Below are 144,179 nucleotides of genomic sequence, written 5' to 3' on the forward strand. Positions count from 1 at the left end.
TTTTCTCATGCATAACCAGTGGTACTTAAGGAAAAGTATGGGGAGTGACCATTCTGTACCCAAAATAAAGAGAAAAATATTGTGCATCATACGAACTTTACAGATTTATACAATTAAGGTAGAGAAGGTTTTTCTCTGGATTTTTTTCCATATATGTATGCATAAACTACTTATAAATATCCATGTTAGGAAGATGTCACTAATGACATAAGCCCTTGAATTTTGGGACCTAGACTTAGGTACTTGGAGAAGGTTAATCTTCACCCTCTCTGTTTCTTTTTTTTTTTTTTTTTCCACATATTTTTGTGAAACAGTTTTTTTCTTTATTATTTTTTTTATTATTTGGAAAACAGTATTTCAGTGTAGTAAACTAATTACAACAATTTCTTCTCAGTATTGATGGCAATGCAGATCAACCGCAGGAAAGATATCTTCAGAAAATAATCTGAAAGGTATTCTCTTGATGACAAGTAAGAGTGATTTTTCATGATTAAATGATATCTCTTCTGTTTAAATATTGTAAGAAGTATTATTTTTTATTTCACTGGGCAGAAAACACAAATCTTGGGGGATGATGTTTAACTTGGTTCTATTTTCATATGCACAGTGAATTGAGTAGCAGCATTTAGAGCCCAGGAATTGTGCTCTGTCCCTAAAGAGTCACTGAGTCTGTGTTTAATGAATGCCTTGCAGAGTTGAGGGGAATCATAGCTGACCAAGAAGACAGATAACTTGCTTAGGAAGAGCTCATACTCTAACTCCAAAATTTTCTATTATTAAAACTCCTTAACAGTGAATTAATTAAACGATAATACCAGGGTGATTATTTTCACTATTTACTTCCTCTGCCTCAAAAGACAATAAAATAGAAGTCCGACTTACAAGGTTTACATGCTGGTGTGTGAAAACTTATTTGCCTTTATTAATAAGCACTTAAGGTTAATTTCTTGTCACAGGATCATAATTTTATCCACTCTTTGTGGATAGAAACTCATAACCCAGTGCTTTAAGGTTTACATTTAAAGGCCAAAAATCTTCAGCAATGGAAGGGTGTCTACTTATATGTTACTAGTAGAATACTTTGATTAGGTCACCCAAAAAAAAGTGTGTTTAAATAATCCATATCATTACTGAATAAGTGAATTAAATTGTACTGTAAAGGGACATCTGTTCTAATACATACTGTGGCAAAATGCTCACTGGACTGAATGTACAAATTTGATCATTTGGAATTTCTAGGAAAGCTTTCCAGCTGATTAACCCAGAGACCTTACCTTCACATATTGGTGTTGTCTAGATTGACCAAAATCCCAGCTATTGTTAGGTATTAAAGCTTATAATTGCAAGTTAAGTGGAAGATGAAGGAACCTAATCTCAAACAGAAGACGGTGTTCCTGGTATTGCCTTAGTAACCGAGTCTGATCATTTAATGCAAGTCATGACATCAGCAGTAAGCCTCAGATTCCTCTCCTAAAACTTCTATCCAGTGACACTTCTGCAGTGCATCTTATTAGCTTTCTGAGGCTCTTACTCTGTTTCTCAGGTTGAAAAGGTGACCTTAGTACTAATCACTGTTAATGACATGTGTTGTTTGTTTTTTTTTAATTGCCAAGGATACATAAATAGCAAAATATGTGGCATGTTAATGCATCCCTTTGCAATCCAGAACAATAAGACCCTAATGTGCCATACAAATTTAAAGGGAGATCTCTGGGTAATTGAGTACATATGGTGATCCTAAAAGAAAAGGTTACTATGGAGAATAATTAAAGAATCCTTTCAAAAATTATTTTTGCTGCTTAGATATTAGTTTTAGATGTAAGGAGGGATTTACTTTTCCATGCCAGATGTATTGTCATTTAATACTCTGCAAATTTGTGGTTTTAAGAGGCTATCATTAAAATAAGTCTTGATTTCAGAATGAAAGCTTAAGATTTTATACGACTGTCCCATCCATGTCAGCACCTCTTTTCTCTGTGAACATTCTGTGAAAGAAAAAAGAAGGTAATTAAAACAAGCCAAAAGTCAGCTCTGAGATTAGAGCTGCATATTTTTTGTACTGCTTTGAGAATAAAAGAATAGTTAAGTGACCTTGTTTTTAGTACCCAGTTTCATCCTACCCGGATGAAGAATGCAACTGCACGTCATACCAGTTAAGGGCTAAATCATCTTCTGGAACTGTGCTGTCCCTTCCGCTCTCTCTAACAGATGCCTATGTTGTGTGAGTGATTGCACTGACAGTTAAGAGGTGAATTTAGGCCCTACTTCTCGATCTTTTTCATCTGTCAGTGATAACTCAAGTTGTTTGATGCTTTATTAATGCACAAAATATATGAAAATCTCCAGTAAAAAGTGCTAAAAAGTATTCATAATTGTGGTTACTGAAACAAATGTTGATGTCATAGTGTGAAACAAGGAAACAATATTTTAATCTGGACAAAGCCCAGGAACATTATTACAGATGGGCACAGTCTGGAATTGCTGGAATTTAGACATTGGGAATGACCTTTTCAACCCTGAGGACAGAACTTCTTTAAACATGTCACGTGTGCTCACAGAGGAAATCCTGAGTATCATGAGAAGTCCCAAATTCAAGAACTGAAAATTTTGTACTCAGTTTCATTCTTTATTTTTTAATGTTGGGTTTTTCATAGTGAATAACACGTTCAGAGGATTATGTAGGAGAGCTGAACTGTGGCATATATGTATGTAAAGCTGAGCAGGTTCACACTGAGGTGGAGTGCTTTTTGTCATGCTCTAGGAAATGACTGAATGGGGAACAACTAAACAGGTACATCTTCTTTTGAACCACTGACAAAAAGGCAAAACAAAATTATTTCCTTTCCCAAGTAGGAGCTCATATTCATGTGTTTATATGTCCTTCATATTGTCAATGAGATGATAGTGGAGGAAGTCTGTTTTGATTTGTCTTTCCTAAACTCAGTGAAACTGTACAACATAGTATAGAGATCTGGAACACTCAGACCAAGATTGAATGTCCATGATTTTCAGTCAGATATAAGTAAGCTTTTGAAGATATATGTGAACTAAAAACTAGTTCAACTAGTCCTCTACCCTAGATGTATTCTGAAAAGTCTGGAGAAAATTTTATTGAGTTTTAAAATAAAGAACTTGAAGTTTGAACAAGGAGAACACATCCTCATTTAAATTTGAAAGTATCAAAGAAGTAGACCATAGAAATATCTGCATACCCACAAGCAGTCAGATAAGAATCTGTATGTACTGGTAGAATACTTATTTCCAAGAATTCTTCCCTCAAATGTAGACATTTTTAGAACACAAGTGAATAAAAGAGAGCTGGACTATCAGAACCAAAGTCCTTTTATTAGTTACCGGTGCTGAGGGATATATGATGGATGAACTTGTTAAGCAGAATATAAATAATGGTATTTTTTTCTAGCTTTCTTTCTCATGTAAGATCATGATCTCTTTGTAAGAGCTACTAAACAGATGGAGCTCCATTAACATGGAACAGGCCCTGTGAGCTAGTTGTGTTTTAATTGGATTTACACACCTTTCATGATACAGAGTATAATAATACAAATACTCTAGTACTAGTACTGAAATACTGACCAAAGAAACCTCAGGACCATCAAAAGTAATTGGTGCTCTGTAACCAGTGAAAAACAATTTACACATACCACACCATAAATGACATGTGTACATTCACAATGTATTTTCATGGTTGCCTTAATTCCTAAATAAATTAATTTTGAAAATTTTGAAAACCTTTCATTGTGTATCAAAAAGTTGAATGATTACTCAAAGGAGTAACAACCTATCAGAGCAACCACATTATAGAAGTCATAAACATGCACATACATGCATAAATATATTTATATATATATATACATATATTTTTTTTCTGCAAAGCTAGCACATAAGACATACATAGATAGGCATGTGATACTGAAATTGTCTAGAAACATGTTTATTTTGCATGGTTTCTTGTAAGTATCTTTCAACAAGAACATTTAATGTCATGCAGTTTTGAAAAGACTGATGTAAAGTAGGCTTATTAACTCTAACAGCAAATGATGGACAAGCGCATGAGCATGGATTAGTTTTATTTCCACAACTGTCCATTTGTTCTTTTTTTCTTCTGCTTTTCAACTGTGAAATAGTTGAGTTTCATGCTTAGTAGGAAGACTTGAGTGAATTTCTTACAGATATGTATTGATAATTTTTGTTGAGTTTATGTAAATTACTTTTATAATTCTGTGTATAGACAAAAAGAATAGGTTCTAAATGCTAGTTGTAAGAATAAAGAATAAGAAAAGTGAGTCATTGATAGGAGTTACCTGTATTCTCAGTAAAGAACTTGTTCACTCTTCACTAACCTGATGAAAGAAGAATTTTAGAATAAGACCCCAAGTAATTGTGTTCAATGAGCATATGAGTCCTTTCCACAGCTGGAGAGAAAGTAAGTTCTCTGAAAAAGAAGACTGAGATTCAGAGATGGCTGGAAAGACAGACTTACTCAGTGAAAGATTCATCATAAACTAAGAGAGTTAAAATGTATTAACCCTTGTGGAAATGTCAGATTTTAAAAGATTATTATCAGAAATCATATGCATAATATGAGGTAGTTTTCTAACACGATCAGTTCAGATTAGTCTGGAAATGAAATTTTGAAAGTTCCTAAATTGCCATTGTGGTAACCAGATGAATGTTCTTCAGGTGAGATTCAAGTTGGATATTAGGGAAAGAATTCAAAGAAAAGGAGATAAGATATTGGAATAAGCTGCCCAGTGATGTGGTGGAGTTACCATCCCTAGAGATGTTCAAGAAATGTGTAGATATGACACTAAGGGACATGGTTTAGTGGGCATGGTATTCTACATGGTAGATATTGCTCTTCAGGTTTGCTAAGCTGAACTAGTGTTAGTCCTAGGGAACCTTTAAAACCTGTTGCAAACTCAAAGCAATACTTATAAGTCAGCAGATTGGTTGTGATATTCCTGTTTTTAATTATTAGTATTTTAATATTTCAGGTGCTTTCATGAGACTTCATGCAACATTTATTATCTTCTCTCAAGATAATAAACACATTCTTTTCCTAGACAGGAAGCACAAAAATATTCACAAAGTCAATTAATGATTGAAAAACTTTGTACAATTAATGTCTTACTAAATAGAAGTACAATCCCCTAAACATGTAAGCAGTATTCCACATTTGAATGGAAGGACTAAACATTTATTACCTTATTATGCTATAAAATGATAAGAAAGTTTGAGTTTCCAGAAAGCACAAATTAAATGGTGGAGCACAATAGTGTAATGGGTCTACAATGATCTGTGTAGTGTACAAATCTCAGTGGTCCTGTTTTCTAATCTTCTGGCTGATGCTGTCAGTCATAAAGACAGCATTTACAGAATAAGAACAGAAGATATAGTGAAATTGTATTTTTTCTTTTCTGTATAAACTAGACCACATTGGCTTGTCAAATTATGGTAATATAATCCAGAGATTAGCAGAAAAAACTGAAAGCAGAAAGTTGTTTTTGTGTCATTATTAACATTATTATTATATCATTATTATTATTTGTTTCATAATTATTATCATTATTAAGCTGAGTAAGTATGTAGAAAAGACTGGATATATGACAGCTGCAAAATAATATTAATGCCATACAAATATATTTTGTAGAACTCTTTTCACAGTAGTTGTTTTTTCCTATGATTGTCACTGTCATGACCATGAGAGCATTAGCAAGCATTACTAGCCGTACTGAGTTTGATGGAACAGGTATGACATGGCATGGGAAATCTGACCCCAGGGAAATCCCTGCAAGACCTCACCAGTGAGCTGGCACAGGGACTTAAGGTCAATACCTGACCTCAGTTGAAGCCTGTGAGCAGGACTATATGTAGAATCTCAGGGTCAGGTTAGTCAGGACCATTAATGCTCATTAATGAGCACTCAGGACCCTGTCAGTCACGTTCTCCTTCACAGTTATGCTTCTTGACACAAAAAGGTGAACTAATAAAGAGATCACTGACAAATGTTCTTTCTTTCTCTTACTTAATTTCTAAATAATAAACTATGACCAGAAATATTATTTAATCTGCAATACAATCCAACAAGCAGGGTAAACTCAACACGCTAATCTTCTGATTTCTGTACAGGTTTGTATAACAGAGCTGAATCTACAACAGAATGGAAATCAAATTTGATCTCATCTGTATTGTCTGACCAGTTGGGAAGCAGTATGCTGATTTTTTCCTGTCATTTTTCCAGAAATGAATAAACGATTATGAGGAATCAGGTTCTCGTTATTTTGGTCTCTCTCATTCTGTCTCTCTCTTTTTAAGAAATAAAGTAACTCAGTATCTTTTTTTAAAATTTATTTTATTTTATTTTCCTTGTGGAAGTAAATGTATTGATGAATCACTTCAAACAATGCTAATCAACAACATAACAGTGTGAGAAGTCTGCAAGAAAGGACATTGACAGGAGAAGCTGTATTACTAATTTATTTGTCTTTTTATGGTTCAGTTAAGGGAATATCTTAAGGAGTAAAGCACATGTCAGTGTTGTCAGATGTTACATGGTAGCTGTCAGAGTTTTGACTGATGTACAAGGACTACCTGCTCATGTTTGCCCTTCCTTTCTTTAGAGTGCACACAGGTAAGACAGCTTGTTGGTAATTTTTATTTAATACTTTCAGTATCTGCAGCTGCTCTTTTATTGAAAGTTCTGACAAGAAGAGATTCCACTCAGGGAGATTACGGAGGTTTCCACTGCAAAAATGTAATCACTTAAACAATGTAACAAGATTTTCCTCTAGGATTAGAACACTCTTCACATTTTCTAATGGCTTGTGATCTCAGATGTAAATATTTATATTTTAATTTATTAAACTCCTCTGAAAAGCTTGAGGTCAGGAAAGAAAAACACAGAAATTAAGGTTGCAGTCCCAGTCTAAGTGTTGTATATTTGTTTGTTTTTTATTTTGTTATAGGTATGTCTTAAATCTCACTTTACCTGGAAAAGCTCAACTCATTCTGAAGACCTCTATTTAGAAAATAACTGCAACTACCTGTCCAGGGTGGTATGGCTGTCACACAATAATCTCTCAGCCATGTGATTTGAAATCATACATCAATATCCTGATTAAAAAAAAAAAAAAAAAAAAAAGACAAAACTACTTTTTAATGTGCAAAATCAGATTATCAGATTACATCTTTAAACATAATTTGTTAAATGGCAATATTTAATTCTTAAGTAAATGTAATAAGAAGTAAGAACAAGAAATTTTTGAAGAGGTAAAATAATCTTATACTGGGAAGACCAGCTACCTTTTTTGCTGAGCAGTTCAACCATGGAGAAAATTTTCACTTGTGCCAGGGAAGGAGAGAAGGTTGTACTGAGATATTGATGGGATACATTTTCATTTAGAATGTTATTCCAGATCATGCATAATACAGAAAAATGTTGGCACACTATCTTGATGCTATTTTGCCTGTATTGTTGGCCTTGTGAATCCTAGGCTTTAAAGGAAATATCCACACATTGAAAAATTTGTTAAAATACTTTTCCCCACTTATGTAGTTGAATTTGGAACAGAAACTCTGTTTTCCATTTCTTTTCACTGCTGTGGTATATCTCTCCATTCTGTATTTATACCTGGTTGTGCACTGGATGGCCAAGGTCAGAGGAGGAGAATGTGAATGGTCAGCAGTCATGCATGTTTCTCTTAGACCACTATTTTACTTATCAAATATTAAAAATGCCAGAGTTTTGATGAAAAAAATGAAAAATATTGCTTTCCTCAGTAATGTGAAAATCAGCTTCTAATGTAACCATAGAAGCTTCTGTCTCTCTCTGTCTCTCTCTACTGTGGCTTTTTTTGTTTTATTCCCTCCCTGCCAACCCCTGCCACCACCTCCCCAACTTTTTTTTTTTTTTTTTTTTTTTTTTAAATATAGAGCTGTTTTTGTTATTCTGAGACCACATTTGTCTTGGTGGGAGTCATTTTTTACTCAAAGTAATGTGGTTCTGCTGAATCTCTTCAAGGAATCATAGGAGCCCTGTGGTTTCTATGAACTCAGGTGTTTTCAGGATATCAGCTGTGAAAATCATGCATTCGCAAGAATTGAAGCTGCCTGACAATCCCTGGAGGTAAGCACGTCTGCTTTTTGAAGCATAAGCAGGAACAGTGATGAAAAATGTGGGCATTTGTGTACCAAGCAAATGCAACTCTGCTGAAAAGTTTATCCAGTCTCCAGGTTGATTCTGATAACAGTGTAGGATGAAAATACTAGTGGAAGTATTAATAACAAATATTAATAACAGAATAAATCAAGATACTGAATATTTAGGATACTGGCAGCTTTGAGGGTCACATGAGAAGACCAACTTTTATCTAAAGTTATAACTCTTGTGTGCAAAAAGGAATTTCGTAATGCTAGCTCCATAACTTTTATTAGCTCTTAATTTATTAGAATTTACTTACCGGTCTGAGTTTTCCTCCTTCAGGTATAAAAATCAAAGTACTGGTATTACAATGTTCAGATTATAATTCAGCCTAGGAGACTGTTTTTGCTTTCAGAAACACTGTTGTCTCTCATTTCTTAAAGCTGTATTAAGATCTTGATTTTAATCACTAATTTATTACCAGTTGTATCTTCACCTGATTTTGGTAACACAGGAGTGGAAGCCCTTACAAAAAAAAAGCAGTTACATTTAATTGAAGAAAATGCCATGTAATGAAATGTTTAAAGTTAAACAAAAAGTGAAGTGTATTTTGGGAATTAATGAAACAAGGCCAACAAATTAAATATACGTAAAAGCAACCATATTGGTGAAAATCCTGGCCATACTGAATCTGAAGTGAAACTTCTAAGGGGAGCATAAATTTGCTTCAGGCCATCTATGGCAAATCTGAATAAAATTATATAATTATTTCTTTATGAAAGCATATATTGAAATTTGGAGATTCACATTTTTGAGGATCTTTGTAAGAAATTATTTCAGACATTATTTTAAACAATCTTTTGTTAACAACAGTGACAAATTAAATAGTTTAAAATGAACAAACTCAGATATTTCAAAATCCATTCTTTGCAATGAAGAGCTAATAAAAACTTACTCTTAATGTATTATTACTTGGTGGAAAATAATAAATAATTGCTATTACTTTAGCAGCAAATATACATTTGTGCTAATTATTTCCTAATTACAACAAAAGAAAAGCATTACTATAAGAAAGACAGATGTGAATTTATATGGTATAGAAATATCTTTGCATGGTAGCATAGGACAAAACTGTGCCTTTCTTGTGAGAGTTCGCTGCTGTGTAATCTATCACTTGTGAAAACTATGGGGTTGGAAGGAATGGAATTCTTTGAGTAATTTTCATCTTTGTGAAACATTTGGTTGTAAGTAAGACCATGAAGCCGTACATGTGGGAGGCCTCACAACTGGAAAGTGGTTTGGCAGAAAAAGACCTGGGGTTGAACACAATGTGTCCTTGTGGCAAAAAAAAAAAAAGAAAAAAAAAAAAAAAAAAAAAAAGACAAGCAGTATCCTGGGCTGCATTAGGAGAAGCCTTACCAGTGGGTTGAGGGAAGTGATCCTCCCTCTTTACTCAGCTCTTATGAGCACTGTGTCCAGTGCTGGGCTCCCCCTTATAAGAATGATAACAGAGAGAGCCCTGCAGAGATAATGAAGGGATCCTGTGAGGAAAAGCTGAGAGCTAGTGCTGAGAATGGTGTTGAGCTTGGAGTAAAGAAGTTTCAGATCTTATCAGATATAGAAGGAGTGCAAAGAAAATGGTGTGCCCAATAATAGGATAAGAAGCAGAGGTCACAAACCGAAACACGATTTACCGGAACATCAGGAAACACTTTTTCTCTATGCGGGTGACCAAGCTCTGTCATAGCCTGTGAGGTCTCCCTGCTAGAGATATCTTGAAGATATCATCCTGGGAAAAATGGCTCTAAGCCCTTATTATCATGAGTGTGAGCAAAGATGATCTCCAAAAGTCAACCAGTCTGTGATTAACTTACATAAAAATTGAACAAAAATACAAAATTTCCAAAAACTTATTTTCCAGAAGAAACAAATACCAAAATTTAAAGGATTTTCTAAAACAAAAAGATAACTGCATTAATTATTTGATGAGAAGCTTGTGAACTTTTAATAATAAATGCAAGTGAGAAAAGCATTGAATTGATAGTTGAAAAACTGCAAATAATTTAGACTGGAATAATATCATGAAAAATATCTAGAAAGATGTACAGAGACTTTTAAAAGAATCTATTAAATCCCGAAGGAAGAATATAACAGTAGTTTTATTTCATGAAAATAAGAATTCCTTTCCTTTTATTCTGTAACAGTTATGTGAAAGTTCAAAAACCACAGGAAGTCCTGAAAAAAAAAAATAAAATCTGGAACTGTTTCTGTCTGCACCCTGGATAAATTTTTGTCTACCTCTTTCTTGACTTAAATTCATTTTTGAAACTAGGAGAGTGCTAGCTTAGCTGAGCCATTACAATGTTCTTTGGAGTTAAATATCCCTTGTTCAATATTTATTGTCACAACACGCATGACAAATGTAATCAGTTTGTAGAACTTGGTTATTTGTGTTTAGTTGCATTTAAATTTTAGCTGACGGTTAATGCAAATATGGCTAGGAAGAAGGTTGCTTCTCTGGAGGAGGAGCAGTCCTGCTGTCTGTTGATAGGAGAACAGATAAGAATAGGCTAGCAAAACTTCAGAGATGCTGCAGATAGTTGAGAATCTGATTGTGATAACTGAAACTCAGTTCTCAGCTGGCAGTGGATCAAGAAGATTTGAGATAGATTTCCTATCATGTTCTAGTACACAAAGTTATTTCTGTTTCTACTGGCAAGCTGGACTTCAGTTTGAAGACAAAGATGCAAATATTAGCATTATAAGGATTAAAAACTAAGTGAATTTATGAGAAGGATAGTGTTAAGGACTATTCTTTCTTGTAAAGCTCCTTCTAGCTTATGAAGGACATCTTCCCAGCAGCAGGCTTATGGATTTGTTCTAATTTATTTTCTCCTTCAAAATACCCGTGTGCTGTGGTCACTGTAGGGCAAAATCCTTCTAATTGTAGTGTATGTACCTTTCCCTCAAAGCCCATTCCTGCCTTCTACAGTCTTATAAATTAGTAGGTCCTGTGAACTCAAATGTTTGTTCTAAAACAGCAGCTGCTGTGATTAGTCAGATTTTTTCATATCAGCATCATCTTGAGTGTATGGTATTTCTTATCATTATTTTGGTATATGTTAACTGGAAATATGCCCCATGTTTCTGTTTCCAAGAATAATGTACAGTGTCAAGCATTGACCGAAATGACACAGGGAGGATAGCAGCAGAGCTAGGAACTTCTGAGCAGAGCTGTATTAAGGCAATTCACTTTCACCAACTCCATGAAGATACAATTTAGAGAAGACTATGTAAAATAATCAAACATTTGAGAGATGACATCTGTAAGCAGTTTTAAGAGAGGAAACTTAGTACTTTTCAGAAGAGCTGATTGAGTGGGAGGATGAGGAATTTGAAAGCATTTTACAAAGAAGTAGTGCATCTAAATAGATATTCTGAGAAGAAAAAAATCTTGACTTCATTAACTGTAGCTAACAACAAAGGAAATAAGAAGCCAAAGCCTGCAGATCTACTCAAGAAGTGCTTTTAAAAGTAGAGCTTTGATACATGCAGTGAAAAAAAAAAAAGGCTAGATTATACGAGATTTAAAATATTATATTGTGTAGATATATAAAATACACTGATCTATAAAATAGATTAGATCTATCTAATCTATAGATAGATATATAAAATACACTAATCTAAAATATAGATTGTCTTCTACTATTTTTGCTTACACAAAAATTGATCTTATTACTTGCAGCTAGTAGCAAGGTTTCACATAATCACAAGATCATGAAATTGCAGGGGTGAATCTTAAGAGATCCTTGAGTCCAACACCACTACTAAAGCAGGTACCCTACAATAGTTGCACAGGTAAGCATCCAGATGGATCTTGAATATTTCCATAGAAGGATACTCCACATCTTCTTTGGGCGACCTATTCCAGAGCTCCATCATCCTTACTGTACAGAAGTTCTTTCACATGTTAGTAAGGAACTTCTCACATGCAAGTCTTAAGCCATTACCTTCTTGTCCTGTCACTACATATCACCAGGAAGAGCATTTGCCTCCCACTTCCCGTTAGATATTTCTGTTTATATTTTGTTAACATTACCCATGGTAAAAAATGAACAAAAAAACACTTTTTACTTAGTTACAGCTCATGCAATATGAATGAAATATGCATAAAAACTTTCAGTAATATTATTAATGTAAAATGTTGAAGTCTGTATATAATAGGTTAATTGTAGAGTTAATGTATATTGGCAACATTTCCTCTAGTACATTTGGTTCAGTTTGATATGTTAATGTGTCAGATTACCGTTTGACCAGAAACCTGTTCTCAACTATATAGTTTTTACTAAAAGAGGAAAATACGTATCTTATTCAGACAATTTGGACATGGTACATTGGCTTTTACTGTGTTTTATCATTTTTACAATTTAAATTGCAGAATAAATCTATCACTTAAATCAATAAAAATAAGTTTATTTTTAAATTTTCATTGGCTTGTGAATAATTGTAACTTTTATGACATTTTTTCAACTGAGGAATTTGAGGATATTATTTCTAAGTATTTCTTATTTTATATTTCATCACTGGTTAAATGTAGGTGTTACAACTTACATTTCTGTTGTAATGAAGAAAAAAATTCACTGGATTTAGTTTATTAATTCACACTAGAACATTGACAACCACAAAATAACAATAATAATAATAATCTCAAATAAATTTCAGGTGTGTGGTCCTACAATAAAAGTGGAGTCCCCTCATGGTCTACAAGAAATAAGCAGCAAACTACATTCTACATACTAGAATAAAAATACAAAAGAATTATACAGAAGAAAGAATTTCAATGTTTTAGGTAAGTAAAACCATGTCAATAATTGCAAGAATATACATGGATTTTTTAATAGATTTTTACTTGAACAGCTTTGAATATTTTAGTTTGCATTGCTTAGAAGTATTTGAAGTGGTTTGGAAAAAACATCCAGTGTCTTCTTTATGTAAATTTCCAACTGAAAAAGAGTATAAAATAGTGACAGTATTGTTTGTCAATGTCCTTGAGTGATTGTTAGCAATGCATTCTTGCACATATTGTTTCAGACAAAAAATTAGTATTTTGCATTAGCAGAGGATAATTAGGCAATAAGATACAAAAGAGAGTAGGGTTATCATGAGATAAACACACACATGGGGTGTTATGAGGCACAGCCAAGTATTTGCAATCCCTCTAGGGTATGATTATCTCGTGATAACCGTACACCCTGGAGTTGCCTTATTGCTATTATAAAATATATTTATTATAGGAAAAAATGCACATTTTTGTGCTGAAAGAAGACAAAGATGGCAATTTAGAATGCTGAACAGCTGAGCTGTGTGGTTTACATAGATTAATCTATCCCACTGGAATGTTTCCTCAGCCAAAAAAGTGTTACCTAAATCCAAGCAGTCATAATCTGTAGTGATGTGCGGCTATTCAGAGTATTTGAGAAATTCCCTCCTTGGTTCTTATGCTGTTCATTTGACTGCAAGGTATGCACATAAAAATATGAGGACATGGAGAAGAGTTAACAGGATGCTGAGCATTTTGAATGTTTGGTAATATTCCCAGTGTCTGGATTCTTCCATTTCAGTTTTATGCAAACTCTATATAAACAATTGAAAGCTTTAGAGAGTTGAAAATGCTTCAAAAACTAATTGAAAAGTATTGAGAGAGAAGTTATAAAGTACGAAGTCAACATGGCTTTAGAAGCTGGAAAACTGATGAGCCAGGGAGACACAAGGAAATTCTTCCAAGCAGCATAGTGATTTTACTACCAGGCATAGAGATGATGTAGCAAGGTGTAAAGGCAGATGGCTAAATAGGGGTTGGCCTCGTTTTACAAAACAGATGCTTTGCCACCATCTTCAGAAGACCAGGGTTTCAAAAAGAAAATACTTAGTCCTACACATATGTACATAATAGACAAGTCCATGTAAATAGCATGTAAATAGCCTCTCTGAGTCTTATTACCTATCTTTGTAGACACAAGTTGGCAACTAAAATAATGAATTAAAATCTCTTTGCTTGGTTGCAACTTGGTAGACACAAAAATCATGTCTCTCAAAAACATTTATAGAAGATCTTATAGTTTTAGATGTTTCATCAACAGTTATGCATAAATATAAATTTTCATACTATCATTCTATGATTAATGAAAATCGTTATCGTAGAGTTTAAGAATGATTTGGATTGGAAAGAACTAACCACGCTCTAGTGTACAGTACCAGCCTCCCTGACATGTGCAGGGACACCTTCCACCAGACCAGATTTCTCAAAGCCCCATCTAACCCATCCGTGGTCACTTTCAGAGATGGGGCACCTACAAATTCTCTGGACAACCTGTTCCAGTACCTCACTATTTCTTCTTGGTATCAATTCTAAATCTACCCTCTTTTAGTTTGAAGCTATTACCACCTGTTCTTCACTCCCTAATAAGGAGTTCCTCTTCAATTTTTCATAGGCTCCCTTTAGGAACTGGAGGGATATATTATCATATTTCAGCGCAACAGTTGGAAATTGTTTCTTTAAGTTTGTAATAATATTGAGCAAATATTAAGAAGAAATAAACATTGAAGTATCTTACAAATTGTGTGTTAAAATGTAATCAATATTTGTATTAATGTTTGGGCATAAAAACAGAGAAAGAAAGCCATGCAGAATTTATTTCTGCTTAGAATCTTGCACCACGGCCTCCAAAATTGTCAGCTTTAATTTAAGATTGGTGTTTAATATAGAATATGGAGATCAATGCAATTGATATGATTGAATAAAAAAGTCCTTGTAAGGATATATGGTGCACATTTTTAAATGCAACAAGTTCAATAATTGGTTTAAATGTAAAAATAAATTGTGTCTAGAGATATCTATCCCAGCCTGGGGTGATGCTTTATTGGTTTTTGCATTTCACTAACTGATGTGCTTTCATGTAAAATCAATATTATTCAGTCAAATATATTTTTCTTTGTTGTACAGTAAGCTCAGTTAGCCAAAATAAAATACTAAATATAGGACACCTAACCTTTTTTTTGAGGTAAACCTTTTGTGAGGAAAATAAGGTAAATTTTGAAAAAAGACACTTTTAGCTTCCTAAATGTTCTATGGAGACCCTTGGATAATGTATAGATTTTTCATGTGCTTCTCTAGCATTTTAGTTTGCTAACTCTCAGCCTTTTAATTAAGTCCCTAGCTGTTCCTCTGAAGGTAATTGCCATCTGTGGAATATTAGACACCGTTTCAAGTGTGGCATATATACCTGCTTAGAAGAGCTGACTAAAACTAGGCATCACACTTTCTAGTTGTACAAGAGCTAAAAATGTATTTGTCTTCTTTTTTAGCCCATTTTGAAGAGAAAATGTTTTGAGGTGGTTTTTTTTTCTTTGTTTTTTTTTTTTTTTTTTCTGATTAGAAAATTTTGGTGCTTGAAATACAATTGAAAGACAGCATTTTTAGAAAAAGTCCTGAAGTCTTTTTTTTTTTTTTTTTTTTTAAATTATAATGTCCTCCTCATAAATGGGAAGAGCTGAGGAATAGATCGAAAAAGGAATTTCCTGTATCTCACTCAATCTCACTTTAAAAGTTACCTGAATGATAAGAAAAAACACTGTCACCACAGAAGATCTCAGCAGAGGTAGAATGCTGGTCAAAAGAATTCTAATGAATACAGTTAATCAATTAACCAGGACACAGTGAATATAATTATCTTTAAAACATAACATCTTTCAGGTTTTTAAATTTTGTATCTCGTTCATCATTAATAAGAACAGAGTAGACTATTTGAAAAAGCTGCTAGCATCCAAAGGGGAGATTTTATTTTAAAGTTTTATTTCAACATACTTTTGTCATGAAAGAATTGAAGAAATAGGTGAAGGAAAGGTGTTTTTGCATGTGCTTTTCTAGGGGAATAGGTTTGTTTAATGTTGTTGTCTGTTCTCTAGAGTCCAAATTACAGTGCTCCCTTTTCCTTACTGCAGAGTGCTGAGTACATAGATAGGGTGTGTTTTTACCCTCTCTCTCTCTAAGTTGTCTTGAGGAAATAGGTGCAATTTTGTGTTCTGCTTTGGAAAGCTGTAATTATTGGAGAAATTCACATTTTCGTGTAGAAATAATAAAAAAGTATTCTCTGTGCTATAAAGTTTGCATACAGAAAATTGATATTTCTGAATATTTCTTCCAACCCTACAATTCTGAAACACTCAAAAGGTTAAAAAAGAAGAAGAGTAATCGACAAAGGAAGTGAATGTACATACTGCTTATTGAATTCAGCAGAGCAGAGAACTTTTTCTGGACTAGTGATTTCATAGACCAGTTTTACACTTTTTAGTCATGCTTTAAAACAATTGAGCATATGCCATAAACATCGAGTCACTGGAAAATGAAGGGTGGTGAACCATTCACAATCTAACTGAACTAATATGTCAAAATATTATAGCTTCAAAATATGTGAAGTGAATCCTAAACCTGCTTGCAAGACATTTTGATCAAACAGTTTTTGAAAGACATTTGTGTAAAATTATATATATATTTTTTCAAAACAAAAATTACTGGAATGTAAAATGCTGGTCTTAGAAAGACTTTGCTTCAGGAGAAATAGACTTTAATCCATTTAAATCAAACTTTTGGCAGTTATATAGGACTACTGGGATAGGGATGCATTAGTTGGCTACTATGCAATTGAATATGGTTGAAAACTTAAATGCCTGTTATTGTCATTATACTCAAGATGATATTTTCACTTTTGTCTTGGCTATCAGGTAACAAACAGAGCCTAAGTAGAAAACCTACACTGATGAAGACAATGGTAATGAGAGAGAGGAATATTTGAATAGATGCCATGAGAAAAATAAAGCATTGCAAATTGCAAGACTCGCTCTTAAAAATAACCTTTTTGAAAGTTTTATAGAATAGCATTCAAAGAGAAGATTTCCCCAGAGAATTAATACCCCTGGAACAAATTCTTAAAAATAGAAAGGCGATGAAATTTGTAAGACTCTGTGGAAAAGATAATCACTAGGAGGAAGAATACTTATCCAGTAAGGTGGATTTTTTTTTGTTTTTTATTTATTTATTTATTTATTTTTTAATTCAACTGATTTTGTTTGAGGTCAACTAAGTTATACTTTTAGAAGTCTGTTGTAATGGGGTCTGATGTGCGGAAACCTTTTTGCTCTTCAGGTCTTACTGAAGAGGAAGGGTTAAAGCAAATTTCAGTTGTCAAGTGAGATCCACATAGCATATTTTTTCTTGTATTATAATGTCACAATTTTAAAGGTACAAAATGTCCTTCCAGCTGAAGCTCTGTTGAGACTGTTTAACTATCCTACACAGACAGAGCAAATTCCAAGGGAAAAAGAATGACACAATATGGAACATCTCTTGCTCTTGCAAATGGCATCAGCCATGTGACGTCATACTCCATTTTCCTGATGACCTTTGCATCTTCTTTGATTTGTCATAAAGCTTACAAAGTAGAATTATTAAAATTATTTGACCATTTTGTGGAAGAGAAAGAATAATAGCAGAAAAAAGTATTTTGTGATAGGTGAGACTGAAATCCTCTGATTTCCAGAAATCTGATGCCCACAAATATATGTTCCATGTTACAAATAACTAATCAGATATCCAATAATTGAGAAATAATTCTGAACAAATTTATTTTATCTGTTTATACTGAAGAGTTTTTGTGATGTCATAAATATAATATATTGGTTAATTTTTGCAACAACCATCATTGTCTACTTCCCACTACTTTCTTCTCACTTTTAAGAACAGAAAAACAAACAAATGAAAAAACCCCAACAACCAGGCTTGAATAATATGACTAAAATGTTTTTTCTTGATTTTCATATATTTTTCTATTTTGATATCTTATATGTACTTGTCCAGAGAATTTGCAGAATCAAATAATTGGGTATCTTTCATAACAGAAATGTTCAAGGCTGTTGTGGCTAATTGATTCAGCTAGTTAAGTGGGGTTGAGTGAACTGACTGAGCTTTTTGATGGAGACTGGTGATTTTAGAAGAGTTTCATTTCCTTGTTGGTTAGCCAGAAAAAAAGCCCCTTGTTCCTTTAAGTATTAGTGGAAATGTTTCTAAGATGCTTATAAAACGCACAATACTTTGCATGTGAAATTTTAGAATCTCACACAGAATCACAGAATTGCACAAAGAAAAATGTTCATGTTCAGTCTGAACAGTTCCTAAAATAATGATTTTTCCTAATACATCTTAGGAGAAAAGATTTCTATAGTCTTTGATGCCCTTATTGCTGTTTCTTTAGCTGAAACTAGAGAAAGACAACGTTAATTTGTAGCACTGTACAATTACAAATGACAGTTACTAGAAAACTCATTCTAAACAAGACCATAGGTTACAGTTTTGCTGGCATATTGGTAAAGGAATTTATATGGGAATGTTTTCTAATCACCACATTATTTTATATTTTATTCATATGTGGTTTTCAACAGTCACCATCTGTTTCTGAGTTGTGTATTCAATATTCAAAACTGATCATTTCAACCAACTTTTATTATATCACATCAATTTCCCAATTAATATGTATAATTGATAACATTAAGAGACAAATGGCATAGGTTATTGGTATCAAAATAAAATTGGCTTCAATGTATTATACACTATACTTTTTGTTTATTTAGAATAGCTATGTTACATGTATAATTTTTTTTTTTCAAAGAATGAATAGTACAGAAATGCGCAAGCAACCTAGTTTGAGTAAATGTATATTTGACTATGTATTGCTCCATTTATAATTCAGATGGGTATTTCCAGTCATATCAATAAGCAAAACACAGAGTATCACACAGTGGTTGGCCATTTTTATTTTTGAAACTTCCCTTCTCCCCAGCATTAAGCTACAGTGTGTTCTATTGAATGTAACTAAACGTGTGATTTGCCTGTGACAATGATAAAGTAAAACAGAACTTATTACTGCCATCAAAGCAGCAACATAAATCAAAGAATTAGCAGGAAATCAAAACAAAAACCTCCCCAACAACAACAAAAACAAATACCTTTCTCAGCAAACCTGACTTATTAGGAATGTTCGTAGTAATATTGGTTTTATGATGCAGTTTTATTTATGTGTATATATTGCTGCACCTGAGAGTCCTAAAATTGATCTGAGTTAGATCTAGCAAACTCCTGTACTGCTTTCCAGGTCCTATTGACTCAGCTATTGTTTGATCTAAGTTGCTCGGGGAAGAATGTTGAGGGTAGTGGGCGGGAAAAAGTCTTTAAGTTGAAGCTCTAAACCTTTCCTGTTGTCCCCTCCATTGCCTCAATAGTTGCTCAGAGTTAATGGCTCTACCAATCTACAACTAATCGCTGTTCTCTCTGGTGAGGAAGAGCCACTCAGTGGTGAAAGCTGTTGATTGCTCTGTCATAGACAATTATGGTTCCTTCACTAAACCATCAAGGTGCTGCTACAAAATGTATTCTCTAATTCACAGTGAATATTACAATCACAAGACAAAATGAAAATTCTACACAGACAAATTTTCCACCTGCAACTGAATGGTCAGAATCCTCCCCTCCTTTTCTCAGCTGTCTCTTTTGTGTTACAAGGACAAACTTTATCATGGCCAGTCACTGTTATTTACAAATTACCTGCAGCTGATATAGCAGCAAGGAAGAAGGTGGAAACATCTTCCTGGTCAGTGTCTGAGTGATTACAGTGAAGAAAATGATGGTGTTTAAATTCTGTCTCTATCACTATCACAAATATGACATTCAGTTTCTGACCCATAGTACACCACAAAATAGAAATAAATAAAAATAATAAAAACTAACAACAACCCAGTTAATATCAGTTCAAACTTTAGAAGGCTTGATGAATACACTAATACATTTTAAAGATGTTATTATGATAAGATTCTCTGGCTTTTTACACTGAAGAGATGAGATTTTTAGACAGTTTTCCTGTAGAAAACATAACCTACAGAGTCACAAAAATATCTTTTGGAAACTCACACATTTCATTTTAAAGATTCCAAGTTATGAAAAATGTATTCTATTTCTTGGTACAATGTTAAAATTAGTTAATACTTCTTCTCATCAAAAATAGAATCTTATTTCCAGTTTGCACTTCGCTGACTTTCAGTCATTGAACATTATGTTTTCATCTGCAAGAAGAAATACTGTTCCAATATAATTTCTATATAGATAATTACAGATCATAAGCATATACATTGTATTTCTTCAACTTGATTACCCCAATAAATAAATTTCCTAATAAAATAAAAACATGAGAAAATGAGTTATGATTTACTGTGAAATGAATTTCATTTCAGATTGATGTTTACAGGTATGCTTAACAAAGAAACAGCTTAAATAACTAGGCCAACTATCCAGCCAAATATTATTTTATTATGTACAGGGAGTCTTTAAATATTACTTTGGCTTTGTTTCATTGTTTCTTAACTGACAAATGTTTATGAGTTTGTAAAAAGAAAATATGCATATGAACGGAATGTTTGCATTGTCTGACCTCATGGTTTGTAGTTAAAGTCTTGATATTTCCAAGATATAAAACCTTTAGCAAAATTATTATGCTTTTTGGTAATGTGGGAGGCAGAAGTCATAGTACTAATATCTTGTTTACAGAGGATCTGAGTCTGATCTGGGTGGCTTCCTAGATGATTAATCAAAAAAGGTTTCCAAATACATTCTTTGCTTTATCATGAATTAAGTCTTCCACAAAAAAATTAAAAAAAAAAATCCAGTTTTTTTAATATAATAAGAAGATATTTGCGACTAACTAAACTTTCTATTTCTCTTCAGTATAAAATTTTCAGTCAGACATAGCAGAAATGCTAAGCCATGGTGATTGAGCACCTGATGGGAAGGCAGGACCAATCCGGGGCAGCTCAGCTGTATAGAATGCACCTGAGTGACCAGAAGGGGTGAATCCAGGATCCACCCCTACACACACTTCATTTAAGGGTTGGCAGTGGAGCTGAGGGCATTTTGCTGGAGATCCCTGCCTACTGGAGTCTTTTTAAAGGTAAGCAGGTTTTATTTGTTTGTTTTGTTTTCCTTTGGTTTTTACATGTGTGGCTGCTGTACCTGGGCTTTTTCTCATTTACTCCAGCCCAGGATTATGCCTCTCCACTATTGTTGTTGGACTGTTTTGCAAGTTGGACACAAAGTTTTCTCCATGTCTGCTTGTAATAAACTGAATTAGAGATTAATGTTTACTAGTTTAAATTTGTAAGTAGGCAAGTGACCTATTCTTATAGCTCTAAAACCTATACACATTCATCACCCCTGAGTCTCCTCACCAGGTCTAATGTTACATTCCAAAGAATTCCCCTTTCATACACTGTGAGCTGTACCGAATTTCCCATCTCTTACTTATTGTACCAAATAGATCACCTTGTGGTTGTTTATTGTGTTGTGAAGTATGATGTCACTCAGACCCTCTGGAAGGCTTTACTGTATTTCAGCTCTAGATAAATCCGTATTTCTGACTGTGGATGCAAAGAGTTCTGAGATATCTTTAGGTTACAAATATATTCATGGAAGACAGTTAAACATTCACACTGAGGATATATCTGTTCATGATATGAGCATCAAGTATGATTCAAACAAAGAGTACAACATATCCTAACATGAATCAAAGCTATTGCATGTTTTGTGTATGATGTATTGGTTATATAGCAAAGGGTGATCTTTTCCAACTGTTGATACACTAAGAATTTTTTCTTGTGCTTTATTTGTTTCCAAAGTTTAATATGCAAGTAGCAAGTTCTTTGTGAAGGTAGCAGAATTGTGGCTTGTGTATGTTGTCTTAAAGCTCACTTACTGTAGTAATGTGAAAAGTTAGAATTAAATTTGCTTCCAACTGTTGCATTTTTAAACAGTTGATTGGCATGCTACAGTGTCTAATGCTGGCAATGGGATAGCTGTCTCACTGGGGAGTGAAAGAGGGCCTTAGTCGTGGGCTGGGAGGACTGTGAATCCTGTAATGTGTTTAAAAATTTTACAGAGAGAAGTCCTCAAAGGAAGTGTATTGCTCTTCTGATGTGACATCTCCTTTTGAGTCTGTGCTCAGCAGTTATTTTGTAGATTCTGACCATTCTAGTAGGAATCATAGAATGACTTGGATTGAAAGGAACTTTAGTGATCAGATTGTAACCCCCATACTGCAGGCGGGATTGTCAACTGCTAGATCGAGTACTAGATCATTTTGCCCAGGGGTCCAGTCCAACCTCCAGGGACAGGGTACCCACAGCCTTGCTGGGCGACGTGTTCCAGAACCTCACCACATGCTAAATGAAAAAAATTCTCCTGACATCCAGTCTAAATCTCCTGTCTTGAAGATTAAAAACATTCCCCCTGATCCTAGCACTATCCACCTATATAAGAAGTTTATTACCTTCCTGCTTATTGTCTCTCTATAACTATTGGAAGGTCATAATGAAGTCTTCTCATGGCCTTATCTTTTCCAGACTGAATGAGCCCAGCTCCTACATTGTAAGGTAGAAGAATTCTATTTTGAAATTCTTTTTATTTTTTTCCCCCCTCCTCTTATCTTCAAAGAGAGTTTCAACAACACAAAATGTTTCCAAGAAATCTGAGAGTAAACTCTGAAAGGAGTACTTTTGGTAGAAACACAGATCTTATAACAAATTGAATGTTAGGAATAGTTTTCAGATTCTCAGTAGAAATTCAGAGGTCTTATTGGTTCTTAGTCATATGTTGAAGCTGCTAGAACTGTCCAGAAGGACTTCATGTGAATCAGCTGTAATTGTGAACATTCATCAAACATCTTCAGTAAATGAAATATGATCATTCTAATAGAGGTCTGGGAATCCAGAGAGCAGAGGCTTATAAATTAGTATAGTAAAGCATTAGATTAGAAAAAAAAAATAAAGAAGGTAAGTTTGCTTAATGAAATTACCAGCAGATAACCATTATTTTTACTGTATTTTGCTTTGATCTGTTTTCTAATCTCCTCGCTCTAAAATTCCAAATACCTTGCCTTTTGTCCTAGCTGCTGATATGTGTCCCAGTTCCTTTCTTTCTTATATAACATCATAAAGTGCAAAGAAATGAAACTTCTAGTCCTGGAATGCAACTGTAAAAACTGAGATATTGATACTACTCATAACCAAACACAGATATCATCTACAAATTACTTCTGGATTATCACTTCTGAAATTAATTTGCATACAGTGTTTTAGGAGACATTCTCAACTTTACCTTAAGTACCTTATCATTCTTATGCTTTTGTACTAGGGATTAAGCCTGTTTCCTTAGCATTTTATAGGCTTAATCTGCATCTGCTTTAAAGTGTATCCAAAGTCTACTCTACTTTAACATGTGGTTTTCATGTTTTCTCTCTGTGATTTCCATCACATCTGACATCTACTGTGCCAAAAGCATTTATGGAAAGTAATATGGGCATTTGGCAGGAAACCAGGTAACTTTAAGGAATTGTTATCAGAGATTAGATAGCCATGAAACACAGATAACTTTTATTACCTAGCATATAAATTTCCTTAGTTGATGCTTCAGTGCTTACACATCCCTATTCCAAATGTTTATACAATATCATCTGAGATTACAGTTACTGTTTACATTCAAGCTGCCACTCAAACATGATTCAACAGAACAGTAATTAGCTGTTTATCCAATTAGAAAAGGGAAATATCTCATCAGCACTCATGGTAAGAAATACTTGACAGGCAGCTTGAGTATAATTTCAATTCTGAGGAGTTTTGTGTTGGTGGAAAAAAACCCAGCAAAACAAACTAAATAGTGTACTGGACAGATATTAGGTGTTTGTCTTTTTTTTATTTATTTATTTATTTATTTATTTATTTATTTTTTAAGTTTTCAAGTTAGGAAAATAAGAGACAACTTACTTCTGTTTATTTTATGCATCTTGAATGCATAAATTTATCCTTATTGTTGTATTGTCACTCTTGCTGATCTGTGACTTCGCAGTAGTGGAGAACTCTCCCCATACTGAGGAAGCTAGTCTTGGAAAACAAAACAAAACATAAAATTGTATTTTGTGAAATAAATATGAATTAATATGGTGAATTCTGCATTAACGCAAAGTGTATGCCTCAGAAAAGTGATCCATTTTCTTTCAACTGAAATTTTTAGGATATAAGAGATTACTGCAAATTAATTCATGAGTAGAGTAATTTTTAACTTTATAGCTGTAAGGGAGTTGGGCACGCACTTAACCAAAAATTCTCAGAAAGGTTTAACTGGGTTATCTAAGCATGCAAATCTAGACCTCACTTCTCTACTTTCAGGTCCTGCAGGGGAGCAAAGTGGTCTTATTGTTAGAACACTACAAAAACGTTTTCGCACAGAACTGTAAAGTTCTTTACATAATATGCTTTACATTCACACCTTTCAGTTATTTTGGTTTAACTTTCCCAGTTTCCCTAAGCTGACATGCCCCATGTTCATGCATATTTGTGTGGCGTGTAAATCTGTTCTTTTTACAATGTGCTTTGACAAACCATAAAGATGAAAAGCTTCTAAACAGAAACTTTAAAGATTAAAAAAAAAAAAAAAAAAAAAAAAAAAAGAAAGAAAAAAGTTAGAACAGGAATTCAAACCTAATTTGATTTTTTTTTTCCTTATTTTCTTATTAAAAATGTATTTACTACTTGTCATATTTATCATTTGGAGCAGAATCAGATACGTTTGTAAAGGAAAAAGTATTATATTTTACTTATTACAGGGACAGTGCAAATGCATTCCGTTTTACATTAAAAAGGATTTGCACTGAAGGGCAAACATCACCTCTTTATGCTTCCAGATTGCATTACAATCTAATCCATCACATTATACATTTGTGGGTGTCTACCAGTGCTGGTTTGCTAAAATGGTGCAAAAAAGAAGTCCTTGTAGGAAGCTGGTTTAAATTTCACGCATTTTTACTTACGGGCTATCTGGCTAGATGAGCATGAACTTCTGCAAAAGAAATCCTTTTGGAACATGAGTATGTGAGAAGCTATGAAAATGATATGAATAGCAGTTTCTGTATTACCTTCTCAGTAGTCTTTGCTGCTAGGTGAGTTTTAGACTCAGGTAATTTGCACATTAAAATTACTTTCAAAGTTTTCTGGCAATGCATGTTTGTTAATAAAGCCATTACTTCACTTCTTGATGGAAAAACATGTATAAGACAATGATGACTCAGTGTCTACCAGCTGTGAACTGAATTGTAAGCGATTTTGATGTTATGAAAGAGATCTCAGAGATAGTCTGGAGTTCCATGGGAAAAAAAAAAAGTATGCATCTGGACGCTTGGTATGTAAGACTAGTCCACAGCAAATTTGTTGGCTGGGATGATTGTGGACCAGGTTATTATATTGGAACATGAATCCCAGCACAGACATGGAGAAATAATTATGATTTGCCTTAACAGTGAAACAGTGTTGAAGTGATTTTTCCTTTCTATTAATTCTCATAAGGAAGAAGAAAAATATTTAGCCAACACAGGAAAACTTGTGCGTGCAAATAGCCTGTTGCACAGCTATTGACTCACAAACTATACTTTGATATTTTGATTGATACATTTAATATTCTTAATAAGATCTAGCAAATTTGTTTGTATAACAGTAAAACAAAATGCCGAGATTTAAAAACAACTCTTCATCCTGATCCAAAAGATGAATACTAGATTAAAACATATGAGGAAATCAGGTGGGGCACAGGGAAGCTGCGTCTATTTTATGTGATGTTCTTTTTTTATTGACTCTGGCCTAACCAAAACATGCTGCCTGTGGGGTTTGCTAAACTGATGAAAAGCAGGAAGAGAAAATAATTAGATTGTGGTCTTGATGAGTGAAATTTTCAGTTGTCTTTAGATCATATAGTTTGGTTAAATGAATTGCAGAATCATAGAGTTGTAGGGGCTGGAAGGGAGCTCTAGAGTGATCTTGTCCATCCCTCCTACCAAAGCAGGCTCCCTAGACGAGATTGCACAAGTAGGCATCCAGGTGTTTGGGGTGACTTTGTGTGCTTAAAAACAGAAAATATTTGAAAACTTGGAAAACTTAATAAAAAACACAATTTAGAGATGTAGGATTTTCACCTGTTTGCTTTACTTTTTTTTTTTTTTTTTTTTAAATGAGGATGAATCCTTCACATATTTTCAGAAAACCAGAAATTTTCCAAAGATTTACCTAATGATGCTAAAATGCTGAGCTCAACTTATCTATCTCCGTTGCACTTAATGCTGAACCCCAGCAGTCTTAAAGAAAAAAATGCAGCATATGATTTAGGCCCATTGCTGCAAGAACAAAATGAGTAACAAAGCATTTGTCTCATTAGAGTGTACACACTCTGTATTTACTGTCACAGATTTTCTACAGTTGGAGAAGGGGAGGCTTTTTACAAATGGAAAATGGTGAGAGTTAAGAAGACTGATTTATCTGTCCCTGTCTTTGATTTTTCTATACTTTCTCTCCCACACCTCCTTGCACCTGTTGACTCCTTACCTGCTGCTGAGCATAACTTCACAATATTTTCTACACCACTGTCCCGTCTCTGCAATGGGATGGGAAATGTGAAGGCATGAAGCTCACCAATTTCCAATGCACAGTCAGAATCAGTGCAGAAATGTCCGTGAAGTACTTCATCAAACCCATGTGGTTTGATCTGCTGTAATTTTCCAAAAGGACCACAAAAAGAGGTCTGTAAATTCTGAATGTTACATTGGGTTACAGCAGTATTGATTTGCTTTAATTTGGTGTAACTGTTGTGGTGGGGCATGTTTTTCATCTGAATGTGATTTCCTCAGTGTAGTCTCTTTCTGATAGGAATACATACCAAGACAGCTGTGAACTGATGGATCCAATCAGGATTAGTAGATTTATTTTTTTTTATTATTTTTACTTATTTCACCTGTAAATCTAGAACTAGAAACAATTTCAGTTTCTCCTCAAAGACAATGCTTCTCCCAGTTTATTTGAAAAATCCACATTTGCCTTCATAAAAACTTCATTCTAATTCTGGTAAGATTATTATTGTTATTTTTAGGAAATGTCATTAAGATTAGTGAAGTATTGCAAGAGAAGATGAAAGGGGCAGAGTTGAGCATGGCAATGAATGCTTTTAAAAAAAAAAAAGGCAACCTCTGATACATACTTGTTATGGGCAAAAGAGAATGTGATTCAGTAAAACTAACATGAGAAGTAAAACAATTTTTTTATCTTTAACAAAATGTGTGTATAACAAATGGGGTAACAAAATGTTATAGTGTATACTTTTTGTCAAATTTCTGCAAACTATTGAGTTCCCACAACCAAGAAGCCGATACTTTCCTGCACATATTTGTTTTTCTTCTTGTGATGTAACCAAGCATAGCATGATAGTAGATTTAAAATACAAATGAAAAGAAACAACTAAACTAGCCAAAAAAGCATGTTTATGAGAAGGTGGCAGCAGTAAGAAATAGTATGTAGATATGTGCTCTATATTTTCAAATGTATGTCTTAGAGCATATTCAAAATATTGAAACTTGTACAGGGCAGAGGGAATTCTGCTCAGCCAATCAGAATACAACAGTTTGAACATGAAAGCACTAACCTTTTTTTAGCTGTGTAAGGTTCTTACAAATGGCCCATGCTGTGCCAATAAAACTATTGTGACTGGATGCTTTTGCAGTGGAAGCTGACAGATGAGGCAGAGTTAAGTACTTTTTCAGACAGGCTACCCCAGTAAATCATTAAAGCACACAAACAATCATCCTTCATCAGCCTGTGATTTTTTTATAGCAATTGCAAATTGAAAACAATGCAAACAAACAAATCAACAATTAATGAACATTCCCCCACTGCTCACTGTAAATAGATCAACAACTTTAGAAGAACACTTTATCCAACACGTTGTCAACTCATTGTAAACACATCTACAACTCATAAACAACCCATTACCCAGTCTGTTGTCACCTCATTGCAATTGAAGCTGAATGCTAACTGTACCGAATTTCTCTGAACTGAATCAATTCAGAAACCTCTAAGAAAAGGTCTAACCATATTAGTCCAATAAGTTTCAGGACTAATATGAATGAATATATGTAGTGGGCAAGTCCTGTCTATAAGAATATGTTATATTTTTGAATATAACATATTGAATATATATGTATATATATATTCTTTGCTGCTGAACTTCTTGATTCAATTTAAAATTACTTTGTTGTTGTTGGATGTATTCCTGATGGAATGTAGTATTACAACTGGAGATGCAGGCCTACGAACTTGTATCTACAGCAGGATTACAAGCTTAATCTTCTCCTTCTCTCAAAAAAGATTTTTAAAGATATTTATTTGCAGAATGTATGTTAGTGTTTTATGTTAGACTGTTCAAGATCTGTTTTATGTCCGTTGCTCTCATGTGTCACTTTGGCATCAAATAGCCTGCAATACATAAATTATTTTACAAATGTAAAACACCATAAGCAAATTAAACTGCTTTGGTTTATAAGCAGAAAATGCATTTTGCATACAGAATATGGTACTTCATGATCTTATTTTTTCAACAGCATTTTAAAAGTTGTGGGAATGTTCAGTCACCTTTGTGGATCTGATATGTTCTCCAACACTTAAGAGTAAAATGTCTGCCTGTTTAAAAGATGTAATTTAACTAAACCAGCAATTATGGCATGGATGAAGGAATTTCTTAATCATTTTTTGAGGGACATAAGGTGTTAATTCTGTCCTGATTGATAGTAGTTCAGATTACCCTTAACAATACCAAGAAAGTTGGAGTTTACTATATCTAAAAGTTTATGAAATATAGGAGGGAAATAAAGTGGTGTTGTTCTATTCAGGTTGAACTCAATCAGAAATTGCTTTTTACTATTATCTTCCAAGACATGTTTACTTTACAAGTTTTTATTATTAGTATGTTTACTTATGTATCGCTGTATGTGGGTGTGGAAATTATCCTCACCAAAATATCACAACCTGTGCACTAGGTTGCTAATTTTAAACTAGCTTGACAAAAGAGAGGAAGGACATGAGAATTCTGATATGCCTTTCCAAATACAAAAGTCTTAATTCATTCAGAGAACAGACCTTCATATTCTCCTCAGAGAGGAGACTCATGACTCAGTTTTTTTCTCCTCAGTAGGGTTAGTAACCCACTAGAAGGAAACTGTCATTTCATAATACGCAGTTCTGACTACATTTGTGCTTTTACTCGATCACATCTATAAACTCTACAAATTAAAAAATATATATATTTTTTGAAGATTGCTTATGGACAATTTGGCAACATTAAGATAAGCATTATTCAACTACTAAAATATTTATACACCTACACCAAATGCATGTCAATAGAAAATTACATTTAATTCAGAAAGCTTTTGATCCAACACCTAATATTTAGAAAACATACATTGTAGCATTTCCTTATTCTAGCTTAAAATTATTCTAAGACTTTTGAATTATTTGCAGTACGTAACATTGTAGTACTGTTACTATTTTTGATGCAGGATTATTGTCTAGAATTTTAAGAAAAAGGTCCTCTTAAGACCTAACTTCTTCACAAATCATGTTTTATCGTTTAAGTATTTCCTTTTCTATTAATGCAGGAAATCTACAGCAAATCCATATACCTTTAGGATAAGTGATCTATATTTTCCTTAATATGCGTTCAAATTGTCAATGTTTTGTCGGACAAGATATGTCTTTTCTCTGTAGACTTGATTACCTCAGAGATACTGATTTATTTTGTGTACATTTTCTAAATTCTGAATTTGAATCTCACAGTTCTAAGGTCACACCAATTTTTAGCAGACATATACCTCCTTTTTTTTAATCACTCATTTACATAAACAGGAAGACAAGTATATATGCTTTTTTTTTTTTTTTTACTTTTCTGCTATTTCAGCAATTTAATATCACTTATACATTATGTAAAAAAAAAAAATATATATATATTGACAATTTTACAAAGAACTAAGCTTACCCAATATTATGTCATCAGATGTAAAGTTCTTGATGGCAAAATAAATCTCCCGTGGTAGTAGTCAGTGCCTTACTAATATGGATTCTCATTGATGCATGTGATGCTATGCAGCTTTGGTATCAAGACTGAATACTTTTGTAAAGGTTTTCAAAATAAGTGTTAGATTTGATGCACAAACTACTGTGTTATATGTTATTGTTTTAAATGCAAAATTACAGTAGAAAAAAGAACATACTTTCTCATTAATATCTCTGACAATAAACAATTTTCACATTGCCAAATAGTATTTGTTGACCAAGGAAGCTGGAATATGGATGTCCTTTAGTGATCTTTATCCACAATGATTATAAAGATCATTATCCAAATGATCTTTATTTTAATCTGAAGTGTGGTGCCCACGTATGTTCATGTTTTTGTTTTATAATCTCTTTTGATCCAACTTTATTCTTCATTCCTATAATTTCAATGTTTTGCATACCTTCCCATTTATTTATTTTTTTTAAGTTCATGTTATCTATGGCTGATTTCTGCTGGTGTGAAAATTCAGCAGTTTGTTGATAGGAAGGAGGGAGGGAAGGAAGGAAAGTTCATCAGATTTTGAGTTATTTTACACATTCTTAATATGATGTTCTCTTGTCTCTCTGATGTAAGTTCATATTCATCCTTTATAATCTCATAATTATCCTTGAAAAGGTGTGACTAATTTTTATTTAATTTTTATTACAAATATCCATAATGCCCACCAGAAAGTGGTGAGAATTCTTTCAGCTGTGCTTGGCTAGCTTTACCATTTTGCCTGCAATGTTCTTTGGTATTGTTTACTTCTTCGAAATTCTTAAATTCCTTCATCATCAATTGAGTGAAGAATTTAACAATGACCTCCTTTGGGAAATGATTTTTTTTTTTTTTATATACGTTTATCTGGGCTAAGAATTTGTATCATCTAAATTGAAAGGTGAAGTAGCTATAGTATACATCACTGTATTGGTTTGAGCAATGGATGTGAGTGCCACTCTGAAAGTAATGCCTTTTATTATGTAGACCCACAACATCAGAGGCAGGTGTTGGTGGCATTGCAGTAGAAATGGAACATTCCCACCAATATTCTATTTTGTTACTTTGCAACAGACAGCAGCAGAGGGGCAGTCTGACTAATTGGTATCTGACATAAAAGTGCTTATGGAGCAAAGGTGTGTCAATGAATTCCTCTATGTGGGAACAATTTAATTCATTGACATTTATTGATGCTTATTAAGTGTTTATGGAGACTAAACAATGGATATTGGGGTGGTGGGGGTGAGTTTCAGCTGGGGTGACAGTGGGTCACCTGTGCTGGTGCAAACTTTCGCAAGTATGGCATGCAGGCTTGTTTATCACTGTCAAAAATACCTAGCTAGTTGTGGTGACTAATGATGGTTGACAAGTAGTTCTTTTAGCTGAGAATTTGCTCTATCAAATGGTATTATTGAGCTTTTTCTATCTGTTGTAATTTCCATGGAAATAAATGGCATTACTTTAGGAGCAACATACGTATTTATGTCAACTCATATTTAATTTTACCCCCCCCTCAAAAATTACTTAACTTAAGCTTTTTAACTTAAGCTTTCTGTCTATTCCAGACTGGCCAAGTGTTTGGCTTTTTAAATATTTTGAGTGAAATACTCAGTCATTGAAACCATTGGCCTAGATCAGAGTTCAAATTTTAATTTTGTTTTATTTAACATTAGGAGGCTTTAAGCAATCTAAATTATGTCATAACATTGAGGCATCTTTCTTAAATTAAGTATTAGGATATTTGTTTTATTCACTTGCTACAGTTTGTAGAATTTTGTCCTGCTATATACAGCTGATGTAATTCACATATTATTAGCTGACATTTTCAGGTCTGTAGGAACTCAGAGATATATGGGTCAACAGATTTGGTGACAGAATTCAGGGGAGAGAGTTAGCCAAACGCTCAAGGCAGGCAGTGGAGAGCAAGTAGGTGCAGGGAAGTATGTGCCTGCTAATTAAGGTATCACCTATCTGACTATATATTTTATCTGTTTGTGAAGAGCACTTAACTAATATGACATCACTGAAAGGTTATCTCAGTACACTTTAGCTGAGGTTTGTAGCCAAATGCCAAAAAGTTATTTCCGTGTTACCTGATAAGAGTGAATTAAATTTTGAATAGTAGTATTCTTTGATTTTGTCTGAAGCTTCAAGATAAAAAGAAACAAACAGACGTTGAGCTTTGAAATTTCAGTTCAGGCAACTGAAACAAAAGGCTGAAAATTGCAACATTGTGTGTAATAACTAAACCTCTTGTTATATGTTGCTGTATTAAATATAAAACATTTCCATTTCCTTTGTATAGGAAATTCGGTGGGTTCTGAAAAAAGGGGTCAACCAAGTGCAATGACTCCTACTATAAAATGTGAGTGCTGCTAATGTTCTTTTTTCAACTCTCCTGTGACTGCAAATAACAAAACAGATAAAATATAGCTTTCATAAAACTCAAGGTTTGGTAGAGAATTAGCATGAGAGTTGTGCAGGCGACTTGAAAACGGAAGGCTGGCCAAGAGCTCAGATTTATGCTATGAAATTTAAATGGTTTTCTCCTGAGATTTTCTTGAAAATATCACTGCATATGGTCACATTGGTTTACTGGCATATATGGGGTTGTTTTCAAAGTGAATATGGGAGGAAACAGACCTGTTCCTTTAAAAGACATTTAACTATCTGAGCACTAGGAAAGCATATAGAAATGAACATTATAAACAGAACAAATGGGAACTTTAAACATTCACGCATATCCAAATTTGGATTAGGGAATATTTCTGAAAATATTGGGAATGTGATCAAAACAGGGTTGAAAATATTGTTTCAAGATGGGCTGTTGATAGTGTTTTTATCTGCATGTATTTAAGCTGTGGCACAACAACACTAGAGAATTATAAGAATCAAATTTTCAATTCAAATGTGAGTTAGCAAAGATTTTTTCTTGTCTTGCTGAGCTTCAAACTGAATTCAAGCACAGGTATTTAAATGATCAAACTGTGTTTTTCCTGCTATATCCAATACAATTTTAGCAACTTGGAAATAAAGAGATCAGAGACAAAAATAAAGGAGGAAGCTTATAAGCAGTACAAGCCTATAAGCAATTCAAGCAGAATTTAATTACACAAAGGATAGCTGAATTATGGAACACATCGCTGAGGGCAGCAATAGATGCACAAATTATAAATCAGCTCAAGAAAGAGCTCCAAGAAAGGAAATCAAAAAGTAAAACAAATCATCCCTTTTGAAAACATCCTAGGGTTAAGTGGGGCAGCCCACAGTGGACACAGCAGTCAAACCCTTTTCCTTTAAATGTTCCAGTGTTTCCAAACGAAGAAACTAAATAGTCCTTCCATTGATTTTCGTAATGGATGTAGTTCAGTACCAGAAATACATGAGTGTATTTTTGTTCCTTACTTGTGCTTACAGAATTTAGTTGCGTTTCCTTCCATTTCAAACTTAATTTACACTCCCACTCTGTTTTACGTGACTCTGGCAGTATAAAGCAGCCATGAATTAAGTGCAAATATTATTTATGCTCCCTTTATGCTAGCAAAGTGATGTATAGAGTCCTCAGGGAATGTGAGAATTTTGCCTGGTGTGTGTGAAATATACACATAAACTCTGTTTAATTATATTTAACAAGCACATTTCTGGTTAAAGCTTTATGATATCATTTTAAGACTTGCATTTATTTCTTTTCCTTAAAGCAGATTGGCATAACTGAATTCAGTGATTTCAGCATACTAATATTTTGTTAATCTTATATACATCAAAAGTGATGGTTTAGTCCTACAGATCTAGAGAGATCACTATTAGCAGGTAGACCTCTGTTAATTTTTCTCATCCATAATATTTGCAGTCATAAGAATATTTGAATGTAGAAAGAGTCAAGTGAACTAATGATTACTCAGAGTGATTGCAGTTATATCATTTTAATATAAATACTTGGAGAAGTTCAAGGTTGGTTATTCCGTAATTGATCAAGTATCTCACCAAATCCTTCATGTAGAGGCAGTGTTGATCTTCAGGTTGATTATAAAGAAACAAAGAAATAAAATTTTCCTAGGCATCTGAGAAAAAAAATCTGAAAAATTGTTTGCCTAATTTGAACATACACTTGCAATACTTTCATGAGGAAAAAGGGGTGAAAAATTAGATACACATATTTTTCTGCAGATATATTCATGTATTTCAGTAGAAGAGATTGTGGTTGAAGCCAATAATGACTGTTACTCTGGGCCTTGGTGTTGTTTCATTATTTGAATGTCACTGTGGAAATAAGCCTCTGTGAGTGGTGGTTATGTTATTGCCTAATGTCCCTTGATAAAAGTAGTACAGTCTAATGCCTGAAGTTGTGTAGAAAAACAGTATCAGGTGTTTGAAGAACTAAAACTTTTTTTCAGCAATTTTTTAAGAGAGCTTTCATAAAGACTAAAGATACTGGCACTGCAACAATTGTAATATTCATTATGTGTTCAGTAACCTTGTACTGTTCATATGGGTTGTTATTGTCATCAAAACTGATCCTTATAATTCCTGTAGCATTCAGAAACTGAGGTGCAAAGTGTTTCAACATGCCAAACTTTTAATTATATCTCTTTACAGAGCATGTCCATATGAATCTCTACAGTATAACTAAAGTCAATGAAGAAAAAAGCATTTTTAGGACCAGCTCTTTAATAATGGGATGCACTGTTATAGAAAGTATCAAGCTGTAAAATTTCAATTAATTGTCTTTGTTTACTTAGTTTGAAAAGATATTTATGAATCTTTAATATGTAGGGTTTTTATTAAGCTGAAGTGGGGGGTGGGGGTGGGTGGAAATGTTTTGTTTGTTCGTTTTCTCCAAAATAGAAACTGCTTGATTGAAACAAACAAAATCATATAAGAACATAACTAGCATTAAAGCTAAAATGGAGATCTAAAGCTGACGTGCATGACAGCACGTCTCTCATCAGAGAGTGAAAGAATTAAGAAAAACTCATAAGAATAAATAAAAGTGAAGAAACTGCTGCTTTGGCCCTATATGAGGAACAGCATTACTTTTAGATTTTTGCATGGGAGACAAAGAAATCTATATGAGCTCCTGCCTGTATCTTCCCCCCCAGCACTTATATTTTGATTTTATTTTTTTTTTTAAGTAATTGCTTTAACATTATTTTACAGGAACACTTTTTCATTCTCTGCTATTGATTTATACCTTCTCACTTTCCTTACCCTTGTCAAAACTTCATGCATGCCTCCTAAGCACAGGAACTGAAGCCAGGCTTGCCTTGTTTTGATTGCCACTGATCTGTGATCTTAAATGGTCCCTCAACCCTTTTGCCAATATTTATTGATGGGATCCATAGGCACTCTGAGTGATCCCACTCTTGAGGGGCATAAACCAATAGTAAGCTGGAAAGGGATAGAAGGGGAGGGGGTGTGGGGTGGGTTTTGCTCCAGGGAAGAACTGGTTAGGAAATATCAGAAAGCTCTGGAGCCATTGACAATATGTCAAAAATTTCAAATCTTTGATTGCTTCTCTGGATAATGCTGAGCTAACCAGAACCATTCAACTACCCCTAAAGCAGAAACAGGTACATATATGTTCAGTACATACATATGTCCACCTCCATGTGTGTGCTCACACACAGTAGTCTGCAGGGAAACTAAGTGATGCTGATAAAAACATGTACAGCGAAAGTTCTTGGATAAATTAACAGTGCAATTACATTACATGACATGCCACAAGATGAATGAGAAAAACTTGGCTGGCATTATGTTCAGTTTTCAAATTGCAATTTATTTGAGGGTTCTAATGGATGCCTTATTAAAACATCTCAGCATTGGTCAGGTTTCAGCATATGTCAGAGTAGCCCATGATTGATGACACCCTCTGCTGCTTCCCTTGCACATTTGTGGAGAATTTAAGCAAAGAGGGAATGAACAGAGCCTCAGATTCATATTGATCGTGTGAAGGTGCACTGCCTGAGAGCACAGTCTAATAACATTCTCTTAGCTGAACTGCCTCACATGAAGACATTTATTACAAGAACTAAAATGTTATATTGCTCAGGATAAAAGAACATTATACTGACGAAACAGTATGCAATGGACAAGACAGGGAAGGAAAGAAAAAGAAAAGAAATAAAAAGGCAGAATTTTAAATAGTTTTTTTGTGTTTTTTTTTTTTTTTTTTATCAGTTTCATTTAGCTTGTCCTGTAATTACATTGGTAGCAATGAGCATAGAGATCAGAGCTAGACACAATTAGAATTTTGAACATCAGGACAGATAGCTTGATATTAATCATTTGGCCATCCAGTGTCTTTCTTCATCACTTTAAGTACTATATACTGTAGTTAATCGATCTGACTGTCATCCATTTGATAGGCAAAAAGCACTTGCACCTAACCAACATAAATCTTAAAGAATCTTTCATGCTTCTGTAGGGCAAGATCTTGATACTCTGGGATTAGTTCCTTGTAATGTAAGAAGCATTTTCTCTTATGCTGTGAGGTTTGTAAGCTAAATTATTGAAAAATGGAAAATTTTCATGATCTCAAACTGCAAACACACTGCTGGCTTTTACCTCCCAAAACACTAGTTTAAATAAATCCACGTTAGCACTTCTTTACATCAGCAGTATTTGGTTAACTGAACTTTTTTTTTTTTCATTGTAATCAAGCTCAAGGTAAAATGTGATAATAAGTTACAGATGTGGTAGAGCAGAAATATCCTTGCCCCTAGGTACATTAGAAACACAATACATATAACAAATAAAATTTCAGGTTGAGCATTGGAGTGCAGCTCTTTCAGATGCCGAGTATCTGCCAGTACTACTACTGCAGGTATATTCCATCCACTTTGCCTTTCTTTTGTCCTGCAGGTAGCACCCAGGTAGGGACACTGAAGATTGCATCTTCAGTGCTCCCAGAACACTCCCTAACTATCTGTGCTTAGGGCTTGGTGAAGTACTCTCTCATCTCTCTCATCACAGCCTCTGGCTGTTTGCAACTCCCATACCATTCCAGCTTCAATTCCAAGCCTAAAAGATTACTTGTTTGACCTGCCTTCCTCATCATTACCTGATCTGCTAATTTTATTATTCTGTTAGCACCCTGGGCTGCATGGTATAAAGCCACACAATAAAAGTGTAGTTTGATTATATCTGAATCATTTGGCTTCAAAGGTTTAGCAGACAAAGTGTGACACTCCCACTCACACAGCTGTGGTAGCAAGGAAGTAGTAGTAAAGAAGAGTAGGGAGAGAGGGTAAAATCTGTAAGAACAATAAATAGGAATGAAAATGCCAATGCAGTTGAGAAGCTTTACAAATTCTCACAGGTTAGAGATGGGCAGAATTCATATGAGCCTTTCTGAGTGATTCTGTAATGAAAACAATTTAAAAAAAAAAAAAGTAGCAATAATCACTAAAAAAAAAATGAATAATCAAAACTTGTGCTTACTAGAGAAGTCAGAAATCTCTAAATATCTAGGAGTTCTAAGATCTTTAAGTCTCTAGTTGTCATGAAAAGATGACTTAGAAATTTCAGTCAGAGTATTAGGTCTTGGTCTGAACTTAGATAACTTGCTATGCTACATTCTCAGATCTTTCTGCCACAGATTCACCACATTTTCCGTTTTTAATTCTAATATCTTTCATTTACTGGGCAACTTAAACAGTCAAATTACAACTTACATTTCTGTAAGTTTAGCTTAAGTACAAACCTATTCTTTAACATTTCCCAAAGTTAGCATTAGTCCATCCTTCAAAGTACTGGTGTCAGAAGAATTACTGGATTCTCGTGCTTTTCTTTGAGTTTTACTCCTAGACTTCTACTTTCTAAGTATAGCTAACCAACTTCTAAATGGAAAGAAAAGCTAAGTTCATACTTGAGAAGTTTATAGTTTTCCCACAGAGGTTGTAGGGTCTCCTTTGGAGATATTCAAGACTGGTATGGATGCCTACTTGTGTGGCATGCTGTAAGGTAACTGGCTTTAGCAGAGGGGTTGGACTTGATCTTTAGAGGTCTCTACTATTTTTGATGCTGCAGTTCTGATATTTGTTTTATTGGAGAAATGCTAATATGGCTGTCTTCTGTTGCAGATGTTGTGTAGCAAAGAAAAAAATGGCTTCTGAAGCAGAAGTGTTCATATGCTTAAACAAGAAAACGTACCCTTGTGAAGAGCCCCCTGTGACCGTTTTAGATTACTCTGTGTGTCATGTGAACAAGCCATGTATAGATGACCTAGGCAACCTGATAGTGGTCTCTAAAATAATTCCATATTGAGAGAAGCATTAGTTTCAAACATTTTTGGAATATTATAATTAAACTTCAACTGTATTTATGTAAATGAAACAAAGTAGAACTTGAATACATTGACTTTCTCATTCATAAGTATTGAAAATACAACACTAAGTGTACCTTAGAAGATTAGAAGATCCAACTCAAATAACTTTAATTCTCGCAAGTCACATTGCTCTCAGTTTCTTGATTAAAAGCAGTAATGATGTCGATTACAGCTAATATAAATAAACAGATACTTTCTGGCAGTTTAGTGCGCAAATGCAGCCTCCTAACCCTAAGCATCAAAAGGTCAAAAGCTGAAAAACCTAGTCCATTAACCTTTGTAAATGGTTATGATATTAAAAACTGACTTGCAATATCCAAGGGTCGTGATCTAGTGCAATAACCATCAGCAATAAAGAATTATGACTATAGTACATTATCCATCTATAAAATGGCCATTTGTGACATCAGCACATTTGCTATACAGGAATGGACAACCTGTTTCTAAAATCATTATACATTTTCAATTGTGGGGTTAGGATGTAAGCTGAGAAAAGTTCTAAAACAGATCACGAAACTAATTTCTGTTATTTAACAAAATAGAAGAAAAACCCATAGGCTAGTTCAGCTCAGTGGAAAATAACAGTTTAAAAGATTTTTTATTGCAAGCTGGGAATTTCAGATATAATTAGATACCACCTCATTACTGGAGAACTTAGGGCAGGCGAAAGACTATCAAGATGTTGAGGGTTTCTTTTAAGATAAGGGTCAGCTATTTTGTGCTTGAAGTGACCTTTATTTTAATGCTGCAAAAACAATAAATTACAAAGTAGTATTTTTTAATCAAATAATGTGGAAGGGATGCAAATTTAAGAAATGTGATAAGTAGTTCTGATACAATTTGTTACAGCATTAAAGATAATAGAACTGGTCAGGAGTACATATATTTTTTTGCCACATTATGTGCATTCAAGTTCATGTAGATGGCTAGAAAATATTTTTCATTCGCATTACATCTGCTTAAATTCCTGTGATGTTTTTCTGCAGAAACTTAGGCCAGTGAGATATTTAATCAGTCATTAAAACTTTGATGATACATCAGCTTGGAAGACCTGTAAAAAATCCCACCCACTCTCCCCTTTAGAGAGCAGCTGGTTTTACTAATTAAAATGGAAAATCTCCATCCATCTTCATTTGAAGACAAGTCACCCAGAGAGAGACAGAACTCTGTTGTAGTTTCACAGGACAACTGAAAGGGACAGAGAAGAATTGGAAATTATCCGTTATTTTAATTTTGGCAACAGATACAGAGAAACTCCTTAATTATAATTAGATGTGAGAGGTTAACAAAGCTAAAAGCAAGTAGCATATCAATTTTGTTTACTCTTTCTTTTTTCATCTACAATTAATGAATAATATATACAACTGTGGAGTCCACAACTCTCTTTCAGGAATGGAATTAACTACCCCTGCATAGTCTTGCCATTCTGTTTCATTCTCTGAAAAAATAGAGATATACTCAGGAATGAAAATATGATGCAGATTTTAAAAGCCATTATTTATCAAAGTTTGTTGTTTTGTTTTGTTTTTTTCTTTTTTTTTCCCAAAGTTCTCTCTCTCTCTCTTTTTTTTTTTCCTGTAGTTTATTGTGATGATGATAAACTCTCTGCCAGAAGCATATTTCTGTAATTTTTTCTGCTTCTCTTCCACCAATAAACTTTTAAATTGTTTTGTCCATCTACAAAACCAAAGAAACTTTGAGAAACATGGAGTGCTAAGCATGCAGACTGTTGTCTGACTAGATTCAGTGTGGCACTGGGACTCAGAGGAATAGCATCCACTCATAAAACAGTTAAGATGAAAATTATCTTCAGTGCTTATTTGTATAATGTTGCCTGCAAAGAGTAGAAAAATGGTAAGAGAGGGGTCCCCTGGTAGTACTCTGGAGATAGTAATACACTATGATACCATACATGCCAAAAATAAGCTGCAATTGAACTTAAAGACTTTTTTTCTGAAAACTGCATTTATATGGGGTAATGTGAATAGCAGCTACTTATATCTCCTTCCAGGTCTTTCCTCAGTGTAGCCTCCAAAGGTAGACATCCTCTTGTGGCAGTGGAGGTCATTGCAATCTCTGTTCTCCAGTCCTTTGTTCAAAGTGAGAAAGAATATAGTACATTGAGTTTAACCATTGACCACAAAGAAATTACTTTGTTAATGAGAATCCATAGAGAAACATTTTTACCAGCTGAATACCTGATTTTCAATAGCTTTAACAGGTGGGAAGCTCTGGAGATTTCTTTAGAGTATCTTTTCCTTTCTCCTTTTGAAACAGCTTCCTATCAGGTTACGGTCAGTGTGCTAGACCTCCATTTTTGCATCAGAGGACGCTACAATACTACATATTGGAATCCGTTTTCTACTGTTGGGATTAACAAAAATGTTAAAGCACAACATTTTTTCAGATGTTGTCATTTTTCTGAAGTTGGGCTTATTTTCACTAGAACTATCCTAGCAGCTTTTGCCCTAATTCAAGTGCAGTAAGCAAGATGGATGTGTGTAAGTATCATAATTCATATTCAAAGTGTCCACAAACAATCTTTAAGATTTTTTTTTTTATGTTTCACTTGTAAAGTCAGGACATTACCTTGCTCTATTTAAAATACATTTTTGTGAAATATATTATTCTTTTCCCTCCTTCATGCCTTTTTGACAGTGCTTCATTTTATTATCAGAACGGAAATGTGGAAAAATAAATTTCTCATTTATTCTTAAATGAGAATATTTATTTGGGCCTGAAATAAATAAACTATATTCATTAGCTTTTTAGATGGAATAAGCAAAACTCTTTAATATTTTTCTATTACGTAATTTAAAATTTTCCAAAATATTGACCAATGGAATGATCAGACATTACTGTTTTTGTGTATTGGTGTAGTGTTGTTTTTTTTTTGTTTGTTTGGTTTTTTGTTTTTTTTTTTTTTACCACTTTTATGGGCAAGGAACATAAAGTCCTTTGTATGATCTGCCTAAAGGAGGAATTATTCACTGATGATAGATTATATGGTTCCAAAAGAGACACTGTCCTCATTGTGATGGAATAAATTGAGCTGGAGGTACTAATGTGAGTTAGCTAAGTTATCAATGGCATGAACAAGCCCTGATTGATGTGGTTGTGTCATTGAATATCTAAGGTTTATATTTTCAAAATAGAGTAGTTCAGATTCTTTTTAAAAAAGCTCAACTCAGTGATAAGTTCAGCTGCAGCCATTGTGCACATTGACATTTTTAGTAGCGTAAATGAGTTCAAAGTTTTGATTCCCACAGAATACTTTCAAGAAAATCTTGCTGAATATATTGAATTCATCAAATAAGTTGTCATGACCAGCTAGCACGCTTGCCTTGTCATGTGAATTATTCACTGAAAATGTGAATGAGCTGGACCAAGTCACAGCATATTACTTTGCACAGACTTTCAGCAGTATGGCTGTGAAAGCTGTAGATCATAGGCAGGTATTCAGGAATTACACTTTTTCCTCTATGTCTTTATTGAAGTGAATAGAGATTATTTTTATGCAAACATTGCAAATTAGGAATTTTATTCCTTTAAACATCACTGAAGAATTGGAAACACAATACCACCACCAAAATCTCACAATGGGTAGTTAGCTGAAATATGATTTGACAAGTGGAGCAACCAAACTGGCAAATGATTTATTGAGTATATGTTGCTGCATAATGGACTTTCACCTATTTATAATTATTATAATAACTAGATATATTCTATGCCATAATCTGTCAAGAAAGCTCTTAAGACTATTTCCCAAAATGGAAAGGTTAGCCCGTTCTTTCAGGAGGTGAGGTTTCCTAAGACTTATATATTCAATCATGGTACAAGCAACAGGACTGATCACACTAAAAGATTTAAAGATGGTGAATACATCTAGATGTTTTAAACAAAAAGCTATAATTCAAATTATTTTGTTTCTCTAATTGCTGAAAGTGTCTTATTTTATTAGCACCCCTCCGATCAAATTACAGTTATTTCCCCAGTAGAGTTAAGTGTGTTAAAAGAACAGAAACATTCAAATATGAAAAGCAGCCAGATAGGAAAGCTATATGATCTTTCAGTTCTAAAATGTACATATATTTCAGCAAAACAATTATTGTAATTATAAACTCATAATATATTGGTAATATTTATGATTAATGATTTAGGCTCTTATTTGGCAAGAACAAGGCTTCACTGGCATTTCTTAGGGTATTTGCTATATTTTGGACATTTTATTTGTTCTTTACAAACCAAGTCTAAAATTATGGTACATTTAACAGAAATATTAATAATATATTTACAAATTAATCAAGGTCTGTTTTGCTCAAATCTGATGCACTTTCTATAATTTTATGTCATTAATGTTTCACATAATAAAAGTGTTAACAAGAACATATTCCCATAAACCATCTTATCAGAGTAAATGCATAAAATAGGATGCTTCCTTTTTTTTTTTTTTTTTTTTTTAATTTTTTTTATTTTATTAATTTACACTGACTTTCATTGTTGAGCAAGTACTGTCAGGTCTTTGATTACTTTGTATAGTGTCTGAAAGAAAACATTTTTGTTCCCTCTAGAGCTATACAAAACTGGGATAAAAATCTGCATTGTGAAATTATAGGAATTTAATATCTGACTAAGCAGGAATATGTATTAAAACGGACTCTTGCTCATAGGCACTTGTGTGATATTCAAGATGCTGCTTTTTCACAAAGTCTAGCTATGAAACAATCCTTAGATAAAATACCAGAATCCTTCTCAGTGCAAAAACTGCTGTAAAGCAACAAAGAAGATATACCCTTGAAACCTGGTATATCCCTAATAGACTCTTTTCTTATCTCCCACCTTGTACTCCATGAGTTGAATGTTGTACTTTATATTTTATTTTATTTGGATGTATCAAGAGTATGTTGTGCTTTTATGTGTCTCTTTATTTTATTGATCCTCTCCACACACTTAAAAATAATGGGCTTTTAGAATCCCAGTGCTACTAAAATTTATCTTTCTCACTTTCTTGCTTGTTCCTTCTTAAAACAAACACATTTAGGGGATGATCTTTTACATGATTAGACATGATCGAGCAATTACTAAAACAGACAAAAAATATATATATCAACACTCTTGTCTATTAATGTTTATTAGAAAAAGAGCACATATGCAGTTACATGCTGGTTGTTGTCCCCCTGCTACCAGGCTACCTAGTAACTATTTCTCTGAAATCTTTGTTGACGTAATGCTGTGTGATAGGCATGTATGTCCTCCTCATGCTGCTGAATTAAAATTCAGCTTTCAGTGAATAAGATAAATTGCACATTTAACCAAAGCTGGATTCATCCTCTTATTGGGGCAGGGGAGGGAGGGGAAGGAAGGGGGGATGTTGAAGGGCCGAAGGTGGGAAAAGCAAGGGGCAGAGTGCCAGCTAGGCTGCAGTATTCAGTTACATGTGGAATGATTTGTAATTCTGAGTAATCACTTAGGACAAGCCCTTGCACCATTTTATCTATACATGACTCTAGGCCAAAGTCAATACTCATAGTAAAATAATGAGATGAAGCTAACTGAGCCCTTTTATTAATGCTCCAAGGAGCAAATCTGATGCTTGAGCTTCTCCCACAGAAAGTATCCAATTCTTCCTAAAAATGAGCAAGTGGGTCAGGATGCCCAGTAGTAACCAGGGTTCTTGCCTCCAAAAAACAAAAAAACAACACAAAACAACAACAACAAAACCCAGATCCAAAATAATAATAATAATAAAAAATAAAAAAAAAAAAACACAGGGTAAAATCTGCTTTCTTATCTGTGCACCATATCATGCTTTGCCCAGCTGCAGGTGGAGACATGAATTTTGCATTACCTGTAGGCTCATTAGAGAAATCTATCCCTGTCCTAATAGTTTTTCTTGACTTGGTGAGAAGAAAAGAATCACATAAAGAAAGTTCAATAAAAGGAAAAGAAAAAAGAAAAAAAGATGCTCTGTTTGAGATATATGTTTTTATTCTTTCCACTGCCAACACTATGAAACATATCAGCTATACTAGGAACTCCCTGGCAGTGGAGAGGAGCACTCACTGTTGTTGACAGTGTGGTCATTTCATAGCAGGAAGCTTTTCATGCTGCAACAATTGGCCTATTTATTTACTGCACCATAATATTTTAGTCCTTATTTCATTCCTTTATGTGTGAAATTGTACTCCATCAGTGTTCTTTTGCCATAGAACATCCAGTCTCTTACCTATAGCTTTATAACGTGTGACTCTCATATTCTGCTATGGTTTTCTGTGTAGTTTTCAGTGTTCTGTGGACTAATATGTCTCTACTTGTACAGTAATATGCACTGGAATATCCCACACTCAATACATATTAGCCTATGTGAAGCAATATATGATTTTATCCATAAATGTAGCAAGTATACAAATTTTCCTGCCATTATATTATGTAAATTGAAAAGTTTCATATAGAATACAGAATTTTAGTCCCTTTAAACATTCATTTTTGAAGTGGCCATAAAAGAATTAGTGAGATAATTTCCTCTGAATTTTTATTGAGTACTTCTGAGAACCTTGCCTGCTTTTAAGAAGTAATATAACACCAGACAAAATGCTTACATCCACAGATGCAGATCTGCAGATTTGTTTTTCATATACAAATATAAAACTCCTGAGACAGCCCAACACCCTTATCTTCACAAACTGAAATTAATTTAAAGCTATCAAAAATACTTTAAGTATCAGCATAAAAAAAAAAGTCTGATTTCTCACAGCATGCAAACAATTTTAGGCATCAGTCTAATACATTGAATGATAATAGGCTCTAGTTTCCACTTCCCCTTCCTAAAATAGGATAGAACTTAAAACGTAGTTCTATAGATTTTCTGTGAAATTGACAAAATCTGTGTTGATTTCTTTCTGCTGATCCCTGAGGAAATGCAGAAATTGGAAAGATGACTATTTTCTTTCAAAAATGATCTTTATAATATTAACATATTCTCAAAAACATGGTGCTTTTAACAACTAAAAAAAAATCAGGATGTATTATTTTGTGAAGGAAAAAATAACTATTATTTTCATCACTGTAAAATTTCATTTATATATCATTTTAACTTCATTTCATTTCAAACACCTGAATCAATCAGTTATAAATTTTGACATGATCATGTTGTTACTGTCTCTGAATATTACGTAATATAGCGGCTCTAATGTGTGGGTACTATATACAGATAAAATAATGTCTGAAATTCTTGCAATCATAATGACTGGTTTACAAAAGTCATTAATCTTTTTACCATGCTATGTGCACTTTTCTGCAAGTTTCAGGCAGTTTTTTGCCTCTAGCCTTACCTCTAGATTTTCTTTCTTTTTTTTTTTCTTTTTTTTTTTTAAGTAAAAAATAAACCTCAAACATTGAACCTTTCTGTGCAGAAAGATTAATTTTGGATTTAAATGTGGAAGTAATCAAAGAATTGTGTTATCTGCTACAAGTTCAGCCATCTTCTAGGCCATAACATTTCCAGAAATAATAATAATTAAAACACGAGTTAAGCCTAGTTAGGTCAGCTGCAGGTAAAGAATTTTCAAATAAAATAATACAGCTTAGCTAATGCCTGGTTCCTCATTTGCCATGGTAATTAATTCTGAGAATAAGGAAGTTGTTCTTTTGCACCCTAACTGTTGGATACAATACGGATTGCCTTGTCTTGAATAGATGCATCATGGTGCCAAATTTACTCTACAGTATCATTTCAATGGAGATGTGTCAAACCCTTTGTATTACCCTCTTCATAGAATCACAGAATGGTTGAGGACAAACATGACATACTCAGTAAGTGCATCGGGTTTTTTTGTTTGTTTTGTTTTCATTTGCACCTTTAGGAAACAAACACTATTTAAATCTTGTCCACTTTTTTCTTCTCTTGTCAGGAGAATAGAAAGAAAACATGGAAGCAGAGTGGAACTATATATTTTGTGGAAGGTGGAGAAAAGTAGCCTTGTAGGAAAAAGTCAACATGCATTAAACAACTTTATTATGTAGATTACAACTGTCTTTATGAACTGTGCAAGTTGGATTAAAATGACTGAACAGAAAATTAAATTTAACTTCAGGAATCTTGTTATCAAGAACCCAGCTCTAGGAAGTCTATTTGCAAAATCCTTATAGATCCAGTAACCACAGAGAGGAGTCCTGTATAGTCCTTCCACAAATGGGTTTAAAACAAACAAACAACAAAAAAGAATGGCATCATCTACAGCTTTAAAATGGATCTCTCAGTTTCATCTACTTCCTTGTAAGAAACTTAGAAACAACACTGTCTTGGTGTGAAAACATGTATGTGGGGCAAATGCATCTAGGTCATGCAGAAAACAGTATGTTTCCATAGCTATCATTAGTGTAATACACTTCACAGCAAGTCCTACTGTGAGCTAAATTCAGGCCCAGTGGGTGCTGCACTATTGACTTCAATGAAGCTGCACCTGCTTATACCCTATGTGAATTGGTGCTTGTGTGTACAATAAGAATAGTATTTCAATCACTGACATTCACTGAACACTATTTCAATGGCCTCTCAGTGTGAATTCCTGCTGTAAAATAGCTACTGTGCAATAGCTGGCTATTTCTTCCCACCCTGCTTGCCCTCCCCCACATAATTCCTCAGAGCAGGCCTCCACACTTCAGACTGCTTCCAGTAGCACTGATCCAGTCACTGGGGCAGATGAAGGTTACGACCAATGTGAGGAAATGTTATTTCATGTCTTAGAAATCCGTTTTGTCTGCTGACACAGTTTGGTCACTTCTAAAACGTGCTGGGGGTGGTGGGGACTTTGCCATTTTTCCAGTGTTCACCACCTACAGGCTAGTACTGGTTTACATAAAGACTAGCAAGAATTATACAGTCCTCAAGTTGTGGAAAAACTTAGCTGCATATCTTTCTTCTCTTTGTGTGTTTGTATTGCTGGAATATGTCTGACCTACTAGATCTCTTTATGGCTAAGGACACTTCTGAGGTTTTTAAAGATGTCACTGCTTGAGAACTAGACTGAGTGTGACTAATAGATGTCTTTTTTTATCTATCATTTGAGGTGATCTCAACATTTACCCTTTCATCTAATTACAGCTGATAGCCATAGTTTGTGATCCTGCAGTTTGTGATCTTACCTATTCAAAAATATTTCCTGACTGCTTTTTCTAAATTTTCTCCTCAGTATCACTTCAGTCCTGCTTCATCTTGTCCTGGACATGTTCTCCATTTTTCTTGCTTTTCAAAAGATTTAGTGAGATTAGATGGTTAAAATCTTATCTTTGTAGAAAAAAAAAAAAAAAAAAAGTTTAATTTCTTTTTGAAACAATTTCTTTAGTCTGATGGGAAAAAAATGGGAGAAAGTTTAAGGAAGAAAGTGCAGAGTCTCATTTTTATGCACTTTTTGATGAATGCTGTTCCACTTCATGGTGGGAATAATACGAGAATGATAGCATGAATGTGAGACCTTGCTTATGCATTTAGTTCCACTGTAATGTAACACAGTAAATACTCCATTCCTCTTTCCTGGGAGGTGAGGAGGATAGCTTCCTGCAAGTCTACTAAACCTGCAGACTCTGTGGCATGAGACATCCACAGGGACACAATGCAACAGTCACAGTAACTCCTGACAAGCAAATGGAATCTAGTCCAGCACAGCAGAGGTGGTTCATACCACCTCTACAAAATTGTTATAAGACTTTATCCCGAAAGATGGGAAAAGGATATATTTTGTCTGAGGAGAGCTCTAAACTTTGCTTTTCTGCTTTCTAGGCAAATGCCTCTAACTATTAGTCTGTCATGGAGATGATAGAAGTCTCCTCTTCTTCCATGATGGTGTTTACATATAAACTAGTTTCCTGAACCCAGATGATCACAGTGTTGGAACTTGCCTAATCTGGCTCTCAGTACTTTGTGCAAGCATCAGGATTATTGCATGGAAGTTGGCAGTAGAATGAAGTCTAGTGACAAGGAACATTACCCTGCCTAAGTCACTGATCTGTGTCACAGAGACAGATTTTTAAAATAGCATGAAGTTGCAAATTTTGTGACTACTGTGTGATTTTAAACATCCCACCTGTTTATGTCTGAAACCATAGAAAACATTCTATGAATCACATGAAGTGATTCTTCAGTGTGCATATTTGCTATTTTTGAAATACCATTATTTGTTAATAATTCTAAGAAACATCTTACACTTTTTAAAAAATGCTTTTACAACTTTTGTGCCATAATTCTATTCCTATTCTGGAAGGTACTCTTTCTCTGAAACTCGCTCTTTTAATTGAGTGAAATAAGGTATTCCCTGTGGCTTTTGTAGTACAGAATGTGAGGAAAGAATTTGATGAACTTGAGCCTTTCAGCTCTGGAGCCTCATTGGAGTTACACAAATCACTTATGACTTTTTGGGGAGAATTTTATTTTCATAAAACTGAAATTTGTGAAGTGGAAAAGTGCTTGAAAGAAAGGCTCAGCCAGTGCTTGAAAGCAGTTCAGTTGCAGACAGCCAGGTGAGCTTTAATAAAAATTGTACTTTGAAGGTTACCAGTTTAAGACTGATTGTCAGAGTCTGTCTGTCATCATAGAATGACATCACAGCAATTTTGAGTCTTGCCTTATACTGTTTTCTGAACAATATCTTTCTTACAACAGCGTAATATTGCTTTGCAATTCATGGACAGAAAAAATAATTCAGTGAATTACCCTCTTGTAAGGCCATAACCTTAAAAGATACATAGCTAAAAGCCAGAGGATCTTTCAGATACAATTACATGTACAAATCCAACAGTTCCAAGTTACTCAGTAAATGTTCTGAGTTTGAAATATTCAAGGAGAAGATTATTTACATTTTTATCTGGTTTGAACTTCACTACATGAATGAATGGAAGGAATATAACATGACTTCACTATTCAATACTTTTTTTATCATTCAACTCTTTTCATTTATAACTCTATTTAATACTTTGTTAATCCATCCTGGACAATGCTGTTTAACTTTACTACAGTGACATAAAATCATCCTACTGAATATTATCAACTATGTAAGAAAGAATGTAAGGAAGTAGAATGTAAGTAACAGGAAGGTAATTGTCCCCCTGTACTTGGCATTGGTGCGGCCACACCTCGAGTACTGTGTTCAGTTTTGGGCCCCTCACTGCAAGAAAGACATCGAGGCCCTGGAACATGTTCAGAGGAGGGCTACAAAGCTGGTGAGGGGTCTGGAACACAGGCCTTATGAGGAGCGGCTGAGGGAGCTGGGATTGTTCAGCTTGGAGAAGAGGATGCTCAAGGGAGACCTTATTGCTCTCTATAACTTCCTGAAGGGAGGTTGTAGTGAGCTGGGGATTCAGGCTGGACATTAAGAAGTATTACTTCTCGGAAAGGGTAGTCAGGCATTGGAATGCCCTTCCCAGGGAGGTGGTGGAGTCACCAACCATAGAAGTGTTCAAGAAACGTTTGGGTGTTGTGTTGATGAATATGATTTAACTGGGAAGTATTGGTAATGGTTGGACTAGATGATCTTCTAGGTCTTTTCCAACCTTGATAATTCTGTGATTCTGTGAAATTAGAACACTAGCGCAACAGAAAGATCAAAACTTAGACTGAACACAAGATGATGATAATTTGCCAATATTTCTATTCTATAGTAGGTTTTAATTTATAATAAAAATTGTCCCCTAGGTATTACAGACCAAACTTTTCCAGTTTACACTGTTCCTGCAGAGTAGCTGCAAAAGTTGGATATGGCTTTTATTTTCAGTACTGTGAGTTTCTCACTTAAAAATAAGAAATGACCAGGGATAATCTGGAAACAATTAACTTTAAAAAGAACCTCTGAAAGTATTTGATCTTCCTTTGATGAAGTGTGAACACTGGACCTCTTTCCTGGAGGCATAATTTTGATTCACCTTTCTTGAAGGAAGAGGGGGGAGGGAGAGAAAGGAAGGGGGATGAATCTGTTTTACTATATTTAAGAGAAACTATTTCCAGTAATCTGTATATTTAGCTATTATTAAATGATATATTTTAAGCTTCCATATAATATGATTGTTACCGATATTATATAATTGTTTCTGTCAAAAATGTTATTCTTCCAATGACTCTCAAAGTTTTTCATAGTTAAATACTTGCCCAATTGATCTATATTTTTCTTAAAAGAAATGTAAACTAAAAAAACTAAATGCAATAATCCAAAAATTCTTTATGATATGAATGAAAAACCTGAAATTTTTAGGCAAACCTTGGTTAAAAATATGGTTGTAAAGATAAATATTTAACCTGGAAAAACTGGGGAAAATCCTGAAAGTTATCTCTGACTTGTACCAGCATAAATCAAGAATGACTAACTTGAATAGCATCATTAAGACAAATTCTATTTTAATTTTGCTCTTGGTGCAATTGTTATAGTAATATCTACAAATTCCTGGCACAACATGGATCCTAAAGACACTGTAAGAGTTCTTAGTGAGAAAATTGTTTCTATCTGCTATCTATGCTGGTAATCATTCATCTATACAGGTCCAGATCACACTTAGACTCACAATTGTTCACTGATAAAGTAACCAGGACATCATAGTCAGTGATGTGAGAACAAGCACAGGTGGTGATAAGAAGCTGAGGTATGAAGGCCTAGTGTTCTGGCTGGTAATACAAGGTTATTCCAGAAAACAAACAAGATAGTACCTTCAAAATGAGTTCACACTGGACAAGTTTTGCATCAATCTTGCAGTCATTCCTAGGGCTAATGTTTTCATATCGAACTATAGCTTGTCAGTCTATTTCTATAAGGTTTATATTGTATATAGAAAATACAAAGAAAAATAGAACCATGAGATGGAAATTTGCAAAGACTGCATGACAGATTAATGATAGAGTACTATAGCACAAGTCTTCTGCTTTCTGAGCTAATGATTCATTAGCTGCTGCACACTGTGCAGTAAGATATAGAAGGTGTTTATAACAAATACTATGAATCAGTTATTCTGATTAATCTCCCTTAATCATTTTCTTCTGCATTTTGATATACGGAGATGTGCTGATCTAGAGCTATGATTTTTTTTCATCTCATAGCAGCTATGCAATACATCTAGGCTACAAAATATCTCTGGTCATATCATATAGCATTAGTAGATCCCAGGACAGTGAAGAGAATGAACAGAAATTAATTGGGCCAACTCCTTGTGACTTAAGGATTCTTCATGTTAAAATCTAGTTTTAAATTTGCATATAACTTTTGAAATACAAGGATTTACAGGATGTCATTTCTTTATTCTGGTCTTAGAAGTTTTGAAGATGAGTGATTGACAGTGATACTAATATATTATTATGCAATATTTTCTCTTTGATCATTTCGTGAGGACTGAATCATTATGGCTATTTTTTTGGACTTCAGTTAAAAAAAAAGTTAAAACTCACTGTATGTGAAAGGTAGTTGGAGTGCTGAATTTCAGTACCAGTTCTGTAACAATATCCTATGATAAAGATACTTTTGTACCTTAGGGAAAAAAATATCCAAGAATCATCTTCTCTGGTGGAACTGGCTACACGAGTTCCAGAGAGAACATCAAAGTGGTCTAAAATTACAGAAATAGAACTTGTCCTTTTTGGCTAATATAATAGTGCTTTTGCTTCTTGTCATAGAAATTTTGCGTGTGTGTGTGTGTATTAACATTATATACATTATTCTGGATAAGATGAATTATTTGTATCTACTTGAAGATATAGAGGAAAACACAATAATTTTTCTTTTTTCTTTTTTCTTTTTTCTTTTTTCTTTTTTCTTTTTTCTTTTTTCTTTTTTCTTTCTTTCTTTTTTCTTTCTTTCTTTTTCTTTCTTTCTTCTTTCTTCTTTCTTCTTTTTTCTTTCTTCTTTTTTCCTTTTTTTTCTTTTTTCTTTTTTTCCTGTATACTCAGCAGACATATTATTTTAATTTTAATCATGTGGATTCTGAAGTGAAATGTGCTTCTAAGTTTACCCTAGACTCTCCCTAGTGACAAATAATATAAGCTCCCAAATGCATTTTGACCCTAACAGGCTAAAGGCCAAACCTTCAAAGAAGATCTTCTAAAAATCTTCCAAAGGAGCCAGTTTACCATAGTGTCACAACTCATAGTTCAGGTCTGTGTGAACACCTTTGACAGCAGATGATAGCTAAACAAAAACAGAATATGAAAAAGATCCCTGTAAAAGATCCTTTTGGGCTACTCTTTTAAGAAAAATAAAGGAAATGATCTAAAATAACTTCCTCACACAATCAGATCAAGTTAATCAAAATCAGTTTACAAATTCCATCTTTGATTCAGCCTGCTCCCTTTCCTCCCCCCCAAAAAAACAAACCCAGGGCACACAAATGTGCAGTGTTTCTACTTGTGAATCTCAGTAACAGTGGAGATGTTCCAAGTACAGTCACACATTGTGTTTTTTTCAGACACAGCAACAGAGTAACAGGACAAAGGTGCAGAATGCATGACAGAAGATACAAAAGTATTGGCTGATTTTAGTACATTCTTTAAAGCTCTGTCTCTGAGTTAACTGGGAGAGAAGGTAGTTTTCTAGCACTTTAAGACGAATAGAGCCAGACCACTATTATTCTGTAATTCTGTTCTAATAAAACCTTGGAGTGATTTTCAAAACATGTTGAGAAGTTAATCATTCATATTAATTACACTGGCAAACAGCAACAGAACATCCCAAAGAGAAGTGTGTGCCTGGAAAGGACATTGTAAATCAATAACCCCAATCACTTTCTAACAAAACTTTAGGTACCAAAGTTCTCTAATTCCTTTCAGAAATTCATTGAAATAAAATAAATTTAAAAAAAAAAAAAAAAAAAAGAGTTTGTGTTATACAGTTGAAAAGTGAGGCTCCAAAAACTTTTTTGACTTTCCTGTATTCTGAACTTTTGTATGAGTTTTATGTTTCAGACACATAGTAATGTTTCCTGTTTTAACTGTTTTGTTTTTTTTTACCAATTACCAAGAACCAACAAAGAAAACAAGCAAGATTTTACTGTTCTTGGCTGGAACTTCCATAAGTTTTTAGAAAGAAAAAAGGCATTCCAGAATAATTGATCTTTTTTACTTTTTCATAATGATTGAAAACAGTAGAAAGAGAAGCATTACCACTAAGGCAATAATTCTTCAGTCCTGTGTTCTTCTAAAATTGTATCAGGAACATCTGGAAGTTCTTCTGGTTCCATCTGATATATACCCAATGTTCTCAAGGTCTAGGTCATTCTTTTGTGCTTGTAAAATTGAATTTGACAGATAGACATCTTGCGGGAACAGATTTTTACATGGAATTAGATAATTCCTACTGTCAGTTAGTATTGTTTTTCTCTCAGCACTTCAGTGTATTCAGTGCCAGAAAAGTGTATAATTAAAATAATTAGAGAATTTTGGTAAGTTCGTTAAGCTTTAGGAATCAACTCAATATTGACATTTTATGTTTAATCTCATTATATCATAGAATCACAGAACTGCTTAGGTTGAAAGTGGCCTCAAAGACCATTTAGTTCCAACGCTCCTGCCATGGGCAGGGTTGCTACCCACTAGATCAGGATGCCCAGGACTCCATCCATTCTGCTCTTGAATGCCTCCAGAGATGGAGCATTTGCATCTTCTCTGGGCAGCCTGTTCCTGTGCTTCACCGTTCTCTGGTTAAAGCATTTCTGCCTAACATCTAAACTAAATCTCCCCTATTTCAGTTTAAAGACATTCCCCTTTTCCTATTGCTAGTAGACCATGTGAAAAGTTGGTTTCCCTACTGTTTATATTTTCTTCAAGTACTGGAAAGCTGCAATGAGAACTCCCCAGAGCCTTCTCCAAGCTAAACAAGCCCATCTCCCGCAACCTTCATTTCATAAGAGAGGTGCTCCAGCCCTTTGATTATTGCCATGGCCCTTCTCTGGAAATTCTGCAACAGCTCCAGCTGTTTCTTGTACTGCAGGCCCCAAATCTGGACGCATTACTCCAGGTGGGTCCTCACACGAACAGAGTAGAGGAGGACTACTGGTCATTTTGATGCAACCCAGGATACAACTGACCTTCAGGGCTGCAATTGCACATTGTTGGCTCGTCAGCATTTTGTTCACCAAAACACCCAAGTATTCCTCAGCAGTGGTGCTCTCAATATTATCCTCCCAGTCTGCATACTTAACAGTAATTGCTTTGTCACAAGTGCAACACCTTGCACTTGGGCTGGCTTGATTTCATTAGTTCTCATAGGCTCATTTTTCAAGTTTGTCCAGATCCCTCTGGGTGGAATCCTTCCCTCTATTGTATCAATTACAACACTCAGCTTAGTGTCATCAGCAAACTTGCTGAGGGTACACCTGATCCCACCATCTAGGTCACTGATGAAGACATTGAAACCTCTGGTCTTGGGACCTTCCCCATCTTTGAAGTATGCCTCTCAAAACAGGCCTCCACCTGGACACTAAGCCATTGATCACAATTCTTAAATAAGTTAACTTCAAATTATTTAAGAAACCTTTCAATAAGTGTTCTCCTATTACCAAGGTAGCCAAAGCAAATTTAAGTCATGCTTCTCTGGATTGCATAGAGAAATCATCAAGATCTGTAAAAAAATTAATTCTTTCAGTTGTGATTTAGTTGGACAATGAGGTGCATTCATTTTTGCCTTGCAAAAATTTTGGCTTGCAGGAATTCTTTTGCAGAACATTTTTGTTGACAGTGAAAGCATGACAGTCTGGGGAGGAAACGGCAGAGTTTTGTAGTTGAGATTAATTTCACATAGTTATCTGTAGACTTTTCTTTTACCACAATACTCCTCAGACAGGAAAGCCTAATTTATAGCTAGCCACGGCAAAACAAACATCTGCGTTCACAGCTTTTGGATACTTCAGCTCAAGACCTTTTGACCCTGAACTGAGCACTGCCCCCTGAGACCACTGCAAAAGGCACCTCTGGAAGACAAGACTCCTGTATGACACATAAACAAACTCTGAATATTCTGTCTGCTAGTAGGTCATTAAGAGATTATTTGGGAGAATGAGGGAATTTGCATGCAGCCAGATGATGTGAGTATCCTGTTCATTGCCTGTGCCTATTAAAATGCACTTTTGTGCTTTCATCTCTGACAATTTTCTCTCAAAGAAGCAAGGACTATTCATGTTTAACAGCCTCTGTTTTATTTTTAAAATGCTAGCAGGAAATGTAAACAGAATCCACGGCTTACTTTTAAGCTGCAGCTTTTAGTTTATTGACTGTGGAATCAATCCTGAAAGGTACTGAACCCTCTGGCACTGATCCAGAACAGCACTTCAGCACATGTCAACTTTAACATAAGGGGCCTAGTCCTATGATTAGAGTTAAGCATGTGTTTATGTGTTTTCCTGGCTTGCAGCCAGGGTGCTCAGCACTTTGCAGGATTATGTCTTCAAAAAGATGTGGCAGTATCTGAACTTCAAAGAGAAGTGTGGCCTATTGCTCTTAAATCACTTCTCACACATACTAGATGGTAATACTGAATAGTCAGCTCAGGCCATATCCTCTTCACACCTTCCTCTGTCTTACAAGATGAAGAAAAATGATTAAAAATGCTTTAGTGCTTTCTGTCCACATTCTATGTCTTGACTCCCATCAGATATTATTCAGAATAAAAACATGGTGGTCAGGCTAATCCCCACCAGTTTCTCTGTACTCTTTAGGGTGAAATCTCCAGAACTGTAGTACTAATACAAAGTCTCATTTAAATGCCTCTCCTGGTTATGTTACAAGATGCTGGCTGCACGGGAGTGCAAGAGGTGTTTTTTTGTTGTTTTTGTTTTTTAAATTCCAGTGAATTAGCAGTGTTTTATTGCTATATATATATAGAATATATTCCAATGTAAAACAAACTTTCATTTAGGACAGTACCTGTTGAAGCCACATTATCACAGCTGAAGTCTGTGTGAATTTCCACTACGGTATACTCAAGGTGCAGTAATAATAATGTTCAGTAGTGCTGGCTAGGTCACCTGAATGTAGGTTTTGCTTTAATCTCTTAAATTCTAGACAGTGGCTAGAGTTGTTGTTTTCCCTAGATCCTACTATGGTAAGAAACACACTTGTCATGGTCCTTTCTCCTTTTCTGCTTTCCCTGTGAAGATATTCCTAAACCTCAGACTGATATTACATTCATCAGCTAAATTAACTTGGGAAAATAAAACTGGCAAGAACAGCATTTCTAGACATAAGCATCCATTTCTTAATACACATTGCCACCTGGGGAAACCTGAAGATATAGTATTTGCACTGCAATCAAGCATAACTAACCCAATAACTCACAGGTTTCTAGAATTTGTTAAATATTTTATTTCCAAGCAATTCTTGATTAATATTATCTGACTTTCATAGTACTTCAGTATCTACATTTTCCCAGAAATGGTAGATTAGTGAACTTACTAGAGGTAGTGTGCATACTGGACATAAGGTAGGTTATCTAAGATAATTAGAAGTAAACATTGTCTATTTTACATTTATTTAGTAATTTGCATGTATAGTTGTATTTGCAAGAAATGGACAAATTTGTCTGTGTTGGACATCTGGAAATATTTAAGGACTTCCTAAAAAGAAAATATTCTAACACCACTGAAAAAGTATTGAGAAATTTGCTGTGTAAATTGTTGTTAGATCCCAATGTCAGAAAAAGGCTTCCGAAAATTAAAGAGCTGCTGACACCTCATGGTAAAATTTAAAAAACATTCTCAGCAAACACAGCACAACTTCTGTTCTTTTTATTTGTCTTATTTTCTTTACAGTAAGGGACATTTCCTTGAAAACAGTATCTTTGTTTACTAAACCCACACTTTGCAACAGCAGCTGGGTCAAAAAATATGAGATGACAGTGCCAAGGGAATGTTTTCAATTCAGGTAAGGAATCACAGAAGCAAATAAACCACTCAGAGGAAAATTATTTTCTTCTCCTCCAAGGCTTTCCAGGATACAAGAGTGGAAGAGATACAAAGACAAAACTTCTTTTGTTAATAAGAAAAAAAGTTAGCTATCGCATAAATTGCTCTACACTAGTCATTAATAAAGAAGTGCTGCTTGTACAATACAAGCTTATATTCCTTCCAGTATTATCATTTTTTTCAATTGGGAGTTATTATCTCAGCTGTTTCAAATCACACAAAGCTGACATTCCATGTAAAGTGTTGTCAGCAAGTTATGCTTTCTAATGACTCAAAGCTGCTGAAAAGTTTTAGAGCTTTGGAACACAGAACAAAAAGGTATTTTTGCAATGCTTCTGATGTTTTCTCTCCTCCTCCACCACACCTTTTTTTTTTTTTTCCTTCTTCTTTTCTTTTTCTTGTGTGTGTGTGCTGTGAAGTATCTCGTGTTCCTTTGGATGATGTTTCCCGGCAGAGACACCTTTCAATCTGCCACAGGCTAAATATGTGATGTGCTGGAATGTAAGACAAAAATCCAAAATAGAAAATAAATTAATCTTCAAAGCAGGAACCTAAAATGTAAATAATAGCTGAGAGTTAAAATGAACCATTAAAAAAATTGAGACAGTAATGATTATGGAATAATTTGGGAAATTAGGGAAATTAATGAGTAATCTTCAATAGCATATGCTTCAGAAAGTAGTAGATAGGCCTTTGGATGTTTGTGATTTATAAAGAAATTATGGACAGTTAAAGATTCAGTTACTGTAAGAAATGAATGACAAATACCACCTGCTTACTCCAAGGAAGTATGACTGTTTTACCTTTTTCATGAGTAAAGCTGTAGACGTAGTCTTTTTAAGGTAGTTATTCCATCCAATGAATGTCTGTCCACTAGTGGTAGTACTTTTCCTAAGAAACCTGGTTATTTGGCAGACTGATACCACCTCCAAAATGAGGGTAAAGTAGATGGAACAGATAAACTAAATACAAAAATAAATACTGAAATGGTACTTTAAGAAAATAATTGAATAATCTTGGGAAAAAAGTGTGTTCATCTGTGTTGCTGACCACAGATTGCTTAGTGTAAATTAACTTAGCATTTTCTGATGTAATAAGTTGGCTTGTTGCTTCACAGAATCACAGAATTGTAGGGGTTGGAAGGGACCTCTAGAGATCATCAAGTCTAACCCCCCTGCAAAAGAAGGTTCCCTACACCACGTCACACAGGTAGGCATCCTGATGGGTCTTGAATACCTCCAGAGAAGAAGACTCCACCACCTCCCTGGGCAGCCTGTTCCAGTGCTCCATCACCCTCACCGTAAAGAAGTTCTTCCTCACATTCGTGCGGAACTTCCTATGCTGTACTTTCATCCCATTACCCCTAGTCCTGTCCCCATGCACTACTGAAAAGAGACCAGCCTCACCACTATGGCCCCCACACCTCAGGTATTTATAAGAAGGAAAGGCTTCTGAAGATTAAAAGGAAGCTGAGTTCTACTCAATTACAAATAAATCAGATTAATTTTGTGGTATGGCTAGGTCTAATATATGAAGGCTGTTCTGAAAGTAATAATCTTAGAGGCTTTTTTCAGCCTTGCTGATTCTATGATTATTGATTTTTTCTGCCTATGATTAGTGATTCTCGGACTCCCTTTTCATTATATAGGCCCACAGTGTCAGATGCATGTATTGGTGGCATGGAAGTAGAGGTTCAACCTTCCCATCAATATTCTCTTACATTTTGTTGCTAATCAGTGGATGTTAGGACAGTGGGATGGGAGGTGCTGTGTTTCAGTAACAATGACATCACAACAGCTGTGATATGCTGAGTGGGTCACCTCTCCTGGCACAGATTTTTACAAGTGCAGCACTCAGGATCTTGTTCATTGCTAGTAAAAATGCACAGCTAATGGTTTTCTAGCTGAGAATTTGGTCTATCAAATAGTGTTATTGTGATCCTTGCATCAGTTCTAGTTTCCATGGATATAAATGGAGACATTACTTTCCGAATCTTAAGAAACATGATCAATGATTAGGTTTTCTACCACTCTCCACCTATTTTGGATATATATCTTAACTAGATTCTTCTACTAACTTGGCAGTTATGAAATAACAACCTTGTCATTTATGGACATTCTCAGCATATGAGGTGTAGATTGCAAGAAAAGTTAAAAATTTCTTCACATTATTTAGAGATTGATGAAGCTATTAAAAAGAGAGAGAGAGAGAGAGAGAGAAAACAAAACAAAACAAAAACCAAAAACATCCTGAAGAAATCCTAAAAGGATTCTCAAGAAAAGGGTACCTAGACCAATAATCTGTCATGAAATTTTGTCGACATGAAAGTACTCTGGATCAATATGCTTTTATGGGCCAAATTCACTTTGATTCTTTTGGGTAACATGGGTGAAAATTTACTAGTAAAAGGCAGAAATGGTAACTCCAAGTGATTATCATTCTTTTTCAATGATATTAGTAATGAAAAATTCCTAAATTTTGAAGACTTAAAACTGACAGCTACTTGGCTTTTCCAGAAGCAGGAGCCAATGGTCATTTCTAACTGCAGAATAGATCTAATTGCTATGATAAAACATTCTGGACTGAAGAACACTAATGCCTTCCTGTTTTGAATATGGAGAAAGTTATTCACATTTCTCTTGTGGCATTACATGACTTTCATCTGTGAATCCCTCCTGAGGTTACAGTAAGCTTAAATACGTAATGCTATGAGCATGGCAAAAATTTGTCCATACTACAGAAGCTGTAAGAGGATCTGGGCCTTCATTCAAAACTTTGTGTCACCAGTTATTCTGTTTTTCTACTTATTATTCTACTATTCTGGACTATTTTCTTGTAGCAGTAGGTCTTGAGGAATTAATTTTCACAAACAAGCTAGTTTAAATATGTTAAAGATTTCTATCCTTTTGCAGTAGATCAAGGTGACCATAAACAATACAGAGTCTGACAACTCCTCAAGAGACTGGTCAGTATAGGGATGAAAACTGTCAGAGATAAAGTGTGTGATTAGGAATTAAAGATCAAAGTAAAATGTTTTCTGCTTAGAACATTTTCCTTTTACTTCCTAATAGGTAGCAAAAGATTTATTTCCTTATTCTTCATTGCTTGTTTTACTGTGGAAAGGATCCTACCAATACAGGGACTGCTAATTCATGACCAGAATGAGAGCACAAGGTGAGAAGATGTGGCTAACCCTGGGAGTACAGGTGTAAGCAATCATAGTATCATAATATCATAGTCTCGTACGGGTTGGAAGGGACCTTAGAGATCATTGAGTCCAACCTCCGGGATTCGAGTCTTCTGTGTAGCAGAGTGGCACTTCTACCACTTACGCCACAGGGAGGATTCGAACCCAGGCCCCGGTGTTGCAAAGCGGCATTCCTACCACTGCGCCAGTGGGGCACACAATGCACCTGAGAGACAGAGTTCATGGATATTCAGGCTTTCTCAGTCTATGTAACAGTTGGCTTTTGTTGTCAGATTTTAAAGAATATTATTACTTTTACCCTGGATAACAGAACTTTAGCTTTGATACAAGTTCGCGTAATGTCTGGATTAATATAAATTACCTAGGTAGATTAGTGATGGCTATATAAATTGTATGTGTAACTATGATAATCAAACACCTATATAGTCTTCTCCAAGAACAAATGTGATCAAGCAAGCCATGAGGAAAAGATTCCTTTTCATAGGTTGTAAAATCAAAAGAACAGGTGACCTGATCAGCAGCAAATTCCCAGTGCTGTTTACACTCGCGTATGCTATAGGATTTTCTGTAGGGTGTTTTTCACCTGCACTTTATTTCTGGACTGAGTAGCTTTCTAGCTTGTCATTGCAAGCTATGGAATGTCACTGTCTGATTATTTCTTCTTCTTCTTCTTCTTTTTTTTTTTTTTTTTTTTTTAATAAATTATTGGAATTCAGAAGAGTTCACTCTCTTTGGAAGAAAGGTGAAATAACCACAGCTTTTCATTATAAGGATAATAATTTCTCCTCTTTCTAGCATAAAAAGCATTTACAAAAGAATTTAAGCGATGTTTGAAATATAAATATTTAACTGCTATATCCTGTTGCTTTCACCATATTGATGCAGTTGCCAGACACAATTAATTCTGGCACTAGGAAGTTAGAGGTAAACCAGTGTTTAAACTGTTCCAGTAACTGCTAGAAGTTACTGTCAATTCACCTTACAATCTATATGTTAGAGCACTGCCTGTCTCCTGTGTGTGGTGGTAGATAGCATACTGTGGTAAAACTAAGTGAAGTGGCATGGGTAGTATTATCAGGAAACTTGTATATGCTTTGGAGGCCATTAAAGTCATCTTTACAGATCACTAGATTTTCTTTACATTAATTACAAAATAATAAAACTAAGTGTAAAATTCCTTCACAGCGCTATGAAAGTCTTGTAAACATGAGTTTTAATGTTGTCCAAATTTCTCAAGTACTGTTTTCTAAGTATAACATAAGAACACTTACCATTAATATTCTAGGAAGCAGTTGAAAGTACTGGCAGAAGATGAAATTTTGATGTTATTGTAAAATACCTGAACTGCTTGTAGGGCTTATGTTATATTCAAATTGAATATGATATCCGAGGGTTTCAGTATCCATGTCCAAAGTAGCTACAGTCAAAGACTACACTACCTAAACTAAACTACTTTTGTAAGCAAACTATTTCTGATAGAGAACTAGAAGGGGGAAGGAAGTATAAGTATTTCCAAGAATTCTAGAAGTAGTCCACAGCACATATTCCGAAATACTAGAAATGCAAACTACAAAGTGCTCAGTTACATAGATTCTGCAGTCAGACACCGCAATGTTCAGCTGATAGTCATTCATGGGACTATGAGACTAACAGTAATCATTCTACAATGTGTTTCAATTTTAAATCTCCAGAGATTCCATTACAAAGTCAAAATTAATAAAAAGAAAGTAAAGGAAGCTATAAAGTTGTTTAAAAAAACATGTGAAACTTAACACAAAAGCTGTTAAAATAACATTACTGTCCAATGGAAACCTAAAAATACAAGGGAATTTTGAATTAGGGCAGATGCAATAACCTTAAAGCAACCCCGTTGTGCCTACCAATTGCATACATATGGTATGTAAACTAACCCGCTGTTCTGAGACCCTCTGCTGAAGGACCATATGTTCTGCAATTGGTAGGTGCAGAAGAACTGAGTGAAGGGTGCTTTGCAACTGCTTATACTAAGTTTCTTCTGGTTGTCTTGGTTCACATTCACACCTTCATTATACCATAACCTGTTTTCTTTTTTTTTTCTTTTTTTTTTCTTTTTCTTTTTTTCTGTTGTTGTTGTTTCTACCTGATTTTTCATTTATTCTATTGATTTTAGTTTCATCTGGTCTGAATGCTGAGATAGTTACATTTTTTAGATTCTTTGTCTTGCAGAATACTTTTTGCCAAAAATATCACATAACAAAGTTCCAATCTTTTTGTCATAAGAATTTTTACATAGATAAAATACTCATGTCCTCTAAAATAAATGATGCTTCTAGCCAAACTAACATTTCATTTAGTCCCACTACCTTTATTGGTAAATCTGAAAAAAAAACAACACTTATTTCTTCTCAAAGATTTAGCAGCAAAATCTCCAAGACGTGATCAATATGAGTTGCAATATTTCACTGATGTTCTGTTGTATTTTTTCACCATTTTTACCATTTCTAGGTAACTAGATTAGGTATAGATTATGATCCATTTCTTCTGTATGCATCAACAAAAAGTAAAATGTATCCTTTATTACAGTAAATATTAGTCCTTAATTTAATATAGAACAGGGTGGGTAAAGGAATGCAGCCTTTCATAAAGTTTTTGAATGTCTTTGAAAAATTACTTAATAGACATTGGAAGTAAGCTCCTAATTCTAGCAAACTACAGATGCCTACAAGCTCTAACCAGCAGAGTAAACAAGCAGGTGAAATAAGCACAAAACATTGAAAAAATGTTCCTAATTAATGTCTCTTTATGACAGAATATACAAAAATTAACTGTGAGACAGCAGGCAGTGGAATCTTGTATCCAAAGCACTTACATGTTCTTGAGCTTTTGCAATTACATCTTCATGTATGAGAGCTGCTCTGAAACTAATGTCTCCTATTTTAACATATTGGCCCATTATATCAGAGGCAGATGTTGGTGGGATGGCAGTGGAGACAGAAACTTTCCAAAAATATTCTATTACATTTTGTTGCTGTGTGAAAGATGTTACCAGAGGGGTAATCTGACACAATAACATCTGACATACGAGTGCACGTGAAGCAAATGTGTGCAACTGAATTTCCCTATGTGGAAAAAATTGTATCCACTGACATTCATTGATGCTTGCTGAATGTTTATGGAGACCAAACAGTTGATGTGAGCACAGTGAGGTGATATGTGGTGCAGTTCAGTTGTGGTGACAGCAATGTGAAAATCAAGCCATGCTTTGTATGGCCATGCACAGCTATCGAATGAACTGATGAGCATTTTAATCAGATCATCCACACAAATTGGCTAATGGTGGTGACAACTTATGTGTATTAAACATTAAAAAATGAAGAAGAAAAGCAAGAAAAAATAATAAATATTGTACTGGAGGTCTTTGGTCTGTTTATCTCTCTAATTTCCAAATTCCTTCTTTGAGTTTTTAAGCACTCATTGGAGTACTCTTCAGTTTGGAGATTGTACAGAGGTAGTTTTGTTTTTCTGTAGTCCAAGGAAATTCCTAATGCCAGATCAGTTAGTGTGGAAACTGAAGCAGCATCAGTCACTTTGCTCTAGGCTTTTATTTAGGAAAGTTACCAACAAATTCTATAGGCCAATTTATGAGTAAGGTGTCAATTAGAAATATGAGACTTACAGTCCTCAAGAAGTGGTGCAGAACATTTGCACTGTCTCTACACAGGAGTTCTCTCCTTTCTTGGACTCATCCTCATCTAAATGCTGTTTAAGCAGTCCTGGGAGTGCACACTCAGAAGAGAGAACTCAGTCTTATGTGCTGTTTACAGCTTCAATGAGAAGCACCAGTCACTGACATTTTAGTAATCTATGCTGATAAATACAATTGTGCAAAACCATGACATTTTTTTTACAGGTTAGATTTCCTAGTTCTTTTTATTTCTTGAAAAAGAATTGAAGTGGTATGACTTATTGATCTCATGCTATTGTATTTATGTGAATGAATGCATTTTTCATAGTGTTTCAGAAAAGTCAAACAGGAATTTACTGACTTTCTGCAGTTAGCAATTACAAGTTTTCTCTGATGTTATGTTGTTGTAGACTCCTGCTATCTCTCTTTTCACTCTTTGTGGCTTTCCCTAACACTTTTCCAGATGGGCTACAGAAGGAAAAAGGGATATGTCAGATTTCTAGGGCAAATGAAAAGCTGTGTGGAGGAAGGCAAGGTAAGTACTATGCCTTCATTTCCATTCATGGACATAAATGAATCAGCTCAACAATGAAACAATTAAAGTGACCCAAATGGGTGGAGCCTGGCTCCACCTCTCCTAGACCCCTAGACCCCAGGGCTGACTGCCACTGGGGAAGGATCTCTTTCTAGAGATTGCTCCTATTGGAGTTTTCTTGCTAGCCTACACCACTGGTGTGTATTTTCCATTTATTTCTGATTATTCTTTTCTGATGTGGTAATTTTTCCTGCTATATGCACTCTGAGACCAGCCTAACTTCTCTGTATTCTTATATAATCGACAAGTATATAATCAGCAATACTTGTTGATTATGCAGATGTTTAAGTAGCTTCAGTTTTCTAGCTAAAGAACAGAAGATTCCTGGTCATGTGCAAGCTGACAGTATTCTATTGATACAATGCTGAACTGTAGATGCTAGAAGAAAGAACTGTTTCAAAGAACATAGTGTCCTTCATGAACTGTCTAGTTTCTCTGAAATAGCTCTGAAATTAATTTAGGTTTTGTTTTTAAAAAATGCATTTCTAGTTACTTGACACTTTTGGTTACTCAAGTCGGTTGTATCACCAGATAATTCATTTTAGAGTCTGGTAATTTCCTCACACAGTATAAGATTCAAGGTGTTTTAGTATTGTGTGTACCATTATTTGTAAGAAATAAGTAATACCTTACATCTGAAAGATTTGGGAGCCTTAACTATAGGTTCTTTAAAATCTGAGAAATATGGTCACTGTGGCTACATGTGTCCCTGTTCTTTGCAGCGGAGTTGGACTAAATGGCCCTCAAAGGTCCCTTCCAATTCTAAGGATTCTATGATTTCCCTATTAAGAAAAACTCTTATGTGATGTAAAGAATGCGGTAGACCTCAAGGTGTACGTTTTTGTCAACTTCCTTTTCATTTTCAAACATTTCTCCTTTCACTCTTGTGGCCTATAGCTGTACAAGTGGATAAGTGGCTCTTTCAGATCTGATTCCAGCATCCATCTGCAAATTGGCAGATGGTGCCATGAGACAAGGCAGTTAGTTGGCAAGCCCTGCACCCCCTGCCCTGCAACCAATTTAGCTTCTTGTGTTGGCATGGCTCCTGCCATCCTGAGCCAGTGCCCAAACTAGGCCTTCTAGCATGTGACTCAATATGCTGCTGCTTAGCCTTAGGACAGCTAATCATGTATTCTTTCAAAATTGATGTAAATTAATTAGGCACTGTGGGCAGGGGCAGAAGGGGAGAAAGTACATGGTCTCTTTAAAACAAAGAGTAATGCATTCCTTTATAAAACAATGTGTCATTCTCCCCTTCCCCCGCCAGTAGCTTAGTTCTCCTCTTTGTTTATTTACTTTGACAACAGCTTTTGCTTGAGTAAGACCAGGTTCTGTCTGCTGGGTACTCATTAAGTTACAACTTATTTGTTTTGTTAATTGGCTCCAAGTTTCCAGAGTTTTTTTTTCTGGCAGATATAGATCTGCTTGGCAATTGTACACCTCAAGTAAAGGAGGAAGTGGAAAGCCTGGTGCTGCGTAAGAGTAATTAATTCTTACAGAAGAAAAGGGAGCTGGAGACAAGCTTGTTGGCTTAGTTATGGGGGAACTTCATTGGGAAGTGTGGTTGTGTCACTGGGAAAGTACTGTAACTATGGATACTGGGTATTACTGAAATATAATTCAGTCACAAAAAGGACTAAGCAAAATGAAATGCATCCTTTCCAAAACTTTAGGTATTAAATTCATTGTTAGGCCAAAAACAGAAAACCTTTCAACTAATAGAGTAAATTTCCCTACAAAACTTTGTAGTGGGACAGCCTCTGACTTGGTGCTGTGCTTGTCACCAGTGATTCTGTGTGTACAATGGGATGTTTGCTCAGGTCTTTGAAGCTAGGTTTCAGGCACTAAAGGTTTCCAACTTGCCAGCAGACACTAAGTATATGACAAAATTTCAAGTAGTGGCAAATAATATATATTATTTGAACACTTTGAATAAAGAGGAAGGAAAAGTAGCCTTCCAATTACTTTCTTTTTTTTTTTTCTTTTTTTTTTTTTAGGTGAATGAATACTTAATTCAGAATTGTTTGAAGGCTTTAGCTGAGGTTTTCTGCTGTGAGTTTCTACCTTTAAGATTTCAGTAGTTCACTATGGTGTTTACCTTGCTTCCAATTAGGTTAGAAAAGCAGTTTTCTCATGCAGAGCCTCTAACAGTTGTGCTTTTTAATGAGGTTTATGACACCACAGTTTTTATTGCAGATCCTGTTTAAAGCAGTTTCAAGCCTGTAATTCAACAATCACTTGAATCTTCTACTGTATTTCTCTATTCATTAAGCCAGCGTTATATGGTTACATAAAATTACAGATGGAAAGGAAAATATTTATGTATATTCGCTTGTGGAGACTATGCAGGTGAACAAAGTAAATTTATTGTTTCTTCTGGTGAGTATTTTCTGCTTCCAGACAGAAAGCTAAAGATTTTATATATACATTTGAATGTGGTGGCAGCGTTGCTTGCTTCTGTGGTTCAAGAACATACATATATAAATTATATTAGGTTAAACAGAACACAAAACAAACAAAAAAAAATACAAGAGGTATAGTTAAATAATTTTCAGAAGTATAATTATTCGTTCTTTTTTCACTCTCGGAAGCAGACTGATCAGTAATACAAATGAGGTATTTACTCATCTGTACTCTACCAACAGTAAATCGTTCACTTAAGGGATACATCCCCAAAAATCTATTATCTATATCAGGAACAAATCTATAGATCTATAGGAATTATTTCTTTCTAACAGTTTAGAAAAAAAAAAAAAAGGCCTTTTTTTTTTTTTTTTTTTTTATAAAAAAGCTCTGAAAATTTAACACTAATAAAAATCTCCATTAGACAGAAATGAAGGCCATTGGAATCAGTACATTATTATTGCTGTGGTATGACAAAATGTTAGTATGTATTAATACTAAAGTATTTGGAGATCAGATAAATCCTAAACTTAAACTTGTGGGCAAGTTTATACTTAGCTTTTACAAACTCAGTGTGTAGCAGTGTATAGCCCATCCATCAAGCTCACACATCACTTGGAAAAACATTTTAGGGATAAGTGAATTGGTAGATTGATTTGGAAAAATAATTTTGACTTTTTATTATTTGGAAACAGATGAATAAAATAGATAGTTTTATGTGTAAATGTGTAAAAGTATCTAATAAGTGCAAGTACAATATTTTGTAATAAAAAGGGTTTATTGTCCCACATTGCTTTTTTCAACAGGATTTAAATAAATAAATAAATAAATAAATCAGGAAGTTGGCAGGTAAATATTAAACCTTTATCTTTTTTATCTGACTGTATCTTATAATGCATAAGAATAACAAAATTATTTTACCAGTACAGCTATGAATCCAGGATTCCATCTCTGTCAGATGAGATAGTGCATTACATGTTATAATTCTAGGAGAAACATATATATTTTGTGAGTCAGTGTAGATTTACCTAATAGAAGACCTCCCTTTTCATATTTCTGAGTGCAGTACATATGTGCAGATAGGTCACTGTGAAACAACTGCTTGATTTTCTATATAAATTCTAATCCATTATGGCATTTTCTTCTTAACCTATGAATATTTAGAGTCTAATTCACGATCATTTCAGATATTGTGAGAGGAAAAATATGTTTTGGTCATATCTAATATTAATTTTAATATTAAAAAATAAACCAAAATCAATAAAAAAACAATAACTGGTCAATAAATACCCAAAATGAACATTTTTTTTTCATTAAGCACTTGCAGTTTGTGCTTTATGTTGTTAACAAATTATTTTTTCTGAATACCCCTGAGGTGTTTTTTTGTTGTTGTTGTTTTTTTGTTTTATTAATTCATTATATTGGATGAATAGTTCTGGAAATTGTCATCTTTTGCACTTGCTGATGACATAAGCGATGTAGTTCTTCTCATACTGCTCAAAGTAATATATTTCTGAAAGTACTACACACTTCTAAGATAGGCTAATTCTGAGTAATTCTGAGTGGTTAATTTGTTGATCTCTTGAAATTCAAAGAGAGGCACTAAGTATTTTTTGAGCTCCTGTTTCTGCTTGGCCTCAGATAAACAGTGGAACTATTAGCAAGAACACATCACTATGCTTGGTGATACTTCATATTGTATTTGACAATCCAGTAGGGGCTACTTCTGCTTCTCTGTAAATAAGATATATAATTTAATGGGTTTCTTTTATCTTGTGCATCATAGCAGATCTACAAGAACATCACTTAACCTTGTCTGTCCATCTTTTACCTGCTGTGTTCTCACAGATGTGGATAAACAGAAATTATAGTGCTTATATTTTGTATTATGAATATGCAATTTTTGCATAGCATAGGTTAAATGTTGTATCCATGACTGCTTTGTCAAATGTATTAAAAAGACTAATTTGAGGAACAGGTATAACTTCTAAACGTCTTGGGGGAATGTAAAACATTAGGAGACTGAGTGACTGTGAGCTATGACCTACATACTTTGGCTGTAAATTTCCAGTCAAATACATATCAGAAATGTTATGCTAATTGTTTCTTGTTCCCTCTCACATAACTGCCTCAGCAGATCAACATGACAAGTGTCACATGCCATTTTTTGTGAGCCATGGCACTGCCAATTGCAATAAAATGAGAAGGGGACAATTGATCGCTTTTTTTTTTTTTTTTTTTAAATATACATATATATATATATATATAAAGATATGAAGAAACAAACTCACCATCATGCTTAATTTGTTTTAAACTTTATTATGTTGGCCTACAGTTTCAGAGACAGATGTTGGTGGGATGTCAGTAGAAACCAGTGATATTTGCTCATGCTTGTTGAATGGTGATGGAGACCAAAAGACCAAATAGTGGATATGAGCACAGTGGTGGGTGATGTTTCAGCTGTGGCAACAGTAGGAGTGGATCACATCCTCTGGCGTATGATTTTACAAGCGTGTCATGCAGTCTCTTGTTCTTCACTGACAAAACTGCATAGGTAATGATGATGACTGTGTTGAAGTGTAGTGTTTTGTAGCTGAGAATTTTCTCTAACAGTGTTCTTGTACTTTGTAGTTTCCATAGATAAAGATGGAGCCATTACTTTTAGTGCATCCCATATATTTCATTGAACATAGATGAATATGGCATGAAGATTGTGTAGCTTTCAAAAGCTTTCCGATGTCTCACCACCCTCACAGTAAAAAATTACTTCCTAATATCTAGTCCCGTTTAAAACCATTTCCCTTCATCCTGTTGCTACATGCCCTTATAATAAACAGTCCCACTCCAGCTTTTCTTTAGGCCTTCTTCAGGTACTGGAAGGCCACTAGAAGGTCTGCTTGGAGCCTTCTCCAGGCTGAAGTGCACCTGCTCTTAAGGGAGGTGTTCCTATGATCTGATCATCATTCATTTATGAAAATTTTATGTAAAGTAATGTGAAAATCAGATTCACATTATTTGATGACAAATATGATATTTTTTTTCAGTATGCTATGTTCTTAACATCAATAATAACTTTTGTTAACCCTTGAATTATTAGTTTATCCAGACATGTCCCTGGCTGCAAGTATATAGTATTAAAGGTGAGGCTAAAAACCAGCAGTGTCAAGTTTCATAGTGAATACAGGTTTATCTTTTACTAACAGTTTTAGTGATGTACAGTGACCTGCCCTTGAAGTAGCAGTTTAACAACCTTTGCCCAAGAACACTCTGGCTCTTCTTATATCTTTAATAGTTTTCTTGATGGACTATGAAAAATTGCCAGATGACAGTTCTATTTCATTTCTGTCACTGCATGGCTCTGTGTTGTTGTTGTTGTTTCACAAGGGCTCAGTTCTGTAAGCCAGTGTGGCAATGTTCAAGATGGGTATTGCTTTTTCAGCTGCTGTGTCTTAATGGAGTATATGCCTTGAACTGAGATACCGGGCCTTCAAATAAATAAATAAACAAACAAACAAACAAATAAATAAATAAATAAAATGATAATGATGATTACTTCTGTAGATTCTCATGTCCTTACTGAAGATGAACCCAAATTACTATATGTAGATATTATTTTAGAAAATCATTAACAACCAGAGTGTTTTCAAATAAATTATGTAGTAGATTATATCCCTTTATACACATTAGAACAATTATCTTACTTGTTATAAGTGCCTGTGCATTTACTGACGATGTATAGACAGGAAGAAAAAGAAAATAAAGAGCAAAGTGGAAAGGGAGGAAACCATAAAGACTAGATTCACCTGTCCAGTTCTTCACTTATTTTGTAATTTTCTCTATATGACATCACATAGGAAAATCTTCATTTACAGTTTTAACTGTAAATGTAAATCAAGCAATGCAGTAATGTATTGTTTCATCAGGATTAAACTTTTAGTAAAGTAAGAAATTAATAATTAGAAAAATGTGAAGATCCAACCCATAGGAAAAATTTGGTATGCTGGAAGAGGTAGGATAACTGATTTCTAGTGAGTTTATCCATTTCCTATGCACTAACAAACTTTTCGCAGTGTTCATCTAGTGAAAGAAAACAGTTTTAAATGATGTTTACGCTATATGTTCTTATCAATTTCTTAAATATGTTTAAATTTGTCTTCAATTTTTAATCATAAGTTAATTTCACAAATTTAATTAAAAATTATATTAGATATATACTTACAATTTTCAGTATCTAGAAATTGTAATATGAAATTATCAATATTTTGGTGAGAATATGAAAAGAAGTAAGAAAAGTAAAAGTTTAACATTCAAAGACATTTGTATTTACAAAGGAAAATTTGCGTCTCAGTTACTTATTCTATTTTCAAAAATATTAAGCAGAAATTTATAGAAAATAACTTATGCAGTGTGTTTATAAACTAATTTAAGTTGGGCTATTAGTTATAAACTATTGTTTTATTTGTTGCTTACTATGCAGTATAATAAGCTACACTGTACAAAAATATGTAGGCATGTAAGAGCATACATAGGTGACTGCTTTCCATGACAGAATGTTTAACTTAACTATGCTGAGAGTGAAGAAACTGTTACAAAAAAAAAAAAAAAAAAAAAAAAAAAAAGCCCATTGCTTTAAATTTAGATGGTAAGCTGCTGTTAGGTATGGTCTATTATTGACAAATGGGGTCATCTACGTGCTAAATCTATTATCAGAGAATCAAAATGTTTTCATTGTTGTCTTTTTTTAAAAATAGTGGCATTTGCCTTTGCTTGAGTAAAACTGCTTTGATACACAGCCTAAATTAATGCTTCTCTGGAAAACAATCTGCGCCTTTAGGATCACATGGTATTTTCAACAATCACAGTGAAATGAGGGTGATAACAGACAAATCCCTCCGGCTACTGCATCTTTTCCTTCTCCTCTCTCCTCAACACAGAGATGATATGACAGAACACACAGAACCACAAATTACTATGGTGCGCAGTTCCTACTTAATAATGACATCCCAGAAGTTAGCAAAAAATCTGCCAACATCTGCAAGCTACTCTACACTGCTGTGAGCTGAAGTTTAAAATCATGTGTGACAGTGCTGCGGAAAATACAATTGATTCCCTTCTGATTGTGTCAGTTCCAAACACAGACAATATTGATGATGCTGTACAGTAATCTTATTGGGCTTGGGCCCAACTGAACATTGGTCTTTGTCAACTCATTATTCCTCTATCAGAAGGATCTCACAAGATTGATCTTGCCAGAAGCTCTTGATGTGTCTCACAAATCACTGTTCTGCTGTTGGCAGGCATATTCGAGTACTGCACAGTAATTGCTGTTTTTTTTTCTCTTTTCCCCAGAAGGCAGCGACTACATATTGCAAGTCATTGTCATATGAGAGAGTATGACTGTCCTAACAAGATAATGTAGTTAACTGTACAGTATCCAATCATGCCAAAAGATGTGGTCATATAATATGTGTTAGTAAAGGAGCAAAATTTTTTCAGAAGATAAATTCTTTTTTTCCCTGATACTTCTTAAATAAATAACCCAAGTTCTTAGGCTATTGATGTGAAAAATAAATTATGCTACTTTAAATAGCAGCCCGAGCTTGGAAAGATCTTTATAGACTCTTCCTATTTCTACCTATAGAAACAAACCATACACGGATGTTTGCAAGAGCAGTACTACACTGCTAAACTCAGACATTTGAGTGTCTGGTGAGAAGTGACTATAACTTGGAATTTTTCATTACACTTTTAGCCAAAGGAAAGTAACCTTTTGGCTCCTAAGATCTTCCATTTCTCCTTCAGAAAGATCCAGGAAGATTAAGTAAATTCTTTGGCCTAGGTAAATTCTTTCTGTAAGGCACAATGATCATCTCCTCCAGCTAATCTTGAAAGAACACAGTGGGGAGAAAAAAGAAAAAAAGAACAACAACAAATTCAAACACCTGACGCTCTAAGTCAGCTAATCTGGGTAATAGCAAGAGTCTGTACTGGAGTTTCTTCGGGAGAGCTCAGACATTACTGACTGAAAGTGCCAGTGGCAGCCGGCTTCATTTCTACACTGTAAATTGGAAGAATAACAACCCTTGAACAATGAAACGTAAGTAGTCAACACTGTCTTCTTACTCTCTCCATAGATGAGGGCAGGAGCAGGTACAGGGCATTCAGTAGTAGGCAAGAAAAAATATTACTGAAAATAGCTGTGATCCCTAATTAGAATGGAATGCAGAATTGAATGAAGAATTTGGGAATTCCCACCTTACCTAATTTAAGGAAGGAAATTCAGCAAGGCAGTCTATTGCAGAAAATACAAATTCCTTTAAAAATCAGATAAAACCTCATATGTAAATACCATGAAGCTGACTTCATCCCATATCGAACACTCAAAGATGTTTCTCTGTCATTGTCAAAGAGTAATATTAATCTTGCACGGGCCAAGATATTGACATAAGAGACATAGGCAATAAGAATTCCTGAAGTAATGGAAACTCTACAGTGATATGAAATCTTAGAGAATGTTTTATATGTGAGAGATCCAAACCTCCTCATGTAAATGATGAGGACACTTATGAAAATAAAAAGTGAGATGATTACACCTGTAGGTAGAATAGACAGAATAAAATTATTTTATATTACTCCAGACAAAAATACAAGGATCAAGGTAAGGGAAAAAAAAAGAGAGAGAGAGAGAGAGAAAACCTAAATTTCCCTTTGTCTCACAGATAGTTCAAATTCAGGGTCTTCCTTTAGCAGTAAGGCAATGACCATTAGTTCATTACATACTGCAAATGTATGTCATGTTGTTTCAGACTAATATTCTGGTTCACAAAAAGCCCTGTAATTCTTCAAAGAAAATGCTTATAAATACGAAAGTTTTATATTAGCTTTCTTTAAAGGCTATGTAATATGACTTGTCAGTTAAAGAAGAGGAAAATGTCAAAGCAGATTTCCAAAATAAAATAGAGGCACGGGAGTAAAACAAATAAAAATGTTCAAAAAAGCAAATCAGAGCACTGAATTGAAATGTTATATCTAATGACTGAGTACATCAAATGAGATTAAGTTGGTGATTCCTAAAAGAAATTAGCATGTAGCTGTCTATATATGAACACCATATGCAAGCATAATGTTGAATCCTTCCCCTGACTTGTTTTAATACAATTTTAAAGGTATGAGAACCAGCATCAGCAAGATTCCAAAAATAAAATAAAATAAAATAAAATAAAATAAAATAAAATAAAATAAAATAAAATAAAATAAAATAAAATAACAAACCAACCCAAACACAGAGTAAATGCTATTTTCATTTTAAAAGTAAGAAAAATATTGTCATTCCTTACTTTAGAAAACCATCTCATCCCAAAACAGACTCTTTGTGGTAAGTTCTTCCACAGCATACTGGAAAAGGTAGGCCCCTCAAAGTAGAATTGAAAAGATGACATCTGAAGTCCTCTTCATATAGCCTCAAACAGCCAATTGAGAAGTGGAGTTGTGTGCTACTCAACTTAGCTTCCTTTTTGATACCTAGTCAATCTGTTGATACCTAGAATCTTTTTTGTGACTTTTCCATGACCATTTCCATATTATAGTCTTTAATTTCCAAAAAGGAAAGGAGGAAAATATACATAGGTTACTCCAAAAGTAATGCATCCCAGTTATTTTTGCAGAAACCTCAACAAAAACATGAGTATGCTATTTGATAGAGCAAACTCTCAGCTAGAAAACATATTCTTCAACATAGTTACCACCATTAGCCATGCATTTTGACCAGCAATGAACAAGAATCTGTGTGCTGTGCTTTAAAAAGACTGTACCAGCAGAAAAGACCTGCTGTCACTGTCACCACTGCTGAAACACACCACTCACCACCTCACTGCGCTCTTATCTACTGTGTGGTCCCCATAAACCTTCAGCAAGCATCAGTTAATGTCAGTTGCAATTTTTTCCACTTGGAGGAATTCCATGCCACGTCTTTGCTTCATACACACTTGCATTTCAGACACAGTTTCATCACATTGCCCCTCTGCTACCATCTGTTGTATGGCAACAAAATGTGACAGTATATTGATAGGAAAGTTCAACCTCTACTGCCGTAGCATCTACCTCTGACATTTTAAGTCAACATAATAAATAGGAAATGTTACTTTCAGAGAAGTACTCATAATTTGCATCTGTGCTAACAGTCAGGTTATCTATTCAGGCCAAGAGATAGAGTCTGGAGCAGCAAGCTATTACCCAGTCATCTTTAAGTACCTAGAGGACTCTCAAGTTGCTACTGACATAAGCTTTCTGTTTTGTGAGACTTATTCCTCATTAAGTGAAATATACTTCTAATTTAGGTAATATTTTGTTCACTAAATTGAGACTAGAATTTTAATAATCTTTCAAATGATCTTTCATACCTTTCTACTTGTTATTTATGTTTAGTTGAATAACCTCCCTGCTACGTGTATGTTAGCATCTCCCTGTTTGCTAATGAAGCTGATCTTCATGACCATAGAAAATGAGAAAGCAGAAACTTGACCTAGCAGTGAGCTTTTATGCTATATCTGTGAAGGAGCCCACACATATTCCAGACTGTTGTCTGGGCTGTTTACACATTTTACATGATACATATTTCTTTTAAAATCTTACTTCTTCACTGTATCTCACTGATGGCAACCTTTTGGTGCAGAGATCCAATGCTGAAGCAGAGCACTGAAGTATACTGTATGATATCAAGACGTTTTCTCTCTTTTTCTCTCTCTCTTTTTTTTTTTTTTTTTTTTTTTTTTTTGTGTGTGTGTGTGTATGTATGCTGAGATCATTTGCTGAAAACAACTGGGGACTAAAAGTAATTTATTATAGTTATTTTCTTTTATATTGCCCCAAATAATAAAAAATCTATGAATAGCGATTGGGATTGTAGTCAGATAATGCTGTGATAAATGAGTGCCTTCTCTATCTTTGCCTGTACTTTAAAAAATAAATAATACACTTGATTTAAAATATATGGTCATATTCAAAACTTAAGTCTCCGTATTTACTTTAAAACTGTTTTTGAGGTCTTTTTTGAAAATTTCACAGTTCTTTTTTGTTCAGCTTTCTCTTCATAGTCAACTGTAACATAACATGGAAATCTGTGTATCATAGACTCTGTTCATATCAATATGGCATACATATCCAATGTAGTTGATCAGTCAGTTTCTGTCCTTTGATGGTGATGTGGGTTTGTTTTTTTTTTTGTTTATTTGTTTTGTTATTTTGTTTTTTTATGTGACACCTCTGGGATGGTACCCATAGCAACATTCACCAGTACAGTGAATCTGTGAAGTTGCTGCTGCTATCCACCTGTCTAGCAGTGTCTATCTACTCAGATCTCTGCAGTTGCACTTCTGGTTTTTTCTCTTTCCAGAAGTAACTGCCCTGTGCAAAAAGGTCTGAAAGATAGCTCTTAAAGATTTTCCACATATTTAATAGTTCTGTTTTATCTGTTTAAACAGTTCTTGCACATTAAAGTATGGAATGATTACTAATCAAATTAGTTTCCTGAATTTTGAAATTCAGCTTCAATATCTCTGAGCTTTTGCAGCATGCTCATTTTACATATAAAAGAAAAAAAAAAATCAAATTAAAAAACAAATAAAAAAACAATCATGCAGTTTCTTAGTTTTCTATTTTGTTTAAGAATGTAGGTTGCAACCTATAAAACTATCTCTGAAACAGTTACAATTAAATTACCTTAGTTTTTCAGTCAAATGTGTTTTTTTCTAAGAATGAATGATATGCTCTAATTTAGTAACCTGGCGTATTTTAACTATTTCAGTACAAATAAGTCTAAACTTGCTGCCATTCCAGATCTTGTGCTGGCCAGCTGCACACCACGTAAGTTTCATCCAAAGATTCATCTATGACTGAGATTTTCAAATGAAAAAAAGGGTTATGGGCACAAATTCCACTGAAACATATGGGAATTCTATCTCTAACTCCCTTAGGTGTTTTTTAATTACTGCTCCAATTTTTAGAGCCAAATCCAAGATGGAAGAATTAGTTTTTAATTTCTGTGAGCTACAGTTCATACTTTTAAATCCCATAAATTTAAGCCTTTATTTAAATTTAAGCCTGTAATTTAATAAAAAAAAATATTTTGACAGTATCACCTTTTTGGTGTACATCTTAACCCACGAATAACTGGAATAACTATTTTTATCAGTGTGGAATTTGATGAAGTCTTTCTGGTAAGGTGCATATTTGTGGTCATATCTGTAGCTGTATCTATTGAGACCAAAAATGTGTATACCCAGACAATTCCTGGGGTTGGCTAAGGGATTTAAACATGCACATAACTTAACACCTATTTCAAAAAAATGAATAAATAAAATATGTCCTTGAATCAGGGCTCTGTTTATTCTTCAGTGTCTTACTGTTGTTTGGAATGCAATGCGTAGACCTCTGTTAAAATTTTCTGTTGAAGGTCATCATAAAATTTGTGTCCTTGTGCTGACATGTTCATTCAGAACGTGCAAAATATTCCAGCACACCATTTCATAGCCAAAGCTTAAAAAGGTTTCGTTCTGATCATATTGCTGGATTAGTGTGATGCCCAGTATTTTAAGTTACTGTCTTCTCAGGTGTGTGATATCTTCATATCACATCAGGGAAAGTCTGACTTGATGATTCTCCATTCATTTTGTTGAATTAGTAGGAAGTTAATGACGAATATATATGTGTTACTTGGCTCATTAATTATTTTATTGTGAGGGTAACTTGTTGAAAAGGTTAGAACAATAATTTGTATTTAATCACAATATATCAGACATTGGAATAAAAAATTGTAATGTTCAATTCTTCTAAAATTAAAAAAAAAAAGATATGATAAATGTAGTTAAAAATCTGGTAAACATTAACATCTCTTCAGGGTTTTACATGTGATACAGTTTAAGGGAAGATTTCTAATTTATATTAGAATGAACAGTATCAGCTAAATATAAATCCTAGAATCTGTATTGAATAAAAATCAATGTATTTTTAACTGTGTGTGCTTTGGGGAGAAAACAATTACACAGAAAAATGTTTTTAGAATTTTTAATTATGAAATTAATTTGACAAAAGTAAGTCTGTGCCTGGTTTTCTTTTGTTTTAAACAGGAAAATATGAATTTACTTTCGTGAATGATTTATTAGTGTTTTGGTTTTTTATAAACATTGCTTGGTAGATAGATAAAACGTGTGTGATCCATTAAACATCTGCTAAATACACTGATTTCAGGTATTTAATTGTAAAGTGCAACATGAATTGTACAATCAAACTTCAACACCCTTAAAAGTAGAAAGTCATTTTTTGAACTTGTGTACATCCTTGATTAATTGCACATGAATTTAATTGCTCAGTTTAGGGTACAGTTGGGACCATACAGATTTAACTTCACTTTAAAACAGTTAGAAATTCTGAAAGTACTTTTCACACCTCACATATCTAAAACTATAAGAACAATGTCTTATCATGATCAGTGCTGTAGTTACATACAAAATAGTTTTGCAGAGACTGTAGCATATAATTTTGGAGGTACTGACTAAGATTTAAGATTTGCTCTGAGAAAGGAGCTGTCTTTTTTGTTTTGTTTTGTTTTTGTAGATGTTATAAGGCTGATAAGAGACTTGAGTTAGACCATATTTAGCAAAATTTTTAGAGTCACTTCTAAGTCTAAAGAGTCTAAAAAGCTGAGTTCCTACTATGAAATACTAAATAGAAATTCCTTATAATAATCCTTACCAAGTACAATTAAAGGTGAATTCTGCTAATTAGTAACAAAAGTATATGGATAAATATATGAGAGATAACAATAAAATTTTATATGTAAACTGTTGTTTCTCAGTAGCTGTGTCAATTGAGAGATGCATTTCCTCCCATATGGCTTTCATCTTAAAGGCAGAAAAAAATTTTTAGGTCAACTTCTTAATGAAATTGAAAAAGACATCTATCATTAGACTTGTAACTTTAGTAGACACTACTCTCTCCCTTCAAAAACATGGATGAATGTTTTAAAGAGTTTCCAGTCATTAAAAGTAAAGCAATCACATTACTTTTCTAGTAACTATACATTGCTATATAGTCATCGTGAATATCTTTGTCTGTAATAGGTCTTGTTGATTTCAGTGAAACTATTTGATCAGTAGAGCACTGGTGAGCACAGACCAGAATGTTAATGTTTGTTCTCAACCTCTCTCAACATATTTTCATAAACACATTTTAAAACCTGATCCTTAGCAACTTTAATATATGTTTCCATTTAAATCAGTGTTTCTAGACCAATTCAGATAATCTTCAGTGTAAGTACCACAGATAAAGATTTAAAATGAGTTTGTACCATATCAGATTTTCTGGTTGGACAGAAATGATTTTAGACAGTATAAATTGAATTCTTTATTTTCTCCACTTTGCTCACATTAGATTACTGCCCTGCGAATGTACTACTCAAATGGACAGTGAGGAAATGCAGAACTTTACTGTGTACTGGGACTTGCATAATCCGGATCTTGCTGGATCATATCGTGTATTACAGATGATTCTTGTGCTAGTTTACAGATTGCGTGTTACACAGAGTAGTAATTATGATCAAGAGCAACTTCAAAAGAAAAGGAAATTTTTAGTATAAGAAATAACTCTTTCTAGTAGGTAGAAATTAGTTGGTTCCTAATTCTGATCAAATCATGACATTATATCCATATTAATACAAATTAATTTTCTGTAATGAATGCTAATAGAACTAATTATAATCAGTTGGTGTTGCACTGGGTGAAATATTTCATAATAATTTCATATTTGTAGTATATTATGTGCATATTTCAAAAATACAAAAAGTAACAATTAAGTTAAATGTGCTTTAAGGTGAAGGTGCATTAAAGATTTATGACATGAAATTTGGAACCAAGTAAATGGGACGAATGAACTTTTTCCCTAGTGAAAGTTGGCTTGGTGTACTCCCTCAAGTATATAAAACCAATTTATTTTCTTCTGTAAGAGCCACACGGCATCCTGAAACAATGCAAAATCTCAGAGCATAGAAATTCTCTCTCTCTCTCTCTCTTTTTTTTTTTTTTAATCTTTTTATTTATTATTTGTTTATTTATTTATTGTATTTTCTGACTTATAGTCTCCATGATGCTTGATGCTAAATCATGAAATGATGAGTACTAAATAACTTAGGTCTTTTCCAATTTCCACTGAAAATGGACTTTAATTCAAAACTATGTCTGGTTAATTAAACTTTCCGTGATCTAATTTGATCTAATTATTTCTATAAATTAAGATGTAACCAGAATTATATCCTCAGGTAGAACTGGGCTATAGTTGCACACTTTTACTGTGATGGAGGGAAGAAGATCTTTATCATTCTCTCCTATTAACTCTAACCATGCTAGTCACTTGAATTGACACAGCAATGCAATCTAAATGATGAACAGAGAACTATATTTTCAAAATGTCAGTCAGGTTTTGTCTGTTTGCTTTTTATTTATTTATTTATTTATTTTTTGTAGGTAATTGATTTTTCTGTAGTTATTTGAAGAACAGAGTTTCCGTTTGCATCTATCATGACTGGTTTTAGCACAGTAAAAACAATTGGTACGATTCTTATTCAATGTCCAATTCAGATTTGGACTCTTTTTCATTTCATAATTTCATTTTCATAATGACACTAAATTATAACTTAAATTCTTTTTCCTACAGAGCTCTGCTTTTTTAGAAAATTTGGTCTACTAAACCATACACAACATGACTAACATGACTACATTCTCAAAAAACAACAACAGGAATGCTCCTTATAAAATTATTTCATTTTGTCCAAATTAAAATCAAATCATCTTGAAACACACGCTCATACAGAAATCCTTTCAAAATATACAGAAGTTAAATGAATATGTATTTGTTAAATTCCCCAGTGACATTCAGAATTACAGATTTTAAACCATTCTATTAGAGTCACTCCCTCTGTGGAGAATGATATAGTAGATATAAAGTTGAAAGTATTTCATATTTTCTGTACATAGTCATTACTTATTAAATTGAAGATTTACTTTCAATTATAATTTTAATATCTAAAATCCAAACATTCTCAAAAAGTAAATCATCTTAGGTTTCCTTTTCTCTTGTAATTCTACAAGTAAGGAAGATCTCTTCTGATTTTTTGTGACTGCATAGGATACCTCTTATATGATTTTATCTTAATTTCTGATCCTCATACTTATTTATTGAAATATTTTATCAGTTTTATTTAATTAGATTTTTTTACTAAGAATATTTATCACTGTGTAAAAGTATAATGGAATGGAAATATAAAATCTATTTGCTTACACTAGCTTTTCCTCATATCTTTGAAATACACTGTCTAACAACACAAGGTGTTCAGCATTGCTTGAGGTATCTAGCATGTTCTAGGTACTCTGGAATCTTAGCCTACAAGAGCTGTTTTTACTGGCTAGAAAAGTTGTGTTGTACTATTTTATATTAAAAAAATACCACACAGATTCACTCATTTGGCTTAATTAATAAGTGACGTATATGAAGCATTAATCCATTTTAAGAGTGTATTTAATTGTCTGTAGTAATATCCTGTTCTAATATTACAGGGGTCTTGCTAGTGGACAGGACAAGCAAGGGTTTGAGAGCTTAAAAACTAGAAAATAGTCCATAAAATGAATTTTTCCATTAAAAAAAAGAGAGAAAGAGAGAGAGAGAGAGAGAGAATTTGATGTGGCAATAGCAACTACAACATAAACTACCTGACCTTGCCCTTGCAATGACCCCAACCTTGACTTGCAGGGCCACTCTCCCTAGGGATAAGGTATGTTATTACATGTTATTTCATTACAAGGCCCTTGCTGAGCAGAGACTGCCAAATGGACTCAATTAAGTGTTTCTTATGATGTGGATTACTGTCTACCAGGGCGAGTTGATATTAGCAAACCATGTTCATTCTCTTCAAGTTTGACTGGATATGAAAACTTCATTTGTTAGTCATTCTATGACACTTATGTGTGTTAGTCATTCTATGACACTTCAGTGCATGATTTATATCTATTTAGAAAAATCATGACATGAAGGCTTCAGTTGTGTACTGCAATCTTTTCTCATTTTTTTCCTTCAGCAAGAAATCTGTTTTCACACTCAAGGATTATGTAGTCAGACCTCACCTTCATTGTTCCAAAAAGAAATATTACATCAAACTACTGTTGTATTCTGATGATCAAACTGTTGCTTATCATTGAGAATAGAGTTCAGATATGTCACAGGTGAAAATCTGTATTCGTTCTGATCTACTCTAAAAAAGTTGGATCAGGGATAAAACACTGAGCACTCATGAGAGCTGAGCTAGTACAGTGCTTATTTAAAATCAGTCTTCTGCATTAAAAGAACAGCTGTTGGTTAAAATGAAGAATATTATCTCTCTCTACATATATATTATATATACATAAAAAGTATTAAACTATTTTCAGTATGTTTTCTTTATATGATAGTTCTCTTGATGTTGTCTTCTGGAATGTATTTTTGAAACTTGTGGGAAAATATTCCATTGGCTGCAATGTAGTTTGGATCGAATATATGCAAGATAGCACTTTGGAATAGGTTTATGTTACAATCATATTTGGAAATTTTAGTTTGGTCATGATAATTCCTGTAACTTATTTCAAAATAATGTGGCCATTCACAGTTAGAGACCTAACTTCTTGGCAAAACTCACATGATAACAAATTGCTTGCTACTAGTATAAGTTTGTGGATGTTACAAAGTCTAACAGCATAGCTTCATTAAATACAATCTGGTAAACCAGGTTAGAATAACTGCTTCAAAAGGGGGAGGTGCAGAATCATGTGAGAAATTTCTGTACATCTACTGTTTACCATTTTTTTCCATTTTCAAAAATTCTAAATTTATTTAAGAATTGTAAAGGATAATAAGTGTTACAGAATCATTCTGTCAGACGCAATAACAGCTGTCTTTACAAAATAACTACAGATAATTACAATCATTTAACTGAACGTACTAAGCTGTATCGTGTAGAACATAATCCATTTATCATTATTTACCTTAGCAGAAAAAAACTACCCAAATCAATATGGGCTCAATATATCCATTAGAAAATGCGGTGACTACTTTCAAATATTAGTAGTTTCATATATACTAGTATTAATAAGAAGAAAGCAGGTCAGAATATTTCTGTTCAATGCAAAGAAATTTATTCTAATTAGAACTTTTGCACAAAACAGAATTGACTCAACTATTGTTTTATTAATGTTATGGAAAAACAGCTGGTTTTGCTGAGTTATATTAAGTTCTAGAATGGAGGTCATTTAAACAGTGTTAATGCATATAACTGTAACAAACTAAAAACAAACCAACAAACAAAGATTTTACTTGTGCATTCTAACACTTGTGACTGAGAATAGACATTGTATCAGAAATGCTAAGTCACAGTCTAAAACTGTGATTTAACACCTGGTGGGAAGGGAAGGCTAACACAGAGGAACTCAGCTGCATGCAATGTATCTGAGTGATAGGAGAGGGAGGATCCAGGATCCACCCCTTCCCAGACCTCATTGAAAGGTTGGCAGTGGAAGTGAGGGTATCTCTTGCTGGAGACACTGCCTACCTGAGGATTTCTAAATGTAAGCAATTTTTCTTCTGCTGCTTTTGCATTTGTGGTTGCTGCACTTGTTCTTGTCCTCATTTGTTACAGACACAGATTTTGCCACCCCACTTCTATTGCTGTGCCTTCCATCACGTTATAGTATTACAGATATGCAGGACTATGTTTTCAATTAGTGACTGGCACTTTTGGTATAATGGCTGGAGTAAAAATTTACTAGTTTTTAAGAACATACTAACATAAAAATGTAAACTTCTAGGCTTACCTGCTGAATGTTGTTGTTTAATGTCTCTTTTTTTGAGCGTTCAGAACAGCATTTTGTTGTGGGAGCTTTAATTACTTAGAAATATATACACATTGTACACTGCGTACAGCAGATATTAGAGCTCCTTGTAAAACTGTCAAATGTTTCAGTATGAAATTTCCTCTAAAATATAAATGCGTTTTAAAAAGTACCCTTTCTATTCAAACTTTACATGAGGCTTTACAGATGATTTTATTATTATTATTGTCTCTGTTATAACAAAATCATTTTTTATTCCTTGTCTTATAGTCCTCTGCTTTCACAAGCTAAGAATAGCAGGTATATTTTATTTTAATTCTCCTTCCTCTTTTTTTTGTTAACATTCATGTTGGGTATACACAGCAGTGTTTTAAAAGGAGTTGCAAGAGCCACTTAGCCAACAACAGATTTGCTGCAGGATGCAGCTGAGCCCATCTGAGGAAAACAGATTTTTAAAAGGGGGAAAAAACACCAAGAGAGAAACAATATAGAGACAGTGAAGAATAGCAGAGGCAGAAAGTATACAAGTGTGTACGGAGAATGAGGAAGGGAAGGAAAGAAAAAGGAAAGAGATAAATAGCAGAAAAAGGGGGAAAAAAGTTAGAGGAGTAGAAGGATCTCTATGGTGGACAAGGTACTCCACCAATGAGCTGGAGACTATGGAGGACTCGCACTGGAACAGAGTGAGAAAGAAGACAAAAAAAAATGGCACACCCTTATCCCCTGCATCTTCCATTGTCTCACTGAAAGGACCAGCTGCAACCTAAGGAGATAAGAAGGGGGAAAGGAGAGGTCTCTGATGTGATATTGAGAAGCTGGGTTTGTGTAAGGGCAGTAGAAGATGTTTTCTGTAATTATTTTTCTGTTTGTTTGTGATTTCTGAATCAACACTCAAATACTCATACTATTTACCAACAAATGGAGTTAAATTCCCCAATCAAGCCTAGTCTGCCCACAGCAGCAATTGGTCAGTGACTTCCTTGTCTTTATTTTGGACCATTATTTTTTTTTCCACTCCTGCTGCTCTGAATTTTCTCCCTGCTTCTTACTCACTGGGGACAGTTGTACAGGGACAGTGAAGAAATGGCTGTGTAGGTGCCTGGTTGATAGATAGAGGAGGATATTTATTGTTTCATGCACTTAACTTCTTTGGTTTTGCCTGAAATATATCTAACATTTAACCCAAGTTACTTCTGTCTTTACGTGCACCATGAAAGAAGAAAATAATCCCATGCTTAGCCTTGCTCAATTTCAGTCTATTATTTTGTTAATGTAGTGATGGATTAACCCTCATGTGCATTTTAGGCATCTATGTAATGAAAAAAATTTGAAAAACCAAATGTGTGCTCAGAAGGGAAATTAGTATAACTGCTGTTAAGGGGAACAAGTATTTAGGCTCTTTGCAACTTCAGAATAACTGTTAATTGGGTAATGTGTTCTGAAAGCCAGAGAGAGATATTAAGATATTCTGATTTGTCCTCCTGCATAATATGGGACTTAGAACCTTCCTGAATTAATTACTGCATAAATTAAGATGAAATATACAGAAAACACCCTACCGTGCCTGAAATATTTACAGTGGTGAGAACTTCAATTATGCACTTAACCAATTACCCTTAGGAATTATTTGTCAAGTGATTTATTTAAGCTGGAATTTAAGTTGATATTTGAGATGTTAGCTATTTTTATACTTATTTGCCATCTTCATGTGAATGTATGTTTCTACTTCCTATGTAGATTTATTAGTTTATTATTATTATTATTTTTAATAGAGAATGGTTAAAGACATGTTTTGGACATTTATTTTGAAAAACTACATTGTTTGAGCTCACTGAAACTTCAGTTGTACGGCATTTTTAAAAAATCACTTAAACATGCTTCTTGGTTCTTCCCAAGTTGGATTCTTGTCTTCAGAAGTGGTGTCTGTAACCAATAGCCATAGGAACAGTGCCAAAATCCAGGTTACTCTTGTTACTTTTGTTCATCATTCCTTTGTTTACATCCTTCTAGGTTACATAAGCCTTCCTGATTGTAGCAATGCACAGGGAATTCCTCTCATAGTATAACACTTTGCATGCTTTACCAATGCTGAAAGAAACCTGCAAGTTGTTTGCTAATTACATAAGCTACAAGGAAACACAGTTGCTTCCAGTATGGTGTGTAGAATTTCTAATGATCTCTGCAGTCTGCAAAGCAGTACAAAGTATGCAGTCTAGAACAGCTGAGGGTGCTAAGACAAATGAAATAATTGAGTTAGATCCTGGTCATTGATTGGTCTGGAGTGGAAAATATAACTCCTACTTCTTTCCACAGTGTTTTGCTAATTAGGTCTTGCTGTCTTTCAGTAACAGCACCTATTATTAGCTGAAACTAGAATAGTACAAAAAGAAATGCTAGTATCAGTTTTTAATAGAATAAAATACATCCTGTTTGTGCAAAACATAATGAGACATAGAAGTTTGGAGGAATATGCTTATGATTTTACCAGAAGAACATAACAATCTCATTTGGATTACTAATCTCCAGATCTGAAAATACATCTTAACTGGCTGATGAACATGAAGTGACTAAGTCTAAATGTGGACTTTTCTTGTCACAAAGAACCTTATTTACTGATCTCTGAACTTATTTGTATTGTGAACCGCTCTGTTAATAAACAGTTTAATTTAATGACATCTTGAAAGTGCTACAAATTTTAATCAGATATTTTAATCTATAGTTGTATTTCTTTTTTTACTTTTGTAACAAAAAGGCATCATATATATCTTAAAATCTGTCATGTAGGGAAAAAAAGACTATTCTATTTTTCTATTATTTGTAAGTTTTATTTAAATTTTCCTGGAGAAAACTTTTTGTTGATAATTCCTTCAATTTATTTGAGTTTCTTTTGACAACATTAAAAGTTTCCAAGAATTAGTATAGTTATTCTGATAACAAATATAAAACATGGGTGCTCAAACAAAAAAACTAAGGTTTACTGAGAATTAAATTTATTTGAAGATCATTGTAAAATTAGAGAAATTACTAAATCAGAAATACTCTATTTCATTAAAGAAGGACAACTACGCAGCTTTTCTATGAGCTAAAAGGACATCTCAGGCAACCAATGAAAAAGAGATGGGAAGCATTAAACTATCATTCCCTCCACTGTCATCCCAAAGGCAGTAGTCTGTTGCCTAGCAATTCTGATTTACACTTTCCTGGGTGTCATACATGCCATGAGGTCCAATAAAAAACCCTTAGGACAATACATTTTTTAATGTCTGAAGTGGTATATTTTCCAGGTATGCTATATCACTGCTTGGAAGGGCTCATATTCAATGTTGCAAGCAAAATTGTTTTCCTCATGGGTGAGCCCTTTTAGTTTGTGGGGTTTTTTTTGTTTTTTTTGTTTTGTTTTTTTCCTCCCTCTGTTTCTTCATTCAGCATTTCTTAAGTAAAGATGCTTTGCATGCTTTTCTTGATATTCTCATCTTTCTGCTCTTTGAAAGAATGAATGAAAGCTTTTTCTGGAGTTCCCTTTAGAATTACATTGATCAGTAATACTATGTTACAAATTTTGAAAACACTGTCAGTCAGAATTGGTTACATTTACCAATTTAAAACAAATTTCGTTTCAAAGTACTTTCCCTGCTATCCAAGGTAATTGGAAAGCCAGCCTGAAAAATCTTCTAATGTTCTTTCTAAAATTGACCATGGCTGCAGAGGAGCTTCTTATACAAAGTATAATTAATTTCTATCTGTCTATGCTGATCAGTGTAGGCTGACAGTCCCCCTGCATTCTTTGTTTTAATGCATGTGAATTCTTTTCAATAGAGTACACCTCCCTTTCATCTCCTCCTTTTCCTTGTGTAAATTGGCACTTTCTGTCTTCTAGGAATCTCATTACTATGTACCGATTCTCTCTCACTTCATAATAGAGATGCCAAAATAATAATAATAATAAATAAAAAATTGTAAATATGTTTTTCTTTACCCAAGTTTTACTTCATATAAGGTTTATGTTACAGTGGATCTTACAGTAATTCAGATAACTGGTATGTATCTTATTAATATATTGAAGTCATCCTTATACATAACTCCAAACAGTGAAGACTTATACTAAGTCAAAAACAAACAAACAACAACAACAAAACAAACAAACAAACAAAACACAACAAAATATCACAAAGCTTTAGTGCTGGTTCTTACATGGACTTCCTGCACCACCTTTGGCAGTTGTGAAGACTTTTCCTTTGACCTGTACAAGACCTGAAAGAAAACTGTTTAAAAAATAAAATAAAATAAAATCACCTGTCATTCAAGTATTTACTTTTGTTCATTTATAGTATTATGCTAAGGTTTTCCTTACCCTCAGAGCTATCACTAGGTTGAATCACATTCTTAATTTTATTTTTTTATGAAATACATTATAATTCTCACTATGGGAATAACTTGATCTTGAAGCACCACTATCAGTGTTAGAAATTTCCTGAGGATTGGTGAATGTATTGATTAGCTTCCTGCTGTGTTAGTGGCAATTCATTCATCCTGATCAGTTATTAAACCCAGGAAAATGTTCCAGTCATCTAATTTTCTTAACTAGTACCTTGTGCTTTCAGATCAATTGGTTGTACTAGTCTAACCCTAGCCACAGCAGCAGCTGAATAGCATCTTTCGACTTGCATTTTAGAACTCCATCTGATTGCATGCATATTTTATACTTGGACAAGAATAGCTCCTTCTGTTTGCCTCAGGCTTTTGTTTTTTTCTTCCTGAAGAGGCTCATGTTTTTGCAAGTGAAAATTAGCTGCTGGTATTAGACTTCTGCATGGTTGAATAGATCCCTTTCCTCTTTCTAGCGTTCTTCTCTACTTCTAAATATATTATTGATTATGACTGCTTTTGTACGAAGTAAAGCAAATAAAGAAAGAAAATGGAATTAGCAGAAGAGACATAATGTATAGAAAGTGCAATTGGGACTTCTTACAGTTGTTGCTGAATTCTAGATTTTCTCATGAAGGGACACAATTCTTTTTTTTTTTTAATTTTTATTTTTATTAAGTTTAGATGGCTTCTCTCTATTTTGAGGTATACTTATTATCTTAAAGAAAGGCTAAAAGTTAAAAGCAGCTCTTCCTGAGTTGACAGTTTTTGGAGATTAATGACACTTTAAAAAGAGCTAGATTTAAACACCTGAATATTATCTTCTTTATTCTCATAGTTTCAAAAATAATCCTGATGCAATGATGGTATAGAGAAGACTTCAGTGAAACATCAAGGGGGTGGTAAAATGTCACTTTCACAAGGGCAAGACAGAAATCTGACCCAAGTTAGAGGAACAAATTGCATAGAGAAGTGTGTGGTTCAATCTATCTGAATTTCATAAACAATGGATTTGTTATTCAATACTGTAATTCAATTCTTAGTATCTCTGAATCAGGATTCAAATTTTGAGTTGCTCTGTAGAGAAAGTAAGTTTTTTGGGTATTGATAACTTTTTGTAACTCTTCTACTCCTTGAGGAGAAAGATAGTTTGAATGAGGATTTTTCCAAAGCGTTCTCTAACATTTCTATTAATCACTGCTGGTTTGATTATCGAGTATTCAGTATAGCAGTCACGAAGTGGCTATATGTCTCAATGAATATATTTACAGGATGTGGAGCTAAGCTTCGGTGCAAACCATTGTATTTTTTCAGAGGAGTGAGTTTTCCCTGACAAACAGTACTGATTGGTTTTTGGCTTTACCTGGAGTTCTGTGATACTGTATTCAAATTGCAACACGTCCTGTTTCAAAAGGTAAGAAGAGTCAGTGATCAACTTTTAGACAATGAGTGTTGGGAGAAAATCAATAGTCTGATTAAAATAAGAAAGCTCAAGAGGCTTCTAAACCTAAAAAGCCAATCTAACGCTTCACTATATCTCACTGAAATAGAAAACTATATTAGACATTAGATATACCAGATACATTACTCCTTGTATAGTTCCAGAAGTATCAATTTTTTGCAGTAATGCAAAAAATCTTTAGATTAGTTCTAATTCTGCTTTAATGTATATCAGTTAGATCTGTGGGGAGAAATACCTTAAACTTTATCACATAGGTGAGCTTTGAAACTCGCAAGAGCAAGGGGCTTCCTTGCACCATATCTTACCCTAAAGATTAAATAACTAAAAAAAATTAAAAAAGAATAAAATGTTTTAGATATTTGAAATATGTGCTGTTCCCAAAGAGACAATAAGAACAACAACAAAAGGTATTATACGCGGTTCAAAAAGAAAAAATAAGTAAATATAAGGAATGTGATGGAGGCATGGGGTGGCTGTTTAGAAAGGATAATCAATTTAAAAGTAAATAATATCTATTGAAGTACTTAACATTACTTTAAAGAGCAGAAATAAGATGTCAGGTACTACTTCTTAGAGTTTCTAAAAAAAATGGGGGGGGATGGGGGATGATAGTGGCAGGGCATTTAAGAAAATAGTATCTAAATTACGTGTGAAAACATATTTCTGGAAAGTTTCAAATAGTAAAGGAGAACAAAGAAGATACTAGGTCAAGGACAGAGTAAGTAGAGTTGTATGCTGGCTCAAAGCAGTGGCAGTGTCTGTACTAGTCATGAACTTTGCTGATGAACCTCTGTGGCCTCTTTCAAGGAGGCAGGATTCTGGGACTTAGTCCAACAAAGCACTTATTGTAGACTTAACTTTAAACATGTTAGACTTAATTCATACAAAATCATTGACTGAACACAGCGTTTATCATGACATAGCATAATAGCCCTTGGTTTTAATGTGATCCTTCTTTGTCTTGAAGCTCTCCATAAATGTAGTGTGCTGCAAATCGTTATACTCTGACTGTTGCCTCTATATACACTGAATAAGTAAATGTAGGTTGCAGCCCCAAACCTCACAGTTGTTAAACACTTGCTTCACTGGAATAGCATGAACAGTTATCATCCTCGGTCTAAAGAAGTATACACTACAAGTGAAAAGTGAAGGAAAGAGCAACAAAAAAAAGAGTTACTTTTTCAGGTAACAAGAAGCTAGACATTAGGAATCTAATTTGGAAAGGAGCTATCAGAAGAGTGTGCTAGATATTTCTAAAGTTAAGAGAAAAATCCTAGCTCTTCTTTCAACAAGATTACCATCAGCATGTTTAAGACAAGTATTTTGACAATGTGAATAGTTCTAATTGTGCGGTTGATAATGTTAGGATCCACTAAATTTTAACAATCTGTATGTAGACTCTGGTTTGATAATCCTTTGCACTGGACATGGTGAAGAGATGCCATGCAGTATTTGCTGGACTTTGTTTTCTTTTTGTAAGCATTGGCTCCTGGATACTGACTGAGAATATTCTTAGGAAGGTGGACCATTTCTCTGATCTTATGTGGCATTTCTTATGTTAGAATCAATTAAAGATGTCTGCAAAAGTAGTTGTGAGAATCTGGCACCAGAACTGTGAAATCAAAAAAGCGCGAAATAGTTGAAAGAGGGTTAACTTGTTGAGTCCTATGATCTTTGGTATATTCAAACATTTCCCAACTGGAATTCTGTTCATTTACATAAAAGTCCAGAGGGTGTTTGTAAGTCAGTACAATTAATGACTAGTTAAAACACCCAAAGGAACACATCACAGTTAGAATTTGAAAATCTTCTCCGTGTCTTCTGATAACTGCAACCAATAAAGGAAATTTCTAAGAAACTTTTAAAATTATTATTATTATTATTTATTTATTTTTTTGTAAACAATGACAAAACAATAAATAGCAGTTTAAAAAGTGTATAGAGAAGTAACAGAGAACCTTTAGTTTTTGCTAATAAATAGCACACTGGAGAATGTTTTTCTGGACAGCTTTAAGAGCATAGGCATGCACCTTTTTAGAAAAGTAAAAATTTCTCAAGTGACTTATCTGAGATTTTCTGTAGTAAAGTTCTGGTTGAATATTTGCATTCTGTTGAAATAAAGTGTTCACTGTTGCTCAGCCAGGTGAGTTACCAGTGAGCTATGATAGGAACTTCCTAAATAATACTTTGTTGCAGAAGTCAGTGACTTGGAGTAATTTCCCAATTCACACAGAGGGCAAAACATACAGATTTTACAGTCAACCTGCAAAGGCAGTCAATTTTTTAATTATTATTATTATTTTGACTTTGAAGGTGATGTAATGTAGAAATACTAGTCAAAGAGTTATTAAAGGAGATCTGAATAATGCCTTGAAATAAAATCCAATAAGATGTCATTCTGCATCATTTGAGATCCTCCATATATATATATATATAAATATATATATATATATTTATATATATATATATATATATATATATATTTTTCTATTGGGAGCAACTATGTCCTTAATTAACTCTGATATCTTCATTAAATAATGAATTGTCAACAACTAAGAAATAACAAGAATCATATAGAACTATCCTCCTGTAACATCATGTACTTGAGATGCATACTTGGGGGGTAGGGGGAAAGAAAACCTGAAATGCAGACCTTCAACAAAACCTTCTTTGGTTTAACTGTGTTCAAAGCCATGTAGCATCATTTTTGAAATACATATCTGATTCAGTCCAGTAGAGGAACTTATTTTCTGAAAAAAAGTCAACCCACGATCAGAAGAAAGCAGGAATCCTAAATAACCCTCACTGCATCATAAATCCTAAAGTTGGCTAACCTAACCCAAGAAGTAGAGAAAGTCTACTTTCTCTAGTAGAGAAATCTAAGCAGAGAGCTCTCTCTTCATGAGGTTTTGCCAGACTGTCTTTAGCACCTTGATCATCCTACCTGCTACGTGTTCCTAAATAAGAGTAATAGCTCTATCACTTTTTCCTGTCTTCAAGAGATGCACGTTTTCATATGTTTATTTTATCTTATAATTTGCATTTCTCTGTGTCACAGCAAGTGGATGCATTCCCGCATGTGCTAATTTTAATATCTTTGTTCTTTTCTTTCTCATGTAAGTAATGAAGAGCTCCTCTGGGCATGAGTTGAAAATCAATTCCTCTGAAATAATTTTAATTTCTTTGCATTTATCTTGAAATAAATGCAGCAAACTTTGCCTCATTTGTCTCAAATACACATTAATTAGACAGTCATGAAAGTGCATTTATGAAATTTTCCAAATTTAATCTCAGTATAAATGTAATGTCTAAGCATTACTGACCTGCATATTTTAAAAACTCAAGCACCAAGATATTAGCTAAATCTACACCTAATGTTTAAATAACCTGTAGTAATAGGCAGATTTATTTCTTTAATATTTCTTCATCATGGAGTGTTTTGCTTCATGGAATTATGCTTTAAAGCATCAGTGATTACAGACCACTTCTCTTGCATTGGGCTGTAGTTATCTCTTGGTCACTTCTTCCTGCTACAGATAACCTGATTCTATTGGGAAATAAAAACTAACAATGATTTAATACTCCTGCAATTAAGGAGTTCAAAAAAAATGTACCTTCTGAAAGGTAGAACACATACCGAACATCAGGTGACAGCTTACTTGGTATTTACTGTTGGATGTGATGTCTGCCACAAGAGTAGTACTGATTGATTTTAATGACAAGCAGCTGAGCATTATTATCGATATTTAGAGACCAGTTACTTCACAAATGACAAAGGCCAATAATACTTTAGAATCATAACACAGTGTCTAAGAAAATAAAAAAAGAGATTTAAATGTCTTCCTTCCAAGTAGAATGTGGAGTTCCTCAGACTGGAGCATACTCCCAGGTGACATTTTCTAAGCATCAATATTATTTCTTTCCTTGTATTTATTGAATTGTAGAATAGCATAATATGATGGTTTGGGTTGGAAAGAATCTTAAAGGTCATCTAGTTCTAGCTTTCCAACAATGGGCAGAGAAAAAGCAAGATCTTAAGACTTACCAAAAATCCAAAAAATGAAGGAAGTTTACCTTCAATATCTGAAGGGAACTTACTCGCAGGAGGGGAGTAAACTCTTCGAAAGGGCTGACAATAGCAGGACATGGGGAAATGGTTTTAAGTTAAAAGAAGGAAGATTTAGGTTGGATGTTAGGGGGAAGTTCTTTACTATGAGAGTGGTTAGGCCCTGGAACAGGCTGCCCAGGGAGGTTGTGGATGCCCCGTCCTTGGAGGTGTTCAAGACCAGGTTGGACGGGACCCTGGGCAACCTGATCTAGTAAAGGTGTATGTTTGGTGGCCCTGCTAGGCAGGGGGGTTGGAACTACATGATCCTTGAGGTCCCTTCCAACCCATCATTCTGTGATTTTAAGATCTTCTAAATGAAATAACTGTGAGGAAAGTTTGAGGGAACTAGGCACATATTACTTGGAGAAAAGAAGGTTCTAGAAAGTCCTCATTGTGGCCTTCCAGCATTCGAAGGGAGCAAATAAACAGGAGGTGGTACAACTGCTTACATAGGTGGATAGTGATAGAGCAAAGGCATGATTCTAAATAAAGACAGGGAAAGTTTAGGTTAGGTATTAGGAGGAAGCTTTTCACACTGTTGTGATGCACTGGAACAGGTTGCCCAAGGAGGTTGTGGATGCCCCAGGAGGCATTCAAGGCCAGGCTGTGTCTCTGGGCAGCCTAGTCTAGGGGTTGGCTACCCTGCAAGCAGCAGGAGACTAGATGTTCGTTGTGGTCCTTTTCAACCCAATCTGTTCTATGATTCTATAATCCAGCAGGTATGTGATAACAGCCATCAAAGTTGCAATTTAAGGTGTGGATAACTGTATCTTAGCTAATGGTTATTTGAGATAGAACCTCTGGTTCCAGTGAAGAAGTGCTGATCCAGAATTCCTATGTGAAAATTATTTACGTTTATACAAAGCTAGGAGTCCATAAGTGGGTAAAAATTTTATGCACTAGACCACTAGGGAACTGTTATTATATTGAGAGTTTGGAATTCTGTGCATGTAAAGCCATAATATTACACCAAGTATTTCCTTTTTTCTGTAATGAGTAATATATATATTGTTGTCAGTGTTCATGTATGCATGTATGATACATTCCTTCCATCATTGTCTAACTAAGTGACAGTACTTGAATCATTGTCATAGGATTCTGAGGTTGTAAAAATAGCTGTTAGGGGAGATAATAACTTCTTCTAAATTGTACAAAAAGGCAGCATATGTGCTGTTACCTATTATCCTTTGTGACAAGTTCAAGATCTAGGGAGATCTAAAAACTCTGAACCAATATTGCTCAAGGAAGTATTCTAGTAACAGCAGGAAATTCTGGCTGTTGCCCTTTATGACACATCTTTGATGAAACCATGTGTTGCTCACTGACTGTTAATGTTCAGGTGTCAGGAAATACTCATTCTGGGAATGGGCTCTAATTGGAGTTTTCCGTGTCCCAGAGAAGTTAGATATTTATTAAAAGTTTTTTGTAAGAACTAGAGCTTTACATTAGACAAGCATGCTCTCTTCTCTGGAGAACTAAAAAAATAAGCAAGATAGTAACCAAAAAAGATGGTAGTATAAGTTACATTAGAGAAAACTTCTAAATTGTGTATGTTTTACATTCTTCCCTGTGGCCAAAACTATGTTAGAAAAATGTGGGGGGGAGGGGGGAGGGGGGAAATCTCTTTCACTTGAATTGTTTTTATTGAAATAAGACAGAACTGTATGTCTCACCACAACAGAATAAAAAAGAACAGTGACTTCAGCAAAAATACAAGGGTCAGATTCTGAGCTGGTATAGATCAGTTGTCTAATGCCTAGCCCAGAGTATTGCGTGTCATGAGAGAGCTCGTGCTGTACTACAGCTTCCCCCCTTTTGCTCAGTGCATTTGCACAAAATTCCCACTATAGTTTGGTAGGGTGTACGGTGAGGGTGACGGAGCACTGAAACAGGCTGCCCAGGGAGGTTGTGGAGTCTCTTTCTCTTAAGATATTCAAGACCTGCCTGGACGCCTACCTGTGTGACCTGGTGTAGGGAACCTGCTTTGGCAGGGGGGTTGGGCTCAATGATCTCTGGAGGTCCCTTCCAACCCCTACGATTCTGTGATTCCACACTCCAAGCTTTTAAATGTTGAAGTTATTCTAGGCAGAATCAAACCTTGATTAATAAGGTTTTATACAACCAAAATATACTGTTTTAAAACACACTTGGCCAAAGCAAAGTTTTTTTGACCTGGAGCAGATGTCCTGCCAACACAGAATGAAGTACAGTAAAATAAATAAATAAATAAATAAAAATCTGTGGAAAAACAAAAATATTGGAAATCTGCTTTTTAAAATTTATTTTGTTTTGCGTTCACAAAGACAGCAAACAACTGTTTGTTGTTGGGTTTTTGTTTTATTAAGACTGACTCATTGTGGATTGACTGTGGTACTCTGTAAGAAACAGTTGTTTATTTCTGTAATTAATTCCACTTGATGGAAGTTGCTGTTTATGCACTCTTCCTAAGGCCAAATAAAAAAGAAAAAAAGAAAAGAAGAAAAAAAAAAAAGAAAAAAAGAAAAAAAGAAACAACTTCAAGTCAGGAGTGCATGAACAGTAACATTCCTTTAGGGAGCAGAAGTCCCCTAACATACTGATGGTTTGGGAAAGACTTTTTCTGACCCCTCAGACTACTAGAATTTTGCATGCTGCATCAGGAGGACTTCAAGATTCTCTCAGGTTTACAAAACAAAGGAAACAAAATGTTGAGTTAGTTGTTCTGACAGCGGAGAAAGAGACAAAAAATTAAAAAATGTAATTTCTACCAAGTTGATTAAAGTTCACTGCAATGTTGAAATATGCTTCCAAAAAAAATCAACATTAAAGTACTATAAAATTCAAGTGTGAACAGAAATGAAAGGATGAATAGAAATGAAATGAATGTAAATTAAATGTCTTCCACTTACTGTCTTTTCTTCTTGGGACTAGAGTTGGGTTTCTACATGTTATTGTGTCAGTCGCATGACCCACTAAGAATCAAGAGAAATCAAAACAATTGTTACATTTTTCTAATAGATGTTGTTTGTACATGACCACTGGATGTATCCCATCTCTGATGAACTTCTTTTAGTGAGTAGCCAAAAATAATTTTGCTATCACATGCCCAGATTCTTTTTATCTTAACTATTTCAGACGTCTTTCACTAATTTGTAATTCATTTCTCAAATCTATTGTACTATTATGATTTTATTACTAATATTTCACCTATAAAAATTATATAAATATGAAGCCATCTTTTATTATTCACATACATCTTCCATTAATTCTACCAGCGTACAGAATTTGACCTTCTGTGACTCTGCTGCTCCCTTGGTGAGCAGGTTCCTGCTGTATAGATCAGACTAAAAGGAAAGCTATACCAGATGTTTTTACTATTAGACAGATTAGCCCAAAACTAAAATTAGGAAAACATACCACATCTGATTTACTATCAGTCTATGATCTGTTGCTGCACAGGGAGCAATGGATACTACAGCAGAAGCAAATGGCTATTTATTAATGTTGGCATAGGGCTTTCATACACTCACCCCTGACTGCTCTAAAAATGCTGAACGGAGGGCCCCAGTCTGGTGATGAAAGCTGTTTTTGATAGTAAAAGCTGAGTTAAAACAACACAAATTCATTTTTAGAAAGGCGTGTGAGAAAGTAATGGTGGAAATACTTATCCCCACAAAACAATGTAATTTCAAACTCTGCATTGAATGTTTCCTTGAATAGATTAATTTTCTTGAGGTATTTTGGTAAGCCATAAGGCATTAACATTGACATGATGCTGTTCCTGGTAAGCAAGACTCTTCTTTCCTGTTGTATTAGGTCAAAACTTAGGATACAACCATAAGTTTCTCACTGAGCATTTCCATTTTGGCATAAGTATCCTACAGAATGAAATTTTCATGCTCAGGAGTAGGCCATGGGAAAGTTTCGGGAGTATAAGAGATTTTTTTTACATGCTTATTTAGAAATCCTTATATTTATCTAGCAAATGCAATTAGGCTCTCAGGGTGCTTTCACAACACATAAGATCCTCAGAACTTTGTGATCTAGGTAAAAAGTATCTCTGGAGTTGCTCAAAATTTTCCAATTGAATACTTTATTCACTGGAAATGTGGATTCAGATGGATTGACAGTGCTTCTGGATTCAAGCTCAGTTTATATAATTGCTTGCATTTAAAAGTGTATGTGGGACTGTTTTCAAAAACTGGAATTTAAGAAAAAATATATAAAAAATGAATCTCCAATTGGTTTTGAACAAAATGCATCTGAGGAATTACCTCGATATCAGGGGATAAAAACAAGGTAAGTTAGAAGTTGTAAAAGATTATTTTCACTGTTCAATTTGATGAATGAAATTAAAAAGAAAAGTACACTGTCTGTTAACTCTGACTTGTGGATAAGTGAACACAAGTCTTACATGTCATTATGTAACATAGCAGGGGGGAAAGGCAAGGATGAAATGAAGATTTTACTTGCTGTTTGCTGGTTGGTCTCCTGGGTGGTTTGCTCAGAAATCACCACTTCCTTCACAATACCAAGTGTTGTGTCCTGAATATCTGGCGTTTTTGTTTTCCTTTAGGGTACAACAATAGCAAAGTAATTCTCTGCTATCTCCAAGTGGATTCTGTGTCATGTTTGTGATTACAGCAGTGGCACAAGCTGTCCATGTGTCTTCTCAGCAAACTGATGCTTTCTTAATCAATCCTCTAGTATGGAGTAGTGCAAACCCACTTATTCTAGCCAGGCAATCTTATTTCTCTGATGTTTTATCAAACATTTGGTCAGAGTAAGTGTAGCCAGGTAGCAGAAATGCTTATAGCAAGTACTGCACGGTAACTTCAAAAGGTAACTTCACTTAAGAACTTTGCAAATGTTGTTTAAAATCTGTTCTAATATTTTCTCAGGAGTACTTGCTTCTGGAATTATGCTAAGCATTCCTGCATACTACTTGTATTGAGTTAGCTTTGAAGGAAATTATGGTAAGAGAGAAGTTGATGAATCAGTTTTCTGTTTGCTTCCATCAGTATTCATCACATATTCTATGTCCCACCAAACCTGCAAACTAGCAGCAATAACACTGTGACTGCCAACTTGCTAACTCTCACCTAATCTATCCCAGGGCCTCTTCATCTACTTTTTATCACACCTCACCTCATTCTGTTTATAATCAGGTTTACTGCAAAATGTGAAGCTCGTTAGAACTCTGTGACAAGATCATGTCCAAATATTACCCGTATTTAATCTAAGATAAATATGCACATTTGAGTGTGCATAAATGTGATGTGCATCCTTGCTGCAGTATAATATGCAGTGAGAACATACTGCATCTGGTTAAATCTAAGCAATTTAAGCAACCATAAATATTAAATGTGAGCAACATATTAGCATAAGTCTTAGGAAGATTCTTGTCCTTTGCAAAGCTACATTGATGAGTGTTTCAGAAGTACAGATTGGCAAATTAGAGGTTTAAGGAGTCAGAGGGGTTCCTTATGCTGCTTTCTGTTCATTGAAAAAGAACTAATGGTGGGGGCATTTTCTTCCTGAGCAAACTGACTGTTATTGTTGCTTCCATCTACTACTCTGCAGCCTTGACTTTATGTACCTTTGGAACTTTGAAAAATAATTAGACAGAAAATCAGAAAGAGGCTTTCTGCTCTTTTTGCTGTCTGTTGCAATGCTAAGTGAAAATTCCACCAATATTCCACAATGGAGAGGCTTAAATTAAGGAGATTTGCTGACTGTTAAAGTTCAATTTCTGCATCAGAGGGAGCAGCAGTGTGACACACTCTGCATCACAGCAGTGCTGTTTTGGCCAAGCTCCAAGTTAGCAAGGGCTGACTTAGATCTCAGTGGGTGGTAGTTATTACACATTTTGGGGAGGCTATTTAAAACTGGCATGTGAACTAGTTCTATCAGAGAGGAAAAAGTACAGGTAGTAAAGTCACCCTGTGATATCTGCCCTCCTGCTGTGGGTTAACATACAGAAATTGAGCTGTCTGAAGCACAGAGCCATTCAGGAGAGGGAAATCAAACAAAACAAATTGGAGATAATTTGATATTGCCAAAATTAGAACTGTCACACCAAGAATTCCTATGAAGTAAAAGTTGTAAAGGGGCTTCTGCTGTGACTAAGCGTTTGGCAAAACAATAAAATAGCTGCAGACCATGACAGAATGATTATTTCTACTCTTTAAGTGGGTTGAAGCTGCTGAGTAAGTCTTGTGAGATACAGTCTTGACAGTGATGACCATTCATCATTAAATGGATGTCTACAAGTCAAATTTGCCCTAGATTTCCAATTTTTTTTTTTTTCTTAAGAGTAAATGTTGACGCAACTTAGATCACGTGACATTTATTAATAAAAAAGAGTTTATGGTTGTATAATATCTAGAATCATTTTCAAATATAAACCCTCAAATAAAAACAGTGAATACAGGATACAGGGCCGGAAAGAGAACTATTGCTTCATTGATACCGGTCAAAATAATCTTCTAAATACAATTGCTGTAGAATGTTTAAAATATACAAAATATTTCAGGTCAAGAACCATGAAAGAAACAGTGGTTGTCCTAAGGATTTCCATTTACTCCTTTTTTATTGAAGTTATCGTGAAGTAACTGCATTGACTCAGATATTAGCCTAGAGTGCATCTGCACCAAGAAAAATACTTTATTTATTATTGAGGATAGATGGTATTGACTATTAGCAGGAAATCTTTTGTAGTACTTTTGCATAGTTTAACAGCAGAAAATCTCTATACTTATTTGTACATTACAGAGTAATACTGTTATTATAAATAACATTTTACAAAAGCTTTTCATAAGATCTCTGTAAACATGAAAACCTAATACCCTCTTTGATCTTAAAGGGATCCAATCATGAGCTGCAGATGACAACTGCAATATTTAGTCCTTGAAACCAAGGACTACCTCAAAGGAGATGATGCAACAAGCTGTGGTGTTAATTGACATAATAATTAATTAATAATAGTGATTCCACTGAGAGAATGAAAAATGTAGCAAATTACATGAAATAATAATCAAAAAGTTCGGTAGTATATAGGTTCTTGTAAAATACTCGGTTGGAGCAGGCACATTTTTCTCTATGAAGATGACAGGTACCAAGAATATTGTAAGTAATATTAACAAAATGTAACCAGATGTGAATTTGGCTAGCAGTCATATGAAGTGTTGGGAGACAGTGACATTAATCCAGTAATTGATAGCTGTTTCAAATGCAAAGACATTATAAGAAGTTGAATGTCAATGTCAGTATAATAGTATAAATATAGACCTGTATTTTTCTACTGAAAATCTCAGCAAATGGTGTAAAAACATAATGACTATCAATAAATGCTTCAGCATAAACACAGCTACTTTTGGCAGATACCAGCTTCAATTGCAGCCAACAACACAGTGCAAACTCATGGTGTGCAGAGTCATCAGCTATCCCTAAATAGGCCATATTACCGTTTATGTAGGAAATAAGAGCTAGAAACCCTTAGAACAGATTGTCATGGTTTATGATTTTTGGTTATTGGTATTCCACATCATAACATCATGCAGGGCGAAAGGTAGCTAGATTGATGCCCGCAATCTATCCCCAAAGGACTTTGCATTCAGAGAGGAGATAAAATTCCTGGCATAGTCACAGAACTGGGCCGAACCAGCCTGTAAACTGTTGACACACATTCTTTGAGTGGATACAATAAAAATCCCAGTAAGGAAGCCCCTTAAAATTTGGAAGAGGAAACAATACTTCACTTTTTTCCTAACCTATCTGCAGATTCAAAATTAAAACTTACCAGAAACTTTTACAAAACAGCTGATTGAAGCACCAAAGTTGGCAGCACTGACTCCCATCATGACCTTTCTGAGGAAAGGAAGGCTAGCAAGAATAGAATAAATGCTCTACTATATACTGCATTTCAAGTATCATATTTACCTCGCAAACTTTCTTTGAATGAGAACATCCATTGGTTATATGGAGCCATCAGGTTGTATGAGCTTTTCTTTGATGCTGCTATTTCTTCCTCAGAGGGCAGGAATTTGACAGAAATTTGACCATGTAGGTGTTATGGAATTTCTGAGGATAATCCTTCCTCCACTTAGTGGTAAACTTCTTAAAGTGATTGAATTTCCTAAATAGAGAGACGTTTATTTCACTGATAATAATTACACAGATTTCTACAACCAGATAATTCTGTCATTTGCAAATAATTATGCAGCAGGGAGGAAATCTTATGAATGTCTGGTAGCATATGTGATAGTAATCATTCTATAAAACTCATGGATTTCAGTTTTGTTATACTGTGTATATTAGCTTCTATTTCTATATAATCAAGACCATTCCAGTACCGTTGATAGACTGCTGAGTTACACGGTATGTTCTCAGTTAAGCCTTTTGCCTTTAAGGTGCTATTCCAATAGAACTGTGCACTCTTGTAACCTATAGGGGTGCTCTTTATTCTGGATACTTAATCTTTATTAATCCTTTGTTATCTAATGGGATTTATGTCTTGTATCAGATGCAGGGATAGAATGTGAGCAGTTCTTACACGTATGGAACATGAACAGGCTAAAATAGAGCTATGTAGAATTTACTGTATTAAAGTTAGCATAAATACAAAATGTAATCAATTCCATGTTCTGCATCGAAGCCAAGTATATCAAGGAGATGAAACTTTAACCTTTCTTAGTTCAATTTTTCCTTCTTTATATTTAGTATTTAATTAAGTTTTTTGGAGGGTACATAACCATGTGTGAAAGATCCTTTCATGACTACTTTTTAGATGTTTTTTAATCTACTTGGATTTTCCGGATAGAAATTTTATTGTATTTAAATGTATTGATAATAATATCATTTATTTATTTATTTGTACCTGATATTATCACATGTTCTAGCTGTGTCATTCTGAATCAGGAAAGTATTTCAAACAAAGGGTTTTGTGTTTTCTTTTTTCTATAAAGCATAAGGGGAAAAAAAAAAGAGAGAAGCTTTTTGCATATGGAAACTAGTAAGTTGTCAGTAATGCTATTCTTACAATGCTTTTCAGTGGTTTGTCAGAATATGGTGAACTTCATAATTTATAACATTTTGATCGCTTAAGTGATATCAGCCCAGGGTAATATGATTGGTGTTGATTCTTTCATATTCTTTAATAAGGAATATTTTATATCCACACACAATGTTTGGTGTCTGATTTAAGTCTCTCCAGGTTTCCTTCATTAAATGCTACATGAGTCTTTTACATTACACATATTGTTTGTCTGCTGTAATTAATGTTGGCTGTATTTTCAATACAAAACATTGATAATTAGCAATGATTTCTAATGTCATCTTAATCTTAATATGCTGCAGATCATAATGGTAGCTATCAATCACAGTTTTCACTGAAAATTCATCATTTATACTTAAAAAGAAAAAAAGAAAAAAGAAGGGAAATACTCTCTTGTTCAATAATTGCAAACCAAACTTCAGCTATGGATCAGTGTGCTAGATCTTTCAGATCATGAAATAGGTGATCCATTGATTTCAAAAGGATTCAGTGAGTGTTGGGTTGCACCCCTGCTTACTCAGGCGTGTTTTCAAGTATGAGACATAGTGAGAGAAAAAGAACTGATTTGGCCCTTGTAAGAGTTAGGAAAAGGAAAGTTCCCCTTAAGTATTTGTGTTGTCAGTGAAGAACAAAATCTTTTTCTCAGTGTTTGTTTACATTGTGGTCACAAAAGGCAAATTTGCTGTGTGTCTTTAACAAACAAATTGAACAGTAACTAAAAATATCTCAGTAGGTCTCATTGGTATATGTATTGGATGGAAACGGAAACAGTAGATACGTTCTTGAATATCTGACAACAAATTGAGCTTGAGGCTGCCAAAATATACTATTCTATGTTGCATAATTCTCTGTGAGAAGAAAGATAAGAGTCCTGAGAGAGCATTCATTACTGAACATCCTACATGAGGGTGAAAGAAACAAAAATACAAATAAATATAAGATGACAATGCTTAGATTCAGAAATACATTCAAGCCTAGTATTAAAGTTTCAGAATTACAGTCTTCTTGATTAGGATCTGCTTGTGGGATAAGTGCAAAAATGGTGCTCCAGATAGTACACTGAAAATATGAAAATACAGTTGGCAAAGAATGTTAGAGGATGAGAGATTCCAAAAACTTTGTCAACATTTTCTGAGAAATATAGATGTGTTTTTGACTAATTATAGCATTATAATATTTGAATTTAGAAAGATTTCGCAGAATCACAGAATTATCAAGGTTGGAAAAGACCTAGAAGATTATCCAGTCCAACCATCACCAATACATCCCAGTTAAATCATATCCCCCAACACAACATCCAAACGTTTCTTGAATACTCCCACTACCTCCCTGGGCAGTGCATTCCCGTGCCTGACTACCCTTTCCGAGAAGTAATACTTCCTAATGTCCAGCCTGAATCTCCCCTGCCGCAGCTTGGAACCATTCTCTCTAGTTCTATCACTGTCTACATGAGAGAAAAGGCCAATCCCAAGCTCACTACAACCTCCCTTCAGGAAGTTATAGAGAGCAATAAGGTCTCCCCTGAGCCTACTCTTCTTCAGGCTGAACAATACTAGCTCCCTCCGCCACTCCTCATAAGGCCTGTGCTCCAGACCCCTCACCAGCTTCATCGCCCTCCTCTGAACGCGTTCCAGGGCCTCAGTGTCTTTCTTGCAGTGAGGGGTCCAAAACTGAACACAGAACTCCAGGTGCGGCCTCACCAGTGCCGAGTACAGGGGGAAAATTACCTCCCTGTTGCTGCTATTAACACTGTTTTTGATGCAAGCCAGGATGCCGTTGGCCTTCTTGGCCACCCGGGCACACTGTCGTCTCATGTTCAGCCAAGCATCAATCAGTACCCCCAGGTCCGTTTCCTCCACACAATCCTCCAGCCACTCCGCCCCAAGCCTATAGTGCTGCCTGGGGTTGTTGTGGCCAAAGTGCAGGACTTGGCATTTTGTCTTGTTGAACCTCATCCCATTGGCTTCAGCCCAGCTTTCCAGCCTGTCCAGATCCCTCTGTAGGGCCTCGCTACCCCCAGGCAGATCCACACTCCCAGCCCATTTGGTTTCATCTGCGTACTTACTGAGGGTGCACTCAATGCCCTCATCCAGGTCAAAACCAAGGACACTGTACCAAAACGTGATTTGATTAGATGTTTGAATATACGAGAGCTAGATTTTAGATTTTTTATGTACTTATCTCATAGGGAATTCTACTGAAATTGATTATAAAACCTTAGTGTTCTAGATGTGAAATGCACAAACAGTTCATAAGTCATTAAACCCATAAGTTATATTACTTAATTTAAAAAATATATACTTTAAATTACCTGAAAAATACCAGAAGAGTGTAGAAGTGGGGAAAAACTGTTTTGTTTTTTTAACACTGACAATAATAAGAGATAATACTTATAATACCTTGACTTATACAACCTGCTTTCCTAGTACCTAAATGTTATTTTATCTACAATAACACCATGCGTAATAGCTAGCCATGTATACTGATGCATTCTCCTGTGAGAATGAAATGGCTCAATATTTATACACATTACATTTCCTTTATTTATTTTTCTTATTTTGAAAATTAAGATAGAATTATTCTTGTTAAAAAAAGAAAACGTCTGTTCCTCCATCACATCATATAGTCAATGATTTCTTGTTTTTTTGATATGGCGTGTAGATGCATGTGTAAAATACATCAAAGGTCTTTTGTTTACTGCATCATGAAATTAAAAAGCATGCAATCTCTGTAATTACATTGTCCTTTGCCGTCTCTTTAAAAAAGAAAAAGACTGTGTTCAAATTTTCTCCCTGTTTTATTTGCACCCTATTAACAACTGTTACTAGAGCTTTAATTATGCCCCTGTGATTGCAGAGATGCGGCTGACTTGTGTCATTTTCCTCCCAGGGGATGCTTTATAATTACCAGCATCCATCGTGGCTGCCTGTAAGCTGATGCTTTTTTATTACCAGTTCAATAATCACTGCATCCTTGTGAACATCTGCTCTACAAGCCATGCATCGGAGGTCCCAGTGCCTGTCACTCGATGCTCCCTCGCTGTGGCAACCCCTTTGCCCTCACCTTCAGTTTATATCTAATTTGCTTAGCAGAAGCTTCATCCAGATTGCCTCACAGGAACACAATTAATGCTTCAGATTTGCAAACAAAGAAATTTCCTCCTTATTTTTCTTTTTTCCTTCTTCTTTTCATTTATTTATTTATTTATTTATTTATCTTATTTTCTTAATGTTATATCATATAATTTGTATTCATAACAGGGTGAATCAATATAAACCCAGAAAAAAAAAATATATATTATTTGCTTGGTTATCTTGATATATAACGAAAAGTATGTAAGTGGTGAGGATTATTACACTATGAGGTCCATAGTGTCCATAGAGAATTCTCAAATAAAAGATAAGTTTTAAGTCTTTCAGCATATATCTTTCTACATAAAATTTGTGGAATACAAGAAAATATTTTTCCACAGAAGTACTATTCAATAAAAGAATTCAAAACGAGGGAAACCTACCTCTTTTATAGCTACATTATTGCTTGCATTTATATTTATGTAGAAGTACATAAAGACTGAGTGAATGCATTTTAGTGAATGAGGATTATTGCTAGTTGCAGATGCAGGTCATGTATAGTTATCCAGAGCAGTGGGGAATGCCATCAGCTAACTTATCCAGTTGTCTCTGTAAGTTAAGTGATGATGAAGACTTTAAGCCATGCAGGCTCTATTTATTTTTATATTGGCCTACTTCATCATACCTTCCATAGCCTGGCAGTGCACAACAGACCTTCGAATGAAATGTTCTGAACATTTTACGGTACAAAATCTGTAATGTTAGTGTTACTTCCTAAATGTTATTGAAATTTTTCATTTAACATAGAAAAATTTGTAGGCTAGCAAACGCTTATACACTGTAAATCAGAAGGACCCAGTTTGAAAAGCAGTAAAATGCTAGTTGGAAGGACATACTTCCAACTTTTGGACAATTCTCAATAGTTTCTGATAATAGTAATTATAGTAATAGTTTCAACCTTATTACTTGTCTATTAGAACAACACTATATAATAATACAGTCACTGCTTGTGACATGTATTTTGCTGTGATTCTATAGTAATGTTCTACATATCTAAATATTAAACATCTTGAATGTAGCTTTCAAAAGGTTTACTAAAAATCCTGTGAGCTAGTTCAAATGACTAAACCTGTAACCTTTATGCATATGATGGGCCTGAATTGCCACACCAAAGAGAATAGAGAGAATCCTTAAAACTGCATAGTAGTTTAGTGAGATTTGAAGTTGAGTGTGAGTTAGGGAGGTATTTTTGTGTACTAAAAGGTAAACGCTACTTCATAACATCTATCTAAACTTTACAATACATGACGTGTCTATGCATCTGTCAAACATTTTCTACAGCTGATTTGTTAATATACTCTTTATACTTGTACTAGAAGAGAGAGAGAGATTTGAATTATCTGTCTGAATCCTTAATGATAAAAATTAATAAATACTTTTTGTTGGGTCAACATATTACATTTAATTCCTGATACTTTGCAATTGCTGTGATGGCCTAATTAAAAGTTAACAGTCAAGATATTGTAATGTCCTCTTTTGTTTATAAGTCAAAGGCCTTTTTAATATAAAATAAAAGCTATCCTAACATCTCCCTGTTTTTAGGTCCACTGCTAAGAACAAAAGAGATGAACAGTCCAGCTGCTTCTTCTTAAAATTACACTGGTAAGTCAGCAGTTTCATTACAAAGAACATGAAGTGCTCAGCAAAGATTTTCTACCTTCTCTAGCAGAATCATCTGGAAAGGTGTAGCATATCTATATCAAATATGCGAAAATATAAATGGCTGCTGCTGATGAGACTTAAATCTACCATTGTCTTTACTAGGCTCCAGTTCTCACCTATTCTTTCCAAAGGGAGAGTGGTGTTATCAGAACAAGACAATCTTAAAGAAACAATGTCCTGTCCTGAACTGTGCTGATGCTGACAAGTTGAAAGCACCTCCTTTTCACTGAGCAGTATTGTGCTGCTCAGCTGAAACTTTATAGTCTTTTGAGTTAAATAAAGCAGAGAAAGAATGATTGCATTAACTTATTTATTGGAAGTCCTTGTCTGTATGACATTTAACACTTTTTATAGACTGTAAAGTACAGAGTTTAGTCAGCTTGTTACTATACTTGAATGGTTTTTCATTCGGTGTTCTCCAGGATGAAACATCCTCCAGTGCTTCAGTGCCATCCATAGATGCCAACATCAGTATCTCTACCGCAGTATACAGGTTGTTTTTTATAAAATTTAATGCCCTATTCTTTTCCATGAGGTTCTTTAAATTAAATTGACTAATTTTGCTTTTGTGCTAGATGCACTACAGGGTTAGCAGGGATTTATCTCTCAGACCAGGTTTTTTTAAAGATTTGTGGTTTTTTTTTTCTTTTGTCATCATATTTCTCAGACATGCTCTTTTACTGTGTTTTAATCTGTCCTCCCATATTGAGTTGATTTCACTGTGATTGTAATACATTTTCTTAGAAATCATATCTGTAAGGCCAGATTTTCAAAAGTTATAAATACCATTGAAATCAGTTTGTCTGAAGAAATAAATAGTGATGAAATGATGATAGATGAATTATCACAGTCATTTCAGGAAAATCTTTTAAAGGCAATTCATCTTTTCCCGTCAGAACTAATAATTTGAAAAATATTCCAAACTAGAATCAGCTTTTATAGAACAATAAGGAACTAATATATCTCAGAAAATCACCAAGTGTTATTTATATCACAGTAATTTTTGAGTGTCCAGATCTTTAACTCACAGAGGCATTTCTAGTATCAAAGACTGGTTAACAAACCAGAATAGTATCGGAACCAGATAAGCAAATAGTAATGGAACCAGATAAGCAAACTAGCACATGCATCATCTGAAAGAAAATTATCCCAAAGGAAATCTACATTTTTATTTATTTATTTATTCATTTATTTTTAACCATAGAACAAACAAACAACAAAATTGATAAACAAATGAATTGCATTTTTGAGTCTGAATAAAAGGCTTCCTAACTTACAGGAACTAAATCTATTAAGTCAAAATTACTTCTTTGTCGGAAAACTGAGACATCTTTCAAGCCATCCACATCTCTGCAAAATATTAGAAAGTGTCATAATCTGAAGTATATAGAATGTATAAAGAATGTTTCATTCTTTGAATTATTTATTCATTTTTAAGATCATTCTATCAGTTTGTTTTTCTTCATTAGAAAATCATCAATTATGAGAAGAAAAATACAAAGCTTTATTGCTTTTCTTCTTCAGTCTGCACTGCATTACTTCTGTGTTAAATTGAACAATACTTTCCAGCTAAATTTATGTTGCAATATAACTTAAAAACAATGAGATTTGTTTTTTGAGTTGCTTTGTATCTGGACCAATTCTTGTAGAATCCATTATCCATAAAAGCTGATGAGAATTATTTCAGCTTTTCAGGGTATCCTTAATCAGGTACCAGGAACCAGACCAAGAAACACATACACATGGCAGATTCTGAAGGCACATATAAGTTAGGTTTTGTAAAAAATTAAAAACTCAGAGATAAGAAATCATTCTCATGAACAAATAAAACATGTTCAAGAAGAAACTGTTCTATGTTAAGGTACCAACACCACAAAAACCCAAGTCACTTGCAATAAATCAATTAAAAACCAAACAACTTGGCATGCTGCAGAACTGGAATACAGAAAATGTATAATGTGTCCTTTTCTGATGATTTGGGAGGAGAAGGGGAAGCATTCCAGAAAGCAGAGATGAATTATGGCAATGCCGTAGCTGGAATTTGAGAAACAAATGAATTACATTTTCTGAAGAAAATAAACTTCAATCTATCTATTTTTTAGTGAGAGGAGAATATTAACTTTGTATTTTCACAGCCTTTCTGTTGTTTTCTTTCTTCTTTCTTTCAGTACCACACCCTGCACTTAGGAAAGTTCTCTATCCTCCCTGTCCCCCCTCCCACCCCCCCCCCAAACAAACAAATAAATAAATGAATAATAATCCGGGAGCTCTAGAATCAGTTGAATGCAGTATTTCACAAAGACGCTGACTTTTCTGTTCCAAATTTTTAATTAAAATATTTACATGTCCTGAAAGCAGAAGTTTGTCTTGCCTAAGCTCATTCAGGTCATCAGCATTCAAAAGTGGATACATCAAGTACCATGGCAAACTCACTATGCAAAACTGAACTAAGACATGTTAAAAGCTACATCATTTTGTGTGAGAAAACGTTTCTGCCTTGAAATTCAGGAAAAAAGCAGAGAATCATAGAATGGTTTAGGTTAGAAGGGACTTCAGATATCATCTAGTTCAACTTGATCTACACGTCCACAGAGCATTTCAGTGCTGTCCTCTTCTGTTGTTTTCCTCAGTATGAAAAAACATAAGGTCCAACTTGGCAAGAATGATTCAGTGCTAAAAATGATTGAGCTTTTGTACAATTAGCCAAATATTTTGGAGTAAGAGGCAACAAAAAAATTAAAAGAAAAATGTCACTTCGGGAAAGAAAAAAAAATCACAAAGTTATAAGTCTCTTTTTATTAGTTAGTTACAGAAGTTTTGTTAAGTATGTGTAGATAGGCTAAAATTTGCTTATCTGCATATTTGATAACATCTTTAAAGGAGTTAGATTCTACCAAACAGTTTTCTGTGCACTTGGTGGTTTGGGGAATTTAGACATTGTTTCTTTAACTCTTATATCAAATAGTAATTTTCTCCTAAATGAATAAAAGGTAATTATAATGAAATATATTCATGGTCTATTACTTTTATATCAGTGTTTTACCACAGGATCTATTATTGTCCCAGTTACACATGCATGAACCTACTGAATCTCACTTCTGCTGTTTGACAGATGTGCTCATACTCTTGTCAATGGCTAGCCTTCTGAGGATCAAAGAATTCTACTAGTCCCTGGAAGCCTCCTCTTACTGTTAAAAGACACCACAAAGCAGTACCACCTAACTGTTCCCCACAAGCCTCAAGTCACTACACACAAACAGAAAGATATTATTTCAAAAAAATCTGCTCCATTTTTTTGTATGTTATGTTTTCCAGAAGAGTAATCTCATTTTTCCTTTACTGTAAAAACATGATTTCTGAGTATTCCTTTTCCTCAAAGTGTCTGGGATTAGCAGCTTTTTTAGAGTTCTGTTATTAGGTTGCATATTTGCAAACTGAAAACATAGCAGAAAGATCAAGAAAGGGCCATCAATATAGATACAAACTCTTAACTCTTTTTCTGCTAGTCCTGTCTTTTTATTGTTCTTTGTTCAACTTACCACTAAAATTGACAGATGGTAGGAATATTCTTCGTTTGTTTGATCATACAAATGTATTTTATTAGATTTGCCTATGAGCTGATGACAATTCAATATTTCACACAGAAATCATAGACTTCTATGCATTTTTATATACATAAGCTTATGTCCATAAACACAGATTTGCTTTTGCTGAAAACATCAGTGCTTAGCCTTTATATTCTCTACTCACAACTGTAGTTTCTCATGGCTTAGAACAAACAAAATTTGAAGCACACCGTAGCAGACTTCCAGCAGCCTTGAAATGCTTTCATCATTAACAAGCTCTGATGGCAGATTCACATTGATTTTTCCTTCATTTTTCTGTGTCCTTTTATTTGACAAACTTCTGAGGGACGGTAGTTCTGTAAACCTGTAATCCGGGTTTATGATATAAAATGGGCAGTAGATTTTAGAAACACCTCCTGGTTTTATGTGCATATATGTGTTTAGATTGAACATGTACTAATATACACCAACTTAAATGCACCATAATTGTTACTGATAGGAAATAAACAGGTCCAATCCCATACTAAGATTTTAAATTGAAAATTAAACCAAAGATAGTCCTTGAAAATGGGAAAAGTGGGTAATTATCCTTGTTATTTTTTTCACTGAACAACTCAAATACCTCAATTTAGAGAAGTAAATGGATTTTTATATTAATTGCCAACCACCCAAGAGAAATAAATGTAAAGCTGCTTACATACAAATCTTCTACACCTCTACGTATCTGTTCAAATTAGCCTGTCTAAACTATGTATTTGTATAACATAAAAACATTTCATTTTTGAAAAGCAGTTAGATAGCAGATGATAGTAATGCTTTTTAAACCTTCAGAAAATGGGGTATCCTACCATTTCTCATACAGAACATTACACAGTGTCACTAGCATGCAGAATCCCTTTCAATGATACTGCGCTCCGAGTAAGTCAGAAGAATGATATGTTACACATTAAAATAAATCTTATCTATACATACAGAACTACTAGTAGACATTGTGCTGTAAAAATAATCCTGGATACCACTTATCCCTGAATTTTTATTGCTTATGGATCCTTTAGAACCTAGCAGAAACTACTGTGAGAAAATCCATTAAGGAAGAGATTCTGTCACTGGAGATGTTTGTGTAATTTATATAACATGCTAGGTTGCAATATTATTGTAAAATTACAGCATAATAGTTCATTGTAATTGGTTCAATATATATTTAGATGTTAAAATAAAATTTTAATAGAAATTCACTATAAATATAAATAACTATAAATATATTAGATATTTGTATTTTCCTTGAAAACTGAAAACAAAATAATATGGATTTTTGATGCAGGGGAATTTGTTCTCACAGCAGAGTTGTTTCTAAACAGGAAGGTTACAGTGGGAAAAGACTGAAGATGACCAGCATCATTGTTCTGATTCGGAAATAGGCAAGTTTAAAAAAAGTCGTTTGAAAGAGAAGGAAGTTACATATCCCACTAGGAAATATGTGATCACAGTAGTAAAGAATGAAGATTTTCTGCTAGAGAAGTATAGGAATTTTTACCTTTTTTTTTTCTTTTTTTCTTTTTCTCTTTTTTTCTTTCTTTCTTTCTTTCTTTCTTTCTTTCTTTCTTTCTTTCTTTCTTTCTTTCTTTCTTTCTTTCTTTCTTTCTTTCTTTCTTTCTTTCTTTCTTTCTTTCTTTCTTTCTTTCTTTCTTTCTTTCTTTTCTTTCTTTTCTTTTCTTTTCTTTCTTTCATAGAACTATCTTGCTAAAGACCATGTTGACATTTTCTGGTTCTAAAGAGCCTGTCAGTTTCCAATTCATGTAATTATATTGTTACCTACTCTCTCCTGTGATTTGAAATATTTTCATCATTCTTATTTCATATCCTGTCCAGAACTATTGAAGGTTTCTATATTAAGAGCACCAGTGTTCTAAATAGAGTTGTGTCTTTTTTTTTTTTTAACCAAAATTATTGTCTAATGTCTAGATTTATGCAAACTAAAATTAATCTAATTTTTGCCAAATCTGCAAAAGAAATTTAATTTAAGAAATGTGACTTTAAAGATTCTTCTCTTGTTTAATGTAACGTTGCATTTGACTTGATTCTTCTTCAGTTTTATGGTCCAGTGAAACTTTTGTGATTAACATATTTAGAATGGATGATGAATCTATTTTTTAAATAAATAGGATATCAAAACAAGGCCTGCTCCAAGATGCCTCATGTTGGCCCACGATATCAGAGGTGGATATTGGTTGTATGGCAGTAAAGGCTGAACCTTTCTGCCTATATTCTGTTGCATTTTGTTGCCATGCAATATATGGCATCTCAGGACAAAATGGTGTCTGACATGGAATATTTTCCAAGCAAAGGTGTGCAGCTAAATTCACCCACGTGGAAAGAATTGTACCCATTGACATTCATCAAAGTTTGCTGAACATTTGTGGAAACTATATGGATATTTATGGATGTGAGCACAGTGATGCAGTGGATGATGCTTTACAGCAGCAGAGACAGTGACAGTAGGTCACCTCCTCTGGTGCATATTTTTAGGAGCATGACACACATTCAGGCTCTTGTTCATTTCTGGTGAAAATGCTTATCTAATCATGGTGTCTATGCTGAAAAATAGTGTTTTGTAGCTGAAAATTCACTTCATAAATAGTGTTGTTGTGCTTTTGTATCTGTTATAATATTTTTCCATGGAAATAAATAGGAGGTATTACTTTTGCAGTGACTGATGTACATATGGTTTCAACAACCAATGAAATGCTCTCAATGGATTATTTGCAATTTTATGGCATCAGAGATGATACCTGACAAAGGACTGAAGCCTAATCTAAAAAGTGAGAAGGACACTTGCCTTTCTGTCCAGCCAAAATGAGAGACAATTTCCCCTGCAGTGCTGGGAAGTGGAAATCCCTTGGACTCATCGCACACTTTTATCTAAATAAGGTCTAAATGGTGAAATGTATCCACACAGCTCCAGTTCTAAGCATACAAAACTCTATGAATGTAAATAACAAACACTCAGATTTGATGAAGTCAGAGTTTTTCTCTATTGTACTGAGACCCAGGACACCATAATATGCCTAATGGCAGTTAAAATGGAGCAATGGTTATGGTGTGCAATCAGCTGACACCAGCCTTTCTTTTCTAGACACCTGAAGTTTATAGTTGAAGGCAGTCAGATTTGAAAATACAAATGAAATGCTGGTCCAGAGAAATTCAGGTCCAGACTAACAACTGAGTTTATATTATTTTAAACTAATTCTCCACTATACCAGTCTTATAGCACAGATTTCATCTAAAATATGTTCAGAAAGCAAATCAGCAAATTGTTATCTCTCTTTCAAATGCTCCTAAGAGAGTCAACAGTTAAAAAATGGGGAAAAAAAACCCAACACCTTTACAATTCATAGAATCTCAGAATCTTAGGGACTGGAAGGGACCTCCATAGATCTTCTAGTCCAACCCACCTACTAAAGCAGTAGGTTGCATAGGAAAGCATCCAGGTGGGTTTTGAGTATCTCCAGGGAAGGAAACTTCACAACATCTCTAGGCAGTGCTCTGTCATCCTCAAAGTAAAGATGATTTTCCTCCTGTTGCTCCACACATGATCACCCCAAAATCAGAACATATGTCTGAGAGTATTGTCTAGATTCTTCTTGAACTCCAGCAGCTTGGTACCATGGCCATTGCCCTGGAGAGCCTGTTTGAGTGCGCAACCATCTTCTCATGAGGAGCCTTCTCCTGACTCCTGCTGTAGGCCATGACTGGGACTCCCTCAATCTCTTCTTTTCTGGGCTGAACAAACCAAGGGACCTCAGCCACTCCTAAGATGTCTTCCCTTCAAGACCCTTCACCATCTTTGTAACCCAATGAGAGTTATAAAGTTTTAGCAGCAAGCACACTCCATGTGTGATCTCTGTCATCTAATGACATTTTCTCACTACTAGATATGCCATGTAGCCCTAGATCAAAAATAAATTAGAATGTAGCACCAACAAATGCATCCATCAAGCATATATCATTGAAACGTAATCATGATTGGAAAAGTCTAAAGTGAAACTATGTGTAAGTTTTTTGCTAAGTTTTGAAGAAGCAACCACTAAAAGATATTCTTTGTTCTTTTAAAACATGAGAGATTACTTGTAGGATATTTTCCTCTTGGTTCTGTATTCCAAATATCTTACTGATCACATCAGCCCACTTCCATTTTCTAAACTATGATTCAACTTAGCATAAAAGAAACCTCAGATCTTACCAGATCTTTTCTGTTCTCAGATTTAAGCACTTCTGCTTTGACTTTGTTTGCCATCGATGAAAAATCAATTCTATTATGTATAAAATAGAAGTCATGTTATTGTTAGTATCTTTCAAACAAAGGTGCATTGGTGCATCTTCTTCACAGTTTGTATATCCTTCAGACTTTTGAAGTAAACATATTCTCCATTACCTGTTTTCAGGTGAGGGTGATGTCTCACTTGTCCTTGTGCGTAGCATGGTTTGGTTCAGAATTTGCAGACATGAGCTTACAAAAAAAATCCTTTTAGTTTACAACTCACAGAGCCATAGAGTAGCTTGGGTTGGAAAGGATCTTAAAGATCATCTATTTCCAACCCCCGTTACTGTGAGGCTTGCTGCCTAGTAGATTACAGTGCTCAGGGACCCCTCCAACCTGGTCTTGAACACCTCCAGAGGTGGGTCATTCACAGCTTTTCTGAGCAACCTGTTCCAGTGTCTCACCACCCTAAATCCTGAACTGGTTTTTGTTTGTGGCAGCACTGAACTGCAAAAGCTCTCTTCCAAGGTTTCCTGTCTGTGAAGCAAAAAGATAGGATAAAGGAATATCCTGTAGCTCTTTCAATCATTGTTTTCATTGGTTATATCTAGTTTAAATAATAGGAAGTATGCCTACAAAAAAGGCAACCAATCACTTTGCCTTTCACTCAGCCCCTTAGATTATAGCAGTATGTCCAAGCATCTTAACATTGCTAAACTCTGCAAAATGCAATAGAAAAAACTGGCCTAAACAAATGAAATGTAGATCTGCCTTTTATTAATTTCATTTTTTATCTTCTTGTATACAGACATTTGACAGCTGTGACATTCATGGGCAACGCATTTGAAAAAGAAGGCATAAATATTCAGAGACATATTTAGAATGCTGTTCAATGTAAGCACCTGTCTACTTAGTGTTGACAGAAAATCATTTACTTTGCTTTATGCATGTTCTCTCCAGAGACTACAGAGGTCCTATTTTATTTAAAGAGCTGGTCCCAATATCGGTGCTAGCTCTGGAAAATGCAATATATACAGCTAATTATATTTATTAAGGAAATAATTTTGGTTTATATTTTCAATAATACTTTAACTATTCTTTCAATCTCTACTCCAGAATTTCTTTCCCTTGGGAAACTGAAGGAAAAAGGGAAAAATGAATGAAGACTAAAAAATGTATAACCTCATGATGTCTTTATTTGTGATGATAGAAAGGATGATATACAACATACAACACAATGAAAATAATAGATCAAGAAATATACATAACCAAAAAGTAATCTTAGTCTAATCTTCCATTCAATGTCCACTGCTCATATAAGTAGTTCCACTAAGTTTAAGAACTGGAATAAATAGAACTAGTTTATGTAAGAGTTAGGGAAATTAATCCTCAGTGCCAAGGTGTCTCAATAGACAATGTCATTATGAAAGATAGTTCTCCTACTTCTTGATAGTTTGTCCAGAAGCCCACTGGATATAGGAATCATTCAATGGCTAGGATTGTTGCAGTGTCAAAAGCAAACAAAAAATAACCTTGAGCAAAATAAGCTTAGATGTGAAAAATAAGGAAGGGATTTTAAGCCTGAAAGATTATGAATTCCTTAGCATGATTGTTTCAGAGGGGAAGGAGTGGGAGGAAGGGGAGTGGAGAGAAAAGAAAAAGAAAAAGAAAAAGAAAAAGAAAAAGAAAAAGAAAAAGAAAAAGAAAAAGAAAAAGAAAAAGAAAAAGAAAAAGAAAAAGAAGAAGGGAAAGGGAAAGGGAAAGGGAAAGGGAAAGGGAAAGGGAAAGGGAAAGGGAAAGGGAAAGGGAAAGGGAAAGGGAAAGGGAAAGGGAAAGGGAAAGGGAAAGGGAAAGGGAAAGGGAAAGGGAAAGGGAAAGGGAAAGGGAAAGGGAAAAGAAAAAAGAAAAGAAAAGAAAAGAAAAGAAAAGAAAAGAAAAGAAAAGAAAAGAAAAGAAAAGAAAAGAAAAGAAAAGAAAAGAAAAGAAAAGAAAAGAAAAGAAAAGAAAAGAAAAGAAAAGAAAAGAAAAGGAAAATGCTCAACGGGAGCGTAATTTTTAGGCTGAACATCTCATTCCATTTTATTTTACCTGACATGAGTATGTAATGATGTTAACTCAGGCCTGATCGTGTAGCGTGGGTGAGTGGGGGAGGTTTGAAGAGATCAAACATCTTCAGTGAAGCTTAAGCTACAAAACCTTACAATGCTGCCACCTATAGACCAAAAGTGACAACATCAGTTTTCAGAATCATACCGGCTGGCATGCATAAGAAAAAAAAAAAAAAAGAAAAGAAAAAAATAAATAAATAAAAAAAAAAGTAAAAGGAGCAGAAATGTATGAACAATTTCAGACTCCTTCATATGGCTGATTCACCCGGTGAACTGATGGAGCAGCTACTTTGGTTTATCTAACCCAATGCTTTATGTAATTTAATTAGGATCATCACACAGCAACCTAACCTGTCTACAGAAATTACAACCTGAAAGTCCAGACCCCATATGTACCCTTTTGCTCAATTAAAGCTAAGGAATGTTCTTATAGAATATATATATATATATATATATATATATATATATATATATATATATATATTCAATTCCTTGTATTCCATACAAGGTGCAATGGATCATGGTAGGCCTCTTTATTTTCCTCACATTAAGGTACAATTATGTAAAGGCAGTAATACTGAAAATGCTTGCTGAAATCAAAAATTTACACTGCTGTTACAGATATTTAGACCTGTCATTTTTAAGGTATTGGCACCATTTCCTTTGCTATGGGAGAAACATGGGTGATTAGGCCTAATATTTTCAGATATCTTCATGACATAATCCTAATGTTACCAATTACTATTAAAACATCCTAAATAGCTTAGAAAATTAAATTCTAAAATCTATTTGGATATAAGCGTATGTATTTACACCTACAGTTGGCTTTGGTGTTTGCTCTTAAATAATATATCTTTTTATATATTTGGCTATTGTTACTATTTTATTGTCATTCCTGTTGAGCTCTCTCCCTTCTCATTTCCACAGTCCTGACTCAGTTGGAAGAAAGTAGTTTCTTAATTGTTTTACGTCTTCTCTTATTAAAAACAAAATTAAGCAAACAAATAGATAGAAAAACAACATCAACAAACCAAAACTAAAAGATTCCTCACCTAATCTACCAATGCTGTAATATTTTCCAGAAAATAAAACAAGATGACTAGTGGCCTCATGGAGGTGTGATTTTAAGTCATGACCTAGCTGAAGATCTCAGAGGGGCAAACAAGTCCCAGGTACCTTTTCCGCTCTTATTCCCAGGACTAATTCTGCATTCTACATTAGAGTCACTGCATAAAATGCAGAAGTTGCGTGCTGAAAGAAATCAAAGTGAGCAGAAATGGTGCTGACAACCAGCTTCAGGAAAATAGTAAGATTTCTGTCACCCTTTAAGTTATTGTCTGTCTGTCTGCAGCTTCTTGGAAAACCTGCAGGTATTTTGGAGCACCCTTTAAAAGCAACTAGCATTCCTCACATATTGTATCATAATAGCAAGATAAATGAAGATATTTTTCATCTCCTGGTGAGGTCCTTAAAAGTTAGCATCTGTGGAGAGGAGAGGAAAAATAATATGTGAGGAAAGGGGAGCAAAGTCATTCTCTGTGACTGTGGAAAACTGTGCTTTGGGTTTCCACTTCCAAGGAGAAGGAGGGAGGATTACCAGCCTGCAATCAGCCTTGTGGCTGTGGTGCAAAGATGAGAACTGAGAGGTCTGAGAAGAACACTTTGGTAGACTATAGCAGGCATACTAAGATCATGTAGTTTTCCTCATATTTTCCTCACTATGTCACACCCTCAAATCAATGTTTTCTTTCTATTTGTGCATCTCAAACATGAATCTGTGATGTAGCCAGTTCTAGAGTATCCTATAATTTCCTTCCTTCCTGTCTAAGTACTAATTTTTACATCAGCATAAAATCTACAGTACTTGGGAAAAATACTAATTAAAGAAAATTTTGCTCTCACTATTTTCACAAAGCCCTCATACCTGAGCAAAGGACCTGACCGCTAACAGAATAAAATAGATTTTTGTAGGCACGATGGACAGGAGGAACAGTCCCACAAGGTGAGAGGAAGCACTTCAGAAAGCTAGAATGTGTAGCTCTTAAGAAATCTAGAAGATATTCTTTTTTTTTTTTTTTTTTTTGTGGAACTTATATCAAGGTTATTTTAAAATATATTCATTAGTAGCTTCTTATCTATTATGCAAATGTATAAATGTGAGAAGAGATATCCTATTAAAATCAAAAGGAATACTGTGATTAAAATTTCATTTATGCTGAAATAGGGCCTTACATTCTACATATACTTCCATTCAATATGTGCATATTGTGAATATTAAATAATGTTAAATGACTCCCTTTTTCTTAATAGAATCAGCTTGACAGTTACAATGTTCAAGCACTAAGAAGCACATATGATGGCAGCTTCCTATCATTCAGTAATTTTCTCCCATATAATATTCTTGAATTTTACCTCTGACAAATAGGTGATATGATTTGAAAAGTGATGTGGCATATTTCTTAAGACTCTAAATCCAGTCAATTAGAGTATAATCTCCCATGTATCACTGTCTTTAAGTTGCACAAGCTTGTTTAGACAAAAACAGCTGCAGAACATTTTGTTGGTATTTTTTATTTCTTTGAAGGAAGATTGTGAAAATGGAGAACTTAGTTAATCCTAAATTTGCCACTGAGAACAATAAGTAGGGCTATCAGCTCCACCATTATCATCATCATATCTGATGCCACGGCAATGGAGTGTATAATTGGAATTAGTACAAGGAATTTTCCATTCCCAGTAAGTACTAGATGCTCTGCTTCTTTTTCCTGAGATTAAAGAGAACAAAAAATAAAGTGAAGTATGGAGATATATATTAGAATAAGGAAAGAAATACATGAGTGACAATTGAGCTATCAGATTTTGGAATATAAGCACAATTTACTCCTATTAAAATTCAATACCTTTACCCAGATGAAGAAAAAGAACCTCATGTCAGCTCCTGCATACTATTTCTTTAGGAAGTATGTGCTGGAGAAGGGTCTTTTCACTGGAGAGGGCAGGATCTGTGTGCAGTGTTCCAGGAGCACAGATTCCTAAGGATGCCCCATATATAATTAAAACAACAACAGCAAAAGCTGTTTCCCATAGCATGGTTAGGAATTTCAACCTTTAGAAAGACAGCACTCAAAGGTGAAATTACTGCACTCTTACCACCAAAGGATGACTACAGTATTTCTGTGACTCAGATATTATTTATAAACAGTCTGCATTTGGAAAGAAACACGCTTTACAAAGAGAATAAAGATCAGGCATATAATATATGATTCTACAAGTTATGAATCTGGATTGGAAATTTTCTGGATGAGGACTACATCTACATGGTTTAGTAGCTTGCCATAGCAATGGTAATGGGAGGACAGTTGAAGTAGATGATCTTGTAGGTCTTTTCCAGCCTTGTGATTCTATGATACTATGATTCATTTGATAACTGACAGGAACATCACAATAAATCAATGATCCAAGGAGAATAATAGATTCATAAGCATTAAAGACAGGAAAGTCCAGTTTCTAATGACCATTTCTTTTCAGTGCACGATTTTATGCTGTACATAGTAGACAAACTATTATCTTGCCCAATGTTATTTTAAGTCCCTCACCAAAGCAACATTTCTAATGGATCTTAGACCTAAGCAGATCAACATAATTTGCCGTATAATAGTTATGTAATTATCATCCTTATCAGAGAAGATGACTTTGTTAAATTCTAGAAATCTATCAGATAGAAGCTAAGTCAGTTATACTAAGCTAAAAATTGAGCTTAACTAAAATTAGGCTGTAGTTATTAAATGCTGAACACTGATTTGGAAATACTGGAAGAACAAATCCTTCTTGCGTTTTGACTTGTTTGTAAAATTAAAAACTCCCTTAAATACATTTTAGATTTGTCTGTAACAAGAGCATTGATGTAAATACAAGAGGACATTCCTATGGGGAATTGCAATTTAAAAAGATATATATATATATCCATATTTACTACAATAAATATTATGCCAAGAAATTTTATAGCTAAAAAAACAAACAAACAAAAAACCAACATAGAAAATACTACACCTAAAGCTAGAAAACAGTTCCAGTACAAAGCATGCCTAATATATAGCCTCCCAAATATATGGTATATCCCTAGTAAAGTTGTAAATTATGGTTGCAAATGAGGCCACAAACAAAATCTTGCTCAAGGCATGAATCATAAATTCAAACAATAATCATCTCCTGCATGAGGCACAACTACTTTGTTTACTTCTTATACTCTGTTTCCTAAACATGAAGATGAAAGTAGGTCAAGTAAATTTAGCATCTTTTCACATGAAGTATGTTATGATAGCGGGTGCCGAAGCTTAATTTACAATTACATGAGTTTACATGAATATTAAAATATCTGTTTTCACTGTGCTGTGTCATTACACATATTGACATTTTACCCCACAATGACACAGAATCATAGAAAACACCCAAGGTTCGGAGAAAGGAGGGAGCAGAAGGGGAGAGAAATATTTACAGCGATTGCAGCCTGAATGAAACTTTGATATGTCAGGAAAGAGCTTCATATGATGTTGAATGATATTTTTAAAATCAGTTCTTACTGTTTTTCATGGGTTTTCTTTAGGAAGTGACTTGCAAGGGAAGGAGAGGGAGACCTGGGAAAACTAATTTATTATTTCTTTTATTTCCAAAATGTGTCAGATTTATGATAAATGTTTACAATGAAATAGCTTGTCTGACTGAATAGGAACTGTTGAGTCACACCCTGAAGCACTGATTGATCACCTGGAGAAAGGACCAGGTCAACCCTGGGAGCACAGGTGAAGGCAATTCAGCTGTGTGACTGGAAGGAGTGGAACGTGGCTGCACTTCTCTTAGACCCTATTTAAGAGGCTGCCAGTGAGGAATGATCTCTTTCTGGAGATTCTTCTCTGGTGGTGATTTCCTCTGTGAACCTGGAATCTTCTTATATGGGTGAGCAATTTTCTTTTCTTATAGCATCTTTCTGTGATGCTGATCTTTCTGTTGTTATACCTCTGGTGAGGCACCTCTTCCCATTGTATTGATCTGTCTATTTGCTGCACTGGGAAACATCCAAAATTTATTGGCTATTCTCAACATTGGGTTCAAATGCAAAAGCAACATCAAACCAAAGGCTGGAACCAGGAATATTTTCATTCATCCTTCTCTCATGATTCACAAATGCTTTAAGTAGGAAACTTCCTTGAAATAAATGAAGTGATGTCCTCTTTAATGTTAAATTTAATATTTCTTTTTATGGAGGATAGAAGAATTTTAATGTGGATATTTTTCAAACATATTGGCTAGCAGTTAAACATTGTTTATGGAGCAGAATGAAAATCCTCCTCATGTGTTGAGAGTGAATATGTTGGTAATTTATTATTAAGACCTGATTTATTAACATTAACCCATTTTCTGTATCAATATATGTTTGCCCCATATTTAGGAAGAACAACAATGTTCAGTTAAAATAAAGTCAATGTGCTGAATAATTTACTTGCAGAAGTATTTCTATGGGTTTGTACCATACATCTAAACCATCAAAACCTTGTTAGAAACGGAAGAAATAAATTGTATTTCCTCTTTAAGCTAAAAAGATTAAAGCTGAAATTCAGCGAGCTACTTTAAAATCAGTTGACAACCAGACTCTAAGTCATGTGTTTGAGACACACACGTGGTTAAATGCCTTGCTGAAGTGTATTCTGGATGATGGCAGAACTTGGCTTGCCATCACTCTTCAGGAGAATACAAACTAAACTACAAATTTACTTTAAATTTGAGGCCAGGCTTCTTGGAGTTAATTGTACTTAAAATAAGTTAATACAGACTTGACCATCAATAGTGACTGAGATAATTAAGTATTGCTAATTAAAGAAGCCAAAGTTGTGAATGTCAAGAACAGAAGTCAGAGCACTTAGTTTGAGAAGAGTGGTTAAATTATCCAGTTATTTAGTCTTACATCATACATAGCCTGTTCTGATGGTAGAAATTAGACGTGTATTGCATGGTGAATGGTGACTGGGTAGTGGCAGCTTCCTGAACTAAAAGGAAAAAAAATCTGCCTGTTAAGCTGTGCTAGACAGCTGAGGAAATTTGTATGAAGAGGTATCCCATTCTAATTAGTTTTCCTTATGATTTATAACAGTAATTGAAAGTACTACAGCATCTTAGTGTCTTGAAATTTAGTATTAAATGCTTTCTCATAATCTGAAAATTTGCCCGTGCTTTTGACTGTAAAGAATGTTTTAGGCTCAGTTGTAAACCACTGAAAACAAGGAGCTCTTCATAGAACTCCCTCCTTTTCCATTTGCATTTTTCTGTGGCAATTTCAACAACTACTTACTTGAAAAACTTCACCATTTAAAGTAATAAATAATGTATTCTCAATTTTTATTTTAAGAAGGCAATGGAAACAAGGAGACACATCAACACAGACTGATCAGCCCATGCCTGTTTAGTCAACATGATCTTTGAAAAATCACAATCTGAAATATACATATAGTAGTGATTTAAAATAAAAATAAAAATCAGAAAACATACAAAATATGTGCTGCACTAGACCGGCAGACCTAATCATACTTTGAGTTGAGCAATGGCATTATTATACAGTTTATGAAGAACCCTACTTTGAAAAATAATAGGACATAATTATTCAACAGTTACTTATTATCCCAAGCTATTTACTATTGACTGATTGTAAGGCATTTTCACAAATTTCATCATAGAGCTAGTTTCCAGTTTATTGTTTTATTTTACTCCCAAAATAACTTATTTAGTATCACAGCAAAATAATCATTGGTAAAAACTCCTGTGGATTTTCAGGAAGACAAAAGAATTGTGAAATGTGAATGCAATTTCAATGCTACTGATATTGTCTCACTAGCTACTTACTCAGATACTTCAGCCTGATTTCTGGAAAGCTGTTAAGAATGAACAGCTTTCAATCACAGTATAGAAAAGTGGCTCTGAGTTGTTGAAAGCTTTCACTTTGTATCTGCATAGTGAGCTTTGTACTTCTAATTTCTCCTTCAAGTATTTTCTAGGCCTGTACTCAGAAAACAGCACATTAAAATGTTAAAGCCAGAAGCTGGAATAACAAATATTCACATCTTCTCTTGTAGAATACCCTAGCAGTTGCTTTTGTGCTCAGAAAGCATTTACCCTACTTCAATGAAGCTTGTATTTTTAGCAATAGAAAGATAAGGATCAGGTTATATGTGATTTTGCATGAAGTCTCACAATTTTAAAGTGAAGGTATTCTCACTAAATACTCTGACAAATTCCTTTTGAGCTTTTGCATTCAATAGGACATTCAAGACTACAGCTAATACCTGCCCTGTTAAGTAATTCAGGTAGTTTTATAACTTGCTGCAAAAAAGCTGCTAGAATGGGCTTAACTGCTACCAGCTGCAGTGTAAATTCATTCAGAAAGAAGTGTTGTGTTCCTGCAGTCAGCTTGCAGGTACCTAGTGAGATTGGCATCATCCCTAGGTAGGTTTATGTACAAGAGGGACCCCCTTCCACCAGTATAAATTCTATTTCTTCCCCATTTAACTTACAAAAGAAGCAGAATCTAGTTCTGGGCTGTTAAAACCAAATAAGTTCAAGAAAACATTTTTCCTGGCAGCAAATATAGGATAGTAAGAAGTAGGCCCCCAGAACACTATCTACAGTGTCTCTTATAATGTTTCACTGTGTGCGTGAAATTTGACAATTAAATGCTGTATGTTTTTTACTGAATAAGCAAATATATCCTCATAGAATAAAATACATTAAAAAAAAAAAAAAAAGCCCAGTCTCCTTACATATTCTGTTTAAAATCCTTGTGAATTCATTCCATGTAAATTTATCTCTGAGTATGCATTCACTGCTGGTATATGCTGTTATTTTAGGAGCATTTTCCATTGGGTTCTTACTGGCAAAAAGTTATGAATTGTGAATTTTAAAGTTCCATCAAGTGGTACTTCTTGTTTTTTGTTTGTTTATCCTCCCCCCTCACAAAAAGCAGCACCTCTGCATGTGTTTTGTTTTAAAGGCTAAGCACAGAATGTTCTTTCACACAGCTACATATGTGTAATTGGCAAGCAAACCAAAGAAAAACTAACAAGCAAATGGGATTTATTATTTCCATGTAGAGGTTTTATAGGTTCTTATGCTGGAAAAACACTTCTTTTTAAGTATATGCTTAAACTTTCTACTTTTTTAATAATCAAAGCAAACTACAGCATCACAGTTCTTTCTAGTCAAACAGAAGGATCAGATAGGAAATCACTGCCTGCTCTGATGTTCCTTTGAGAGTTAGTCCTGAAGAGTAAAGAGGTCCAGGAAGGCTGGTCAGTCCTCTAGGAGGAAGTCTTAAATGTGCAGGAGCAGGCTGTCTCCCTGTGCCATAAGATGAGCTGCAGAGGAGAAGACCACTATCAATGAACAACAAACTTTTTCTGAGACTCTGGGAGAAAGAGACTCTTCGTTCTGTTAATGAAGAAACAGGCAACTCAGAAATAGTACAAAGAATTTGCTAGGATACACAGGGAGGAAGTTAGGAAGGCAAAAGTCCAGCTTGAACTCAATTTGGCCACTGGGATAAGATAAAACAAACTACTTCTTACAAATATATTAACAGTAAGTGGAAGGCTAAGAAGAATCTCCATGCTTTACTAGATGCAGTCAGGAAAGTACCCACTGAGGATAAGGAAAAGGCTGAGGTTCTCAATAACTTTACATCTCTCTTTAAAAGTCAGATCAGTTATCCTTGGAATACTCTATCCCTTGATGTGGAAGTCTGGAAAAGGGAGATAAATAAAGCCCTCATATTTCAGGTGGCAACAGTTAGAGACCTACTACTCCACCTGGACAGTTACATGTCCATGAGGCCAGGTGAGATCTAACCAAAGGTGCTGAGGGAGCTGGTAGAGTTGATTGCCAAGCCACTTTCCACTGTCTATCAGCATTCCTGGCCAACCAGAGAGGTCCCAGAGAACAGGAGGTTTACCACCGTGACTCCCATCCACAAGAAGGGTCATAAGTAGGATCCAGGGAACTAGAGGGCCATCAGCATGACCCTGGGGCCAGTAAGGGTTATGAGGCAGATCGCCTTGTGTGAGATCACACAGCATGCGCAAGACAACTGGGGCATCAGGCTGAGCATGCGTGAGTTCTTAAAGGCTGGTCTTTTTTGCTTGATCATCCATGCTTGACTGACTTGCCTAGTGGATGAAGGAAAGGCAGCTGGTGTAGTTTACCTAGACTTCAGGAAAACCTTTGATGTTGTCTCCCACAGTATTCTCCTAGGGAAGCTGACAGCCCATGACTTTCTGGCTAAAGAACTCGCTAGATGGCCAGGCCCAGAGAATGGTGGTGACTGGAGTTAAATCCACCTGACAAGTGGTCATGAGTGGTGTTTCCCAGGGGTCAGCATTTGGGCCTGTCCTGTTCAGTATTCTTATTGATGACCTGGACAATGGGTTTGAGTGCACCCTCTGTAGGTTTGTAGATGACACCAAGTTAGGAGGGAACATTAATCTGCAAGTGGGTAGGAAGGCTCTACAGAGGAATCAAAACAGGCTGGATATTTGGTATGAGGCCAATGGGATGATGTTCAACAAGACCAAGTGTCAGTTCCTGCACTTTGTCCACAACAGCAACAGGCAACACTATAGGCTTGGGGCAGAGTGGCTGGAAGACTGTGTGGAAGAAATGGATGCGGGGGTGAATGTACCTGTCTTTGCTGAACATGAGCTAGCAGTGTGCCTAGTTGCCCATTGGCATCCTGGCTCACCTTAGAATTGATGGTGTCAGCAGGAGTAAGGAAGCGATTGTCCTTCTGTGTTCAGCTGTGGTAAGGCTGCACCCAGAGTACTGTGTACAGTTTTGGGCCCCTCACTACAAAAAAAATATCAAGGCTGTCGAGCATGTTCAGAGAGTAAAATGAAGCTGGTGAGGGGCCTGAAAGGATGTTACGGTGAGGTGGGTGTTGGCCTCTTCTTCCAAATAACTAGAAATAGGACTAGAGGGAATAGCCTTAATTTACACCAGAGGAAATTCAAATTGGATAATAGGAAAAAATTTTTCTCCAGAAGGGTAGTTAGGCACTGGAACAAGTTGCCCAAGGGAGATGGTTGAAATATCATCCCTAGAGGTGTTCAGAAAATGTTTAGTTGTTATACTAAAGGATGTAGTTTAGTGGGTAAATATTGGTGGTAGGTGGACAATTGGACTGGGCAGCCTTGGAGATCTTGCCTCACCTTGGTGGTTATATGATTCTAGGATGTGGTGACAGAGCAAAGTAATATTGAACTATTTTTATCTATGGTTATTAGTGAAAGTTATGGTATAGTTCCTTTTCTTTCCTCCTTTAAACTGATGTAGATGTTGTTTTTCTTTTAAGTGCGAACATGTACTAATAACCATGCTTAAAACTGATGTAAGCAACATTGACTGAAATTTTGTAACTACAGCTAAAGATAGGAAACTTACTTTTGAATTGGCAGGCAGACAAAGCCATTGGCATGGCTCTGTAGAGGAGTGCAAGCAATTTATCCCTATAAATTCAGGGAAACTGATAAAAAGGAAAATTGAAAATTGTCTCAGAATCGCATCGTAAGGACCAGAAGGTCTGGTGTAACTCTTTTTCAAATAACAGGTTAAATTTTGTCATGTATAAAGTGCCCTTTTTACCTGTGTCATCAGCAATTTATATATTATTCACACACCTGAAGCACAATATATTGGACTTGTGTTCTCACGTGGTATTCTCTAATGCAAATCTGTTTTCAGTGTAAAACCAAAGCTTCTGTGCTGTAGGTGGAAGGAAGGGTGAAAAACACTCTACCAACAGATAACCATCTGGCAGATTCTCTGTTATCTCCATGTGATTTTTAGCACTTTACAAAATGTCATAAAGCAAACAGAGAAGACCACAAGCAAACCTCTACTTTCACAAAATCATGTTTTATAAACTGTTGAGAAACACTGACATGTAATGAAACTCTATTCCCTATATGCCTTCCTCTTTGTGAATGATATGCTTCTCTCTCTTCATGTATAAACAAACAGAAATATGTCTGTATATTTGCTGTTGTTTCCTTTTTCCTTTGGTCATCATAATCGAGGGCTATTATAGAAATAGATCTTATCTCTAGAATGGCAGTCCCCCTTGCACCTTCAGTTCAGATTTTTGTTTATGCTTGGCTGCAATTGTGGCTGTTTCTGATAGTTTTAGGTCAGTCATGACAGACTATGGGTGACACTAAATAAACAAGCTGGGGGACTGGGACAAGGAAGGAATGATAATGGTGCTCAGAGTTGGGGTTTTTTTTGTTTTTTTTTTTTTCCTGGTGAATCAACTGTTTTATTCACAATAATTCTCTGTATAACTGCTTTTTCTTACACCCATGGTTACAAACTAAATTTTTAGAAAATATGTGTCCTAAGGCTCAAATACCAAAATAGTGATAATAATAACCTTAATTTTATGCATTTCTTTTTAAAGTTCATGAATTTAAAGTCAGTGCCTTGATAAGGAAGAGTATGATAAATATTTTAAAGCTTAAGGTTGGTGATGCTGCTTACCTAGCAACATTTACAGAGCCACCAAAACTAGGTGGAGCCAAATGCCTGGCTTTGAGACATATAAGTAGAATAAGCATATTACTAGTTCTAATTTTCAATATGGTGCTTTTACTGCATACCTAGCATAATAAAGGTTCATCAAAATTCATACAAATTACAGGAATAATAGAGTAGTTTAATGCAAACTTTCACTTGTTTAACATTTGGCCCTGACATTTTTTAGACTGGATTATTTGTAAAATTTACTTGTTAAAGAGAAAAAATTTTTAAATTTTCTAGTATGCTGAAAGATGTCTGGGTCCTGTTTTAAATTTAACTGTCCTAGATCACTAAACAACTGTCTATATCATTTCTTAAGCTCTTCTTGGCCATAACAAATCCTGATACAACCTCCTGTATCTGCCTAAACTAAAACATGGAAGTGTATGCAGATACCAGTATGAGTACTGATCTCATTTTCTTGAGCTCTGCTATGCCAACTGTTAGAACTTACCCTGATCTCTTTGAAAACAAACTACCAGATTATCAAACTGTCCAAGTATAATATTACCTAGGGTTATTTTATTTTTAAATTGCTTCTAGATCCACCAAAATAATCTCAGTTAAGCTTTTGACAGCGCAGGCCTTTGGAATCAAACCTTTGCCAAGACTACTATGATTTAATTAGCTACACATTTACCTCCTGGCCAGATTCGATAAATAAGCATGTATTGGCACAGCTGCATCTCAGCATGCATATTTAAACTAAAAATGTTTCCTTTTGATACTCTGGCAATTTTGGCATTCATTCACTTTGCCAGAAGCTGTGTCAAGTCACAAAGCACTAGCCCAGTCATCATTAAAATATGCAATCATGAAAATGTTCTACCAGATCAGATCCTCAACCTGTGTAGTAACCAGAAAACATCATGTTTTCACCATAGCTACAGAGAAGGATATTTTCATGTTCTTTGCGACTGAAGTGTTCTTATACGACAAATTAGCTGAAATTGGTCAAACAACACTTAAGACTCATTAAGACTCATATGTGTCACAGGCTTAAGTGCATACTTCAAATAATATTTTAATAACTGCAGTTTCAATATATTAAAAAAATGAAGATTAATTAGTTTTGTTTTCTCTTTTGATGATATTACTTGTTTTATATAATAATGACCTTTCTGGTTCCTGATGATAAATTACTGTTTTTATCAGAAGGGATATCTGAGTATGTAAAGACTTTCTAACAAACATGCTAAAAGACTGACAAATAATAAACAATTTTTCTCACTACTCACATCTGCATGCTAAACTCCAGTTTTTGCTCAAAGGACAGAGGGGAATAACATATGGATGTACATAATTCTGGTGAAATTTCAATCAACTAGAAATGCTTGGGAAATAGAAGCAATGAAGGTAGGACCCATGTTTCTACTCTACAGATAGTCTGATCATGAGATTATTTTGGCAAAAAAAAAAAATAATAAAAATGACTGACTTCAATAACCAATGGCTCAAATGGCTGTTTAGCATTACCTTTTCTAGATAACATTTCACATAGTAGGCTGGTGGTGCTCATTCTGTGGTTAAAAAGAAAGGCTTGAGGGAAAAATGTTCAGATTAACCTCCATAGTGCTTTCACAATACTATATGATTAAATATGTGGTTCTTAAAATAAATATATTTATAGACAATGTGTCTATCCAAAAGTGTCTCAGGAGCTGAGATGCCTGGGTCACAGGAGAATCAGACTTTTCACTGCAAATCTTAATTCATGTAATAAAGTTTTTTTGAGAAGCTCCTCAAGACACAAACTTTGTGTGACATCTCAGTCACTTAAGACTATAGCAATTTAATTGAAGATGAAAATAATAATACCAGTTAAAATACATGTATCTTTATTTTGGTATGGAATACTGAAAGTATCTTAGATGCAACATATTTATTCATCTGCTTATGAAAATTTATGTAAGGAAGTAACAGTCAAAACTAATGTTGCTTTACTATGAAATTTAAAGGGTAATTTCCAGCAACAGAAACTGTACTCTGTTTTTTAAGCAGTAATGATTACTAGTTCATGATGTCCATTGGATCACTGAAAGAAGGCAGTTTTCTCATTGTGATAGTTTTCTGTTGCACTTTAAGAAATGGCCAGATGGTTCTGTGACAGCCTTTTTCTTTGCTGTGCTGGACTGCTGTATCAGGCAACACTTCTAGGCATCTCACAGTGTGGGTGGGTGATGAGAGGTGAGCTGAGAAATATTAGGGAAAATGATCAGATCAGGTGTTGCATTGGAATTAAAGTACTTTATTCTTTGTCCTGGAACTCTTTTCCCCAGGAACTCAAAATATAACTTAATTATGGTTCATTATGCATTATGATTAATTATGCTTCGTGACTATGGTGGAAATCCACCACCTGAAAAATCTTAACATGCTTTTTTAGATAAGTTCGGAGTAGCAAATCAAGCAGTTATCCTTTATATGGAAGTTTCAGACATCTTGCTATTCCTTAAGAAGTTTGCATAGGTTGATTGGCGTGTGAATGTTCTGTTGGAAAAAGAATGATTGAATTCCTCTTTAGGAAAGATCTCCCCAGGGTATAGGTAGCTGATTCTTCATTGTTCCTTTCTTCCCCATATTGAATTAAATTGATTTAGAGCTTTCTTGGTCATAGAATTTGTGTTAATATTTTCAGCATGTGATTTTGATTGCCAGCTTCTTAAATTTTACTGAATTCACAAAAAAAACACAACTACCTGCATATCAGCGCATCAAAATGTTGTACCTTTTCTAAGGCAAAGAGAGTCCAGTAGGGTGGATCTGAAATTAAAGGTGCTTTAAACTTATTCTTGTATAATCATCAAATGCTGACAAATTTCTTACAGTGAGATTCATCATTATGCTTGTCCTAGACTAAAAGAGCATAGATTTATTTTGGATATACAGAAAAAAATTTCCATGATGTGGGAATGGACACCTGAACAGGTTGCTCAGAGAAATTGTGGATGTCAGGAAAAGTGTGTCAGGATGGATGGGGCTTTAAGTAACTTTATCTACTGAAAAATGTCTTTGCCCATTACAGTAGACTTGGAGTAGAGGGAGCTCTCCAGTTCAAAGCATTATTACATAATTCTATGATCCTATTTGAAGTTCGGGGGGGGGAAACGAAACAAATAACAACAACATCAAAAAAATGTATTGAAATCATCAATGTTTGTCTGTTTGTTTTCTTTTGTTTTTTTTTTAAGCAGTAGAGGGAAATCAGGTCTCTCTTTATAGCCTACCAAGAAAAAATACTAAAGCTCAATATCGTTTCATGAAGCAAAATCTAAGAAATTCGTGAGAAATGATGTCTTTTTTTCTTTCCGAATACACTTAATAAAAGTCTGTTGTATCTCTGAGAATATAACCTCCATGAAGTCATCAGTTTTTTTTTACATCTTGACTGTCAAAATAATGAATGCTTTGCTGTACTCTTAAAGCCACTTAGAAACTAGAATTCTGGAAATATTAAAAAAAGAAATTGACAAATTTATAAATTAGACACTTTTAAGTAAGAAAAGGATATGTTCATATAATGGGCAGAATATTATTTGTTGAGGGAACACAGTTGGCTTATTGATTAAAGACTCAATTTTTTAGCCTAGTTAGACTTTAGAAGTACCAGTGTTCCCTTTATTTGAATAGAGCAAGAATGTATTTCACAAGTTTTATACATGCTTTACCATCAGTATACCTAGAATGTTTCTTTTTAAAAGACTTCAGGTGTTCCTATAAAGCGTAGTGAAATACTGAATTATGCTAGTGTGGAATAAAGCCTGTCAAATTCAAATGAAATAATATGATTTTTTTTAAAGTCAAATTTGAACAAAATTCCCAAATTTTAAAATTCATATAGAAAATCAGATCTAATTCAGGATCTTTAAAACATTTTATTACAATTTTTTTCTCAATAATACAAAAGCAGTCCAATAATAAGTACTCAAAATAAATTAAAATGTTGAAAAATAGTGTTTAAAAAAATTGTAAAAATGAAAAATGCTGGCTTCTTTCAAATAGAACTTAAATGAAAGAGATATATTCCTGTGAAACTTTTTGAAGTGAGCTGAACTATATGTTCTAATGGAAGACTTCCATAGGAAATTTCTCAACAAGGACTAATAGAGGTACTGCTTTTCAAACTGCTCTTTCCACATTTGAATTGTGTTTGCATGTTTTTGTTTATTCCTAAAACTACAAAATAAGAAAAGTAATCATGTGTTTTATCAAGGATCCTGAGGTGAGTACTTGATTGAATTGACAGCATTGATACTGCTGTTCATGTTGAAATAATTAGCAATTCCAAGGCTATTAATGGTCTATTGTATCACTATTTTAGACTGGGTAGGATGAAAGTAAAAACCTTTTGGTGACTTTTACTCCTACTAAAATTTAATTAGCCTTACTTACTGACCTCATGTTTTATGTAAGAGTACACTACCGAATGACCTTATAAATAGCTACTAATATAAATATAAAGCATTCTTTTTCCTTTCCCTCCCCTCCCCCCTAAAAAACAGCATAGCATGAAAGAGTTTTTTTTAAGTACTTTTGCAAAGCATTCTTGTGCTTGTTAACATTATACACTTCAGCATTTCCTTTGGGACCAGCTGACTTTGGATTTAATTGAAGAAAGAAAGTCTCAAATTGACAAGGTCACTTTTTTAAAGCATATTTTTGCAGAGTTTTGATTTTTCCATTCTGAAATAGATTTAACCTATAAAATCATTGGCAAAGAATTATATCTTAACCATCAAATATCGTAAAAGATTAAAAGTGAAAATGCTACCGTTAATGGACATAAAATTTATGGACTATGATGATCTGTACTTAATCTGGAAGGCTGTAGCTCGTTAGAGGAAAAAAACGAAACTGTGACCAGTGAACATCAGTTTTCAGGAGCTACTTAACATCAAGTGTTTAATTCAGAAAATTTAGACCTACAGTGTCAAACTGACTGCCAGTTTCACTGTGATCAGAATAGCTGAATGCATGTTAATAGTTAATCTTCACAAAAGAAGTGGGGAAGTTAATTGGATCAAAAGCTCTAATCAACGATTAGATTCTCAAAATATGGCATAGCATGTTTGCCTTAATTTCAGGCAAATGTAGGAGAAATTTAACATATTAAATACATATTGAAAGCAAAGTATGAAAAAGGAGAGCACGTTTCTGTCAATAAAAGAGCTATTCAAATAAATCAGCAAATATGGATTTTCATCATCTCAAACATATATTACAAAACTCCATGTGACCAAAGCACGGATACTCCCAAGTCCATGGGAAGTATCTTGCAGTTTGAGAAATTAGAAAAATAAAGCATTTCACGTTAATAACAATTACTCCACCTAAAAGCCTGTACTGGAATGAAAGTAGAACAATCCCCATATCTCTTATGTAAATGAAAGCTCAAGAATGTTTTTAATTCCTTTTTCATTCATTTTTTTCATTGTCTTTTTATATTCTTCACTTCTTCTTTATACTGGGACAGAATTAAGGACAAAGGAAAATAACTGGAAAAAACTGAAAACTTTAGAGAGGTATTTTGAATAAAATTGCTGTTCAGAAAGTGTGGACCAAAAAGGCTGTCTTCAAAATGAGATTTTAGCAGGATTATATAGTGACAGTTCAGAATTCCAGTGACTGACAAACACAGAAAAAACTTTCAAGATATTTTATGAAGAGAAATATCATGGAGAGATTTTAACCCCTTGAGATGGTATCCCGTTCAAGTCAAAGAGAAACGATATTTTTCTTTTTGACGAGTTTATTTCATTTAATAAATGGAATCAGAAATGCACTTTCTGCAAACCAGTCACTAACATTTTCTTGTGCTGATTCTTACATACAAGAACAGAAGAACATAAATAAGTGACATTTTTCATTTTTTCCAGGAGCACAAGTCACATATTTCAGTATAGCCCCTCATATACACATTTAAATCAGAGAAACTGTGACTTATTTTTAATGTAAGTAATAAAGGTTTCTACATTCTATTGTATGTTTTGCCCTGGACAAAGATTTGCTGTTCATTGTAAGCTCTCTTGAACAAAATCTGGGTGTCTATGTTTGCTCTCTCTCTATGCAATCACTATGATAGTCTGTGTGTATTTCATGAAATTTAGCCTTTTATTTTTTAAAATAAAATCATGTGTATTATTATTTAACTTTTTGTGCAACTACCCAAAAGCATTTAGATATTTTAGAAGAACAAAATTACAAACCTAAATATTCCCACAGTGAACTGTGCACAAAAAGAGTCCCAAACTTTCCGAAGTATCTTAATGAGGGTTAAAGGTCTCTGCTAAATAAAACTGAGAAACAGAAAGAATTGGGATCCTGTTTCCATTTTAATGTATCTCATGTTTATGTTTTGCTTTCAGCAGGGGAAAGGCTGAAACAATTCCACTTAGAAGAAGGTTACAAACAGGCTGAGTATTGCAGCTGGCTGGAAGAAGTTTGTGCTCTGCAGGGCTAAGGTGAATACAAGTTCACACAGAACAGACAGCACAATGCTGATAGCTGACATTTCTGCTCCAGTCCTTCTCTAAAACCAGTTGTCTAGGCTGAGGCTTGGATTCCTTCAAATGATGTTCCACAGTCACAGCCTGGTAATGCTGTATTTTGTTTCATCACTATTATTAAAACTCAATTTTTTAAAAAAAAAGTTTAATTCCAAGGATGTGTTTTGTCAACAATTATAAGATTAAACAGTGGAAGATCTTAAATTCAAACATCTCTGCAATAGGAAACAGTTGCTAAGGCTACTCATCTAAGCAACATGGTGAACCCAAATCTTTGTTTAACTACTTTTGAATTCTGAGTCCTACAAAAAGTCTGTTCCTATTCTTAAAAAAGATGTATACTGCTGTGTAACCATGTTCTATTCCTACTGTCTGTTCACACAAATACATGGGTTCATAAAATAGTGTCTCATATTAATTTTTAAAGCCTATGTTTAATCAGTATGTTCACCTTAAAAGCTATAAAACACAAAAATTTCTTATGCAGAATATAGGATGTTTTGGGGTAGTAAAGAACAGTTCCTTGAAGCTTACATGGGAAATAAATAAGGCATTACTTTTGGAAGTCTGTGCAGTTTGTGGGAACTTTGGGACAGTCACTTATGCTTCATAAAGAATTTCCTTTTGTATTTTCACCTTGTAGACTATAAATGAAATTAATGAGTTGCATTGTATTGCACTGTGGTAAAACTAGAGCTTGTGGAAGTCCCTTGCTGTAGCAAGCATCTGAGAAAGAGTAAGTATTTCCTAGCTCCCTTAAAAACTTCTTAAGGCTGGAATGAGTGACTCAATAATGCCCTTTACTAAAGGAAGCTGTATTTGTGCCTGGGAAATGAGATATTTTTATAATCTTCTGCCATGGACAGGCTGCCTCAGAACTCTTCTGATTTTTTTTTTATTTTTATTTTTTAATAGTAAATGGAAATCCACTCCTTCAGTTCTTTAAGAAATATCAGGCAACTTTAATATAGTGGTTTGTTCCATTAATAATGGGAAATATTATAGATAAATAATTACTTTTCGTAAAAAAGTTTTGGTACTGGCAACCTATTAACTCAGATGCAAAATTATGTAGATAGAATATTCAAATGAGAAATCTGAATGATATTTACACTGAGATTTATCTGCATCTATACACTTTTAAAAAGATGCACTCAAGATCACCTTTGCAGTTTGTTAAGACATCAAGCCCTAGTTATGTGAGTTGAACTGTGCTGGTATGTCTATACTGTGTTTAGCATACCACCAAACACCATCCGGACAGGCTGCCTGAAAGTATGCTAGTGACAGCTCTTGTGGAAGACAGAAAATAATGTAGACGTATTCAGTGACACAAATATTTAGTTGATGTAAAACTGTCATAGCCATTCATTTCAACAGATCTTTGACAATGAACCCAATCCAGGAACTTCCCCGTGTTGTTTCTGATATCCTGTTTTGTGGTGCTCAGATGTTCAACACAAAATCCTGTGAACACCCTGGAGATGATTTCTCTTTTCTTTATCAGACATGTCATTCTTTGCTCCATGTTTTTTACATTTCTCAATGAAAAAAATAAAAAAAAATAAAAAAAAAAAAAAATAAAAATAAAAAAAAAAAAAACCAAAAACATCTTTGAACCAGGTTCTAAACAGCCAAGAAGTTACTGACAGTGGGAAGGACCTGAGTCAGTGCTGGGAAAAAAATGCTTCTGGTAATACTTCTGAATTCCCTAGGAAAGTAAGTACTCCTACTTACTTTGTAATGATTGCATGCTATCCCTTTGGGCTCACTAAAGTATTTAATTGCAATCACACTCATTTACATAGGAGATGAGGCTAATTGCTGGTATTAGTTACCAAATGTATGCTTCTATTGTGAGGGTAAGAATATGCCCCACAGTAAAGAAAAAGTCTTTGCCTAATTAAGGAGCTTTGAGTCAAAGTGAGCTTGTTCAGAGATGTAAATATAGAATCAAGTGCTTTAAGAGCTCCATAGCGCACTATATTGTGACATCAGTTCCAGTATTTCAGGGCTGACACTGAAAGACCTCAAATTAATTACACTGAACTATTATTTTCTCTGAAGCAGCGATGATGGTCATCACAAAAAAAAAAAAAACAACAAAAAAAAAACACCTCAGAGATCTCGATTTCTGAATTTTTTAATTAGATATAATGTGAATGTCAATCAGTAAGGCTCTTTGCAGTTAATAAATACAATGATCCTGTTATTTCAAGCAGAACACTTACCTTTTCCTCAGGCCTAATTCCAAGGAAGTGTTTTTTATGACTATTCAGGGCTCAAAGAAATGAACATCAATAGTCTTTATTTTACATGCAATTATACACAAGGACTTTTAAGATAACATGCTATCACAGTGAATGTGAGAAACATCAGGGTAAGTGAAAACCCAGATGAATAAAAATGGCAGGATTTGGCCCTGGATAACATACATAATATAAAAATTCTTATGAGATTTGTATCTATCTATGTGGAAAGAAACGGGGCTAGTCCCGGATGGTGGAATGAAAATTTGTTACTTTTAGTTAGCTTCAGGAGGTCACAGTGAGAACAGAAGTATGCCCATCAGTATCCCTTGAACAGGGTTGAAAAGCTCCCCATAAACATTTGAAAAATTAACACTTTATCAAACCATGCCTTAATTTTTTCCTTTTCCTGGAAGTCTACCAAATCTTGACAGCAGTTAAGCTGTGGGTGTGCAGAAGCATTACATACCATATTTACTATTATAATTTTTTAGGTAATTTCCCATTAGTCTGCTATGTTTTGCTTATGCCCAAAATTGAAGTTTTAGTTTGGGAAGTGGGGGGAAAATGAAAGATTTTCTCTATATTTACGTGTTATCTAAAATGCTAGCAATGTGGTTTATGATATGAACACATAGGAAGAATTCCTACGTGTTCTGGTAATACAGACAAATATTTAAATGTACAATATATGTTAAAGCAACATGGTTTCTTTCTAGCCTTCCTTGGATTTATGTGTCAGTTTTCCTAGTGGTTAGAGAGCAGTTTAACAAGAGAGTGAAGGTTTATGAACTTCAAGAGATGTCACAGAGCCACAAGCATATATTGTTATAACAGTCCTGATTAGTACCTCAGCAACAGGAAACATGAGATACGATGGAATTTGCTTTGTAAAAAGAATATTTTAGATTTACTCCAATACTAGAGCCACTTCAAACAAATCTCTCAATTTACTACTTTTGTTCCCTTTTCTGATTACATGCTGTTTCTGCCACCCACCAAAAAAATAACTGTCACCTCCATACAAAAATTAATTCCAACCTTAAAACATTGAGATCTTCTGCTTCTTTTTATATTATGTAGTGTAAATCCTGTGTTACCATTGTTGTTTCATGTTACCATTCTAGTTTAGAAAGTTTTTATGTCCCAAACAGCTGATGTAACTGAGAATCTACCCCCTTGTTTCATTAGCTATATTATTCTTTGATGTGGCTTTATGCTAATATTGAATTCACCAGTGTTTGATTACCTACTCAGGTCATTTCATAAAATGGGACTGACTGCTAGCCACATTATCAAATACTCCCTACTGTTTTTTTGTTTTGGGTTTTTTTGTTTGGTTGTTTTTTTTGTTTTTTGTTGTTGTTGTTGTTTTTCTTTGCTTGTTTGTTCATTTGTTTGTTGTTGTTGTTGTTGTTTCTTTGCTTGTTTGTTCATTTGTTTGTTGCTGTTTGTTTGTTTTTAAGATGAAAAAAGATTTTAAACCACCCAAAATACATTCTGTGGATACCAAGGCCTCTCCCTTCAGAGTGCCTATTCTTGTTAAATATATACCTTTGTAGGACTAATCCCAAATGCTTTGATGACAGGGGTCATGCAAGTGTCATTTTTCAGACTTGTGTGAAAATCCATTTCAAGCTATCTTCTCCTCTTATATTTCACCTCATTTCTGGAGCACTCATGAAGCATAATTACTTAGCTAGAGCACAAAATGTAAACAGGACATCCTCTCAGATAGGAGATCCCAACATGTTGAAAAGTATATGCCTCAGTTCTTATTCAGTTCTGGAAACTATCCCATGACTTCCACAAAAAGATACTGTTTCTGTTAATGTGTAACATAAACTTAGCCCTCAACATAAAACAAAACCAAACATCTGTCCTTAGAGTTTGATTGTTTGTTCCATCCTGGTATAATTATTCTTGCATGACAGCAGCCCCTGCAGGCTACAGTCCTTGCTTACTTTTACTTTGCCCTTAAAGCATACCCAGCATTAAGAGATGAATTCACTGCATTAGAATTGCCAGTGAGAATTCATTTAGAAAGGTTTAGTTCTGCAGCACAGTCACATTTTTACCACTATCTAAGATTTTTTGTTTGTTTTTGGATTTGATTTCTGTTTGTTTTTGAGCTGCATTTTGTCAATCAAATTGGACAAATAAGTGTTTGTGCTTCCTAAAATCAAAGGTATCTGAAAAGTTCCCTGTGGTAACAGTGGGATAGATTAATTATTTTACTCCTCCATTCCTATAAAGGAAGAATGATTTCTTCTTAAGTTTACTCAGTATTTTAGGGCTTATCTGCAATTGTTCTACCTGGTAACAAAATATGAAATTGGCATAAGAAGAAGGAAAGATATTTTCCAGTCAATATGCATTCAAATAGCAAAAGAACAGAGGAAGGTCAATATTATGTAAGTCCTGAAAAAAGCCACAAATTTTCCACCACTAAAAAAAAAAAAAAAAAAAAAAAAAAAAAAAGTATTCAGAGCAACTGAATTCCTGCAATTTACAAATACCTCAAGAAAGAATGGTACATATGAAAGAAGACTTACAGCTCCAATTCTGATATCCTTTTTAATGTTTTCAGCAGATTTGACACCAAAGCAAGACATACTTTAATTCCTGAACTTGCACATCCCTGGTTGATCATCAAATTTCCCTCAGTCTCTGGATATGGAGAACTCCCCCGAGGATGTAGAATTCTGTCATAGCTACAAAACTAGCTTCTCCTCTTGAGATGTGTTCTGCTCTTGGGATCAAGATGGATACGAATGTATCCCTTTTAAAACCTGATCATCAGAATCTAGCCACCAGAAATAAATATATAAGAAAAGCAGATATACATTGTGTCTTGTAGGCATTCTCTTGGGGGCAAGTCCAAATTCTGATTACACAAGATTCAGGTAAAGTTAACATCTAAGCACTTAACAGGATTATCATTGCTACTTGCTTTTCTGATCATGTAGTCAGAAGTGTTTTCTGCTATGAACATCAAATGATGGTAGTTGTTGAAGTCCTTTACACTTAAACAAATCCTATTTTTTTCAATATCATTAACACAATCACAGAAGTTGTGGTATATTTGTTTTCTTTTATAATTCATTTGCACAAAACGTGTCAAATGTAAAATGTAATAAAGAAAAAAATGCAGTATTTTCAAACAAGCAAAAAATAAAGAGGGATATTTGTTTTAGGATCAGTAATCAGATCCTAAACTTTGCTTAAGTTTAAGCAAGAAAAAGTTCACTGAAACCAGATTCCTATGCAACTTGCGTGCATGAGAATTTTCTTCACAATAGGATGAAGCCATAGCTCATAGGTGAAAGAGACGATAGGAATATTTTGCCATCTATGCACCAAAACTAGCCACTAGGTTATTAATCCAATTACTTGCCTTCTATCAGTATTTTTACCCTTGAAACACAAAGAATGCTGTCATGAGGGAGTGTTCCTCAGCTTTTCCTCTCCTCTATTTGCCCATGCTTAAAAGTAGTTCTTAGGGTTCATAGGACAGATAACAGACAAATTATATGTTGCAAGTTATGTACTTCTGTATGAGCTCTGGCTTTAGCTGTTCTACACTTGATAATTACCCTGTGATGTAGAATGAACAAAAAAAGCAAAAGAGATTGAAGGTGCTAAAGATTTCGCATTATCAGATTGAAAGCTGTTGGTAGTCCCAATAACATTGTGCTTTTTATTTTAAAATTTGTTGCCTACCAGTTGTACTATTGTGAGAATCAGTTTAGTTGAAACACTCCTCTATGTATGTTATTAGTCATTCAACAGTCCAAATCAGCTGTTGTTTTAAAATTACTAGGGTTGAAAGAATAAAAGAGCAATTTGATTGATTGTTTGTTTAGTCAAAGAGCTTAATTATTTTAAATTTCATGTTTTTATGTTCTTTACATATCTGTCAAGTCTTCATCAAGAGAATTATCCCTGTCACATCTCTACTATGTTTTTGTTATCGTTTTCATTCATTGATCATCAAGAACTGGAACAAACAGCACTAAGTAACATCTGAGCACCTTCTAATTAGCAGAAGAATCATACTCATTTTGGTTTAATGCCAAACATCTGATAACTGGAGACAAAAGGAGCTTTTCTTGAGAAGGTCTTCAGAAGCAAAAAAACCTGTACAACCATGAACCCCAGGAGACATCACTAGCATGGTCCAGTAAAGAGGAGGGCTCAATCTTTAAAGGAATATAGGCAAGGCCAGCTAGGGACACACTTATTCATATGTTTCTCTTGCAACTTCCACCCATAGAACTTCCATGGAACTCCCAGTGGTGATTAAGTATGTGTTTATGTTGTACATCCCCTCAGGAGGACAGCTGCGGAAATGTTCCCTCCCCTCTATAAAATGAATCACTCCTGGACAGAGTGGGTGTAGCTGTTTATACATCTCTTATCACACTGAGGATGTGCTAATATCTTGACCTGAAAACCACAGGACCACCCAAGACTTTAGGAGCTAAACTGAAATGGTTCAATAATGATTTATGTTGGAAGGTTTCCTCTGCAATATACTTACACTTGAAGTAGAAGAAGAAATCATACAAATTTGCCTATTTCATCTAGAAATGGAAGTTCTTAACAATGAGTGTTGTTCAAGCCATAGTCTCTTAAGTGGCACACTCAGACAAGGTCTGAGAAGGACATCACATAGTGCATAGTCACTTGACTTGAGAGAAAGATTAAAGTTTCAAAAATGGAAAGTAATAAAGAGGCCACACATAGAGCCTGGGAAGAAAAATTAGTCCTGGCAAGAAGAGTTTGTATGTCTAGACTGTTTCCCCTTAGTGCAATCTTCCAGACAAGCAAATACTGTGGAATCTAAATCCTCTTCCTTGCCAGCCAAAATTTTCTCTCGGAGATCAGAAACCAAAACCTTCATATTTTGGCTGAAAGTATATGCATAACCTTGTGAAGAGGAAACTGTTGGAGGGAGGCTGATAAAAATATACTAGGAAAAAGAGAAGCTTAAAGTATTTCAATTTTGCTCTTCATTTAAATAGTGATATTAATTGCATCTTACAGTTAAGGGTATTGAAAAAAGTCAGAAGAGAATCACAAACTGTTTTACAGGTTCTGATTTGAAATGCTGGATCAGAGTTACTGAACAGTTCTCATTATATATAGTGTTTATGTTTGAATCCAAGGATATCTTAAAAATGGTAACTGCTTGCAAAAATTAGTCTGAACTTGTGTGTTTAGATATTACAGTAAAATATAGGCCTGGTGATTAAAATATTTACTTCAAAGATAACAGGTATTTCTCCAAAATCTAGATTATATGGTCAGCTAAAAGGAATGTGAAAACCAGGAATAATTAATGTCTTGTGACAATTCCCAAAACTACTAGTTACATTGTTTCTTAGTACTGTAATTTACACAAACGGCTGAAAGACATCTTTGATGTACATCTTATGATATCTGAAGGAGACCAGACGTTCTCTTTCCCTCTAATTAAGTAAATCTAGAAGTTAAATCAAACACAATATTCTCATTGCTACCAAGGATATGGGAAATGTTAACATTAATTATGCCATTCTAAATGGAAATCAAAATTAATGGGTATGTACAAGGCAGCCATTTGCCTTGTGATTTGCCTGCTTATCACAAGACTCCTGTTAAAAATACACTAGTCTAAAATGTAGTGCAGTAGCAGAGAAACAGTAAAAGTCCTTAAGAGATGTAGGGTCCAGATCCCTGAAAATCAGTCACTGACAGTACAAGCCTCCATTAATTACCAATCAATAACTGTTTATCAGAAATTTACCATGAACTCTACTTCAAAAGATGACCCAGTGAAATCCAGAAAATTCTGTGCCACTTCTTTCTCCTTTAAACTTAAATGTTTAAATTGTATTTCTAAACA

At 34.5% G+C, this 144,179-nt stretch overlaps 2 long non-coding RNA genes across 3 annotated transcripts in view; both read left to right on the top strand.

Annotated features, from left to right (window-relative positions):
* Positions 1–7,919: 7,919 nt before the first annotated feature.
* On the top strand, positions 7,920–113,198 carry LOC146760745 (uncharacterized). Its single transcript, XR_014947185.1, has 5 exons — positions 7,920–8,146; positions 12,884–13,010; positions 107,873–107,932; positions 108,415–108,485; positions 111,105–113,198. It is a non-coding gene; the product is annotated as an uncharacterized LOC146760745 (long non-coding RNA).
* Positions 113,199–122,105: 8,907 nt separating this feature from the next.
* The window catches only part of LOC107314982 (uncharacterized), a 23,904-nt gene continuing 1,830 nt past the window's right edge, over positions 122,106–144,179 (top strand). Inside the window, exons 1-4 of one of the 2 annotated variants that reach the window (XR_001555701.3) lie at positions 122,106–122,877; positions 135,411–135,485; positions 135,900–135,995; positions 136,684–144,179. The exon at positions 136,684–144,179 is cut by the window's right edge and continues 1,830 nt beyond it. This is a non-coding gene — a long non-coding RNA (uncharacterized LOC107314982). The other variant, XR_001555700.3, reaches the window with a different exon arrangement.

Source organism: Coturnix japonica, chromosome 5 (assembly GCF_054131305.1).
Source record: "Coturnix japonica strain WE chromosome 5, WE-NBRP24, whole genome shotgun sequence".
Taxonomy (NCBI): Eukaryota; Metazoa; Chordata; class Aves; order Galliformes; family Phasianidae; genus Coturnix; species Coturnix japonica.